Here is a 140,047-nt window from a genome sequence, read left to right on the forward strand (position 1 = left end):
CTCCTCCCCTTCATGGGACCAGATCCTAGTACAACATTGTGGGTGAGTAGGAACCCTGGGAGGCAAGAAGGGAGGTCAGATAGTGGACAGACATGATCTAAGGAGAAGTCATTTAGTGGCACTCAGGTCCCCACACCCCATTCCTTGGAATACAGAGCTCTGCTCTAAGTAACTTGACCTCAATTACTCATAACGATGGAAATTGCAATCTTATTAGATGTCTGGTGTGAATAAGATCTTTGAGGCAAAAGTGAGAGTCAAGCTGGACTGGCTGCTCTCCCTCAAAAGCTCTACCAAGAGCTGGGGAGGACATCTTAGCAACTTCCTCCCTTTTCAGTTGGATTTAAAGGTTGGAGAAAGAGGTAATAGTTAAGCCTATCTTCCTTCGATTTAGAGTTCAGTCCCAGAACTTCTGTCTTCATCCTCCACCTTCCCATCTGGCCCCAAAGCCTTTCCCTCCCAACTCATCCTCATCTTCTCTGTCCTTAGTCCCATCAACCTCCATCCCACCTGACTTTTCTGCTTGATCTCTCTATCTCTCTTTCAGGCTCATTCTCTTTCCTGTTTTTATGAGGCAGGGCTTGGTTCCAGGGATTGAGACCAGCATTGGCAATCCAGAGCAGAACAAGATTGCTTTCTTTTCTACTGTTGATCCTTCCACAGGCTTCTTTGTCTGGGACATTTTTACCGCCCCTTGTTTACAGAGTGTGACTTCTTCTGCGCACACACTTATGATATTAGTAACTTCATTTTCTCAACCTGAGAGGCATTGACAGACCTGGTCCCGCTTCTTAGCCATTGCACAAGAAGAGGGTTAAAAGGCCCCAGACAGGATGAATCCAGACATTTTAACTGTCTTGTTAAGTCCTTGATTTTTATCCCAGTCATTCAGTGGCTTTCTGGAACTCTGTCCAAGACTAGGGAGAATGGTCAAGTCACATAAATGTCTGCCTACAGCCAACATCTAAAGCCTGGCTGGGATGTGGAGCCAGGAAGACTAGGTGTTACTCAGGGCTGCTCAAGATCACGACAGCGTGTCCTTCTGTCCAGCTGGACAGGTGCTTAGCATTGCCTTGGAGTCAGAGCGACAAGTGGCTGGAAACTCGTCTTTTTTTTTTTTTTTTGGTTTTTCGAGACAGGGTTTCTCTGTGTAGCTTTGCGCCTTTTCCTGGAACTCACTTGGTAGCCCAGGCTGGCCTCGAACTCACAGAGATCTGCCTGCCTCTGCCTCCCGAGTGCTGGGATTAAAGGCGTGCGCCACCACCGCCCGGCTTTGGAAACTCGTCTTTAAGATCACAGGTTCTTCATGAGAATGTCACTTCCCCCAGCATGGAGGGGAGGGGAGAGAAGTAGGGGACAGAATGTTAGGGATAACCCTGATGGCCGTGTTAAATGCCATTTTGTGGTCTAGCAAGGATGAGTGGGTTAGGGTAAAACAGGAAAATATTTGGGGGGGCAGTGGTGGCGCACGCCTTTAATCCCAGTATTAGGGAGGCAGAGGCAGGCGGATCTCTGTGAGTGTGAGGCCAGCCTGGTCTACAGAGTGAGTTCCAGGACAGCCAGGGCTACACAGAGAAACCCTGTCTTGAAAAAACTAAAGATAAAAAAATTAAAAAAAATATTTTTTAAAGAAAGAGCAAGAAGGTGCTGATGGGTCAGATATGAGAATAAAGCTAAGGCTTTATTAAATCTAAGAGCCTGGAGTTCAGTACTGGGGACTGTGTGACTTGGTGAGAACTAGGAGAGCTAGGGGCCAGGGCAGGCATAAAGCTGTCCTTAAATATGTTCACTGTTTATTTATTTATTTTAAAAAACCACACTTAGTGAAGCTTAAAAAAAAAATTGAACAGACTAAAACTGAACACACTATAATTGAAAGATGTATTCTTGTGTGTTTTTGTCTCGTCTGTGTAGTTTGGGACACTTGGCTGTCTCATGTGCTAACAGCTTCACAAGGAGCTGCACCAACACAGGCTCAAAGAAATCGAAGGGTGTCCTTTAGAGTCTTTACAGATAAAATTGGCGCCGAGTCCCAGGTCTCTTGGACTCTGGCCTGGTATGTCCTGCTTTATCAGAGATGACTTCATGATAGAGATACTTGGTTTCTGAATAAACCCACTAAGGAAGGACCCTGGTTCAGGGATATGGAGTTGGCCTGAAACTCTCCTTACTACAAATTCTACCAGCTAGAGAATACCATGGGCCAGCAATTCCACTCCCAGATAAATTCCATACCCAGAAAAATGGGTACATTATATCCGCCAAAAGACAGGGGTACGAATGAATGGTCAGAGCAACTTTATTCACAATCATCCAACCGCCTCCCAGCAGACCGGGTAAACAAACAGTGATGTGTCTCTACAACAGAATGCCACACAGCAATAAAAAAGATCAAACCACCGAAGACAGAGGGCAGGAATGAATCACAAAAGCACCATGGTGTGAGGAAGAGGCCAGGATTAAGGGTGAATTCCGTGTGACCCAAGCTGCAAGGACAGAAGTCATATTTGTGGTTGCTTCTAGATGAGGGAGACTCACGGGGACATTTCTGGGTGACAGGAATGTTGAAATGTTCTCTAACTTGACCTAGGTGTTCGCTACTTTAAGATGCATACACTTCATACAACTATCCCTCAACTGTACATACGTTACAACTCAACTTTTTTAATAAAAAGGCACATGAAGAAGGAAGAGGTGGCATCTGTGTCCTGTGGTAGGGTGACCTGATTTCCCTAGGATAAGAGACTTCCAGTACCCAAACTGAGCAAACTGGGAAAGCTGTTAGGTTTTCTCTTGGAAACAGGAGCTGAGGGTTTTGGGGTGTGTTGTGGAGAAACCGTTGCTCTCTTAATCCTGGAGCCCAGAGACTGCCCCCCAGACTCCCAGAAGGGCACACTGAAGGGTCAGGACACCAGACACTACTGGCTGCCATTAGGAACTCAGGGCTAGGAGGGTGTGTGTTTCCTGGTGACATTATGGCTTGTGGCCCTCTCAGAGCAGGAAGGTGTGGGGCTGAAGCTGGTCGGGGAAAGGCCTAGAGTCTGAGTTGAGGCAGGTGGGCTGTGAGGCTTTCAGTTTATGGTCTCTGAGAGGAACCCCGAGAAGATTCTCAGTCTTGTATCAAATGATTCCCCAAGAAAAGCCCACACCAATATGCCAATTCTGTGAAGGCAAAACAGAGGAACAGAAACCTATCAGAGGTGACCCACAGTATACCCTTCCCTCCACCATTGTCAGGAACAGGAACTGTCTTCTCCTCCCTTTACATCCCATAACCTATAATGGCATGATCTGCGTATTAGAGAGGCCTTGTCTATCTGCCCAGAACATGGGGTAGATGGGACAATGAGGCAGGGTGGGGACAGTGTCCAGTTCCACGTCTGTGGTCTCAAATGCCTGTAGTGCTGAAGTCCACAGAGGGAGGCTAACAGCCTGGGCAGAGTCAAGGAGATCGGGCTCAGAAGTTCTCATAATGATGCACAAAGTGGGCCCGGTCCTGCCTGTTGATAAGCTGGCAAGACTTCTCCACATTCTTGGTCATCCCTGGAGGACCACAGCTGAAGACTCCAATCTTGCGAACCTGTCCATGGAGAGATGTGTGTGTCCTGGAGCCTCGAACTGCCCACTGCCCCGGGAAGTCAGCTTTTCCAGCCTGACCACAGAAAGCAGACTTCTACCCTGGACTCTGGGAAAGCGGCTAGAGCTGGGGGTGGTTATGATAAATCTGCCCTCAGGGTGGGAATTCTCTGCTCAGGATTGAGCTGCGGGGGTCTTGAGGGCCAAGATGAGAAAATTAAATAGGATCCTGGCGAGGGTGGGAGGGGGGGATGGACTCACCTGGGGGTGGACTTCCTGCAGAGAGTTGAAGAAAGGCTCAAAGGGAGGCCGGCCAAAGTGGGTGACAGAGCGCAGGCCGGTGAACAAACTCCGGTTCAGCACCTTCTGGAAGTGCCGCTCACAGATGTACTGGGAAGGAAGTGGGGAAGAGGATCATAGCCGGGCATGACTAGGGCTGACCCTGGGCCCTGACAGTGTCCCCCCTGCCCTACCTACCAGCATGGTGGTCCTGAGGTCAAACTTCTCAGCCAGCTGGGTGATGTAGATGTGCACGGATACCAGGTCCTGGTGGTCATTCTCCTCCACCTCCCGGATGATGTCAGCCAGCCACTCAAACTGCCGCTGAGTCCTTGTCACCCAAATGAAGTAGATCTGAGGACACACACTGGGGCTCAGGGCCAGCTCAGGCCTGGCTCCCTACATTCTGAGATGCTGGGAAGTCTCAGATATCCCATCTAGAGTAATGTTCTGATCTTGGCTTCCAAAGGACAGAGGCCAGCAGAGATCTTTCTGGTCACTCCCCTATCCACCCTCAGTATTTGGCATCTGGGCCACTGGGTGTAATGGTCCCCACAGACCCTGTGGTCGAAAGCCAGGAGTGCTCTGCTACAATGTCAGGACACCATCAGGCCACACATTCCCCATGCAGAGTAGAGGAAGGAGATTCACCTTCTTACAGAGCATGTGGCTGCCCAAGGATGATTTGAAGACCAGGTCTTTGAGGATGGAGGCAAAGGGGGTGACCCCAATGCCCCCTCCTACCAGCACTGACACCTCAAACTTATGCCACTCCTGGTGGCCCTCTCCAAAGGGTCCATCGAGGTACAGCTGCCGAGAGAAGGAAAGGTGAGATGAGCCGGGCCCTGCCCAACTCTGAGGTCAGACATGGGGAAGACTACAAGAGGTAGGGGACAGAGAAACTCATCCCCCTCTCAGACTAACTTCATCATGATTGGACACCTAGTGTCAGAGCAGAGCGGGAAGGGGCATTCCCAGGGATGGGCACCTTTGGGTATTTGGCCACTGGGGGTGAGTAGATCTCCCTGAGGCGAGTAGTCCAGGGCCCCACAGCCCGGATGTGCAGGCTGAGTGTGTCTTCATGGGGCGCAGAGGTCAGCGTGAAGGGGTGGTACTCATTGGTCCCCAGACCCAGGCAGGCGATCCGCACCCACTGCCCTGATTTGTACTCAAACGCCTGGGGTCGCTGGAACTGCAGGTGGGTCACTCCTAGGGGTCATAGGTAGAGAAGAGCCCGGATTAGAAACTGTCCCTGAAGACTGGCTGGTACCTGTTCTTTGTACACTGTGGAGGCCCAGAGGGCCTCGCAGCCACGTGGCCTAGGCAGATGGATTCCCGGTGAGGTGCCCACAGTAGTTGGGTCTCCTCTGTTTCCTGGGTAGCTTAAGAGTTGGGCTTCTCTGACCCAATCCGGTGTCTTTCCTCTCTCCTTCCTCATCCCACAGAGGGTGAAGGCTCATAGCGTTGCCGGAAAACAGCCTTCAGGGTGGAGGGGCCTTCAGATCCCACAGGCTTATCAAACCTTCCCACCTGAGGGTGACTTCCATGGTGGGAAGTATCTGCACACCCTCAAAGGCTAGTGTCTATTGCCACCACAGCTGAGCCTCGGGCTTACTTCTGTTTGTTGAAAAGGAAGGTTTAAAAGTTGTGGAGAGTATGAAAGGCTACTTTAACTTAACCCTTAAGTAATCTTAACTGAAATAAGACTGAAATGAGATTGAGTTCTTTGCAAATGCGAATCTTGGAGTTTAGACGACCTTATGGTACCTGACACCTCTCACCTTCCTCCATAGTGGTTCTCATCTCCATAACAGCCAATCCAGACACAATGGCAATCTGGCTGCCAGGGCTGTTTGCCTCTCTCTGATGCGACGACTGCCTGCCCTGGGCTCTCCTGAACCAGGCTACAAACTGGAAGTCTTCCTCATCCTGGAACTTGTCTGTATCATTTTTACCTGCACCTTCCCATCATTGCTTCTCACGGTCTGCAAGTCCTTCTCTTTTTTAAAGACTGGTTGTGTTTCTAATTAGGTGTATAGATGTTTGTCTGTGTGTAGGTCTTGTGAGTGCAGGTTCCCATGAAAGATAGAAGAGGGCACTGTATTCCTTGGAGCTGGTTATGAGCCGCCTGACATGGGTGCTGGGAGCTGAACCGAGGTCCTTTGAAAGAGCTGAGCTATCTCCCCAGGCCCCTTGTCTGCAGGGTTCATGAGGAACTAAGCATAGCCCTTCTTGGGATACCATTTCAATCAGAAAAATCTTCAGGGCTCGGGGTCCTCAAGAGGATGTCAGAAGTAGGGGTCAAGAAAGCTGAAAAGCTCCCACCATGCCTGAGGCGCCGACTGATTCTCCTCCGAGCGTGTGTGCATCAGACCCGTCCTTACCTGAAGGCAGCAGCTCAGCCTTCACCACGCTGATCTCCACCTTCTTCCGGCTCAGGCTCACCAGCTTGTCCCCTCCGTAGATAATTGCCGGGACCAGGAAGTAGATGTGGAAACTGGGCAGTTGGATGAGGGCATAGCTGCCGTGGATGATAAGCTGGAAACAGAGACAGTTAGTATGGCACCGCCCAGCCAGGCCCCACCTTCCTCCTCCTTGCCAGGCACGGCGCACCCAGGCACTGGGGTCTGGTCTTGGTAGATGGGCTGGCACAGACCCCGGTGTGGGGTCTCAGATCTCAGGATGGCAGTCCTTGTGTCTAATTCACTTTACTCCCTACTTTACCCTCCCTTTCCATCCCACGTGTCCCCCTGCCCCCAAGTTCCAGCCCTGCCCTTCGGAGGGCCTCACCAGGGCATAGAGCACAACATAGAGGTGGTGGGTCAGCCAGAAACCCCGGAAACTGTGGCGGCGGAAGTGGTGGGAGGCGAAGACGTACATGATGGCCAGGACCAGGAGCAGCAGGACTCCTGACATGCCTGGGAATAGGAGGGCAGGGTCAGTGGGTATCCTCAGAACCTCAGCCTGAGCTGAAAATAGAGCGGGACCCGGCACCACACCCCTTCTACCCAAACGTCTACTCTCATTCCTTCAGGGCTCCAGAACAGAGTGTCTGTAGGGGCTGGAGCTGGGGCTGGTCTGTCAGGAAGGAGCCTTTGGCTACACAGACCAGTGTATATTCAGGAGAGGAGACCCGGGAGGAGGTGCTCAGATGGGATGCTCAGATCCCACATGCGGCCCCACTTCCTACCTGGAACTGTCTCAAAGAACCACCAGTAGTACTTCCGTGGAAGCTTGGACCTGGGGGGTGAAGGCACAGTGAGCCTCCAGCTGGGCAGAAGGGACTGCCCACAACACGGCCTGATGCTGGCCCTGATGGCTGAGGTTAAGAGGACTCCACCAAGATGGCTAAGAGAGCCTTCCAAGGAACATCGTGTCCATTGTCATGGTCCTATCCTCTCCGCACCCACCACTACTTTTCTTGTTATTCTATCTTACAGTCTCTTCCTGCAGTCAACCCTTGCCTCCTGGAGTACTTGGTTTATTGTTCTGTGAGATAAGTGATGCCAACACCAAGTTCATAGCAGAAGTGTTGGGCAATTGCACATATCTGGACAGCCCTCCTCTCTGGCACTTGAATGAAACACCCAACACATGGTGTTTAAATATTTGCCCAACAAGTGGAAATCAAACTGAGATAGTAAACTGTGTGTCAGATATATATGAGAAAGAGACTGTGATGTCACTTCCTAAGGTCCTTTCCTGGCCAACCACAGCTAACTTCCTTCCTGGAGAGAAAGTGGTCACCTTTCAGCTTCCCCATGAGGGATAGCTTTGAGCCTTTGTGCACTGAGCAGCTACTGTGTTCTTTTCTATTACACCCTTAGGCCCACCCAGAGGACCCTAGGGGTGCCGTCCCACGAACTGACCCATCATTCACGAAGACGTTAGGGAAGACGCAGGTCATCAGGCTGAGGGGACTGATTGAGAAGATGTACACATTGACCACATGGCCAACACTGTGCAGAACTGAAAGAGAGAGACATTGCATCAGCGATATTAACTGGGACCAAGTCTACTTCCATCCCAGGAGCCACATACCAGCCAGGACAACTGCAGCCATAGCAATCCAGCGGTGGAAGTCCACAGCGGCATCGAAGGGAATGTAGCGGTTGAGGAAGGTCTCCCGCAGGAAGGTGATGAGGTTGCGGCACATGGTGAGCAGGATGTAGGAAAACATGAAGGAGATGCTGGCCGCCGTGCCCCGGGACAGGATAATGCCCACATAGGTGGTCTCTTCAATGTCCGTGGGTGGTGAGGCAAAGCCATAGTCTGGGGTCAGAGTTGAGGCAGATGAGCATAGCACACAAGACAGGATCCCGAGCCTGAGTCAGAATGCCCGGGCCCTGCCATCCAGACACTGAGGACTGGTAAGGGCAGCCAGAGGCCTCTTCACTCCCTCCTGAGGTATGGCATGTTCCCTGCCCACTGCCCACAACCTGGCACTCTTACAGTAGGCACGGTCTGCAAACAGACCCACGCAGATGGCTGAGAAGATTGTGGCGCACATGATGTGGCGCCGGTAGTTCTCTATGAAGCGCTTGAACTGCTGTAGCTTCTGGGCCAGGAAGCCTCGCTGCATCTTCTCCTGCAGGGCCTCCGTGTACAGCCGGGGAGAGGGCCCCACTGCCCTGCAGCAGTGATAGACAGAGCACTGGTAAGGAAGGGGCTCCTTGGCTTCCCCTCAGTGCCACCCGCGAATGAAGATCTGGTGACCATGAAGGATGGGTCATAACCGTGGCAGGAAGACAAGCAGACCCTACACCCCCAACCCTTTATCCCACATTGTTACTTGTTCCAAACACTCTCTTCCCCACACTCTCCTCCTCCTCCTCCTCCCTGTCTCTCTCTCTTCTACGCCTCTGTCCCTTGCTCTCTGCACTGGCCAGCTTCCGTACAGCAGAAGCCAGGAGACCTCTTGCTGCCGTGGGGGAGGTGCTTTGAGCATCTTGCCCGAAGATGAGTTTAGAGGCTGAGGGAAGATGAAGTCATTTGACACTCCAACCCTCCATCGCGTGACCCCGAGGGAAGGTCAAGGGGCCGCTTCCTCACCAGTGTCCTGCCTCTCGTGCTACAGTCCCTGACTGTCCACTCTGCAGAAGATGCAGCGGGTTTCCTGACCCAGACACTAGAGCAATTCAGGGTTTCCTGGAGACTCACATCTGATGCTGTATCATGTGTGCCAAACGGAAGGGGATTGGAGGCGGTGTGTCAGGGCTCAGAGACCCCAAGATGTCCTCCCAAGCATCCTTGAACTCGGGGATCTAGGGAATACTCACTTTTTGCCCATCCTCTTCTTTAGGCCAGTGTTTCCCAGCTCTGGGGTTTCTAAGTCAGGGAGCACCTGTTCCCGGGGGCAGGAGCTAAAAGAACATGGAACCTGTTTTCTTCTGGCCGTTACAGCCAGGATAAGAACTGCCATGTCAAAGTTGGGATGGAGTCCAGGGAAGGACCCTGAGACCAGGTAGGGACACATCGGGATAAACAGCAACAATTTGCTCATCTGTCCTTAGGATGACTCAGGCCCAGAGTGGCCTGGAGAGAGCCAAGCTCTTGAGCAACACAAGGCTGTAGGGAGCAGCTGGAGTTTGGGCTGACACGGACCTTGTCGTAAGAGGGCAAATATCTGACTAGTGTGACCGGCCAGCTCTGCTCCCTTTGTTTACATGGATCTAACCAAGGAGACCACCCAGGCTCTACGCACCGGTTCCCAGGAGTCCGGGTGATGAACGAGACTCTACAGCCACTGCTTTGTTTGAAGATGTCCCCAACGCCTGGAAAGGAGAACAGGAGCCTCAGTTGGCTTCTCCAGAAGGGCAGAGAGTGGGGTGGGAGATTGTCCTCTGCTCCTGGGCCCTGAAAGGCTGCCTCAGCCCTGGGTGGTGACTTAATCCTGTCCAGATCTCTGGCTTCAGCCCCATTTCCCTCCTCTGCACATTGGGTACTCACTGTACGTAGGGCAGTCAGTGTGGTAACTTGGTGCAAGAGAAAGGGGCCACCCTCTGGACAGACAGAACTCTGCATGCCCTTTGTGAAAAGAAAACAAGGCCCCCTCCTCTGGCCAGACACACCCCAGGCCAGTGCCCACGGCTCCCCCTTTGGCCTCATGAGCAACTTTGTGGAATATACAACTTGTCTCTGAGTATCCATGCTCAGCTCGGTGCTAAGCACCAAGGACTCAGAGGAAAGAAAACAAGGCCTAGGTGGTATCCACCAGGAACTCTGTTTTGAACACTCATTGTCTTCCTGGTTCTGAATGTTCCTTCCACAGCCACACACCTCCAGCTCCACCTTTGACACAGAGCTTTGTGAAGCGGAGATCACTGTCGTGGTCCCGCAGCATGAAGTGGAAGTCCTCCCAGGTCAGCTCCTCCTTGTCCTGGAAGCCGGACTCTCGGAACATGGACTCCACCACCTCAGCCAGCTGGTCCTTGGACAGGCAGTTGTTGGAGATCTCGATGAAGGACCTGGAGGAGAACAGAAACAGAGTAGCTATTATCCAGCAAGGTCAGGCTCGGGCAGGTCTGAGATGGGGTTACTTCCTGTGGTTACCAGCAACCTGGGAAATGGCACTGGGAGGTGCTCATTCAGCCTGAAGGTGACACTAAGTTGGGTGAGGTGATGGACACAGACTCAAAGGACCTTGACCGCTTAGGAAAAGCATCCCCCACTCACCCCCACCCCGCCCAAAGGAATGAAAACAAATGGTAAAGAATAACACTTGCTGCAGAGACTGGTCCAGGACATCTGATGCTCCTCTCCCGCGATAGACTCGCTGCCCACTCTCTTCTGTGGGCGCCCACACCCATCCACCCCAGGGATCCCACCTTCCCATCCAGAGAGGACACTGGAGTGTGGGAGGGGCACAGCTGTAATGGCGGCTCCTTTTTACGCCAATATCCCTAGAGCATGTGGAGTACCCCCTCACTCTGTTTTCTTATAGGACTGTAGGATTACAGGATGAGAAAACGGAAGCTGCCATTGCTGACCTCCTTCTGGATTTTTCTAAAACCTAACCAGGACTGGACCGGCTGTGACATACTGGTGAAGTACAGGCTGTAGTTATTTTTGCTCTTTTGGAAGTCTACGTTGGGGGCTGGAGAGATGGCTCAGCAGTTAAGAACATTAGATCTTCCAGGGGACCCAGGTCCAGTTTCCAGCACGCACATGGCAGCTGTCTATAAATTCTAGTTCCAGGGATCTGACACCCTCACACAGTCATACATGCAGGCAAAATACCAATACACATAAGATAAAAATAAATAGATCGATAAAACCTCTGAAGTAGTTGTGGTAGTGGTGGTGGTGGTGATGGTGGTATTCGTCTGTGTGGGGTTGGGATTGTCAGGAAAAGGTAATGTTAAAAGCCGTGGGAAGGCATAAAGAGACAGGCACTTTAAAAGAATCTGGGCTGCTGTGCTCTGTCTCTTCACTCACACTAATTTCACTTTTTCAGTGAACTATGTACCAAATGCCTACATGTTAATCTCAACCTGGAGAAAGCAGATTCAAGAAGAGATGAAAAGCCAGATGTTAGTGGCCCACACCTTTCATCTCCTCACTCAGGAGGCAGAGGCAGGCGAATCTCTGAGTTTGAGACCAACCTGATCTACAGAGCGAGTTCCAGGACAGTCAGGGCTATACTGAGAAACCATGTCTCAGAAAAGAAGAGGAGGAGGAGGAGGATATATGACTTGTGGTACTCAAGGGGGGCTTGTTTCTAAGGTTCTGTCCTCGGGAATGAGAAATTGAAGAAGCTCACAGTTGCTCTTTATTGGCATTTTTAAACTAGGACGATGTTTCTGGTGATTTTAGACAGTAGATACGGATCCTGTTAGAGGTAGGGACCTGCCTAGGTAACCTTTTGAAGGTGGAGGTCTTGAAAATCCAGGATGCAGTGTGTACCACTCAGCACCCTGCCTGCCCTCCTCTGATCTGAATTGCTTTACTGTTTAAAACATCAAGATGTTAGAGGATTGGAAAGGCCCAGCCTGTACCGCATCATGGTGAAGAATTCATCCTTGGAGAGGAAGCCATTTGCATCCAGGTCATACATGGTAAACATCAGGTGGGACTTATCCTCTGGGGAACCTAGGAGAGAAAGGGGATACAGGCCATCATCTCCTTGCTAACAAACCCGTGAGTCCTCAGATGCTCTGCTAGTCCCTACCCCTACCTTTCATGAAGACCACAAGGATGTCCAGGAACTCCCGGAAGGATAGGTAGCCATTGCCATCCTTGTCGGCCAGAGAAAACATGGACTCCACAAACATGTCCTGGGGCTTGAGGCCCAGGGACTCCGCAAACTCGGCCCTGCTCAGCTCACAGGTCAGGGCCTCACGGACTTGCTGGGATGAGTCCAGGGGCAGAGTCCCTGCATCTGCCTGGTTGATGTCCAGCACCTGTACTCGGGCAGCCCCAGAGAGGGAGAGAAGGAGGTGAGGCCTGGGATGGAGGCGGTTCAATGACTTCATAGCTCCTCAACATGCACTTCAGAAAACCCGGCCCCTGAGGCTTAGACATGCCGATTGGGGGCTCTGCTCCCCTATAGTAGGGTCAACTGACGCTCTACAGGCTTTCGTCTTCTCTCCAGACCCGAGCACCATTCAGCAAGGGTAGCATTGGTAGGGGAGGAAGGGTAAGAGGCAGGGAACAGAGCTGGGGATGAGCTAGAGGCAGAAGATAGTGGCTATGACATGCAAACAGTGAAGGGCCAGGCCTGCGGGCTCATGCCGACTCAGATAGCACTGCCGTGTGCCTAGAACCTGATCCCTGTCAATGTGCAGAGAGGTTCAAACTAACCCATTACCACCATTCACCAATGCACTGAGGCTCTAAGCCCTGCTTACAGACTGGTATTTCTCAAACTTGAGTCTACCTCAGCATCATCTGGAGAGACTTGTTAAAATGAAGCTCCCTGGGGCTCATCCCCAGAGCTCCTCATTCAGTCTGTTTGGGGAGGAGCCCGAGAACCAGCATTTATAACAAGTTTCCAAGCGAACTGACGCTACTGGTCCAGGGGGACCGTCTGAGAATTCATCAGGTCTCACTGGCTCCACTGCTGATTAGACGAGGAAGTGGGGATAGAGAGACAAGAACGTGTGACTTGTTTAAAGATCTAACCCAGACCGTCTGTCTCTAGCCTGCAGGGTGAAATCTTAGTTCCCATCCAGCTCAGGTTGGTTCCATTCCCTGTGCCAGGGCTAAGTCATGGCACCTGAGCAAAAAGGTGTCTGAAGAAGATCTCCAAGATGCCTGCCCGCTGCTGCTTGGTCACAGCCTTCCTAAACAGCTCCTTCTCGTCCATCTCAGCTATGCGGAGATCCGGAGCCCAGCAGATACAGACGTTTTGCAGCTGCTGCACAAAGGCACCCCGCTCCTCTTCAGAGTTAAACAGCAGCACCTGTGTTGAAGAAAGGGCCTCATCACATCTGGAGCTGGCTCTTCTGGCCCAGCCCCCCTTCAAAGGACCTCAGGTTGAGGGAGGAAGAGAAGTCTCTTCCCTGACCGTCCAGGCTGTGGCCAGAGAGCGGCCTCAGGGGTCACGTCAGTCTGGGAGTTCCTGAAAGGAGCCTCCTGCAGCATCAGCCGTGGACACCGAGCTGAGATGACTCCCTTATGAGAGGGGATACATAGGAAAACAGCCCACAAAGGGAGGCAGGAGGAGCTGTACCAGGTCATACTCCTTGGGGATCTTGAGCAGCAGGGTGCGGCGTCCTCGGTTGTTGGACAGGATGAGGTTGACCTGCTGTGGGGGCCGCAGCTGGATGGTGCGGAGCACCGTGAGACGTTTGTCAAGGACCTGCAGACACCTGTCTGGGAACAGCTGGATGGTGACAGGATAGCTGCTCTCCTTGGGGCCTGGCCACTCCATCACTGAGGAAAGGACCATGGTGAATCAGCAGAGGTCTTTGAGCCCATGTCATTCTCTGATGCGTTTCTACTGAGCCTGGCTTCCACCCCACTCTGTGCCTTGGATCTTACTCTCAGGCTCCAGACCCCCTTCCCTCCTTCCATTCCTGAGTCATCTCACCTGACACTCCATCACTGTCTGTCTCCTTCTTCAGACTCGCTTTGCCTTTCTTTTGTAGCTTCTTGCGCTCTTGGTTCCGGAAATGAGCCACCACCCCAGCGACAACGAGACTCACTGAAGGGGACCAGAAGAGACCAGTGAGAGGGGAGGAGAACCCTCTGCTCATAACTCCAGGGAGTCGGGGGGCTTCGGCTCCTTCTCCTCAGACGCCCAAGGCTCCCTGAGCCTGGGTCAAGGTATGCAAAGGAGATAGCCCTGCCATCCAACAAGTAATGGGGGACTGGGCCAGTCGGGGAAGAGGAGGAGGCCAGAAAGAGAGAGAGACAGGGAAAGGCAGAGGGCTCACCTAAGGGAAAGCAGCAGAGAACCACAATGACGATGCCATAACCCGCACCACTGCCCTCAAAGTAATCGATCACAGTAAGCGGCACACACTCGGGCAAGCCTTCCGTCGAGAGTTGCTGAGGCTGGGGGCAGGGTGCACCTGAGGGACAAGCCACGGAAGAGCTCAGGGCCCAAGACTCTCCCACTCCTTAGGTAAGCCTCTTGCCCTGTCTTAGGAAAGACCAAATACCTTTTCCCACTCCAAGGTCCACCTCTCTGGAACTTGTTCCCCTCAGAAGACCCCTCCCATATCTAATTTCTCAGCGTCCACCCCAGCCTGATGGCTAGGTCTAGCCCTCATGCCAGCACAGACTGTAGTGTAGGAAGCAGCTTACGGACCTCGCAGCCACCCACGGAAGGAACGTGGCTCCCTGTACAGCACCAGGTGACTCTGCCCCCATACCATTACTGTCTGTTCCCCCGGCTACTCACCTTCCTGCCAAAAGAAAACATTGGGCTGCAAGGCGCTGGGGTCCACATTGGAGACAGCTACAAGCACATCCCGCAAGGTGGTGTTTCTGATTTCTGCAATCTCCTCCTTGGAGAACAGCCTAAATGGGAGAAAGACCGTTGCTGGGATAGGAAGCGGATTTTAGTCCTCCAAGGACCCCAGGCCCAAGGACTCATGTCAAGAAAGAGACTGGAGTGGACAGAAGGGTGTGGTAGGGCCCTGGATTCAAGCCTGTGGGGGCTGTCTAGGGTCAGGCAGAGAGTCTGGATCCCCAGGCCAAGGTGAAGTCTGAGGCTCAGCCAGGCCTTACCCATTCCTAGTGTTCTCGAACCAGTAACGGTCCCCATCCCGTAGCCTCACAAACTGGTCAAAAATGATGTTGCTGAACAGAGGTCCAGGGTCCCCGTGGCTCTCCAGGAGTCCACCCAGGAGTAGTTCCAGCTGGGACAGGTCCTGGTTGTACAGAGCAGCTGTGGCCTCCAGCACCTGGAGCATCATGGGAGGTAACAGATGTGTATGTAGACTCACCAACAATGTCATCAGTAAAACTGCAACACTGAGAGTAACTACCTTATAGTATTCTTATGTAGATTAAGTGAGTTCACCATGTAGAGGGTTTGGAAGAGCAGCGCCATAGGAAGTTTTAGCTGCCATTATCTTGTGTATGTATGTGTGCGGGGGCACATGTTCTTGCACATGAGTCTGTGTGCATGTAGATGGCAGAGGTTGACACTGAGTGTTTTCCTCAATCACTCTCCACATTATTCTTTGAGACAGTGTCTCTCCCTGAATCTAGATATCACTGCTTTGGCTGAATTGGTCGGCCAGTAAGGTCTAGGGATCCACTTATTTCTGCCTCCCCAGAGCTGGGATCACAGGGACATCCCAGCTTTTTATATAGGTGCTGGAGATCTAAATTCACGTCCTCATGCTTGTTATTATGTTAATAACATGTAATAAGCATGTTATCAACTGAGCCATCTCCCCACCCCTAGCTGTTATTATTATTATGTTGTTGTTGTTACTGACCTGAGGTTCTACTTTGGGGTTGAGAGCACTCCAGTTCTTTGGAGGCTCCAGTCCCAAGGCCAGCAGAGCCTGGCTATAGCTGGGCAGCCCCATATCTCGGCCTCGTTGAATACTGCTAGCCACATAGTCTGTGCGAGAGAATCTGTCTGGGCCAGGCCAGTAATCTGAAAAGAGACCAGACTTTGAGTCAGTGACCCAAACCTCTGTTACCTTGCATCCTTCTATCTAGCTGTCTAGACCTCTCCCCGGCCTCAGTGCCCAGCACTCCTCTACATGACACCAGTGCCCCTGTTTGGTGTGGAGCCAATGACACCATGTGTGATCGGGGACAATTTTTCTAAAAAGATCACCTAAGACTCAAGAGAATTTTTGATACCAACCAGAAATTCCCATCTCTGTTCCTCCTGACTTTATAACAGGACTGGATAGGAACCCGTAAGACCTAAGTTAACCCCAGAGATGATGCTCACATGTGGTGCTGCTCCCAGGGCCCCCTCCATATTCAGGCATAGTTAACACAATAAAAGCAACACAAAACTATAAATTAAGGGAGAACGGGGACAAATTTCAATTTCTTCTGACATCTGTCTGAAGTCTGCGAGTGTATGTCTGCGTGTCTGCATCATCGGGACCTTAGGTCTGCCTGCTGACTAACCCAGAAGGATCCTCAGTCTCCCAGCTGGGACACCCCACCCTCTGCGCTCACCTCTCAGGTCTTCAACCACTATCCTGTCCTCCAGCTCTGAAATCTGGGAGGCCATTCCCAGCAGCAGCTGATCCACCTCCTGGGCACTCTTCAGATTGGGGTTCTGAAAGTAAACAATACCCTCAAGATTTTTACCCTGGACCACAGTAGCACTCCAGGACGGAAGGCCCTCTCTGGTCTCTAGCTCCCCTCCTCTCCCCTCCCCTCCCCCTTGCCCCTCCTTTCTCTCTCCCACTCCCTTTTCCTTCCCCCTCTCTATCTTGGTAGACTGCCCAGGCCTTGAACACCTGGGTTCTAGCAGTAGTCCTGCCTCAGTTTCCCAGGCAGCAGGCACATTGCCCTGTGCCTAGGCATGTCCAGACTCTCCTGGGCATGTCTCCCCAGATAATGTTCTCTACCTTTAACTCCCTACCTGCAGCCCCACTGCTCAAGAACCCACATTGGTACTTCTCCAAGCTTTTATGGTAAATGATGGTGACCAGGGCTCCACTCTCCAGCCCTGACCCCATGCTGACCTCTCGAATCCAGTAGCTGTTGCAGACCCTGAGAGCTGGAGCACTGGCAGAACCTTCCTTCGGGAATTTCCGGAAATGACAGCTGGAGTTTCTGAAACGGAGTGCCAATAAAAATACAATGGAGGAATTCAGGGCAGAAGCTGAGATGGTGAATGAGGTGAGCAATTCTGGGGACTGGCCAGGAGTGAAGGATGACCCACGAACTTTCTTGAACCAAAGCATTTGGAGATAGAGTGATCTCTATGGCCTGTGGGTGGTGGGAGGTGAAAAGGTACCACAGCCACAGACATACCCACACTCAGAAACCAAAACGCGGTTATTAGGAGAGCTGAGGGATTTCCTATGGAACCCAAACCTCCCCGCCCCCCAGGATCCTGTTTCAGTCCTCCCCGCCCCATTCCACTTCTCTTCTGATGAAACTATGGGGGGTTTGCAAGCCCCAAGCCCCAAGCCCACTCACGGACCACCTACTTCCAACACTGTGTGGCTCCACCAGTCTTCCTTACCTCATGTAGACCCCAGGGGGCACCATGGTGGAGAAGAACTGTTCAGAGGCCACCACGAACTCTGGGGAGATGCTGGGGTCCATGAAAGGGCGGTACCCTGCATGAAGACAGGTGCCTAACCTCACACCCTGGCATCACAGATCTACCTTTCTTTCCTCTTTGAGTCTTCAACTTAGGTGTTCCCCGCCCTTCACAACTCCTCTCCCTTACCTGAGTACTCTGGGGGTGTTTTCTGCAGGAAGCTGGGCAACCATTGGTATAGAGCAATGTTCTGAGGGTTAGTGAGAGGAAAGGAGAAGTTGGAATGAGCCTATGGGGAAGGAAGTCTTAGGTGCAGAGATGAGACCCAGCGAAGGCCAGTTGTGCGGGATAGAGGAGCAGGCAACTAAACTATAATCACAAGCAAAATCGCCCACATAAACATTTGCAGGGGCTTTTCATAGTTTTCTAGACATTAACCCCTATGGGAATAAGGGCCTCCTGGAAAGGGGCATCAGGAAGAGGGGCGTTGTCCAAGACTGGGGAAGCCTTGCTTGGGGAGCAGAGCCTCCCTGGATCCTGCACACAGGTGGGCAAGGGGCAGGCGGCACCACTCACCTGGTAGGTGGCAATGACCCTCTTGCGCGCATGCTGGAACAGCTCCTCATCCCCCCAATGTGGGTGCTCCTGGGCCAACTTCCTGGCACACAGGTTGTGGTAGCGAAACCACAGCAGTCCCAGCGCCTGCAGGAAGGGCTCCCTGTTCCCGCGCTGGGCCCCAAAGGCTGCATCCATGTGGAGATGGTGGGGGGGGGCGGAGGAAGGAGATGAAGGACACCATGAGCCAGGGGAGCCCAGACCCACAGGCAGACCCCTCCAGCCCAGCCCTCCACCCATCAGCCTGATGCCTCCAACCCTGCTCCTTCTGCCAGGACCCTTCAGTCTCACCGTACATCCCCTGAGGCCCTCCCTGCCCCGTGACGGGGTCCGGTGCCATCCACATGAGCAGTTGGTCCTGGGACTCCCGTGGGAATGCGGGGTCAGGCCCTGACGCCAGCTGTCCTCCTGAGAAGCTCCTCAGCGTGTCGCTCCAAGAGTGAGAGGAGCCATAGATGGCACTGCCATCCAGCCAGCCGGTCACCTGGTTGGTCTGTGGCAATATGTGGGTGCGTGGGGTCAGGTGCCTGCAGGTGGGAAAGAGCCTCACCCTGCCCAGCCTCCCAGCCCGACCCCAGGCCTCCAGCGGGTCCAGCTGCAGACTCTCTTCCGCCTGCCTGACTGCCTGGCCTCACCAGGTCCCGGGGGTTGCTGGGGCTCTGTCCAGTCTTGGGGTCCCAGCGGCTCCTCTGAAAGGGCAGCACCACGTTCCCGCGCTTGTCAGGGTCGAAGACGGGGTCCCCACGCGGGATGTAAATGTTGAGGAACTCTGCAGGGCAGCCTGGCGTTTCCACACTCACCAGGTCCGAGAGCACGTGGTAGCCTGGGTTAAGAGGACAACTTGGTCAGCCAATCATCTGGTCCTGCTCTTCTTAGGACCAGGAAGGCCTCTAGTAATTCTCAGGGCACAGAAGGCAGAGGTCAGAGCACAAGCGCCAACGCCGGCTATTGGGTTATTCCCTACGAGCCTCGATCCTCTAATGTGCAAACAGAACGGAGCATTCTCTCCTGAACAAGCCAACGTTGTTACGACAATCAAAAATGATAGGGTTAACAAGCTCCCTTCACCTCTGCGTGGCAGTCGTTAGAGTCGTGAGCAGAGCAAATGGCCAGAGGGCATCCAGTTCCTAAGAGTTCCAATGGGGACTTCCAATGGGGACCCAATGACGCTCGTTGGTTTGGAGTAAGGTGTAAGAGAAAGATCCCCGCACCACACCCAAGTACTCAAAGATGACAGAAGAAGCGCTTCTTAGAAAGTATTCTTTTCCTGCGAGTTGCGCTGGGACTCCCAGGGTCCTTTCCCTGGCACTCGGTGAGCTCCAGATCCACCCTGGTTTCCTCCTATACTTACCAAAGAAGACCCCCAGCACTGTGCGGTTGTGGACGGAAGCCAGTCCGGCTCTGCCTTGAGTGACAGCATCGCTTAGCCGCCGAGGGTTGGGCAGCAAGGGCTCCTCCAGAGCCTGATAAACGCCGTCAGCGTAATTCGCAGGTACTAGGCGCTGCAGGCGCGAGCCTGGAGGAAGCAGAGAATTGAGCTGGATCAGGGCTCTCGGTCCCAAACCCAGGCTGAGAATCAATCTCTCTCTCTCTCTCTCTTTCTCTCTCTCTCTCTCTCTCTCTCTCTCTCTCTCTCTCTCTCTCTCTCTCTCTCTCTCTCTCTCTCTCTCTCTCTCTCCTCCCTGGTCCCAGGAATGCACAAGAATGTGGTGTGAATGCAATCCCACTAGTTACCACACTCCAACTGCAGACCCGCACGACTGCGACCCTGCCCTCCGCGCAGAACCCGGGATTTACCGGCAGCACCGCGCCGGTGGTACTTGAGATTGTTAAACCAGCCATCATAGCGCTGCACTTCCCAGGGCAGTGAGGGTGCATCCTGGCCACCTGTGGGAGCAGAGAGTCCTCCACTTAGCACTAACTTCTCAGAGACCCCTCCATGACACCATGGGCGTAGCGTCCTTCCCCAGCTGGCTAGGTCCTCCCAACCAACTCCATTTCCAATTCTTCCACAAAGCGGGAGGCCTCCGGAGAAGTCTTCTTGCATCTCACAAACCGGATCCGAGGCGGACCAACCCTTCCAGGTGCCAACTGCACCCCTCCTTTTCCACACTCCCATGGGACATTGGCTGATCCTTCTCAGCCAGAGGTCCCTTCTACTTACCTGCTGGACCCAGGAGTCCAGTTAGCAGAGTGCTCAGGAGCACTATTGTCTTGGGGCTTGCTGGAAGCATGCTGTCCCTGCAGCCTCGAGGTGGGAGGTGGTGTGTGACGTACACACACCCCTACAGCTGGTACTGGAAGAGGAGCGCAAAAGCGTTACTCAGGTCCTACATCTTCACGATGCTCTTTCTGGGACAACCTGGGAGATATTGAGACTGTCCCCCATCCTAACCCTGCTGATTTCAACCACAGGAACCCCCCGCCCCCCGCAGGGAGTCCTTTGGGATGCCTAGTCTCTAGTAGGACTGTCTCAACCTCCGGGGCTTTGCTCTAAAACCTGGTACTCTCATTCCAGTTTCTCACACACTGCTTCTACCGGAGGTGGCAGAAAAGTGGGAGGGGCTAATGAACTGAGAGCCAGGGGCCCACAGCCGACCTCATTCTCAAATCTGCAGTGAAGGTCTGTGGGAAAAGGAGAGGGCTAGGAGGACCCAACCTTAGGGTAAGGCTCCGGTCACTTCAACGGTCTTCCGTGTTCTTGGAGACGTTGTTTCTTTGCTCTGCTCCCCCCGCACTCCACTCTCTCAGTTCCGAGAATCTTCACACTTCCTGGATGCACTTTCAACCTTCACTCTGTCTCCTGTCTAGCTGGTGTCAGCTCAGGACACAGCTCCAGGTGTGAATGTGGGGACCAAAGAGGCTTGGCCTCCAGTTAAGGAGCAGGGTTGCCGTTATTTGCATGTCCCCGCCCTCGTTTGCTTGATCTTATCTGGATAGGACCCTGTCGCCTAATCAGGACACCTCCCCAGCTTGCTGCCCACGCTCCTATAAAAGGGGGGTCTGCGTTTCTTTGCAAACGCTGTGCACAAAGCTGCCAAGTCAGGAAAGGGCTTCAGGATCCCGCTTCTGCGCTTTTTAGAAGAGCCGCGGGACTCAGACTTTGTTTCCCCCACACCAGCTCATTCATTGCCCGTGTGCAGTTCTTGAACTTCTTGCAAGATGACTATTTGGGATGGGGTGATGCCCTTTTACCCCCAGCCCAGGCACGCGGCGGGCTTCAGCGTCCCGCTGCTCATTGTCATTCTGGTATTCTTGTGCCTGGCCGTCAGCTTCCTGCTCATCTTGCCTGGGATTCGTGGCCACTCGGTAAGCGGATACTAAGAGCTCCTCTTAGGGGGATTCTAGAAGCTCAGTCGTAGGTGAGAGAGCAACGCGGAGAGCATTTCTCAGAGACTCGGGGCAGACAAGACTAAGGAAGATTCTTCATGAATAGTTAAACTGGGGATCAGCAGGAGTAAATTTAGAAGTCTGGTGCAACAATCCACTCTTCATGGGAGAGGGACAGTCCAGGGTTCAGGGATTCCCGGGAAGAGACTCCAACTGCCTTATTTTGGAGGCTGCTGCAGAAAGTGGGAACCAGCCCAGTAGTCCAGACTTCCAGTGCTGCCGGAACCTCCCAGCCCTCTCTCTGAAGACTTGAGCACCCCTGTCCTGTCATCTGGACAATAACCTTCTGGCCAAGAGGATGGGCACGGGCAATTTAGACTGTGGTGTTTTCCTTACCACGTTCGGTTAAAGACACAGAGGGTTCAACTCGTAGCAAGCCTGGGCAGTTCCCTTAAATGCTCCCAGCCCCCAGATCCTAAACTGTACATTTTTTTTTTCAAGTCTGAGAAGACCTCAATCTTTCTGTGTTGATTTTTGTTGGTGGTGGTTTGAGGGAACTGGTCCATCTAGAAATATGCACAGTTCCTCTCCTTTCGTTGACTACCAGGTCCTGGGGCCTCCCTCTTCAGGGAGAGGTGACCCTGCCTGCCTGGCACTTCTGAACTCACTGACCTCACCAAGCAGTGACTGAACTAGTGGTAGCGAACAGGCGCCAGACAGCGGGGGGTAGAAAGGGTGGTCAGAGAGCGCAGGGCAAGCTGGACCTGAAACTAGGACCGGGGAAATGGTCACATAAGCACACGACCAGAGAATACCACAAATGCCAGTGGCTTAGAGGAACTTGAAGGAAAAGCAGGCGTGACATCCGCCTCAAAAGTCAGGTTAGCCGGGCGTTGGTGGCGCACGCCTTTAATCCCAGCACTCGGGAGGCAGAGCCAGGCAGATCTCTGTGAGTTCGAGGCAGCTGGGCTACAAGTGAGCTCAGGAAAGGCGCAAGTACACAGAGAACCCCTGTCTCGAAAAACAAAAAAAAAAAAAGTCAGGTTGAGATGGAGTGGGATCAAGGGGGGTCTTGAGGATGGGTTGGGCAGTGCCCAATCCTGACCTGAGTGTCTGTCTTTTCCCACAGCGATGGTTCTGGTTGGTGAGAGTTCTTCTTAGTCTGTTCATCGGTGCAGAGATTGTGGGTGAGTGTAAGGTGCAACTCCTGGGAGAGAGGAGTTGGAGCAGGGAGGGGGTGGCAGAGGGCACTGAGAAATGGGGAACTAGCTCGGTTTCCTGGTTCCCCTTCCACTTTGCACCTCTTTCTGGTTCCCCAGCTGCTCTTTTACTGTGGGCTTTTTGTTTTGAGACTGTCTCTTGCTTGCTATGTAGTCTAGGCTGACCTTGAGGAGTGCTTACTTGCCCAGGTATGCCCCTGCCTCCGCCAGTGCTCTTGGCTAGTGCTCACTTTTCTGCCCTTACCTTGCTATTGCACCAGGTCCCTAGACCTCCATCTTTCTGTCCCACCTCCTGTCCCTCTCATCCTCACCCCCAAGTCACCCCCGTGCCTCTCCCCGTAGCTGTGCACTTCAGCGGAGACTGGTTCGTGGGGGGAGTGTGGACCAATACATCCTACAAAGCCTTCAGTACCGCCCGTGTTCAAGTCCATGTCGGCCTGCATGTGGGACTGGTGGGCGTCAATATTACACTCAGAGGTGAGGAGGCTGGGGCAAAGTGAGTTCTTGGGGCTGGGAGATCACATGGTTGGGAGCTGAGCGCCAAGCGATGTTAGAAGATCTTTCACATCCCTCAGGCTCAGAAAACCTTTGATTGACACGGATTTGGGTTTTCCCCCAACGACTACCTAATCTTTCTCTTTCCTGCCAGCCGCCCACCCTTCGTTCCCTATCTGAATGTATTCAGTTTCCGGGTCCTGGCCTGGCAGAGTGCATTAACCCCACAGCTTCCTGCAGGAACACCAGTGCAGCAGCTGAACGAGACCATTGACTACAATGAGCGTTTCACTTGGCGTCTGGACGAAGACTACACCAAGGAGTACGTGGATGCCCTGGAGAAGGGACTGCCGGATCCAGTGCTCTACCTGGCAGAGAAGTTCACACCCAGCAGCCCTTGCGGGCTGTACCACCAGTATCACCTGGCCGGACACTACGCCGCAGCAACGCTATGGTGAGCCGGTGGTGGGGACGGGGCAGGGTGCGTGTGACCCGGAGAGAACGGCCTCGGGAGCTGCGGGTTGGAACTGCAGCCTCGCGGGCAGGATGGTCCCGCGATCCGCAAAAACCGTGGGAATCCCAGCCACCGCGTGCGCGCAGGAGCCGGCTCTCCTCGGGGTTCCCCTGCGCCTCCTGCAGGCCTGGCCGGGGAACCCGGCTCACCGCGCGTTGCTTCGGTCCCTGCCAGGGTGGCGTTCTGCTTCTGGATCATCGCCAACGCGCTGCTCTCCATGCCCACCCCGCTCTATGGAGGCCTGGCGCTGCTCACCACCAGCGCCTTCACGCTCTTCGCCGTCTTCGCCTTCGCCTCGGTCTCCAGCGTGCCACTCTGCCCCTTCCGTCTGGGCTCTGCCGCCTTCACGCCTCGCTACGGCGCCTCCTTTTGGGTCACGCTGGCCACCGGTGAGTACCAAGGGACGCTAACCTGGTGGTGACCGGGATATGTAAAGGATGCGCGCTACCCAGCTTATAGAATGAGTTCTTACTTAATTTCTTCCTCTCGACAGCAGGCAGAAGGTGGAGCAGGCGCTGTTACGATTGAGTAGACCTAGTTCGGAAGGGTTCAGTATCTTGCCCCAGTTAGCCTGAGAACTCGTGCATCGTGTAATACACATAAGAGTACTTTCTGAGGGTTGTGTGTGTAGGAAATTCCAAGGATGGGCTCCAGATGATGGCGACGAGCGCCTGCAACCCTGACTCTGTCTTTCCGCTCTCCGGTGCAGGCATCCTGAGCCTCCTCCTTGGAGGGGCGGTGGTGATTCTCCACTACACTCGACCCAGCGTTCTTCGCTCCGTTCTGGGTCAAAGTGGCAAAGACTGTAGCAGTCAGGCGAAAGGGAACTCGCCTCTCATCTTCAATAACCCGCAACACGAGCAGTTCAAGGCTCCAGATTTGAATATTACTACTGTCCTATGAAGAGAGCTAGTTCCAGATTCCCAATCTCCTTGGGATCCCGCAGACCCGAAGACAGTGTTAAAGGCGCGCCCTAGAAGCACTGCTGAATCTAGGGAACTGAATGCCCACGCAGGAGGACTAGGGGGAGCCCCGGATGTGCCCTTTGCTCTAGGGAATGAATTTCTCCGAAGAGTTGTAAATAAACTTTTGTTTGCTTGTTTATTTTTCAAAAGTTCCCCGCCCATCCATTTCCTTGACATCTCTTGGCCCTTGGAGTCACACAACCTTAATAAGCTTCGCGCTAGGCTAGTGATAATCTGGTATTGTAAATTCAGGTGCTGAGAAATCAGAGAAACACAGAAGGGATCTGGGTTGAAGCGCGCCCTCTAGTGAGGCCCAAGAGAAACTGACAGGCACCTGCATCTTCGTGAGCGGCCCCACACTGCCCAAATCTTTCTCTATTAGCCAATGTACTGGAAAATGAATGTAGCCAATGTACTGAATGTACTGGAAAATATTAGGATTTTAGCGTTGATTCACTAATTCTTCCCACTGTCTTCTTTTTGTGTGTGTGTGCCTGAGAGCTAAAAGAGAAACAGCGAGCATAAAAATATAAATCCTGGGAGTCTGGAGAGAAAGTTCAGGTAGAGGGTACTGGGGTTGGAGTACTAATACCCACAGAGCGACTAACAACTGCCTGTAACTCCAGTTCCAGGAGATCTCTGCAACGCCCTCTTCTGGCCCCTGCTGGCACTGCATACAAGTGGTGCACGGACATACGTGCAGGCAAACCACTCACACACATTGTACACATCTGGGACTTTTCCAGCGGTTCTTCCCAAGTCCTAGAATCTTACATAGCATATCTGGGAACTGAAACTCAAGGAGGATGTGGCATACAACTGATTAGTGTTAGAACTGGAACGAGATGCTTGGTCCCCTACAGTGCAGATCCAGAGGTCACATAAGCTGTGAATGCAACAGAAAAAGAAATGGGGCGCGGTGGGGGGGGGCAGCCCACCCAAAAACCAAGTGATGGGTGCTGAGGGATCACTTGATGCCCAAAATATTTGTTATGAGAGGGAGATTGACCTTGAAGAGGCAAAGCATCCAAGAGGGTGGATCTTGTGCAGAATAACAGCCATCCCTGTTGTCTTTCTTAATAACAGCAGTTTTGAGGCATGACTGACCTCTCTCCAGAACCTTGAGACTTTTGATCTTTTTTTTTTTTTTAAAGTTGGAGCTGAGCATCTGATACAACCCAAACCCACCCCCTGGGCCATTCTGGCGGGTTTAGGGAGGCTCCAGCGAGGTCTGGAGCCAGTCTGGAAACTCAGGGGCCGCCATCAGAGGGGCATTACAGGGCACAGTCAGACTCTTTGATCTGTTCCTCCTTAAAACCTATCTCAGAGGAAGCCTCCGACATGGGGATGTCCTGAGTCTCGGGACTCTCAACCATGGACCTGTAGCGGGGACTCAGGGGTCCCCCTTCCTCGGAACCCCACTCCAGCACCGGGTCCTCTCCACTCTGGTTGAAGAAAGCCTTCAGTCTGTGAGGCTGCATCCTGTGGGCCACTGCCATGACTAGTCCAAGCAGAATACACAGCAGTCCTGAGGAGAAGGTGACATGGGTCTTGCCTCAGTTCTAGTAGGTCCTCCAAGAACATCTCCTAAGAGCATCAGAAGAACTCTGTAAGGGAGGTTACTAGCATTCATAGAGGTAACTGAATGTCCTAGGGTCCATATCGCGGTATGGGTCTACTGTCCTGAATTTTCATGCTCCAAACTGAGGTTGAGAGAGAAGAAGACAGGCTGAAAATAGGGACAGATGGAGACAAAGGAAGGAGGCATGAAGATGACGTGGGTGAGTAGACGGAGCACGGTAGGAGAGTGACACCATAAGGCGTTTGGGGTAGTGTGAGGTGGGGACATGCAAGGGATCTAGGACACAACGAGAACTGTGGTTAGGGATGCCGGAGGGGACACACATCTGGAAGATGTGGAGGACCTGAGTAAAGGGAGTTAGAGAATAATGGATGTGACAGAGAGGATACAGAGAAGTGAGCGTGGACGAGGAGAGGAAACGGCATGGAGAGAGGAAGCCAGAAGATGAGGGAGTTACGAAGGACGGGCTCTAGAAAAGGCACCGACATCTTGACCTCTAGAAGTAGACCCTCCACCCCGCCAACATGAAAGTCCTCGCCTCCATCCTGAGCCCTCACCTTTAGGGAGGGTCTCACCTGTGGCCAACGTGATCCAGAAAGCAGGCCCACGGTGAGGGGACAGTACAGCAGTGCCCACGCGCAGGGGACAGGGTGATATGAGCGATGTGGCCATGGAGAAGAAGAACAGAGCCAACAGCTGGAAGAGGCCAGTAGCCAGCAGCATGTGGCCGCCATAAATCAGCACCGGCATAGACAACATCACGTTGGCCAGCAGCCAGCAGAGGAAGGCCACCCTGGAGAGCCAAGATGCAGTGAGGACGGGCCCAGGCCCCTCTACCTGTTGGAGAGGGTGGGATGGCCCAGGTACAGGCTGTCCCAAATATGTGAAGGGACGTTCTTGCCTGTGGGCTTCCCAACCAAGAACTCAAGTGACTGATGCCAGCTCCTCCCACTTAGGATACCCTCTTGAGTGGAAAGGAGATGGCTAGACTATTTATCTGTTCCTGAGTTTAGTGGGGGGCTATCTCATCCCATATCCATGCTCACCACAGCATGGCCGAAGCATAGTGTCCTGCCAGGCGGTACTGGTTGTACAGGCCACATGGGCTCCGAGGGGAGAACTTCTCAGCCAGGTAGAGGACCGGGTCTGGAAGGCCCTTCTCCAGTGCCTTCGTGTACTCCTCCGCATAGCTCTCACCCAGGCGCCACGTGAACTCCTCGTTGTAGTTGATGGTTTCATTCAGTTGCTGCACTGGGGTCCCTGAGGAGCAGGGTAGCTATGCTTAGCAGGGACCCAAGAACTGGACTGGACCATTCCCCTGGGTAGGGGTTCCTTCACACTGGGCAGATGGCCAAGCGCGGACAGCCGACCGAGGAGACAGCTCTGAGTTTCCCTCCCCGTCAACGCTCACACTTCCGGGCTCCGGGGCTGGGCACACTGTAGTTCTACACACCACACAAAAGACACCCCAAAGAGGCAGAGCAGAGCCTTCCCTCCTCACCTGTGAGTGTGATGTTGACTCCTCCGAGCCCAATCTGCAGTCCCACATCCACGCTGACCCACTCGGGACTGAAGGCTTTGTATGTCGTGTTGGTGTTGACTTGGCCCACAGACCACTCAGCACTGAAATTCACAGCTGGGATAGGGAGGGGCAACTCAGGAAGGCCTGGGCATTACTGGGTTAGTCAGAAGGAAAGCTACAAGGGCTCCGTGCCTGAACTTGTCGTAATTGTATACCCATTCACTAGTACAGGCCTGGCTCATACTAAGTCTGCCAACCATTATTGTGGGATGAAGAAAAGGGTCAGAATCTAAAATTTTCCATGCTCACACTCTGCTTACCCCTCCCAGTCCCGTGTACGGACTAGCCACTCAGGCGACTGGTAAGGAAGCATTAACATAGACCATGATGGGCAAACACAGACAACTTCAATAAAAATGGTCTGTTTTCCCTATTCCCCTAATCACTGAGGCCAAGCCAACAACCATCCCCCAGAGTCCTCCTGCCTACATTCATTACAACCCAAATAAAATAGTAGCAAGATTGAAAAGATGGATCCTCCTGGGCTTCCCTGGCCCACACCTTTCAGGGCAAGGGTAAGAGTAAAGGGCTAAACCCATGGTGAGCGAGGTGTGTGGGCTGGATCTGGAAGGCACCCTGAATCAGTGACCTCTATGGAGAAACAAAAAGAAAAGAGAGGCAGCCACAAAGGCAGCTTCACAGGAGAGAGGCTTCACAGGAGAGAGGCTTCCCAAGCCTGTGGCATTTGGCACTTACCCAGGATCACAGCCCCGATGAATAAGCTGGTCACCACCCGCAGCATCCAGAACAGCCTCTGAGTCAGAGGGGGCGGGTTTAGTAAGCATAGCCCTCCATCCACGTTCACCCAGGGACGGGGTTCTACCACTGAGCCTCTTTGGCCAATTAAAGATCAGAGTGTCTGGTACAAAATCATTCTCCATCTGTTGGTTCCGTGGACAGGGAGCTCTGCTCTAGGGATGGTAATGAGGCTTCCTCAGCACTGGAGTTCCTTCCCTGAGTCTGCCTCTCTCGACAGAATCTGGACTCCTCATCCTGACGCAGAAGTCCTCCCTGGGGCTGGAGTCTACAGGGCTGCGTTTGTTTCTTACCGTCTTCCCACGGATGCCAGGCAGGATGATGATGAAGGTGACCAGGGCAGCCAGAAAGATGGTGATTATAACAGCCAAAGCTGTGTCCATTGGGAAGGTTGGCTTGGGACCCGGATAGAAGGGCAGTGTGTGTCCAAGAGCTGCCATTTTGTCGGGGGTGTCCAGAGGTGGTGATGCTGCAACAACAAGGATTCACTGAGTGCTCTCTGTGAACCCGACACACTGTGGGGCTGAGGATGCTGCAGAGGACAAACCAACCCGGCTCTGTCATCTCTCAAGCCGTGCGTGTGTGCGTGCGTGTGAGTGTGAGTGTGTGTGTGTGAGAGTGTGTGTGAGAGTGTGTGTGAGAGTGTGTGTATGAGTGTGTGTGTGTGAGTGTGTGTGTGAGTGTGTGTGTGTGAGTGTGAGTGTGTGTGTGTGTGTGTGTGTGTGTGTGTGTGTGTGTGTGCCTTCTGACCTTCACTACTATTACCGCTTTTCCAATGCCTTTCAGCCGTCTATCTCCTCGTCTTTGGGCTGTGGCAGATTTAGGGTCTTGGCAATCAGTCTCTGCTGCCCTGTGGTCCCTTCCTAACCACTCACTTTTGGGCCTTTTCTGTTTCTTCTGGGAATATCTGAAGAAAAAGAACTCTCTTTCATTCCCCCCCCCTCCCAGGCTCTAGCACAGGCGGATCACAGAACATAAAAAGAAGTGTATTTACTATCAAACAAAGTCATAAGGGTAGGAGATGGTGCAGATTACGAAGAGATTGCCTTTCTTCTTCGGTCTCCAAAGGAACAAAGGCCAAAAAGCTGCTAAGTGTAGAGTCCGAGTACACTAACAGGGGCTGATCCCTAGACCCAGCGCTGCCCAGCCTGTTTAAGTACCCGAACTCCCGAGTCTGCTGAGTCCAGAACAACCTAGGTAGGCATTGCAGGAATACCTGCCCTCTGTCGGGCACAGTGCTGGCACCAGATGTCCTACGATTCCATGCATGGCCAACATAGGCCTTTTTCTTCCCTTCACATTCCCTATGTGGTTCTTCAACTCAAATACTGACTTTGGTCTTCTCTGCCTGTTGCCTGATTGATCTTAGAGCGTATCTGACTCCTGTCTGTCCCTTTATACACAGGACATTAGCAAAATGATACCTGGCCATTTCATCAGTTTTTAGACAGAATTAATTGCAAAACACACTACTATTTCACCATCATAAAGAAAGTACGGTCAATTAAACCATCACAACCTTTGTGATAAGATGCACCCCAACTTCAGAGATATCAAAACCAGGGGTGAAAAATTAGAATCGCTGCCCCAGTTCTGTTCATTCTTCCAAGTGTGATCTGCGCTGGGGTCTCATATTATCCAGGAGAACCCATCATTTAATCTGAGCAGGGAGAATCGTGTTTAGTGGGAAGGTAAAGGAAGCAGCTTCGTAGTCAAACAGCTCCAGAGGGTTGGCATTCTGCCTCTGTCTTTTGCAACTTCACCTCTATGTAGTTTTATTGAAAAACAAAAACAAAACAAAACAAAAACAAACAAACAAAAAAAACCCAAATAATAATGTTTGCCTCAGTGTGTCACTATGAGGGTGAAATGAGTTTGGATATGGAAAGTGCAGTGAGTACTCTTGGGAACAAATAGGGAGTGTATGGTACGGCAACGAGACAGGGAGACACTTAGCTTAGCTTTTAATCCTGTCTTTTGGACAAGTCATACAACCGCAGTTTCAGTTTTTAACATCAAGTTTCGCTTTCTTCTAAAGTCCTCAGCTCTTCCACCCCAGAGAAATACTCATCTTTCCCCAGCCCTGACGATCCTCCTGCCCAACCCCCAACCACCTTATCATCAGTCATCCTCGGTGCTCTCACGGCTCTTCACTTTTCATTCTCTGCTGGATCTTTCTCCCAAGCGTAGATTCAAGTTTCTCCCAACTCAGATCACAAAAGAAGGAGCATTTCTTGATCTCCACTCACTGTTTGGTCTTACTCTCTCCTTTTCACAGCCAGGATTTTTGACACCTTTTCACAGCCAGGATTTTTGACAGAATAGTCTGTGTTGGTGTTTCCATATTCTTATCTATTCCTTGTCACCTTGGCCCATAGTAACCTAACTTTTCTGCATCTTTATCTTTGGCATTACATCACTAAATAACCTAAAGGGAATGTCTCACTATATAAAATTTTTAAACTTGACACTGCAGAGCACATCTTCTTTCTTGAAACTTACTCTTTGGTTCCACAATACCATGTTTTCTGGGTCCCCTATCATTGGCCACCCTTCTCTCTGCTAAATATTGACGCTGCTCAGGATTCTATCACGATTCACTTCCTCTAGTCATTCAAGGTTTCCCTGGATAGTCCATCGTGGTGGTGCACCCCTGTAATCTCAGCAATGAGGAGGTTGAGGCTAGAGCTGAGAGTTCAAGGCTAGCCTGAACTAAGGTAAGACCCTCTTTCAAAAACAAAACAAAATGCTCCTAGGTAGTCTCGTCTGTTCCCATGGCTTATGGTTCTCAAAGGTCTCCCTGGGCTCCAAACTCAAAAGGACCAACTACCTCAGGAATTTTGATGTCTCAAATTGAAGAGGTTCCAAGTGGAATTCTCTGCTGCTCTTTCTTTTTAGCTTTACCACCATCCATTCATGAAACAAAGATGCCAGAACCAGGGCCATCCTACCCCCTGAGTATTTCTTGAAATTATCTGTTGGTTGCCTTGGCTACTGCCTTTGCCGATTTTAGTCTCATCCTCTCTAGCCTGGTTATTTTCTAGTAAACAAATCTGGTCATGTCGCTTCTTTGCCCTGGGTAGAATCTAATTTTCTCACTATCACATGTAAAGTGCTTTATGAGCAGCGCCCCTCTTCCCCTCTCCATGACTGACGTGCTGTTCAGGCTTTCTCGCCTTTGTGTGTGTTATTTCCTCTACCTGGATTGTTCCACCCCTGGCAAACTCCTGTCCTCACTACCAGTCTCAGCTCACCTCACCTTCTCTGTGGAGTTCCCTCTAAGGCCGTTGGACCAATGGGAAGATTCCCACTCTCCCGCTTCTGTTGTATTTTGATCATATCTCCTGATCACAATTACTGTACTCCATCACTTTGAACATTTGTCTCCCCTTTAGACAAAGTCTCCTTGAGGGCAGAGATTTAATCTTCCCATCATGTGCATGTAGCACATTCTAATCAAACTCTGGATCAAATCAATGAATATGAATGAGTTCTTCCCACAGGCGTCTGTCTCCTTCTGAGTCTTCACGCAAGGGGGAGCTATGTCCCCTCATTACCCACACTGTACTCACATTAACTGAGTGCCACCAATACAAGGCTAAAAGATGTATAAGAAGGGATCTGATGAACCTGATCTACATTTAGTAATCTCAAAAAAAAAAAAGACCACCCAACTGTCTAGAAACCCTCTTCCAATAGCTAGAGTCTCTAAGAATAGTAAAGAGAAAAACATAAATATTTGCATTTAGTTGAACATAAAGCATACATTGTAAGCTCAGCTGAAAATGTATAGCTAAAAGTCTGTTATTTTGAGGTGCTGGAAAGAAGACTCAGAGGTTAACTAAAAGCACTGGCTGCTCTTGCAGAGGACCTGGGTTTAATTCCCAACAACCACATGGCAGATCACAACTGTCTGTAATTCCAGTTCCAGAGGATCTAATGCCCTCTTCTGGCCTCTGCAGGCACCGTCATGTATATATGCCTGCAAAACAGCCATACACACAATGTTTTTTTTTTAAATAAAGTAGAACCAGTTCTTTAAACAAAATAATTAACAGTAACATTTTATTTTTAAATGTTTATATTTAATAGTGCGTGCGTGCATGCGTGCCTGTGTGTGTGTGTGTGTGTGTGTGTGTGTGTGTGTATGTGTGTGTACTTCCCACGGCATGCCTATAGAAGTGAAAGGACATCTTTGTGGAGCTGGTTCTTTCTTCTTTCTTCCCATCTTTCTGTGGGTTCCGAGGCTTTAACTCAGGTTGTCAGGCATAACCAGCCAGTGCCTTTACCAGATAAGCCGTCTTGCTGGCCTAGTGACATTTATTGTAAAGCATATTTTTTTTTTGTTATAGCAAAATTTTATTAATGATGCCCAAACTGAAATCATTTCTAAGAAAATCTCTATAGGAAGAAGAACTCTACAATGTAGAAGGCCTTAGGTCTCAGTTAAGATAGCAAGGCATGGTGACACATTCCTTTAATCCCAGTACTTGGGAGGCAAAGGCAGGCAGATCTTGTTTTAGTTGAAAGCAGCCTGGTCTACACAATGAGTTCCAGGCATTCCAAGGCTATATGATAAAAGTGATGATGGTGATGATGATGATGATGGTAATATAATAATAATAGTAAGAGTAAGAAGAAGAGAAAGGGAGAGTGAGGGAAAGAGGAGGAAAAAAGAAGACATGATTTAAGATAAAGCAAGCAAGATTGCTCATAGAAAGAGCTCATATTAGGGCCCATGAGGTGGATATGAGGGTGAAGGTGCTTACTGCCAAGCCTGAAAATTTGAGTCTGAGTCCTAGAAGCCACATGGTGGAAGGAGAGAACTGATTTCTGAGAGCTGTCTTCTGATGTCTGCACTCATGCCATAGATGTGTGCATGTATACACACACAAAAAAAAAAAAATGAAAAAGAACCCATATTATACGATTGAATTTCAGCAACAGGTATTTGCAGTGCAAGCAGATATTAACTAACTTAATGCATCTTGGTCAGGATCACATATACTTAGTATTCCTGTGCTTATTTTAATGAGAGGTTATATAAGTTTTGTGAGCATGGCTCATCTCTATTAACACGATGCGTCAAAGAAACACTAACAAAAGGCTTTTTTGTATCTCAAGTACAGAAGGACATTGTTAACATTTCCGATTCTCCGAAATACGTATTACAGATGACTAGAGCAAATGATAGTTGATGATTACAGTATGTATGCCTTGCTTGGTCTCTCCCATTAGTTATGCGATTTCATGACTTAGATATTCCTTACTCTACACTGCCTGATGTAGTAAAGTTGAATTTTCATGACTGATCCTAGTTTGGTTTCATTAGTATGCAAACAGGGCTCCTGCATGAGGAGATGGACTGAAATAAAAAAGCAGCAGAACTCTGCTTTTCCAAGAGTCTCTTGGGACCATCTTTCCCGCTCAGGCTGGACAAATGGAGTCTATGGCAGAATTGGTTCTAACCTAGCAAAATCTCACGTCAATGTTAACTGTACCCTCTGGTTCCTCAACTGGCCACCATGACTGGTACATACATCCAGTCTATACTGATGCACAAGACAGTTAAATAAATACACACCTACAGACTTACATAAACACAGATAGACAGACAGAAGAGGGGCACACCCCGACTCTGTCATACTCAGTGACACAGACACCTACAGTTCTTTACAGGGGCCCCTATGATGACTTGGGTGAAGGGCCAATTCCTTCACTTTGGGGTTCTATTTTTTGACAAGGCCTGGAGAGCAACCTTTAAGTACTAGAGCCTTTCCCCAGTGTTCCATAGTATTTCCAGTGTAGTTATCTAGTCCTTACCTGTAACAAGATGAAGTGGATTTCCAGTGTTTATATGACAGGTGGGTAGAGATTAAGTTAACAGTCTTGAAGACCCAGCCTAGTAAAGTCCTAGTTTCGTCACTTAAAGCCAAGGAGAGGTCTGGAACCCTCTTGCAGTTTAACAAGATTTCCTTCCCAAAGCTTTCCTCTGCCCACCCCACCCCGGAAGAGTGAGGACGGCTAGCTCCCTATAAAGGCAGTTTAGGTGGCATGCCTAATATTGTCAAGCACTCTGATGGGTAATGCGTAGCTACAGGAATGGGAGAGCTTATGTCTCTGACTGAAGTAAAACCTATTAAAAGTTTACATCTCTGGCTGGCTAAAGAGAGTCCTTTTCAGGAACTGCTAGTCCTTCCTAAGGAAGGTAGAGGAAGGGGAGAGGGAGAGGGAAAGAGGGGGGGGTAGAGGGGAAGGGAGAGGAGCGGGAGAGGGGGAAGGGGAGGAAGAGGGAGGGGGAGGAAGAGGGAGAAGGAGAGGGAGACAGAGAAAGAGAGAGAGGGGGAGACAAAGGGAGAGGGAGAGAGAGACAGAGACAGAGCGAGAATTCCCCAATGACAGGTGGTAATGGACTCAGGGATGGGGAATTGAGCAATCCAACCTACCCAGATTCCAGTTAAGAGAAATAAAGATTTAGTGTCGACAAATCTTGTGACTTTTATAACCTTAAGAAGTCTGCCTTGTCTTAATTTCCTGCCAAACTTTCTCCTTCACCGTCCCCCCCACCCCGAAATCTGAAGTGATCTGTGTAGACTCAAGAAGTGCGCCCCTAGGGGTCGGTACCAGAGCAGCACTTCAAGGTCTGATCGCAAGGAGACCGCACAGACCCCGCATCCACACGCGACCCATGGTCCCCTACCTTCCTCTCTTTCAGATATTGTGTGCGTGGCACCCGGCGCCGCTCGTCTCTTCCTTTGGGAACTCACTCGCAACGCTCCTGGTCGTGGAGATGGGGCCGGAATCTGGTCCAGACGTTAACGTCCTGTCACCAAAACTATGCACTTTGTCCCGCCAGGGTCCCTTCCAACCTCCCATTCTTCTAACTCAATTGCGGACCAAATTATGACCCTACAGACCCGGCCTGGTGTCTTCCCCGCCTTCCATTGCAAGTCATTTTCAACTTTCTCGGCCCTGGCACCCGGCCCTCGGACACCGGACGGACTGGTGTGTGCCTGGACCCTGGGCATCACCCCCAAAGACCTCCTATTCCCTACCCACGCCAGCACCCCGGGCAGCTGCACCGCAAACCTAGAGACCAGGCTCCCCGGGCGGTGAGACCTGGGAGGTCCCACCAGGAACTCTGGTTACCCAGACTTACAGGTTTGGAGGACAGATGGATACCTTGCTTTGGAGCCAGGTCTGATCTGTAGGTAGGTGTTGGATGATTGGTCATCTTCGTTTTAGAGCCCGGACACCGATTGTGTGGCGAGGATTTGGGGACAGCCCGCCTGCCTCACCCCCTCTCGGGTCTTCCACCCTCTCCTCTGCCCCCTCCAACTTGTGGAGGAGACTTGCCTTCCCGCCTCCCACACGGCCACACGACCTGAACCCTTGGCACCGCAGGAACCCAGCATCCCACAGGGTCTCACCTTTCACGCTCGGGTCCCTTAGGAGTGCCCCGGCGGCGGCGGGTCCCGGTGCCGGCCTCTATCCCGCCCTACTGTGCCCCGCCCCAGCGCCGGGACGCGCTATCCGCTCTTCAGCCCGGAGCCCCGCCCGCCCCGGCTCAGAGCTGGAGAGGCAGCCAGAACCGAGGCGGCTACAGCGAACCCGGACCCAGGCCGGAGGCAATCCGCAGTCCCAGGCTGGGGGACCAGAGGCTAAGGTCAGATCCGAGAGCGTTTCTCCCGGCCGGCGGGAAAGGGTTCTCCGAGGGAAGGGGTTCTGAGGCGGGGACAGAGGGGGAAAGGCTCACTGGTGGGTCCCCCCTTCTGCAGAACGGGAAATGTAGCCTCGTGTACCTACCTTCGATCTTTCCCCGAGGCTGAAACAGACCTCGCTAAGGCCTGAGCTCAGCACACTGTGGTTTTGAAAAACCAGGGTCATCTGGTCCTAAGCACGTTGAGTGACCTAGTTTGTTTGGGTCTAAAGGGTTGCTTCGCACCAGCACGTTATGCCAATGAGGGACTTTGGGTGTACAGTATACAGGCATTACTCCCTGCTCTTCCAGGTTGGGAATCTCCGTCGTCTTAACCCATCTTCCTCTCACTCCTACCCCGGGGCCCACAGAATCACCATTCTAAAACTGTGGTCTGGAAACATGGCCATGTGGGGCAAGAACCAGGCAGGCTTGGTACTCACCCTGGTTCTACCACTGCCTGGGGTTTCATTGCCTGGGAGTTGTGCCTTTGTTTCCAGATTGTCTGGGGAGTCACCACGCCCAAGTGTCTCGTGTAAATTGTTAAGGACTACCTACCCACAGGGAATTTTTAGGATGGCTACTCTCCTTGGCAGTTTGTCTCCAGAGTCTGGCCTGCAAGCCCACAGGCCGTTAGAGATGGAGTGCTCTACCTACATTTGGGGTCCAGGTTCCTGAAGACTTGATGGGAAGGGGAAAGAGGTCAGACTGTTTGGATTAGGGAAGCACAAGGATGGCCAGCCACTCCACCACATCCAACTCAACGTTTCAAGTAGCCAGAGCCCAGCTCTTCACATGTTACCAAAGACCACACCCGGAAGACTCTCTAGGATAGATGCAATACGGAGTTAGGTTTTTTTCCACTTGTTTAGTAGGAGATGGGGAGGGGGTGAGGCCCCTCGCTGGGGCTTCTCTCCTTGGACTGGAGGAGTTCTGGCTAAAGATGAGGCCTTCTGTGAGCACAGGGCTTTCACCACCTTACCCCCAATCTTTAGGACACCTTCAGTGAAATTTTGCCAGAGGAGTCCTGGCTGGAGTCTCCTCCTGTCTGTTTCTCCGTTGTCCTCCATGCTTTGTTGGCCTGTGGAGGAAAAGCAGGGCTGAAAGATAAGCCGCTGACGTGGCCCTCTTCTGAGTCTACGCACTCACAGGAGCCACGCTTCAGCCTCTGTCAGCCTTCACCATCAAGTCGGATTCTGATCACAGTTGCTGAGAGGTGAACAGTCCAGGCGCATCCACCACCAGGACGATGGACGAGCTTGGATGCGGCCAATGTTTTCACTCAGATCCCAGTCTGCCGGCCGGGTCTCTCAGTCCCCTCCTCCCAAGCAGTGGGGCAGACTGTGTGGGCAGCTGGGCCAAATCGAGGGTTTTCAACTACTGAGAAACTAAAGGTCAACCGAGCCTAGGTCATTTCTGTACACAGCATGTGCTCATCAGTTATCTGTTGAATGAGTGAGAGACCTTCGGAGAGAGCGAGCCTCTTGCTTTGCTACCCAAGCCACGTGAGAGGCCCTGCAGAAGGCTTATACTGATTCTCTTGAGTAGCTGGACTCATTCTTCTGTCCTATGTTTCTCTAGGTCTCTATTTGGAAGCTTTCCAACACTTAATCCCTCATTACCACTTTCATCATGGGTTTGCACCTAGCTCTGGCCTGGATCCTCCTGGTTGGGACGTTGGCCTGTTTGGGTGAGTACAGACTGGAGGAGAAGCTTTTGTAGGAGCCAGGGAACCTATGTCCACTGATCGTCTCGAGATGTGTCGTATCAGTTCTTGTTTCTAGCTGTCGAATAAATGGGTAGGTAGTAGAATGAAAATAATTTCTTCTAGTATGGGGCCCCTTCTCCTCCTCTGTCTACTATCCTTTTTGTTAAGGTAAGTTCTCCTGACTTGAAATAGGAAATACTTAGACACATAAGATAATAAAGCATCTTAGTGTAAAATCAAACCCAAAGCTAAGGAGGAGTCACCAGTGTTTTTAAAATAAAATGGGCCGGGTGGTGGCAGCGCACAACTTTAATCCCAGCACTCGGGAGGCAAAGGCAGACGTACCTCTGTGAGTTTGAGGCCAGCCTGGTCTACAGAGTGAGTTCCAGGACAGGCTCCAAAGCAATACAGAGAAACCCTATCTTGAAAAAACCAAAAACAAACAAACAAATAAATAAAATAAAATGGTCTTAGGCAAGGGATATAATTTAGTGGTAGAGCATTTGCCCAGCATATATGAGGGCCTGGGTTATATCCCCAGTGCTGAAAAAAGAAAGCACAAAATAAAATAATAGCATCAGAACACAATATGGCCCACAGCAATTCCATCTTTGGAATTCTTAGAGCTTTAGAATTAGTGGCTGTTCCCTATAATCCAGAGCTCTGAAGAGGAAAGTGGACCCACGATGGTACAAGGTGGGTTAAAAAGAGCAAGTCTCTAGCCTGCTGTCCCAGGACTTTGGAGATAGAGGCAAGAGGATCAACCATTTTAAGTCATCTTCCAGTATATAATGAGTTCAAGGTCAGCCTGGGCAACTTGAGACTGTCTCAAAACAAGCAAACGAGCAAATCTGGAAAGTGTTTTGCATCTTGGGAGATGATAAAGGAGGATAATCCTTGTGAAGTAGCACCTCCCGGCTGGCGGTGGCAGGACAGTGATATGGACCTATGTTCTCCCTTGCCAAAGCTGCTTACCTTTGAGTTCTTTCCAGTACTCTCCTTGGGGCTTCATTTTTTCTCCCAGCTCTTGCCTCTGATCCCTAAGATACAGTCTTCCCCAGAGACTCCTCCCTCAGCCTACCACCAGTTCATCTCATTTTAGAGGTCTTATGTGAGTGGCTGTCTACTGCCCCAGATCTTGAGTCAGGTTCAAATATGAGAGCTTTAGCTGTTTTCCTTCCTGAACCCCTGGTGAGTGTGTCTGTATGTGCACCTGTGTGTGCAAGCCAGTGTGCAAGCAGCACCCACAGCTTCGACATCCTGTCTTGGTCTAAGGACAATCTGAGGAGTGGGCTCCCTCTTGCCAATAGAGCCCTTTCTTCTGTTCTCTCGGGTGAGCAGAGAAGAAGTCTTCTAGGTTTTTTTTTTTTTTTTTTTTTTTTTTTTGGGGGGGGCGGGGGAGAGGTCTGGTTAGTCACCTGACTTACTGACAAAGAAGATTCCAGACCCTCCCTTCTTGTCCTGCTTCCTCAGCTCTTCCCCACAACAGCCAAAGACTCCCTCCTGGACTGTGGGTTTTTTACAGTAGCATTACAAACAGGAACAGGGCTGGAACGGAGGCTCAGCAGTGAAGAGCACTGGCTGCTCTTCCGAGGACCTGGGTTCATTTTCCACATCCAAACGGCAGCTCACAACTGTCTGTAACTCTAATTCCAGGAGGTCAGTCACCCTCTCCTGGCCTCTGTGGGCATCAGGCATGTGTGTGGTACACAGACATGCATGCAGGCAAAAACACCCATACACATAAAGTAGACAAATTAAAAGATGAGGAGGGAACAAAGAAACAGGGACAAGATGTTCCAAAGGGGGAAGGGGCAAGGTCATCTCCATGACCAGTCCTTGGTCTCACCCAAGAAACTGGGAAGAAGACCAGGGTAGCGGTAACACACCCTGCCTTGGAGCTTTGTTCAGTGGGAAAGAGCCAAGCCCCTCTTCCCAGGATGGGTCACAGAATGACTTGTCCTTCCCAGTTATAGGGTGGGGCTAGCTCTTGTTTCATACGGTATTTGAGGGCCTAGGATAACTTCTGTCCTGTTGTGTCTCCCAAGGACTTGAAACACGAGGAGTCCAAGATTGTGCATCCCCTTCCGGACTGCCGCTCTCCTCCCTCTTCTTGGAGGCCACTTGTTAGCAGGCACTGCGTGCCCGTGCACCATTTCCACTTTGGTAGTCAAGGCTTCCTCCCTGGGTGGCTTAAAGAGCAGGCTTGAGTTTAGACAGCACCTTGCCCCGATTTCTCCCTCTGGGCCATACTTCCTCCGCCTCCTGCTCTTTCAAGAATCAGGATCGCAGGGTCTGTTCTCCCGTGGCCTGCTTGGTCTCCTCTGCATGCACTTGCCCAGCTGCTCTTTCCCTTCATTCTCACACAGGAGCCCAGAACGCCATTTCTTGGGAGGTGCAGAGATTTGATGGATGGTATAACAACCTCATGGAGCACAGATGGGGCAGCAAAGGTAGGTGAGGGCAGAGTTAGCCCGAGCATCAAGGTGGTACTCTCCAGTGGAGATTGAGGGTTGGCAAGCATCATCAAAGGCTGCCGGTATCTAAGGCTTTAGGATTCAAGGTATGGAAGGAAGATGGAGGGAAGCCTGAGAATGGAGATCAAGAATGCTCCTTGGAGTACAGAGATTGCTCAGTGATTAAGAGTACTTGCTACTCTTATGGAAGACCTGGGTTCAAATCTTCTAGGTCCAGCAGTTCATAATCACCTGTAACTCCAGGTCTAGGGGTTCTGATGCCTCTGACCTCTACTGGCACCTGCACTGACAGCCAGCCAGCCACACACACACACACACACACACACACACACACACACACACACACACACACGAAATCCATCCGTGTCTTTACCTCTCCTGTGCCAGGCTCTCGTCTGCAGCGCCTCGTTCCAGCCAGCTATGCAGATGGTGTGTACCAGCCCTTGAGAGAACCCCACCTGCCTAACCCCCGAGACCTTAGCAACACGGCCATGAGAGGTCCTGCAGGGCAGCCCTCGCTGCGGAACCGCACAGTCCTGGGTGTCTTCTTTGGTGAGAACACCAGCCTCCGGAAGAGGACAGCCATGGGGGTTCGCTGCACACCTCAGTGCCTAAGGAGTCGGGGGATGGAGAAAACATATGATGGAGAATGAGGAAACAAAGGTGGGGGGGTGAGAGATGGGAGAGCAAGCCGTGAAACAGGGTAGGGGCAAAGGCAGAAGCAGGGAGGACCCATGCTGAAGTCAGGTCTGACAGGGGCGTGAATCTTCCTTGTGTTGGAAGACCACGTGCAGGCAAGGCAAGGGCACCTCTCTGTTTGGGGTGAGGGTTGGGGTACAGACTGTCTCTGGGACCCTGCTGCCCCAGTGGCTGCTAGAACAGGCTGAGAGAAGGGTCCTGACCTCAGCGGAGAGCTGTGTGGGGGTGTTAGGGTATCGCAAGCTCACCGACGGTCCTGCAGCGATGATGACTTCTGCTGGCCATGTTGGCGCGCCGTGCTGGCTCCCATGTACTTCCTGCTTGGCTGCAGGCCTTCAGCGAGGCTCTGAGCTACGTGTTGGAGCTGGTGCTGACAACCCGGCCTGCTGAGGCATCACCACCGAACACCTCCCAGTTACCAAGGAGACTGCCAAACTGACAATGACAACATCTTAGAGCAGGTGTAGGCACAGGCAGGCCAGGAGAAAGAGAGCTGGGAGGAAATGTGGAGGTCAGGTCTTGGACTTGCCCATAATAAGAGATGACTATTCTGAAGCTTCGAGGGGGGCGGGGGAAGGACTCCATACCTGAGGCAGGGAAGAGAATGGCCTTTGGCTGGCCCAGCAACCCCTCCTGCATTATGGGCAGGCTACCACGTGCTCTCGGACCTGGTGAGTGTGGAAACGCCAGGCTGCCCTGCAGAGTTCCTTAACATTTACATCCCGCGTGGGGACCCCGTGTTCGACCCTGACAAGCGCGGGAACGTGGTGCTGCCCTTTCAGAGGAGCCGCTGGGACCCCAAGACCGGACAGAGCCCCAGCAACCCCCGGGACCTGGTGAGGCCAGGCAGTCAGTCAGGCGGGAAGAGAGTCTGCAGCTGGACCCGCTGGAGGCCTGGGGTCGGGCTGGGGAGGCTGGGCAGGGTGAGGCTCTTTCCCACCCGCAGGCACCTGACCCCACACACCCACATGTTCCCACAGACCAACCAGGTGACCGGCTGGCTGGATGGCAGTGCCATCTATGGCTCCTCTCACTCCTGGAGCGACACACTCAGGAGCTTCTCAGGAGGACAGCTGGCATCGGGGGTCGATCCTGCATTCCCACGGAAATCCCAGGACCCTCTGCTTATGTGGATGGCACCAGACCCCGCCACGAGGCAGGAAGGGCCGCAGGAAATGTTCGGTGAGACTGAAGGGTCCTGGCAGAAGGAGCAGGGTTGGAGGCATCAGGCTGATGGGTGGAGGGCTGGGCTGGAGGGGTCTGCCTGTGGGTCTGGGCTCCCCTGGCTCATGGTGTCCTTCATCTCCTTCCTCCACCCCCCACCCCCGCCACCATCTCCACATGGATGCAGCCTTTGGGGCCCAGCGCGGGAACAGGGAGCCCTTCCTGCAGGCGCTGGGACTGCTGTGGTTTCGCTACCACAACCTGTGTGCCAGGAAGTTGGCGCAGGAGCACCCACATTGGGGGGATGAGGAGCTGTTCCAGCATGCGCGCAAGAGGGTCATTGCCACCTACCAGGTGAGTGGTGCTGCCTGCCCCTTGCCCACCTGTGTGCAGGATCCAGGGAGGCTCTGCTCCCCCAGCAAAGCTTCCCCAGTCTTGGACAACGCCCCTCCTCCTGATGTTCCTTTCCAAGATGGCCCCTCTTCCTGGAGAGCCCGAAACTACTGTACATGATAGAGAGGCAGAGCTCTGTGTCAGATCATTTTGGGTTTGATCATTCCTTAACATTTCCTTCTCCTCAGTAAATTCTTTGAAGAACCTGGTTCTTAGTGCCATTGTTTTTAAATCTTTCCTCCCGTCATCGTCTCTCCTGGGTCCTCATGTCCACATGTAGGCTTTCCTGGGCTCAGTGACCTGCCGGGCCCAGTCCTACACACGTGTCTTTACCTCTTGATTCTCAGAACATTGCGATGTATGAATGGCTGCCCAGCTTCCTGAAGCAAAATCCCCCAGAGTATGCAGGTGAGGTGAAGCGGATGAGAGATGGCCAAGTATCTTTTGAAGGAAGGGTAGGAGTGGGGATTTACAACCTTAACGTGCCCATTTCTCCTCTTGCCTCAGGATACCATCCATTTCTGGACCCCAGCATCTCCCCAGAGTTCGTGGTGGCCTCTGAGCAGTTCTTCTCCACCATGGTGCCCCTGGGGTCTACATGAGGTAGGAGAGGGGTTCACATATTTGTACCTTGGACCCATTATTGACAAAAACCTGCCTTCTGGAGCCCTCAGGATAGGGTTATATCAGTTTGAAGCAGCTTTTTTTCTAGAGAGAATAGGGAAAATGGAGAAACAAGATTTGAATAGACCACTGTGCATCCAGCTGGTTGTCTGCAGTCCACAATCACATGTTTTATTTGTATGTGTTTGGTCACTGGTTTTTCAAGACAGGATTATGTAGCGCTGGTTGGCCTGGAACTTGTCAAGATCATCCTGCCTCTGCCTCCTAGGCTGGATTACAGAAGCGCGCATTTGACTGATCAAAAGAGAAATGTTTACATCCTTTAGAAATGTGTACCTATAGTTGGTTGCATGGCTCATGTCTCTAAAGTAGTCCCACCTGCTTAGGAGGCTGATGTGGGAGAAGCGCTTGAGCTCAGAAGGCCAGTGTAGGCAAAATGGGAAAACTTCATCTTAAAAAGAGAAAGAAAGAAAGATAGGAAGGAAGGAAGGACGGAAGGAAGGGAGGGAGGGAGAAAGAAAGAAGTGGTACATCCTTATAGTCTCTAATCCCAGCACTTAAGAGATGGCATAAAAAGGAACAGGAGTTCAGGGTTATCCTCTACTACACAGAGAATTCAAGGCCAGCCTGGGTTACTTGAGACCCTCTCTCAAAAGAAAGTACAAATACATATAAATAAAACTATCTATAGATGATATGCATATGATAAAAAATAGAGGTATGTAGTTTACAGATAGCCAGCCCTTATAATGTTAGGCTCCCTATCTACTCAGTCAACTCAGATTTTAAGTATTTGGAAAAGTTCCTTCTGTACTGAAAATGTAGACATTTTAGGGCCATTCTTTCTGAAATGATCAGATCTAATGACTATTTAGATAGCATTTGTGTTCTATTAAGTATTATAAGAACGTAGGGACTGGGGAAATCTCTCCATTGGTAAAAGTACTTATCACTCAAGCACAGGCCCCTAGTTCAAGAGTTCAATCTCTTGACATCCTGTGAAAAGACAGATGTGGTGGTTCAAGCTCGTAATGCACATGCTGAGAAGACAGAGACAGGTAGACCCACTTCGGGTGGCTGATCTGTCAGCCTAGGCTAATTGTCAAGTCCCAGGTCCCAGTGAAAGACCCCCAAAAAACCAAGCTGAGCAGTTTTCAAGGACTGACACTGAGGATAACCTTTGGGTTCCACATGCATGTATACACACATATATACACACCCACACATGTGCTCTCACCCAATCGTACATGAATATGTCTGTGCATAAACATACATACCAAGACCCAGAGATTACTTAAACTGTGTGGGCTGATATGCATAGATTATAGGCAAATATTATGCCATTCTACATAAAGTTGTATGCATCAGTGGATTTGCTATTTTTGAGGGTGCTAGAACCAGTGTCCAGTGGCTATCAAAGGACCCCTAACTGTGTGTGCACGGCTGCTATCTCTGTGTGTGTTCTTATCCACATGGAGTGGGTGCGGATAGAATATATCTATGGCCAAATTTTCAGACATTTGGTCAGATGGGAGATGGGAACCTTCCAAAAGTCTGACTGTTCACTAACTACCAAGGTCAGATGCCTTGATCACACAGCAAATAGGAAAGGTGGGACCCCTGGCTGAAGTCTTGGAGACCAAAGCTGATGTCTGACATTAGGACCCTGTGGTCTCAGTAACCATTCTTGCTCCTTACATTTTAGGAATGCCAGTTGCCACTTCCAGAGGATTGCCAATCATAACTCAAGTTTCTCCAGAGCCCTCCGGGTCTGCAACAGCTACTGGAGTCGAGAGGTCAGGGTTGGAGACATATATTGGATATATATATATATATGTGTGTGTGTGTGTGTGTGTGTTGTGTATGCTGTATGTGCATGTGTCTGAGTGTGTGAAGAAAGTAGTCAATGGGGCCGAAGTAGGCAGCTTGGATGGGCCAGAGTGAAGGGGACAGCTTGGGGACCTGGTCAATAGTCAGCCCCCTAGCCTCACCTAAGGGCTATATACATGAAGGACAGGAAGGGAGGGGGCACTATGTCACTGTTCCTCCTAGGTATCTCCTCCCTCTTTACAGCTCCAGGTCCTTGGAGGCTCTGGAGCACCGAGACATGCTAACCCACCTAGGCAATAATTGCTTGACCATGGCGTATATACCCCTAGTCTGGGTCTCTCTTCTAGTAAAAGGAGAACAGCAAGTTCAGACAGGTCCTATGACTTTTCCACGGTCACCCAGCTGGCTAATGAGAGAGCAGAAATGGGCGTCTAGATGCTCTAGTGCCCTTGCCCATCATCGTGTCAAATCTTCTAGGAGAGAATAAAAGTTTAAAGATCCTCTGTGCTCCAACACGTCAGCTTTGGGTGGGACTCTCATTTACCCTGAGTGAAGAATTAACCTGAAGCTGAGAAATGCCCACCAGGAGCAAAGAACATGACTGAGTGGGCTCAAGGGTGTGGCAGATGTGGCAGAGGGAGCCAGGCTGCCCAACCTCTGGCCCCATGAGCCACGTCCTCTTCTCCTCACTCCTTAAGCACCCAAACCTAAGAACTGCTGAAGATGTGGATGCGCTGCTGCTGGGCATGGTCTCCCAGATTGCTGAGAGAGAGGACCACGTAGTGGTTGAGGATGTGCAAGGTGAGCCCGAGGCTGTCCCTGAAGGCTGTGAATCTCTGACCCCTGGGAGGAGATCCAGCTGGACCTGCAGAGGCAGGCAGAGAGGCAGGGCTGAGGGCTGTATGTCACCCCTTGCTGAGAGAATTTCTGATCCACTGACCATGATCCCAATTCCTTCCCCATGGCTCAAATGTTCCTGGCATTGGTTGGAGTGGTCTGGGCTGGAGGCTGCCTTGGTGGCCCTCGACTTTCTCCACCTCTTCAGTCTTTCTTTTTCAGATTTCTGGCCTGGTCCACTGAAGTTCTCCCGTACAGACTACCTGGCCAGCTGCCTGCAGCGGGGTCGGGATCTAGGCCTGCCTTCTTACACCAAAGCCAGGGCAGCACTGGGTCTCTCTCCCATTTCCCGCTGGCGGGACATCAACCCTGCACTCTGGAGGAGCAACGACACTGTGAGGAGGGCTGAGTGGGAGGGCCTGGGTACCCCATTTCCACACAGGGAAGATGGGTGGTAAAACATGGTGCCCAGAGACAAGCACTTCGTGCAAGGGCAAAACTCATGCATGTCGCTTTTCCCAACCTTGTACACCAAGTCCAGATTCCAAGAGATCCCAAGTCCAGCAGGATTAGACTTTTGAGTCTGAAGGCCAAGGTCCAGCAGATATGTATTGACTGTCTATTGCACCCAGTGCATGTACTTGGTAGACACTGGTCTTGTTACTCTTAACGATCCTAGAGTGGGTATTGCAGGTGCTTGACGTAGGAACAAGCTATGTTTCTGTGTGTCAGGTTTCCAGCTGCCTTCACCCTACGTTAGCTGTACACTCTGAGCTATCACCTGTGGGCAAGTGGCATTGCCTACTCATCAACAGACCAAGTTGATGATTGCCTTACCATTTTGGCACATTCTCCTTGGCACAGTCGCCTAGGCATAGGGGTGTTTCCATAATTGTGTGCCTAGCGCATTGTGTTTTGTCCCTCCTGGAGAGTTACTGGGAAGAATCAAAAGGCATATTATAAGGAAGTGCTATGCCCGGCGTGGTGTCTCTTGCCTATAATTCTAGGATTTGGAAGACAAGGTAGGAGGTTCAGGAGTTCAAGGCCGGCAAGTTCCAGGCTGGCCCAGGCTCCAGGAGACCCTGTCTGAAGAAATACTCTCCTCACCCCTCCACAAAAGTAATGTGTACAGTGGTCTCACAAACTTAAAGAACATTTTTTTTATAGAGATAGGTAGGAACCATGAGACAAATCAATATCACAGTTCGTTGGCTTCAGCGAGGTATCATGGAATGAATCTGGTCAGGTACTTAGAACACAGGTAAAGAACAGGAGCCAATTGGATGGCTCGGCGGGCAAAGGCACTTGCTGTTAAGTCTGACAGCCAAGTCTCATGCCCCAGGGCCCACGGTGGAAGGAGTAAGCCGATTCCTGAACGTCGTCCTCTGGTCCCCACATGTGGATCATAGTGCAAGCCATATACAACTTACACACACACAAATTAAATTAAAAAATAGAATTAAGTTAAAAACAGAGTGGAAAGCTCTGGGACTGGGTGAGTGGGCACATATCTCTATCTCAGCACTTGGGAGGCAGAGACAGGAATACCTCAGTTCCAGGCTAGCCTGGCACACAGAGGGAGACTCTGTTTCGAAACAAGCAGCATGCACGGTGATCCCCCTGCCTCAGTCTCTCAGTGCTGGGATTACAGATGTGAGCAGCTGGGGCCACAAATTGCTAGGGATTTAGTTTTTTAAAGGTTTTTTCTTTAACTCTAAGGATAGAAGCCTTTTAAAATATCATTCAACCTCTTACATGCTGATTTGCTTTTCAGGTTCCGTACCTTCTTAAGAAATTATGTAGAGGACTGGCTGTTGGTTTTATTCAAACTTCACAGAACAGGAAGTTGAATATGTGGAAAGTTGAATATGTGTAAATGAGTTAATTTATGTAAAGCACTCAGAGCAATGCCTGGGGTGTAATAGATACTCTCTCGGAATGAGTTATTGTTCAGGTCATTTACTATTATGATCCCTGCAGCTAATCCCTGGGAGCTGTCTCTTTGCCCAAGGCTGATTGCTGGGTCCTCTCAATCATCCTGTGTTCCAGGTGCTGGAGGCCACAGCTGCCCTATACAATCAGGACCTGTCTCGGCTGGAGCTGCTCCCAGGGGGGCTTCTGGAGAGCCATGGGGATCCTGGACCACTTTTCCGCACCATTGTCCTTGACCAATTTGTCAGGCTGCGAGACGGTGACCGCTACTGGTTTGAGAACAGCAGGAATGGGTAAGGCTTGCCTGGGCCTTGTCTCGGATCCACTGTGGCCTGGACCACAGGCCCTCGGCTTGGTCCTACACAGCCCTCCCAGGCCTCAACTCCAGCCCCTCTGGGCCTCCAGAGTGAGGATTTGTCTCTGACAGCTCCCTAGGCTGGCAGACTCTCACAAACAGCTGTGGACCAGGGACTCTGGGCATGGGATACCTGAGTGTGGGGTCCTAGGTCTCTCCCTAACCATGACAGCTCCCCACCTCTCCCATGCCCAGACTGTTCTCTAAGGAAGAGATTGCAGAGATCAGAAACACTTCCCTCCGGGACATTATAGCGGCTGTCACCAAGGTGGACCCCAGAGCCCTGCAGCCCAATGTCTTTTTTTGGCTTGCAGGTAAGGGATCTGGAAATGGCTGGAGGGGTGTAGGTCCAGTCTTGTCCTTCCTCGACTGTAGGCTTGGTCTGATGTGCCTGGATGAACACTCGAAGTGTGGTGTGAGCTAGGGTTCTGCCCTTGAGAAGTTTGGTTTTGGGCGCCAGGGCTGTCACATACAGTTTCCCTGTGTACAAGCCCAGAAGGTGACAAATTGGGGGGGGGGAGACCAACTCGTTCAAAGACCCGGGGAGGACTCGCGTTCAAACGGGATGTGAGTAGCATTGGGAGAGCCAAGTGAGAGCAAGGTTATTATACTCACAGGGGTGGTGAAAGAAGCGTTCTCTCTCTCTCTCTCTCTCTCTCTCTCTCTCTCTCTCTCTCTCTCTCTCTCTGTGTGTGTGTGTGTGTGTGTGTGTGTGTGTGTGTGTGCCTGTGTGTGTGTTAGAGAAAAGGGTGTTGTTAGAGATTTTGAAGTTCATACTGGGACCTGCTTGCCACCCACACAAGCAAATGCCATGATCTTGCTACAATGAGGGGGGGGGGTAAACAGCCCCTTTCTCTCTAGTTCCCAGAATACCCTCACCTCCTGTTATCACCCTTCTCTGTGAGCTTGTGCCAGATTGTAGCCCAGTACCCAGTCTTCTGACCTCCTCTGCCTCCCCAGGAGACCCCTGCCCACAGCCAAGTCAGCTGAGCACCGAGGGCCTGCCAGCCTGTGTCCCCCCCTTCATCCGGGACTATTTCAAGGGCAGTGGATTTGGCTTCGGACTCACCATTGGGACCCTTTGCTGCTTCCCCTTAGGTAGGAGAGTGATGGGTGGGCAAGGTGGGGCTATTGGAAGGTGTCATCTAGGGGGTGGGTTGGGGTTGTTTCGCCTGTGACAATGAATGGTACAGAGCAACTGTCCCTCTGGGTGGGGAGGAAAACACAAGGGGAAGGAAAGGTGTCTGGCTGCAGATAAGTGAGCTCCGAGGAGATTTGCCTCCTTGATCTCTGGAGGTGTCCCCAGGCCTAGTCCTGGCCCACACCTGTTTGTAAGAGCCTGCCAGCCTAGGGGACTGTCAGAGACAAATGCTCCCGTGAGAAGCAGAGCTAGGGCAGACACAGTTTCTGGAGCAGGAACACGGTGAGGCTGTGGCTGGGTGGCCCAGCAGTCTGGTATGGTGTGTCTAGCTTGTGGCTTGGGGAATCCAAGTGTGGCCTTAGTCCCTGGCTGGGAAGGGACCTGAGTCATGGACGTGTTTGGTGACAAGACTGATATTTTAGACATTATCCAGAGCTCCCCAGGGGAGGCAAAGTCGGTCCTTTCTTGGAGCCTCACACAGTTTGAAAGTTGTGCCGTGCAGCAGGGGAGTCAGAAGGCAGGACCAGTAGGCACCCTTCCCAAGGAAAGGAGCTGAGAAGGGAGCGACTCCCATCCCCTCCCACCCTCACTGTGCCCTGAACACCCTACCCTGCTCTCGGCCTCAGTCAGCCTGCTCAGCGCCTGGATTGTGGCCCGGCTTCGGATGAGGAATTTCAAGAGGCTCCAGAGAAAGGACCGGCAGAGCATCATGTCTGAGAAGCTTGTCGGGGGAGTGGAAGGTAGGCCTGGGGGTAGCCAGGGTGGAGATGGGAAGGATATGACTTAGGGATCTGGTCCCTATCCCCATCCCAGGAGCCTGTGGAAAAGGCTGCCCGTGATTTAGGGCTACTGTAGGTGAAGCCTGGGCAGGTGAAGGAAAGGCATGGTAGGCACCGGACCTGCAGTTTTCCAAGTTTCAAAGCTCCTCCCGATGATCCTAAAGAAATGGAATGTGATACAGCAGTGGAAAAGTCGTAAGATCCTGCTTTCATTTCAAAGGGCTATGACTCACAATTCCCCGGTGGCTTTGCGGCATCTTACGCTGGAATTGGAGGCAACGGGTAATTAATGAAGGTCTGAAGTCAAGCATGGATTGGAATCTTCATGCCTCCGCTGTGGACTGGCTGTTGGTCGTTAGGCAGATTTTGTTTTAAAACTCTAAACCTGTTTCTTCTTATCTGTAAAATGGGGATGCTAACGGTGCCTGTATCTTAGGTTGTGAAGAAATGCAATAACTCATTCAAAGCACTACGGTGAGCATCTAGGAAGCACTCAGGGGACAGTGGTCCTTTTTCTCCTCATGGGTTAGAGGAGCAGCAGAACTGTTGAGGAGAGAATGACCCTCAGGGCCTAGGAAGGGGCCACGCTGCTGCCGAGACCCTCTCCTGGCGCTCTCTTTCTTGATGTGGTCTGCTGTACCCCAGCTGACCCAGCCTGGTCTCTCCCTTTCCAGCCTCGGAGTGGCAGGGCCGCAGGGAACCCTGCCGGCCGGTGCTCGTACACCTGCAGCCTGGACAGATCCGAGTAGTAGATGGCAGGCTCACCGTGCTCCGTACCGTCCAGCTGCGGCCCCCACAGCAGGTCAACCTCATCCTGTCCAGCAACCGTGGCCGCCGCACCCTGCTGCTCAAGATCCCCAAGGAGTATGACCTGGTATGGCCTAGCTGGCCCCCATCACAGATGAGGCAGTTAAGTGGAAGGGAGGGAACACTGAGCCGAGAGGCAGGGTTTCTGGCCTCTGGTCCCCAGATGTAGTGACTGGTAGAGAGTTAAATATGAATGTGTCTGTCTTGTCCTGGACCGTGCTGGCTGACACGGTTTCCTCGTACTCTGGCGGCCACCGCAGCTTCCTTCTTTATGAAGGATGCTCTTATACGTCCTGGTTAGGAGTTCCTGGAAGAACCCGGGTCCTCTTCCCTATTCTCCCATTTCAGCCAAGTGGATTTTCAGGCGCTTGGAGGGGAGTTAAACAGGAGGCTGACTGTGGGTTCCGACGACCCCACTCCCAATCCACTCCACTCTCTGCTCCCCTCCCCACCTCCGGCTTTTGTCCTGTATGGAGTAAATGGCTCACGTAAGCTCATATTCCCTTCTGTAAGTGGAACGACGGCATCTCTTTTGCAAGGCCGCACAGATGAGGCCTCGTGTGATCCGGGTGAAGCCCCGTTCTCTGGGAGGCTCTGACCTGGCTGCTCCTGCTGCCTTTCTAGGTGCTGTTGTTTAACACGGAGGAAGAGCGGCAAGCCTTGGTAGAAAACATCCGGGGGGCTCTGAAGGAGAGTGAACTGAGCTTCCAGGAGTGGGAGCTGCGGGAGCAGGAGCTGATGAGGGCGGCAGTGACGAGGGAGCAAAGGAGTCACCTCCTGGAGACTTTCTTCAGGCACCTTTTCTCCCAGGTGTGTGCGTGGGATCAGATCCGGGGTGTGTGTGTGTGTGTGTGTGTGTGTGTGTGTGTGTGTGTGTGTATGTGTGTGTGTGTGTGTGTGTGTGTGTGTGTGTGTACCTATATGGAGGCATCCTTACCTGCTTGAGGCCATGTGGGTGGTGTCTCAAGGTTTGAATTCTCAGCTCGTAAGTCTCCCATGATTTAGGTCAAGTCACCAGACTTTTTTATGCTCCTGGAGTCCTAGGCCAGAGACCAGATCTGGAGGGGCGGAGCTAGGGGCCTGTCCCAACTAATTAGGTTCAGCCACTTGCCTCACAAACCAAGGTAATGGTGGCTAGTCAGGGAAGGAATCTAATCAACATGTGGGGAGGACAGAGAGGGACACTGCCACACTGTCTTTGGGGGGGGGGAATCCGACACATTCTTCCAGATTGTACAGGAAAGGGCAGAGGAGGGAGCCCAGAGGCACTGTCAGTCGGCCTTAGTCAAGACACGGTCTGGTTGGTTAGAATTTCAGTTTCGGTTCTGCACACTGATTCCCGAGAATGTGTTACTCCTTGTCCCTTAGGGAACATTCTGGTTCCCACAAGATGATTCACTTTGCTTAGGTGAGCAGCTTCAGTTCCTCATGGAGTACCTGCCTCTCTTTGGGGAGTAATCTCACCAGGGCTGGCCTGCCTGACGGTTCCGCTGCTCCTGAAGACAAGGGGACTGCATTTAGGCAGTAACTACAGGGTTCAGGCTCCTTTGCAGGGGTCTGGAGCAGGTTGTAAAATCCGGTGGCCAAACACCTTTGTTACGCTCACCTCGACGTCTTCAGCCTTGAAAGGGATGAGGTAGATTAGGTAGATTTAGGGCTGGTCACCCTAATACCACAGGAAGTTTTTTTGTTTTGGTTTTTTTTTTAAAAAAAAGGTTTGTTTTAATTATGTCCATGGAGGCAGGGAGGTGCACACATGATTGTGGATGTCCACAGGGCAGAGACAGCACATCCCTCTGCAACTTGAATGATAGGCAAATGGTTGTGAACCTCCTGAGAAACCGAATGTTGGTGCTGGGAGCTGAACTTGGGTTCCCTTGGAAAGCAGTCTGTGCTCTCAACCTCCTAGTCTTCTGTCCAGCCCGAGCAGGAAACCGAAGCCTAAAGGAGATACACATAGATGCCAGGATTTAATCTGCTCTGAGGCGTCTGTAGAGCCACACGAAGAGCTGGTGCTCTTCTGCAAAAATACTCTCTGAGTTCTTTTCACACTTACTGTGGAGATGTCTCTACCCATCTCAATCCTGTTTCCCAGTGTAAGACTCCAGGGAGACAGTGTGCAGGAATGAAGCAGAGCAAGCCGGTACTGTGCCCCCCCCCCCGAGACATAGTCCATCCCTTCTTTGGGGAGTGCACCTTGAAGCATTAATATCTACCATATGGACTTGTGAGAACTACCGGAAAGCTGTGAAAAATTAGGTAGAAGGGAAAATCCCAAGACCGTTGTTCACATCTAGTACAAAATTAAAGATAACCTGGATAGAACACTGAAGTGGAGCTAGGAGACGAAATGTAGAAAGCATGGTGGCACACAGTTGTAATCCTAGCACTGTGAAGGGAGAGAACCGGAGGATTGGGAGTTCAAATCCAGCCTGGACTACTGTCTTAGAACCAAGAGTGTCTGTGGATGTCACTTCAGTGATGAAGTGCTTTCTGGGATGTGTAAGACTCGGGGTTCTGTTCCCAGCATGGGGCTCAAGGTAGACATAGATACAGTGTGGGTCCCAAGAAGCTAATTGCTCTACTGGGATGGTGATGATATTCACACAAAAGACTGACTGGTAAGGGATGCAGATTATAAAGGTGATCCAGGAAACACATGATCTAAGATGGTAGAGAAGAAAAGCTTCCAGTCTGGTGTGAGATCATGATGGAGGTAAGACTGGAAAGGGCACAGAGTTGGAGGAGGTTTGGCCCAGGAGAAAGCAGTGGGTAAGACTGAGCAGAGGGGCACTGTAAGGGAAAATTAGAGTCTAGAAGGAGCAAGCTGGCTAGCTGGGAGAGAATTCATACAGGAGGCTGTCATTTAATGGGCATGTGTACACGGACTCTGGGCCAGATAAACTCTCCAACTACTGAATATAGAGTGTGCACAAGAACCAGGGGACCCTCAGCTGGTGGGGTGGGGCTCTTTGCTAGGGCACAAGTGGGATCTGGGTGCCTGCACTCAGTTCAGATTTCATCAAGATGAAGGGAAGACCTCGTTCTGGGAGCTTCGTGGACGGTTAGGTCTCCCCATAGCTGCCCTGTACTTTCCACTTTCCGACCATTTCCCACACAGCCTCTCTTGTCGATCTTCATAATAACCTGTGGGATAAGTAGGGCAAGTGAGGAAAGGAAGCCCAGACAACCAAAGGGATGTGCCTGAGGTCATGTAACCCATCGGTGGCAGGGTTGGGACATGAACCCAGATCTCTTACCTCCAGCCCCAGGCTCTTTCCACTAAAGCACCTTGTTTGAAGCTGCAGTGTTTGCCTCATGAAAACACAGCCAGGCTTGGACTGAGCATCTGTTGACAGGCAGGAAAAACAGGTATTATAGCCTGTGGCCTACCTGCTTCCCTCACTGTCTGTCCTCTGGCTGGGGCAGTCCCTGGGTGAGATGGAGATGGCCTGTAATAAGAATTCTCCTCTCCCAACCCTTTAGATGTAAAACAGACATAGTCTCAGGCACCCCAAGGGAGGACTTCCGCTTGGCTTGGATAGATCTGGGAGAGAATGCTGTTGGCAAGCAAGGCCTAGCTTCCATTCTCTCGACTTTCTCTCTGACGCTTCTCCCCTCTCTGTGTCTCTGAACATATCATGCTCAGGTTACAGCGTGTGTGGGACCTCTTGGTTGTAACTCCAAACACCCAGGTTGGGTCAAATGGGCACACTTGGTTCAATCAGCTAAGTCAGGCCTCTGTAGTATAAATGTAACTTACAGACCTGGGCTGCTTATGAGGGTATGTGCTGGACAGATGCCTCAGAAAGTGGCCTCACCCACCCGCAAGTGAAGGCTGCCTTCTCTCACCGACCTCCCACCTCACCCCTGTGTCTGCCTGAATGCAGGTGTTAGACATCAATCAGGCAGATGCAGGGACTCTGCCCCTGGACTCTTCGATGAAAGTGCGTGAGGCCCTGACCTGTGAACTGAGCAGGGCTGAATTTGCGGACTCACTGGGCCTCAAGCCCCAGGACATGTTTGTGGAGTCCATGTTTTCTCTGGCCGACAAGGATGGCAATGGCTACCTATCCTTCCGGGAGTTCCTGGACATTCTGGTAGTCTTCATGAAAGGTGAGAAAGGAGAAAATAATTGTTCAGACAGAGGTGGGTCACTGAAGCTGAAGTGTGGCTGACCTGTTGGAAACAGAGCCAGCCCTGAGGCTAGGTCTTTAACTATGGCAGATGCCTGGAAGTCTAGTAAGGGGTTCTGGGGGCTGGGTAGGGCTCTCCTCACAGAATCCTCCTTCTTTCAGGCTCCCCCGAGGAGAAGTCTCGCCTCATGTTCCGAATGTATGACTTTGACGGGAATGGCCTCATTTCCAAGGATGAGTTCATTAGGATGTTAAGGTTGGTTCACTCCAACAGCCAGGAGAGTCAGTCAGGACGGGGCCTGCCAGGAGGAGAACGGCCCATCAGAGGGAAGGAGAAGTCGGGCACTTCCTCCTCATCTTTGTAACCAGAGCCTTGTAGAACCAGTCGGGAACTTGGGATTCAGCTAGCTGGGACCCTGTTGTGCCTCCCCCCAAGGCCTGGTGGGATAGTCAGTGAGTTGGTGCCCGCTCCCAACCCTAGGTCCTTCATCGAGATCTCCAACAACTGCCTGTCCAAGGACCAGCTGGCTGAGGTGGTGGAGTCCATGTTCCGGGAGTCCGGCTTCCAGGACAAGGAGGAGCTGACCTGGGAGGACTTCCACTTCATGCTGCGGGACCACGACAGTGATCTCCGATTCACGCAGCTCTGTGTCAAAGGTGGGGTTGCCTGGCTGGCAGGGCTGACCTAGTGTCAGGCATAATTCCTTCATACTTTTAGGAGCCCACAGAAATACTTCACTTAAAAACCAGAAGAAAAATCAATAGAATAATGAATACATAGTATAGCCAGCATGGATTATATTCTCTTTTATACCCATGTAATTATCAAATAAAATCGCAAGTTTATTTTTATTTGTACAGAGGAAAGGGCCCAAGAAGGGTAGAAATGCCTCGGGCCCAGGAATGTAGCCTGGCTCCTGCAGTGGGTGGGGTGAGGGTGGGGTGGGATACTTCTTTTGTTTAGACAGAGTCTTGCTATGTCATGGCTGGGTGGCCTGGAACTTGCTATTACACCAGGCTGGCCTTGAACTTGTGGCAGGTCCTCCTGCCTCTGTTTCCTAAGTGCTGAGACAACAGACTCCTGCTACTACACCCAGTTTGCGGTAGGAGATGTTGACGGGAACCCTGCTTCTCCTGGATCCTTGCCAAAGCCACCCCACCCCGCACCTCCAAGCTTAGTGCCCAGAGCAGGGAGGAAACAGTGTCTCTTTGTTACAGCTCTGCTTGGGCCAGGCTACATTCTCAGTGACTAGGTTGTATGGTTCTGGACAGAGGGTGGTGTATTGGGGGTTTTATCCCTCCAACTCCCACCCATCTCCTGGCTAAGTGCTCAGTAAACATTTGCTGAGTACATCGAGACTCAACGCTGCTGTCATCCCTCCTACTCCCTGCCTTACCTGTGCCTGACTCAAGTGGGTGGGGGCCAGGGTCTGAGTGAGGGAAGGGACCGATCACAAAGGCAGGGGGTCTGTGTGTGGCCTGCTCTGGGCTGTCACAATGTCTTCGTAGCTTGAGATTTTCCTTGCGACATGTTGAGGCCGAACCCAGTCCTTCCCGGGATTATGAGAAAAGTGGGGGCTGGCAGCATCGTTGGGCAAGATGTGGATCAACTTCTGCAAAGGCTTCCTCAGGCCTGAGGGCAAGGGGAGCTGGTGAAGAGGAAAGCTGATCCTGTAGCTTCCTAGGAAGCCAAACAATGAGCACTTGGCCTGAGGGCAGAGGCCAGGGAGGCACCTGGGAGGGAGCCAGGCTACACAGTCCTGGGGATAAGTCAGGCCTGGGGTGACTGGGCAGGGGACTGAGGATTCAGTGGAAGGTGAACAATGGGCAGTGTCTCCTTCCCCTTGTAGTCAGCACTGGGCTTCGTTCTTCCCTTCTGATCTTATTTGAAAGGATCTGACGTGACAGAAAGGACTCAAGGATTTTACAAACAGCTCTTCTCTTTCGCCAAGACTGGGTCGTGATTACTATTGCGCCACATTTGCTGTTTGCTGAACAGTTGGAGAGCATAGATATCTCTGCTTGGTGTTACACACTTGAACTTGGGGTGGAGAGATGGTTCGGTGGTTAAGAGCACTTGATGCTCTTGTAGAGGACCAGGTTCGGTTCCCAGCACCCACACGGTGCTGTAACCAAGTTTCAAGGGATTAGATGTCCTCTTCTGGCCTCCTCGGGCATCAGGCCTGCATGTGATACACATAAATCCATGGATACAAACACTCATAAACATAAATTTAAAATAAATAATTCTTTAAACACTTGAATTTCATGTAGATCAGTTTACTATAAACCAAGACATCTCTGGGGTTGGTTCAGAGTTTAGAAGTGGCTCCAGGTCTCCTGTAAGAACTTGGATTTGCCAAGCAGTGCACACCTTTAATCCCAGCACTCTGGAGGCAGAGGCAGGTGATTCTCTGTAAGTTCAAGGCCAACCTGGTCTACAAAGAGCACTCCAGTACAGCCAGGGCTGTTACACAGAGAAACTCTGTCTCAACATCTCCCCTGCCCCACCCCCCCCCCAAAAAAAAAAGAGAACTTAGATTTGCAGCTCAGCCTTGCCTTGCTCTCAGTGTTTAGCCCTGATGGGAACAATGAGATGAAGTTTTTATGATGATGATGATGATGATGATGATGATGAACATTTCCAAACACAGAAGGACTTTTGAGTGACCTCTGTTATAGCTCTCTATCATTGATTGGTAGATAGGTGAGTCCAGTTCTCACTGGGGCCAGGAGCTGAGGTTGGGGTCTCCAGAGGCAGGATCTCCTCTGGATGGAGACTTTCAACAGGTTTGAACATAGGAAAGAGGGGAGGGACCCTGTGCCTTGAGCTAGGTTCCCCCAAACTCTGGGCTCTGAGCTGTTCCCTCACCAAGCTCTGCATCGCAGGGGTGGAAGTGCCTGAAGTCATCAAGAACCTTTGCCGTCGGGCCTCCTACATCAGCCAGGAGAAGATCTGGTAAGCTTCCATCCGGAAATATTGGGTAGTTGTCCTTTTGTCCCTAAAGTGGCTGAGGTTGGGCACCCGCCCCCATCCCATGAGGCACCTTCATGCAAATAGAAAAAGGGCCCACTTCCTCCAAGTGGGTACATCCTGCATCAGGGTGAGGAGAAAAGCTGCTGAGTTTCGTCAAAGCTCACTCAGTGCCGGTGCCAAGTGTCCTTGTAGAGGACACATTTATATATGGAGACCTAAACTACTGGGATGTCTGTCTGTCTGTCTGTCTGTCTGTCCGTCTGTCCGTCCGTGTGTGTGTGTGTGTGTGTGTGTGTGTGTGTGTGTGTGTGTGTGTGTCTCTCTCTCTCTCTCTCTGTCTCTGTCTCTGTCTCTCTCTGTCTGTCTCTCTTTCTCTCTGTCTACCTATCTGTGGGACTCCTGCTGTCCTGTGTGGAGGGTTTTGATCTTTCCTGGACAAAGTTGGTTTGAATGCAGAACAGGGCAGCAGGAGGTCGGATGGTAGATGCCTTTTGCTTTTCCTTCCTAGCCCTTCGCCCAGAATGAGGACCCACTGTGCCCGCAACAACAAGACTGAGGCATCACCCCAGAAACTACAGTGCCCCATGGACACAGACCCTCCTCAAGAGATTCGACGGAGATTTGGCAAGAAGTATGCCTGCTTTGCCCCTACGGTCTGTGCATCCCTTCAGCAATCCATGCCATGGTGCTGGGCACTCTGCTTTATAGGCAGACAAATACTCTCTGCCCCAGAATGCTTTGGTGCAGTGAGCCTGGTGTGCCTGTCACTACAGTTCCCTGCTGATAAATGCTAGAATGGAAGGAAGGACAAGGGAGCTTCAGGACTCAGGGATGTTTTCTCACCTCTGTCTGGGAAATCAGAGGGGCCTTCATCGAGGGCCCTGCCCTACTTTATCTCTGAGATAAAACCATGACCAAAAGCAACCTGGGGAGAAAAGGGCTTATTTGGCTTACAGGTTACAATCTATCACAGAGAGAGGCCACGGCAGGAGCTCAAGGCAGGATCTTGAAGCAGAAACCTCGGAGGAATGCTGGTTTCTGGCTTTGCTTCCTCTTGCTGTTCAGCTACCTTTCTCATACAGCCTAAGCTCACCTGCCCAGGGATGGCACTGTCCACAGTGGACTGAGCCTGCCTATATCCGTTAACAAAGAAATGTCCCAGACATGCCAATCTGATGGAGGCAATTCCTCAGTGGAGGCTCCTTCTTCCCAGGTGTGTCAACTTAACTAAAGCTAATTAAGACAGGCCCCTTGAGCCTTCTAAAGGCTCGCTGTGGGCGCCTGGTTGGAGCTACAGACAGGGAGGGAAAGGGCCGTCTGTGAATGGCCCCTGGTGTAGGTGGAGTGTAGCCCCAGAGATGGAATGATCACTTGGAGGTCCGCTCTCACTTAAGACAATAGGCGTAGCCTTTGGATCTGAACACTGCTTCACGAGACTGTCCTTCCCAGGCTGTCCCTCAGAGACGCCCCATGGGGTGGCAGGGTTTCCATTGGTATCGAGTCCCACCGGCCAAGGGCTAAGGCTTCCTGTCTCCCAGGGTAACTTCGTTCCAGCCCTTGCTGTTCACTGAGGCCCACCGAGAGAAGTTCCAACACAGCCGCCGCCACCAGACGTTGCAGCAGTTCAAGCGCTTCGTGGAGAACTACCGGCGCCACATAGGCTGTGTGGCCGTCTTCTACGCCATCACTGGGGCGCTCTTCCTGGAGAGAGCCTACTGTGAGTGACATCACATACCACAAGTCTGGGGCCTGGGATTGGGGCCGACTGTGAGTGACACCCATCCCCTGGTGATGGGCCGCGGTAAGTGGCAGCAGCGTCACCTACAACTGCAGTGTTTTTCCTCCACAGACTATGCGTTTGCGGCACACCACAGTGGCATCACCGACACCACCCGCGTGGGCATTATCCTGTCCCGGGGCACGGCGGCCAGCATCTCCTTCATGTTTTCCTACATCCTGCTCACCATGTGTCGCAACCTCATCACCTTCCTGCGGGAGACCTTCCTCAACCGCTACATCCCCTTCGATGCCGCTGTGGACTTCCATCGCCTCATCGCTTCCACAGCCATCATCCTCACAGGCAGGGGCCGCCGCCCTGGGGTTCTCTCGGTGCCTGCTGCCCTCGCTAGCTTCCGCCCCTCTGACGCGCCTCCCCATCCCCACTTGCACTTAACTTTAACATGGATCTTGGGTGGCCTTCTCCGTAAGGATGGAGTTAGCTGGGCTGTGGGATGAAAATTAAGCCCAGGAGCCCACCCTGGCCTAAATGGCTTTGCCTGTACTTTCAAGGGCACCCCCTCAACTGCTAACTGACGATCCACCAAGACTCCAGCACAAGGGTACAAATTATTGCTTTCCTAGTTCTTATGCTTTAAACAGATCCGTGAAAGAAACCAAAGGAATGAGCTTCTAATGGCATAATTTCAGGCTTGTGTGGTTGTGTTTGTGGGTGGAATGGGGGAGGACCAGAAGGCTGATTACAAGTCAGCGGCCCAGACCCCAGGGGTGCTGTTTCAGTCCTCCATATCTGCTTGGCATGTGTTGAGCATCCTCACTCGCCTGTCCCTGGGCTCATCACCCTGTCTGGTCTTTCTTAGTCTTACACAGTGCCGGCCATGTAGTGAACGTGTACCTGTTTTCCATCAGTCCACTCAGTGTCCTCTCTTGCCTCTTCCCTGGCCTCTTCCACGACAACGGGTAAGTGTGTGTGTGTGTCAGGAATGAATTTCTTGAAGGTAGAGGATAAATCTTCTTGAACAGTGAACGGTGTCACTTTCTGGGATGGATTGACAGTGACCAACCTGATGGGCTGTTGTACTGCCCCCCTGGGAACTCCAGGAGAGGGCCTGAAGAACTCATCTCAGGACTCTTGGCCGTGTCTTTCACACAGGTCAGAGTTCCCTCAGAAGTATTACTGGTGGTTCTTCCAGACTGTACCAGGTGAGAACTTTTCCCTTCTCTGAAGGTCTAGGCTTGACTCCAAACTCCAGGCTTCTGTCTGTCACTAAATAGCCAAACTCACTTAATTCCTGTGATGAGTTAGGCTCTGCCCTCCGGCCCAGAGGACACTTCTGAGCAGTAAGAGCCTTAGGTGACTGCATTACAGCTCCTCCCAACCTTGGGCTACTTCTCCTCTAAGAGGGGCTTACTGGACCCTTTTCTGGACTGGTTCCCAGAGGGCTGGGAGTAGGCCCATCTTCATAAATACTTATACCTACCATGACCATGGCTTGGAGGAATGCTGTGCCTCAGCTGCACAGGAGAAGGATCAGGCTTTTTATCAAGCCAGACAGAAGCCCCCACCCACACCGTAAGATGTCTTGACAAAGACTGGGAGGGGTGTATTCCTAGCTTACTGCAATCACCCATTTCAGAGCTATAGCTGTGAATCTATTAAGACTTGTCCTAAACCTATTTATATTTTCAGTCCATTCCCTCCTTGGGGTAATGTGTTTTTCATTCATTCTCACTCCTTTCTGTGAAATACAGCAGGAGGTTGTTTTTTTTTTTAATCCTCCTGCTTTGAACTTCAGAGGGTGCTTGCTGACTTCCGCACACTGGGATTTGGTGGATAAGGCTGCATTTATACTCTTCTTTCTGTTGACGATTTTACAGGCTGTGGTTCAATCCCTCCTTAACCTCTGCTTTCCCACACATCAGGGCTCTAATCTTCCTAATTACTGTCTTTCTCCTCCTTGATCACTGGAGGCTATTCTGTGTTTCCACACCCCATCCTGGCTTCAGTATCACCCTCTCTGGACCCCTGGCATGGGATCCTCCATGAAAGATGGGGCTTTCTGCAAACTCCAGGCTGGATGAGGGATGCTGTCCGTTTGCTGGTTTAGTATGGTCCCGTGCACAAACTGGTCCAGAGTTCATGTCATGTCCTGTGATAACCAAGCAGAGTGGCGCAGTTTTGACTCCATGGTGACAGAGCCTGGTACTTCCAGTGTGCATCTATTCATTCATTCACTCATTCATTCACTCACTCATTCATTCATTCATTCATTCATTCATTCATTCATTCAGCACACATTTATACAAAGCCTGCAATATGTCAGGCCCTGCCACAGCCAGGAGGATCAGTGATGAGACAGCCTAGCGCTGTGCTTGAGGACCTGAGGGTCAGGATAAGGACAGACATTTAAAAAAAAATGTGATGATACAAGTGAAAAGGACCAAAGCTATGGAAGGTGAGCAGGGTCTGTTGAAATGAATCGGTACCTATGATCTGGGGTGTGCCCGGGAGGGGAAAAGAGAGGCTCCTTAGTCCATGACCACTTTGTCACCCCTCCACTTTGGAGGAGGAGTGGATAGGGACCCCGACTGAACCTCAGAAACACCCTCCACAAAGCACACCCCTTAGTCTCCTGCCCTTTTCTCTTCACAGGCCTCACTGGAGTCCTGCTGCTCCTGGCCCTGGCCATCATGTACGTCTTCGCCTCCCACCACTTCCGCCGCCGCAGCTTCCGGGGCTTCTGGCTGACCCACCACCTCTACGTTGTGCTCTATGTCCTGGTGAGGGTTTCCGGCTGTGAGCCAGGCCAGTGGGGTACAGGCAAGACATTCCTAGGGAGGCACTGAGGGCTGGGACGTTGATTTTCCATCCCCTTAGTTATTTCAAGTATTCATTTCTCCACATCCCTCTACAAAGATGGAAATTATAGTGTGGGGCTCTCCAGTAGGTTGACCCCATTATGCACCTCTCAGAGGATCCCTCCCTGCCGTGGGTTTTTTTTTGGTAGCAGCCCTGCCAGGTTCGTCCACATTCCTCACAGGCTCCCCCACACCGTATCTTTCCAGTCTTTCTCTGCCTTTACATGGCTGGTTTTTGGTTCCTGGGTGGACTGCTTGCACCTTCGGAAGAATTACTCTTTCAGAGAAACTTTAATGGGTTCTATTTTTGTTCTGATCTCATCTGAGAATGAATTAGCCATATCACCCAACTAAACAATATATATAACTATAAAGTTAATAAGATTGCTCAAAACACCAGCCCGATTGATGCTAAGACAGACTTTAAGACTCTGCCTTGCTAGGTTTTGGGACAGACAAGTGGTTCAAGAGGACGCTGAGATGGATTACTAGAGGAAAGGAGTTTATTACAAGTGTTATTAACACCATGGACAGACAGAGATGTAATCGCATGGTCTAGGCTCCAAGGAGAGTTCAGGACACAGCACCAGAGACAGACAGAATGGCCGGGTCTCTGAAGATGGTCAGAGCCTAGGTGGCAGAGGAAGGGCTCTCTTATACCTTTTGAGGATGGGGGAGGTTCACAGCAAGAGCCTGCAGCCAGGAGGAGGCAGGGAAGGAAGTGGAGAAGAGAATGTTGTAGCCCTTGGATGTAGACTCATGAGCTGTCATGATACTGGCCAGCCAGCTAACTCAGGACTCATAGACAATACCTGTCAGTGTCTGAGAGCAGACCCAAGCAGAGGCTTGATTCTAACCATTCTTACAGGCCTGTCCTGTTTCCTTCTCCACCTGGGATCCAGGGTTCCTTCCCTTCACATCCCCTCTCTCCTGCTCCCTGCACACACACACTCCCCCCCCCCCCCCACTGTGTTCTCATCAGCTGACACGCCTGAGTTACTGAGCTGACTCTGACCTGGTCCCTGGGCTTCCCCACCTTCCTCGGGCACACACAGTTTTCCCCAAAGGGCACCCTCAGCTGACTGAGAAGCTGAACCAAGTCCCAAGGCCTGTACCTTCCCACCAGCTGATCGATGGCTTGGCTGCTAGCGTTCAGAGGACCCAAAGCCCCTCCGACCAGCATTTTTATCTCCTAGCAGAACAGTACCCAGGGGTCTCCTTTGTTCTGAGATGCAGAATGTACCACTGCCTGGGTGTGGCTGAATCCTGTTATCTTCCCTTCCCCTCCCAGATGCAACTCTATCCCCCCTGATAGTTGGGAGGACATCTTGCCTGTGGCTCAGCACTTCCTGATTTTGAAATAACTATCTGCCTTGGCTTAGGATATTTCTTAGAACTGCTGATGTTTGTTTCCAGAGAATCTCTCCCTCCTTCGGGAGCTTCTGGCTAACTAATTTCCTCCCTCCCTCCCCAGTAGTGGGTGGAACCCTAACCCGCTGCCTACTGCTTTTGCTAAGAAAATGTTCTTTCTTGTTTCTGGTGATAAAATGAGTGGGGAGACCCAGTGGAGTGGATAGCTTGATTCCCTAAGCCCAAGACGACTTTCTGATTCATGGCTGGTTTGTAGACATCACTGGCTTGCTGGGCAGCCCTGGCCCAGCAAATTGAGAGCATTTCACCTGGGTAGGGAGATCAGGGTCAAAGCAACTTCTCGCTTATCACAGGGGGTGGACGGAGGCTTGGCTCTGTGCAGAGAGGAAAGGTATAAGGAAAAGACCCCCCAGTGTAGAGCAGGGCCAAAGCAACTTGCTCCCACTTATCACGGCGGGATGGAGGGAGCAGACCCTGAGAAACAATATCTAGGCTGACACCTCAGCCTAGACCCAGCTTCTCCACCACCTGTGCGGAAAAGGTTAAAACACGTGGAACCCTTGGCTGGAGAAGGAATTCCTGACCAAGAGACCTGAATTCAATGACATGGATAGCAACCAAGGGTCTCTCCTGTCCTAGCTCTGTGGCAACGCTAACCCCTGTCCTCAGGAATTTAGGACTTGCTGCAGAGACCAGTGCCCCGTGCACACCAAACAGAAGAAACTGCTGTGCAGTGTCCCAACAGTAAGCCGTAGGAAAGCATGGAGGAGAGCCTCACTTACACTGACCCGGCTAGGGGCGACTTTGTGGGACCTCGGCCACAGCTTTAGAAGAGGACAAGCTAAACAGCGACAAGGCTGAGTGGACACTGAAGAGCAATCCTGGTAGCAGGACCTAGGGAGAAGGGCATGCACGTGACTGTAAGCGTGAGAACAGGGTTAGGCTATTCAGGGGACGGAGGAGACAGGCCTGGGGAGTGGCGGGACATGCTGCTGACATGTGGGGGTGGCCGATGAGGCAGAATGGTTATGGCTTATCAGAGAGGTCATGCTGCATGGCGGAGCAGAGAGAGAAAGGAGCAGTGGGTGAGGAAACTAGGCTTGGACCACACCCGTGATTGGGGTGGCAGATGGAATGGCGCCAGCGCAGGAGCTGGAAATGAGTGGCCGGGGAGGCTGAGCCAGAACCAGCAGGACACTGTTGCTGAGGTGGCAGGGAGGCAGGGAGGTGAGAGGGGGTCACTAGTATGACAGGCTGCAGAGCAGGAGCTGGCATGGCTTAAAGAAGACCCTGTAGTGGGGGTGGGGGGTAGCAGGTGCGTGTAGTCTTAGCTACAGTCCCAGACTGAAGTAGGAGGATTACAAGTTCAGAGCCTGCCTGGTCTACACAGTGAGTTTCAGGCTAGTCTAATCAAATCATTAAGACCACCTCAAAATAAAAAGTAAGAAAAAGCTGGGATGTAGCTCTGTGGTAGAGCACTTACCCAGCACGTGCGTCTCTAGGTTTAATCCCCAGAGAGCAGAAGAAAAGAAAGGGAGGGAGGGAGAGAGTCCTGAGGTGGGGTTATGCCCTGTCAGGTTAGTTCATGGAAAAAAAGATAAACTAGTTAGGTGTTCTTAGTCACCAAAAGGTGGAAGAAGCAGGGCAGCCCCTTCCCCAACAATTGCCGAGTGCCAAATGTGTACCCAGCAGGCATCGCAGAGATCCAAGACCACACTAGCACAGTCCCCACCTCCACAGACCATCCAGGAAAATAATACACACGCGAATGAACAAAAGCTGATCGCGGATGCCGGAAGATTAAGTGAAGAAAGAGATACGCTAGGATGCGACGGACATAAGGCGGAGGGGATTCCATTTCTGCTGAGGACTGGAAAAGGGGGTGGAGTAGCCATGGCAGAACTAGGGGCAGGATGGCTCAGGCTGCCCCTTACCTCTTAAGGGCAAAGACTCTGAACCCTAAAGGACTTGTGTTTGAAGACCAGGAAGGAAGAACCAGCTGGCAGGATTCTAGAGGTTACAGTGCTGCAAGGCCCCAGGGTACCATGGGAAGTTCACTAAAGCTTTTTAGACAGAGGCCATGCTAAGAAGTATTTCAAAAAGTCACATCTGCCAGGTATGTCGATGCAGGCTTGTAAATCCTGCACCCAGAGGGCTGAGGCAGGAAGACCGCCACAAATTCAAGGCCAACCTGGTCTGTCTGTCTGTCTTTCTCTTTCCGTCTCTGTCTGTCTGTTTGTCTGTCTGACTGTCTGTCTGTCTGTCTGTCTCTCTCTCTCTCTCTCTCTCTCTCTCTCTCTCTCTCTCTCTCACACACACACACACACACACACACACACACACCACATCACACTGGCTATCTTACAGAATCCAGGTGGGAGTCAACTTGGCTATGTCTGGAATGATAGTATTCCTTTGGAGAGCTTTGGAGGATGAAGGTGGGGTGATCATCTTAGAATCTGGAAGGAACTGATACATGTCGAGGTGGGGAATGGATGCACCGGTGGGTTAGGCCATGGGGTCTGAGGCCAACGCTGGCCCCAGTCTGTTGTGTGTGTACCACTTCGTCTGAGCTGTATTCTTCACTCTGTGCAGCTCATCATCCATGGCAGCTTTGCTCTGATCCAGATGCCCCGATTCCACATCTTCTTCCTGGTCCCGGCAATTATCTATGTGGGGGACAAGCTGGTGAGCCTGAGCCGGAAGAAGGTGGAGATCAGCGTGGTGAAGGCTGAGCTGCTGCCTTCAGGTACAAGCCTGGAGATTGTGAGGGAACCAGCTTGGTTACCAAGGCAACTGACAGGGCACAAGCAGTGCCCGGACCACCCCAGTCTACTGGCCTGCCCAGTGGAAGTGGAAGGGACCTGGGGTCACTGGGAGGAGAATCTGATGAGAAATGTTCTTTGCTAGAGGACTGGGCTCCTCTTAAGACAGTGTGGAGGAGCCCAGACCAGGCTTTTCCTTGCTCTGTTCACCCTAGCTCCTCTTCAAGGCAAGGTTTCAGTGGGGGAACGTCTACCTTGTCATCAGAGCTGAGGCTGTAGTTGGGGGAACTTTCTGGAGGCCATGCTGTTGCTAGGTTCAAGGCAACAATCTCCTGCATCATCCCTTCCCAGGAGTGACCCACCTGCGATTCCAGAGGCCCCAGGGCTTTGAGTATAAGTCAGGGCAGTGGGTGCGAATCGCATGCCTGGCTCTGGGAACCACCGAGTACCACCCCTTCACGCTGACCTCTGCACCCCACGAGGACACACTCAGCCTGCACATCCGGGCAGCTGGACCCTGGACCACCCGCCTCAGGGAGATCTACTCACCTCCGACCGGTGACACCAGTGCCAGATACCCAAAGGTGCCCAGACATCAGGCCAGATACCTACACACTTCTATATCCCCCCAGCATGACCAGGCTCCCAACTGTACTGCCCCCTCCCTGAATCCAGAGACTGGTTGTCCCAGAGAGCATCACAGACCCAACCCCATCCTGTATTCTTCCTGATGTCATGTGACTCCCTTTCCCTGTCCACTGTTTTCTGTCTGGCTTCAGAATGATGGCTAAGCTGAATTTAAAAACCACTGCCCTCCCTACAGCTCTACCTCGATGGACCCTTTGGAGAGGGCCACCAGGAGTGGCATAAGTTTGAGGTGTCAGTGCTAGTGGGAGCTGGAATTGGGGTCACCCCCTTTGCCTCCATCCTCAAAGACCTGGTTTTCAAGTCATCAGTCAGTTGCCAAGTGTTCTGTAAGAAGGTGAGTACCAGCCAGCCCACGGGTCCCTCTGCCCGCAGCTCCCGCCTCTGTTTGTGTCTCTGCCATCTGGGCAAGGACAAGTTGGTCTGAAACCTGGAGAGGGGTGGTGTGTTGGAAAGATGCCAGGCTGTCCTGACGGGCAGACTCGGGATACTGATGTCTGTGGGACCCTGCCCAGTTTCCAAGAGCTCCTTCACTCAGCCACGGGGCGAGCCACACAGGAGTAGCTTCCAGGAAGGGCTGAAGGGAGGTGAACTAAAATAAGCAACCAACGAAACTACATTCCCTCTTCCAGACGAGGCCAGCCCTTGGAGCGCCGGCTTGGGAGAGGGAAGGGCACCTTCGGGGTGGGGCACAAGTCGAACTGGCTCAGGTCTCAGGGTTGAGGAGAGGTGCCAAGGTAGGACTTGCCGGTGGGTTGGCCCTGGCAGCCCGGCCCAGCCTCCAGGCCCCCTCCACACAGGCCCCTCTTCTGTAGTTCGGACCCAATGGCAGGCCCCTGCTTGTCTCTCTGGGCCGGGCAGGTGAATCAGGTGTGCTGGAATGCAGCGGGCGGAGGCCCAGCCTCCCTCCATGCTGTCAGCACTGGAGAAGGGTGACAGCTCCGTTCCCCTCCTTGTTCAGTGCCTTCACCTGCAGCACCTGGCTTTTCCTCCTCAAAGTTGACGCTGCCCCACCCACCCCACCCCCAGGGGAGCCTACCTTGCCTCACATTTCAGGCAGCTGGGGATCCCCAAGGGGGCTGCTTCAAGTTCTGCCTCTAGGCAGCTGCTCAGAGGTGGCCAGTCTCCTGCCCCAGCACCTCCCACTGTGCTGGGACCGGCTTGGCTTGAGGAAGCTGCTTCCACCCAACAGACCCAGACGGCTCAGTTGTGGAAGGCTCTTTGGTCTGGCACCAGGTTGCTGCTCATGCCTACCTCTCTTTGTCCAAGGGGAACCCACCTCTGGCCTTGGAACCTGGCCCTACTGCCCATGCGATTTATTTCCCAGGTGGTCTGGGGACAGGCACAGACTGGCTGAGGTCAGAATTGTGTGCTGAGATCCCTGACCTGAGCTGGCCCTGAGCCCCAGTGTGTGTCCTCAGATCTACTTCATTTGGGTGACAAGGACTCAGCGGCAGTTCGAGTGGCTGGCTGACATCATCCGGGAGGTGGAGGAGAATGACCACCAGGACCTGGTATCCGTGCACATCTACATCACCCAGCTGGCTGAGAAGTTTGACCTCAGGACCACCATGCTGGTAGGTAGGGTGGGGGACACTGTCAGGGCCCAGGGTCAGCCCTAGTCATGCGCGGCTATGATCCTCCTCCCCACTTCCTTCCCAGTACATCTGTGAGCGGCACTTCCAGAAGGTGCTGAACCGGAGTTTGTTCACGGGCCTGCGCTCTGTCACCCACTTTGGCCGCCCTCCCTTTGAGCCTTTCTTCAACTCTCTGCAGGAAGTCCACCCCCAGGTGAGTCCGTTCCACATCCAGGTTCTCTTCTCCTTTTATGGTCTGGGGTCTGAGCAAAGCTGTCCAACCCGCTCTTTCAGGGAAAGGCTTGGTCGCTGCTGAGAACCCATTCCTTAGGAGATTGGTAGGTTACAGACTAGAACAGCACAGGTAGAGAGAGCGCCCCCCCCCCTCAGGTGGGAAGGAAGGAAGGAAGGAAGGAAGGAAGGAAGGAAGGAAGGAAGGAGGCGGGAAACAAAGATCTGCCAACCGCGAAGCCCAAATTCACCCACCAAACGGAAGAGTTCAATAACGGAAATACTCCTTACTATAACCCCAGGACTACCCTAGATGGAACTAATGGTTACCATGAACAGTGAGTGGGCTGGCCACAGACCTCCTAGACAACAAGCTCTCCCTCAGTTTGAACACTGATTAAGCTGGCCTTTTTACAGTGACCTAGCACTTGCAAAATTGAGCTGGACTTATCGTGGGCCAGCCGTCACCATGCATAGTGAAAAAGAAACCTTCAGTGAGAGCACTTGGTGGCTTTTAACAGGACCAGAGAGCTAGCCTGCACCTTGCTCTTTTTCTGAAAACCGACCCGGCTCTGCCGGTCAACACGTTCGACTTTGGTTCCTCCTCCTGCAACAGGTTCGGAAGATTGGAGTCTTCAGCTGTGGTCCCCCTGGCATGACCAAGAATGTGGAGAAAGCCTGCCAGCTCATCAACAAGCAGGACCGGACTCATTTCTCGCACCATTATGAGAACTTCTAGGCCTCCGGCCCAGCAGCTCTGCCCACCACTGCCCAGCAGAGCAGAGGCCTTGGCCCGTGCCTTAACCCAGTATTCATTTCTTCTGGCTGCCTCAGCCTTGGCCCTCTTCCCACCTTGGTCCAGGCATCATGTGTGGGCTCAGAAATCTCCAGGACCAGAATGTGTCTGAGCTTGGAGAAGGGGCACTGTTTAAGAACTACAGGTCCGGAGGTAGGGGAGCTCTCAGGCTGGGGACAAGGTGAGGAGTCTTCTAAGGAAAAACGACAGTTCCAGATTCAAGCTGTCAAGTTCACATAGGTCACTGTGAGCCTGCGGCTGAAGCGGTGGTACGGACGCTGGCATCTTTGGGCCCCCTTCCCCGGTGACCTCCCTGTCTTCCGGCTGGGAGAGGTCTGAGAGTGGGCAGGGGCGACTCAACGACATCCCCCGAAGCAGCCTCAGTGCACGGTGTTGTCAGCCCCTTCCTCGCCCCATACCCGCGGGGAGCAGTGCCCCGCAGCCCTGCCTCCCTACTCCACGAGGCTCTCTTTGCAAATAAAGCGTGTTCCCACCCTTGGGGTTTCCTTTTTTTCTGCCTCGGCTCAGGGTGAGGCTAAGGACAGCATCCACCCAGTGGGCTTGGCAGGAATGTCCAGACACCTTGCCAGTTATCTTCAGAGAGACAGACAAACAGCTAAGACTGAGCACCACAACGGAGGTCCCTTCCCTCCTCTCGGGGATACCCTGGCTCCCTCTAGCCATTGCCAGGCTGGATGCTGAAGGCTGATCAGGAGGAAGGGCAGAGCGAGCGTCTCTAGAGGCGGGCGGGCAGCCGGCCGGGCTTCCTTCAGGACACCAGCTAGTCCAGGCAGCGTGAGGAGACAGACAGACAGACGTCTCCTCAGACCACACACCCTCACTCCGGAGAGCATCTCCACCGGGTCAGAAACGCCCAGCTGATTCCCGGCGCACACTGGCCGCGCGCGGGACTGGGTGGAGGACAGCGGCCTCCGGGGCGTCGGGACCACCGACCCGAGGGCGCCTGGCGCCCCGGAGCCGCCTCCCCGAGGCCCGGCCACCAGAGGGAGCTGAGGACGCGGCGCGCCCGGTCAGTCCATCAGAGGCCGAGGGGGACGCGCCTTCCGCGTGGCAGAGCCGCCCGCCCTCTTTGTCTCCCCGCGCCTCCCTCCTCCCAGCTGAGCGGCCGCTGGCGGGAAGCGGGGCCTGCGGAGGGGCAGTGGCGGCGCGGCCCGGATGCCCTGCCCTGCGGGGAGCGGCCGGGGACGTTCGGTCAAAGGAAGGATCCGGATGCTCGGAGAGTGATTTTTCGCCGGCGTTGGCCGGCGTCCGCTCCAGCGCGGCTTTATAAACAGTCTGTGCTCGCCCCCGCCCCTCCTGTCAGCCCCCGGGCGGCGCCTCTGGCCGGGAGCCCCGGCTGGCCCTCCGGGGACAGGGGCCCGGGGGGATGGATGGATGGAGACAGGGGAGGGGACAGAGGGGAGCGGCGCGGGAGCCTCCATCCTCCTCGGGCTTCCCTCTGTTCCCAGCCCCACACAGCCCCTGCCCTCCAAGGCCTAGGATTCCTTCCCCTTTCTAATAAATTAAGGAATCTTCAGCGCCCGCTAGATCCTAGGACAAGGAGGCGCCAGCTTGGTGACATCGTGTCCTTGGTTGAGGACCACTGTCCTTGGTTGAGGACCACAGCCCTGGGGCAGGTGACAAAGGCCGGGTCCAGGTCTATCGCAGCGCCCTGGTCTCACATCTACAGAGTCCGGATGGCCACAGGGTAGAGCAGGGACATGTGTTCCGCCCCCTTTATGGGCAGCTTGCGGCTGGCATAGTGGTGCACGATTTCGGGGACGCTGCTGAAGGGTGGGCTGTTCTGGCCCAGCACGTACTTGTGTTCCTTGGTCCGGGACAGCTTCATGTGCATGAAGCCCTGGCTGCTCCTAGGGAGAGGAAGAGATCCTGGTGACCAGGGGTTCTTCCCAGTCCCCTGCTTCCACCCCCACCCCACCCCAGCAAATATGGTTCCAAAGCCGGGTTCAAGTGGGAGGTGAAGGGGGATGGAATGGGGGGTTGGGTAGGTAGCATGAGACACTGGCTTTGTGAGAATACTAGGTGTGCCAAGAATGTGTGTACGGTGTGTGTACAGGGAGGGTGTGTGCTGGGGAAAAGTGCAGTGACCAGCAGCACTCTCTAGCACCCTCTAGTTCTGTGATCTCAGTCCTTCAGCCTGTGGCCAAGGCCAGTTTAACCTTGTTTTAGAGACGGGTGCATGTGGGTCAGGCTAGCCTCAAATTTGCTACGTAGTCAAATCAAACCTCTGATCCTCCTGTCTCTACTTCTTGATCACAGGGGTGGGCCAGTTTATGGGGTGCTGAGGACTGAGCCCAACGGCTTTGTACATGCTAGGCAAGCACCTCACCAGCTGGACGACAGGTCCAGCCTTACCCTCACCACCTGTGAGGGGGTCCTGGGAACTCCTGGGGAGCCACAGATGCTCCTGGCAGGAGGGAGACTATGCAATTCTGACAATCAAGCTAATCTTTGTCGGAGCTCTCCCTTGCAAAGTCTGGGGAGGGGCTACACTAATCTGGAAGCACCCCCCCCCCCCATCTAAGAACTCTCAACTGCCTCCTGGAGACATCCCTTCACTCTCTTCCTCCTTGGGGCTTGTGCTAAGCCCTCCGTTCATTCAGCCAGCACTGTAGGCCTGGAGTGACATTATCTGGAGGGGCTGTTACTCAGAGCGAGGCAGGACAGAAAGAAAGATCGCAGTGGGGGTGGGGTGAGAGGGGAGGAGAGCCCCTCATCCTGGAGTCTGAAGCCCCATGCCAGCCAAGCAACAAGAATTCTTGCACAATTGACATCTGCTGTAGAGGCTGCTGACACAGACTTAGTATTTCTTTCAAATAGAGATGTTAAAGTCACAATGAGCGGGTCTTAAGCCTGAATGTGTCTGCCCTTGTAAACCCTGTTTACAGCAAAGATATTCCACCTTCCTGTATTCCGGTGGGTTAAACTTTTACCTTAGTGATTGTAATCCTATCAGGAGCGCACCAGAGATAAGATAGTAACTTCAGACCCAACCCAAATCCCACAGATGACTATGGTAAAAACAAAAGTGCTCACACTTGAGTACATCTTATTTTCTTCTGAGCATACCTTTTTCTCCTCATGCTTAACGATATACTAAAATAACTTCAATGAAAACCTCCAGCTTCACTTCATACATTGGCTAGTCCTGAAATTCTTTTGGTATCAAGGTCACCAGTCCTGGCTTGGCATGAGTTGAGATTCCTAGAACTCTTCAGGAATTCAAGCTGTTGAGGATGACAGTGGGACAGTGGACCTCTTTCACCTGTATCCTAAAATGCTGGCAAGAAAACACCTCGCACCATCTCTCCCACCCAGAAAATCAGCCTTAGCTGGCCCTCTGCATCCCAGACAGAGACCCACTGAGCAAAGCTCTGGCCAGCTCTCTCTCTCTCTCTCTCTCTCTCTCTCTCTCTCTCTCACACACACACACACACACACACACACACACACATACACACACACACACACACACCCCGTTAGAAACTATAGGGGTGAGGCACTCAGCAGGAACAACTGTCCAGACTGCCACAGGCCTGGTCTGCCAAGCCCTGGGTCTGTAACTTACCCACAGGCACAGGCTAAGGGACGTTTGGTAGAGCATGGAAGCCTAGCCTGAGCCCAGAGGAGCAAGAAGAGGGCTTAGAGGCCTATGTGTGGGAAACAGGACCAGTGAGGAGGCTGTTGTGGGATATTTATGCACTGTGTGATTGGTGCAACAAAAACCTGTATGGCCAATAGGGTAGGCAGGAGAAATAGGCAGGACTTCCCTCCCGGCAGAGAGACTGCTGGGAAGAGGAAGGTAGAGTTAGCCGTGGGAGAAGCAGGATGGGCACTACAGGTAACTGAGCCACATAAAAGAATGTAGATGAAAAGATATGAGTCAATTTAAGTCATAAGAACTAGAAAGCTAAGGCCCAGCTTTCATAATTAATAAGTCTCTGTGTCTTTTTTTGTGAGCTGGCAGCCCAAAGAAAAATCCATCTACAGGCTGCCTCCATCTGACAATCTTGTACCAGAGGTGGGGATGGCACATTCCATCATTTGTCCCATCTACCTGGGTATAAACAATAACAACAAACTTTGACTAGACCTATTACACTGGGAAACAAGTGAGAAGAATGGGAAACTGAAGAGGAGGAATGGGTGGAGGGAAACTGGCCCCTAAGTCCACTCCTCTTAGGGTCTGTTCTGGTGGAAGCTCCACCCCAGCCCCTGGCAACCATATACCCTGAAGTCTTTTTTTTTTTTTTTTTTTTTTTTTTTTGGTTTTTCGAGACAGGGTTTCTCTGTGTAGCTTTGTGCCTTTCCTGGATCTTGCTCTGTAGACCAGGCTGGCCTTGAACTCACAAAGATCCGCCTGGCTCTGCCTCCCGAGTGCTGGGATTAAAGGCGTGCGCCACCACCGCCCAGCCCCTGAAGTCTTTCTTAGGAATCTGCCCGAGTGTGGATCAGGATGTGGGGCCATCTGTCGGTCTGAGGTACTGTCTGGTGTACACAGTGACCACACAGGCCCTAAGGAAAGGAGCCAAGGGTATGAAGCCAACAGAGAACTCTGGGCAAATGGGGAGGTAAGGCAGGAAGCAGCAGCTTCCCTGTGCTGTAGGAAGCATTGTGGGCCCTGTCTTCTCTCACCTCACTATTTGAAAGTGACCCCCTTTTCCACAGTCCACTTGGGAGGACTACCTTGCTCAAAGTGCTCAGGGTGTTTTCTCAAGGAACAGACTCACCCGGAAGGGTACCGTGGCCTCCGTCTGCATTACCAACCTCTGGAGGAGGGGTCTGTGCTTTCCAACCTCCAGGGACTAGTCCCAAGGATCCATTAAGACACAGCAAAGGTCCTTGCCAGACCCTCAGGGGGTTGGGTGGGACCAGCTGGGCCACAGGGCCCAGAGCTAGCAAGGCTTTTTGAGGAAGCTGTTTAATTACCAGTGAAAGCCCTTCCATTAGGGAAAGAAGAGAAACCATAATTGTATTTCAGAGAAGCCATTTATATGCAAACGAGACCCTGGCAGACAGCCACTGAGGCCAGATCAGCTGGAGCAGGAAGGAGCAGGCATCCAGACCTGCCTCTTTATTCCCTAGACTAAGACAGTCCCTCACCCCTCGTTGCCCAGTTCCACTCCAAAGACCCAAACCTTGGCGCGTCTCCCTTTGTGCCGGATAATACCAGATTTCTGGCATATGGCACATGGTGAGGGGTGGAACCCTGAAGTCAGACTGAGCTAGGTCCTGGTGTTTGTGTGTTTTGAAACAGTCTGTAGGCTGGCCTGGAAATCCTGGGTGTATGGAATCACTGAGGAACTGAGACTGGTTACTATCAACATGCCCAGCTTGGAGACTTAATTATTAGCTGGTGACCTTGAGCAAGTAACAAAGCTCCTTGAATCTATTTCATCTGTATAAAAAAGAGATTTATCAGCAGAGAGGTAGTTGATTTGGACATGGTATATATGCTAGGTGGCACGTGCTAAGAATTTCAATTATAATCCTAGTAACAATGTACCACCTAAAGTTGTGTGAATCAAACTTGACAAATGAATTCTTCCAACATCCTCTTTTTGATTTTATAGCTCGCGGACTCCTAGAATACCAGAGCTGGAAGAAACCCGTGATATCAGCTCATTCTGCAAGGGGAGAACCCGAGGCCCCGAGAAGTTAAATGATTTGTCTATGGATACACAGCTAGCTTTAATCAAACCCTAGAATAAAATCGAGGCCACTTAACTCTCTTGGATGCTTTTTCTGATCTCTCTGAGTGACCACGAATAATCATCTCTTAAACGTATGCAATTCTACACCCCTGGATTTGTTCAAGGTGTAGATACCCCAGTATCTACCGCACCAGGGAATGTGGTGTGAGGTATTGAAGATCCTCCTGCCGTGATGGAGGGAGGTAAAGGGGATACCTCACCCCAGCTGGCCACCTCGTGGAGATGACGGGCTATCCTGGGTAGAATTCCTGGTGGCCAAGAGGAGTGTTGGCCAATAGTAACTGGAGAGCCTGGGAGTCTGAGTCTGGGCTGTGTGGAGCTGCCGACAAGGAGCAAGATGATGGGGAAGGACAGCCCTCTCTGGGCTACTTCTCCCTCTCCCCTCACACGGAGTTCCTCACTCAGTGGAATGGCTTTGCATCTACTGCCCTGCCCCGCTCCCAAGACCCAGCCACCCCCCCCCACCTCACCCTGCTGACGACCTCAGGTAAAGCTCCTCTATATCTCCTTGCCAGTGCTTCTACATGTCAGGGGTTAACAATGATGGCAATAATCATTTATGAAGCACTTAGCGTGGTGCTTAAAAACATGCTAGGCGCTAAGACCCTAAGTCAAGCGCTAGTACTTCATTTAATCCTTCCCAAAGAAATGGATCGTATTCGATCTGATCATAGAGAAACGGAGGCCCAGAGAGGTCGACCAGCTAGTGACAAAAGCCTTTTGCACTGGACACTGCACTTCAAGTGCTTTTTTCCTTGAAGTACAGGGGCTGAGGAGTCTCTTGACATTTCAGGTTCCCTAGCGCCCGGGGTGGAGCCTGCAGATGTTCACAGGGCATGCGGTTCTTCCCGGCCTGGCTGGACGAGAAGAGACTACTAGAACCCTCTTCCGCCCAGCAGGCTAATGGGCGGGCTCCTCTGCCCACGGCCGTCCCCACTCACTTGAGGGAGAGAGAGAAGTCGTTCTTGCTGGTCTCACTGTTGCGCACCAGGTAGCTGGCCTCTTTGCAGAGCCGGAGAAGGTTCTCGGCGTCTGTTCGGCTGATGGCTCCATGGTACCAGCTGAGGATGAGAGAGAGGAAGGGGGGGGGCATCTCTGCTGGGTCCCTCGCCGCTGCCGCCGTCCAGACCCACCCGTTCTGGGTGTCCCCTGCAGGGAAGCCAGGCTGGGAGGGGAGGGACAGAGGGGAGGTCCCCAGTGGACACAGACACTCACACCTGGTTTTCCAGAGGCAATGCTGGATCTGTCCACTCCCCAAGGGGGCTGCTGGGTTCCACGCCTAGGGGCTTGGCTGACTTGGGGTTCCCAGCAGAGAGCCGGGGTGGGAGCCGCCCCTTCTCCTCCCGGCCGGGTGACAGGCAGCTCTTCTCCGATCCTTCAAACTGGGCTGTAAGGAACATACTGGTCATGGACTCCGAGGTCCCTAGAGGCAGAGCCCTCTCAAAGAGTCCGTTCCCCACCCAACTTCCAGGACCCCACAAGGGTCAAAGGAGTATTCTGGGAGGGCATGCTCACTGCCCTGCCTGCCTGACTCCAGGGACAGAATCCTGGCCCACTACAGGGTGCGGGGGAGGAGGTAGTCCCTGAACCACACCAGGCCCCTTGGGGCTTCCCAGTCCACACTGGCAGGCGAAGGAGGACAAAACATGAGAAACCACTTAAGCTTTCTCCCTCAGCTGACTGCCTTCCCTTCCTCCATCCCCCCTCAGGGTGGCTTCAGTGTTGATAATACTGTTTCTTTCTCCCCCTCAGAGTTCATTACCGTTCTCCAAATCGCCTTGCCAAGCCATTCTGTAAAAATGACGTATCGATCTGAGAACAATTATCTGATTCCCCTTGGTGCCATCCTGACAGGCTAATCCTGTCCAAAGCCGCCAGACTGCCGGCCCTCTCCACCCCGAGGTCGCTGCCCATTGTTTTCCCTCCCCCATCCACAGAAGCCCAGGGACTAGGGTCTCCAGGGCAGGGCAGCCTGAGAGCCGAGTCAGCACAAAGGGACCCCCAGTGGGTTACATGCCCACAGGTACACATACATGTACAGGTGACCCTCTCTCTACCCTGCATTTACAAAATATCTACAGATTCTCACACACAGTGTACAACAGATGCTCATGCCTGTACACACACACCAACACCCACACGCATCCTTGGGAGTTCATTCTGGGCAAAGTCGGATGTAGAAATTGATGCCTTCTTTTTTTCCCTCCAACGGAGGCTCTTTCTTCTCCTTGTAGCTCTTGAATGAATGGCTGCCTGAATTATTGTCCCTCAGTCACCAGATGCCAGCACTTCCCCATGCCTCACAGATGCCTGCCTTGGCGCCCAAAGCTCCACCCAAAGAGAGCTCCAATCTTAAAATAGTGGATTCCTCTTTTTAGGCATAGTTCCACTCTATAGCCCAGGCTGGTCTGGAACTATATAGCAGCTCAGCGTGGCCTCAAACTCAAGGTAGTCCTCCTGCCTCAGCCTCCCAAGTGCTGGGATTATAGCTGACGGCAGTGGATTTCCGTGGCACGGTGCAGAACCTCCTAGGAGAGGTTGCTTTGGTTAAAAGACCACGCATACAGCTCTGGGGAGAGAGGGATATGCCTGTCTTCTTGCTCTCTCCCCAGGGCGAGGGGAGTTCTTCCAACCCACGCCCACAGGAGCTAATGGGTAAAGGACCTATCACCCTGGCCACAAGTCCCCAAAGGACCCACCGCTGCCATCCTCCAGGCTGGGCTCTGGGAGGGGTGAAGCTGGACCGGAGATGTCCCTGTCCCCGTCAGGCAGGGAGGGGCTGCTGTCCAGCTGTCCCACAGGCGGAGGCCAAGGTAGGTCTTTGATGACCTTTATGTCAACTGGAGCCAGCAGCAGGAGGGAGAAGAGAAAAGAGACAGTGGCAGAGACAGAGAGAGAGGCAGAGGTTGAAACACCAAAATGCAGAGGCAAGCTACGCAGCAGCCTAGGAAGGAGGAGGGGCAGAGGCAGAGGCAACACTGGAGGAGGAACAGGACTGCGAGGCCTGGCAGGGCCGGGACTAACGCCGGCCTTGCCTGGTAAGGGAAAGGTGGGAATCTTGAGTGGCAAACAGGAAGGCGCAGGATCTTGCTGGATCGGCCCTGATCTTCCACTCCTCACTAGCTTCCGGGGACCAAGAGGACCAGGAGAGTGGAAACATGGGAACAGGAGCTGCCCACACCTCCCAGGACCACACCCAGTTCCCTGACAACGCTTGTCTCCTTTTCTCTCCTAACTCCCACCCGGCCTTGGAATTGGCAGACCCCAAGAACTGGGGCAAAGCCCGGGGATATCTGGACTACTCAGGCTTGGGGCAGATGAATTATGCTGAGACCAAATTCTCCTCTTCCCAGTCCCGAGAGTGACATCACAGTGGCTGTAGGACCACTGACGAGGTTTCCTAATGATGAACATAGATTTTCCCATTAAGCAATCCAAACGGTATCGATTCTCCAAGGAGACCTCTGGAGATAAATGGCCCATCCTTGATGGGTGTGTGCTTTACAGGAAGCAAAGCAGAAACTTGTGGTTTCCCAGTCTGGCTGCCAGGGTGGAGAGGGGAGGGGCAGAGCCAAGGGCTGGATCCAGGATGAGCTGCCTCTGTGTGAGAGGTGGTGTGTGTGTGTGTGTGTGTGTGTGTGTGTGTGTGTGTGTGTGTGTGTGTATAGGGACACAGAAGCAGGAATGAAATCTAATGGCATCTAAGCCCTCAAGATTCAGGCCGTCTCTCAATTCCAGGCCCTTGATCCGCTCAACTCAGACCGCCAATATGTACGTTTCCATGGTGGACTTGGGCCTGGGACACAGTGGTATGTGGTTGGGACAGGAGAAACCTGATCTTCAGTTAGCAACCTCACAGCCTCCATCTGTAGCCCAGAAATGCCCTTGGAGCCAAACCCCCCTGGTATGGCAGGGCCTGCCGCTGGAGACGCAGCCCCAGAATCCAGGTTACAGACACCTCTCTTTTCATCATTTGAAGTGTTAAATACCCTCTTTGTCAAATGTATTTAACATATGCCACAAGTTTCATAATTGTGTATTGAAATTTCTTTATTTTTATCCAGATCCCCAAAGGTAGTTAGTTACAGCTCAAGCCTCTCAGCCTTGAAGAGGTGAGATGTAGGGAAACGCCTTCCTACATCCTGTGCCCACGCCCTGCACACAACACCGTACCCACACTGCCCAAGTCCCAACCCCATGTACAGAACTCCATTATCCTGCTCTAGAGCTCCACCCTAGACCTTGCCTGGTTCCTAGGGTCCACTCCTTCCATTCTCCTGAGCCCGGGAAGCGCTCAGAGGCCCCCGCAGGGCTGCCCTCGCTGCCAAGACTCACCAGCAAAGGCTTTGGAAATCCGTTCCTTCTTCCACTCCCAGGGCTGGTCATACTCTTCTGGAGGCCTCTCATCATCCTCGGGCAGGCGGGATTCCCTGGGCCAGGGAGTCCCCTCACCTTCTGGGCTCACCCCCTCATCCTCAGGTTCATAGGGTGTGTCATAGAGAGGTAGGGGCTGGACTGAAGTCTCCTTCGAACCCCGGATCTCTGCCAGGGCAAAAAGGAGAGACGCGTGGTGAGTAAGCTCAATCCTGACCATCTGGTAGTATTTCTTCAGAGCCGATGCCTGGCTCTGGGGCAACTCAGCAGTCACAAATCCTAGTCCCTCACAAGTGTTAGGAAGCCCATTGTGCTAACTTCGCTACGTGATATTCTTCGATCAACTTTATCAGTAATAAAGCTGACATTCTAGTCTCTATTAGCCCTTTCCTTAATCTTGCATTTTCATTATTTCCTCTAAGGAGAGGAAGAAAGAATTTTTAATTACTGGCTCCTTAGAACCCAAACAACTGGGCTAGACATGGTGGCACATGCCTGTGATCTAATCCTAGCACTTGGGAGGTAAGTACAGGAAGACTACTTACTATAAATCTGAGGCCAGCCTGGGCTACATGAGAAGTTCCAGGCCAGCTTGGACTACATATTGTCTCATAAAAACAACCAAAAACACAACAACATCATGAAGCAACAAGCTCAGTCCTTTCTGAAACAGTTTGCTAACCCAACTTTATGACAGGCAGTTTTTCTGGTCCATTCTGTATGGACGAGACCTCCTCAGACCTCCCGTTAAATGCCACATTAATCCTGCTTCTTCCTTTTGGCACAAGTCCAAACTCTTCACTCACCCTCTGCATTCTTCTCAGTCTCAGCCATCTCAGAGGCTAGCCAGCACTTCTCTTGGCCTGCTTGTCCTCTCTGTTTATCCCCACTCTGACCCTTTCCCTGGGTCATCTCTTGGCCTGTTCCCCAAGAGCAGGTCTGACTCAGTTTTTTCTTCTCCAACTGGGAAATAGTCGCACCACTCCATGACACCTAATGCATCTACATTTTCAACATCTGTCAGTGTTTCTCTTCGACAATGTCAGTTCAAACATCACACTTCCAAGGCTAGCTGACCCTGTGAGGGCTGTTTGACTTGATCTCTACCACAACCCTGCCCTCTGGTCTCCAGTGCTTCACCGGGGCCTCTGCTTACTGGCCTGGCCTCCTGTATGGCCTCAGGCGTCACACCTTACACCTTCTCTTCCAAAATGACTATCTTGAAGGCCCTGGCCACATTCCTGAAGACCCGGCACAAGCTTTCTCCCCATTTTCCAGGGACCACAGGACCAAGGCCTCAGGGAGCATCTCCCGCATCCTCAGTACTTACCAGCCATCATCTTTTGGGCCTCATAAGGCTCCATGTAGCCATCATTTTCGGGGACCTTCTCTGGAGCTACTGAAGTTCCTCCCGAGCCTTCACCGGTCTCCTGCACATCAAAGGGGTCCGCGTAGTCTTCTAAGATTGCCAACTGTGGGGGTCGGCAGAGAGAATGAGGCTCAGACATGGGCAAGCCGCTCTGCTCCCCGGGTAGAGACGGGGCTTCTTTCTTTCCTGCTAATGTTCTGCCCCGGGGTCATGTCCTAGGCTAAACAGTCGGTAGGAAGCCACTCGGTCTTAGGAGTTTATCTTAGGGTCCAGGCTGGAGAGCAGCCTGGCACAGTGGCCCACCAGAGAGAACTCAAGAGCACTGCTTTCAACTGTGCCACAAGGGTTGGAAGGGCAGAGCAGCAAGGTCACAGAGGTCAGCACGGTGCAGCCTGTGACCTCGAAAATAAAGCAGATGGTGATGCACACGCCCCTAATCCCAGCACTCAGAAGGCAGAGGCAGGTGCAGCTCTGGGAGTTCCGGGCCACCCCGGTCTACACAGCGAATACCAAGCCAGCCAGAGTTACATGGTAAGACCCTGTCTCAAACAAAACACAAAAAGAAAACAAAGCAGAGACATCGCTTCGTCACCATTCCGGTGTTTGATCCTTATCATGTCCCTGTCATGTGGGTATCATACACTCTCTTTGAAGACACTGGAGAACGGGTAGTTAGGGAACACACCCCAAACCATTCTGCTTAAATAGAAGAATCAAATTTGGAGCTCTTGCTATTTGTGCACAGGGCTATCTACCTGTAGCCAGTGGGCTTCTCAGCCTCCTGGGAGAGAAATGCCTTGGGGCGCCCTGGGACACTAATGAGCGCCCCTGAGGTCGCATAGGTCAGGACACAGAAAGCCAGTCTTAACTTCCTGTTTCCCCAGCTGCCCTCTCTTTCTCATACAGTGGTTAGCCATCAACTCTCTCCCAGTGAAAGCAGATGAATTGAGGTGCTCAGGTCAGGGTAGGGCTGAGGACAACGGGGTTTTTCTCCAAACTGGGCAGGAGAAGGTAGGACTCACCAAGCCAGCCCTGGAGCAGTACACCACTCACTGGGTCACAGGCAGAGTCCGAGGTAGCTCTGGGGCCTGTGCCACAGGGAGAGGCCAATCCTGCAATTCACCAAACTGAAGCCTAGACTTCAGATCTGAGCTGGATCAGAGCTGTGGGAGCCAGCTGAGCCAGGCGACCACCCTGCCCTCGGTGAGAGGATCTGAGAACAGGGGCCTCTGGAAGGATGAGGTGGACAAAGAACCAACCCTACCTCATGCATCCCTTGGCTGTTCCTTTGACCCCATCTGGCCCATCTACAGGTTTCTGAGGGTGCCCCAATGGCTGCCTCTAGCTTATCCTCAGGTGTTTCCTACTACCTTGTTTCAGTCTGGCCCTCAGCTCCTTTACTTCCGTTCCTACCTGCCTGCTTGGAGGACGTCACACCACACCATCAGTACTCCAGGCCATGGGCCAGCCTAGAACTCTCATTTTTGTGTCTCTAGCTCCAATAAGCAACCATCAGGGGTACTAGAAAAAATCTTTCTATTGTATCACCACCCTCACCCGAGTCCTTCACCCCAGGCCCTCCTTTCTCCAGGAAACAGAGAAATCCATCACACCATCCCCAGTTTTTTTCTCCCCGGTCAGCGGCACCTACAGCATCACCCACTGCCCACTGCTGGCAACTCTGCCAGTCAGCACACAGCATCAACTCCTGTGTGACAGACAGCAGGCTCAACAAGCGTCTGAGTCACCTGACACATTATCTCCAAACCTTACACTACACAGATCGCCAGTGTTTTGCGGAAAGAGTTTAAGGTTAAAGAACGTAAGATTCTTCTTTTCTCTTTGGACCACGGCTCTGAAAGCTTATGGTCATTTTATTCAACGGTTTCCGCTCTGTCTGGACCACTTTCCTGTGCTGGCCGATCCTTACTCATTTTTCTTCCCTCAGAAGACCCTCCCATGCTTCTCCAGGCCTGTGAGGTGCCTCTGTCCCAGGCTTTGATCGCTTTATGTGGCAAATGCTTGTTTTCCTGGGTGTCTTTAGGCAGACTGTGCACTTCTTCCAGGGGGCAGGGCCCACACTGACAGCTAAACACCCAGGAACCGAAAGCTCTCAGTAATTACGTTAAATCCATTTCACGATGAGAGGACTGGGCAGAATCACTCTTCCTCAATTGACTTACAAGAGGGAGAAAACATGAACCTAGGCAGAGTAGGGTCATAGAGGAGGACCAAGTCTCTCCAAACAGGATTGGGTTCTAACCAGCTTCTCAGGGAGGTCAAGCCCTAAACACTCTTCCAGGCCTCCCCTCTGCAAGCCTGGTTAGAGTTGCACACAGCTGCTTCTCCCTGGAGTCCTGACCCCTCCCAGGCTGGTGTGGGCCTCCCCAGCGCCAGCTGACAATGCCCGTGGGCAACCAGGTGGCGGCGGCGGCTTTACAGGCAGCTCAATGGCTCCTCTGTTCCACTCCTGGCTCCACACCCTGCTCCGGGAAGCCCCAGACCCCCGCCCTGGGCTGGGGCATCCAGAGGGCTACCTACCCACAAGGCGGCCCAGAACAGGAGTGAGAGCAGGGTTAGCAAACTGGGAAGGCTGGCAGGACTGGTACCCACTCTGGGCACAGACAACGCCAGCCAGAGCCCAGGCCTGCTTGCCCAGGGCTTCTGTGTCTACAGGGGGATAAACTGCTTACAGAAAAACTGTCCCTGTGGACTATGCTTGGCCTACTATGACTTTTTTATGTTTGTGGCCTTGACCCCCCTCTGATAGGCCCACTGCTCTGCCCAGTACCCATCACAGGCCCCACCCAGCACACAACAGATACTGAATTCCTATTTGCTAGAGCCCCTCCACAGGCTTCTATCCTGGAGGTGACACCAACGTGCCCCACCCCTGCCCCAACCGCTCTGATCTTCGAGTGGCCAGAGTGGCAGTGGGAGGGTCAGGCTCACGGGAGAGTCTACTTCTGAACAGGGATCAAAGCCCCTGGCTCAAGGGCAGATGGGAGGAACCGCCAGCGAAGGGCCCTGGGACGACACCGGACACGAAGGTGACACTGAAGCATCTATGGCCTCTGTTCTAGCCAGCGTGCCACTAAAATGCTGAAGTATCTCCCAGCAAGGAGGTAGAGCAGGCCCGTGTCCCTCCCCGCCGTCTCTTCTGCCATCCGGCAGACTGTCTCTAGGACCCTGCCAGCCACCCATCTGTTCAGCTGGGCAGTGGCCCTCCCGGAGCCGCTGGCAGCCTCCTCATCTCCTTCCCGCCTGCCCGCCCGCATGGTAGCTAACAGGCCTGCCATCTGCTTCCCTCTTCCACGCTGCAGGTGGCCCAAGCAACATGTTCCTGACCGACCATGGGTTCCGGGGCTTGCAGAACAGGCACTCAGGGGACTTCAGAGTTCCCAAACTCACTCACTGCATATTTCCTCCACTGCTTCAAGTTTACAGTTAGTGCCTTTTCACAGGCGTTTCCAATTCCCCACCCCCCAGTTTTTATATTTTAGTTTAGGGTTGGGGACATATCTCAACGACAAAAGCATTTGTCTAGCATTGCAAGACCACCAACATCACCACCACCACCACCACCACCACCGGAGGGAAAAAACATCACTTGCCCATTGATAGTCTGATTTTGTTTAATTTAGTATTTACGTCACTGAAAACCTCCGAACTAATCAGCGTGGTCAGCAGTACAGCACTTACTTTCCCGAGGTCAAACATCTGTCCCTGCTGCTCCTTCTTACTGAAACACCTTCTCCTGTTGTCTACGCCTGGGAAATGCCAACACCAAACATATGGGCTATGTCCCCTTTTCTAATTACAAAAGCAATGCCATACTTACAAAACACTCAACCACCACAGACATGCGGCTGCTGCCACCAACTCTCGTAAGGTCTTGGGGTAAACCATGTCTGTGCTCACTTCAAGACAGTCCCACCAGGGCTAGGCCCTCGTACTCGGGAAACAGTGGATTCGGCACTGAACTACATCATCTCTTCTCTATGAGTCCCTCGTTGCTAGTTAGCCAATGCTGCACGCATACCACCTCTCTCCTGGGCACTGGTGGCAGGCGCGGAGAGCCCAGGCGTGGGGCTCAGTCCCGAGTCCTACTGTGTTGGAGACTTCATGACTCCTTCTTGCTAGCTGAGAAGCCCTGCAAGTGTGACTCCACATCCCTGTGCTTCTGTTTCCCTGTGTTCAACCCAGGGACAGAGTCTTCATTACAGGGTTGCTGTAAACGCTGACTGGTCCAATACACATTAGCTGCTGGAAAATGGCACCAGGCACAGGACACATGCTCAGGAAATGCCAGCCGCTGCATCCCTAAGGTCAAAGAGATCAAATTGTGGGGTCCTCCAGGAGCTCATACTGATAGACACCTCTAGGAAGGTGAAGCACCTGGAGGGGGTTCTGAAGTTACCCACAAGCCCATGGCACGCAGGAGCTGGGTCCCATCTTTGCTCTTACACAACGTCATGTTGGTTCTGGGATGAAGACAAGTAGAATGCGCAGGACTCTAAGCACTCGGCCCCAGCCAGGACTCACTTAGCTCAGGCAGCTTTCTTTTCCCACCCACCATCACCAGGGGCTCAGCTGTCGCCAGCTCTCAGAAGGCAGAGCGCAAGAAAGGCTGCGAGATGGTGACCGAGTCACTCAGTGGCCAAGCCAGGGCAGATGTCTCCTAGACATTTGGTTCCAGACTGTGGGACTGCGGTGTGAGGGGGCGGCACTCAGAAAACAGGCCAATCCCACAGTCCATCAGCAGTCCTATTCTTCAGCCATCCCTGAAGTGCCAGTGATAACACAGACAACCAGCCCAGGGTGGGCGGGTCTAACTGGGCCACAGAAGTCCCTCCCTTGGACTCCTCCCTCTGTCACGACATTCCCTTTGTCTCCAACACAGAATAAGCACAAGATAAGCAGACTTCCACACTCTGTGAAGGCATGGGAAGGTGAGCTTAAGGGGAAAAAAAAGAGAAGAGAAAAACCTCAAAAGAAAAAAAAATACAAGGAACAGGTGTCCCTCCCAGCACCCAGGCCAGTGTCACAGAAGGACACACTACACATGTGAACACTGGCTATGAGTCCTACACTACATCGGGACAGGAAGTCCTTGATCCAATACAGATATCTCCTGCCTCACTTATTTACTGTTCCTGCTTGCCCACTCCCTTCTAAAAGGGGCCTTGATGACCCAAGCCTGTGCCGTACATCTGCGACACACATTTGTTATTAAAAGTTCTCAATACTGGGACTAGTAAGCTGGCCCGGGGGTAAAGGTCCTCGCCACCAAGTCTACCTCAGTTTGATTCCTGCGACCCATATGGTGGAAGGAAACAATGGATTCCCAGAGATTCCTCTGACCTTCCCATGGGCGTCTGTGTGTGAGCACACACACACAATGTACATAAATGTTTAAATTTTTTAAAAGGTTCTCAGTATAGGGCTAGAGATACAGTGCAGTAGTTAAGGACACACATTCTCTTGAAATGGACCTGAATTTGGTCCCAGCACCCACATCTGATCGCTCACAACCTCCTTGTAGCTACAGCTCCCAGAGATCTGATGCCCTCTTCTGGTCTCTAAGGGCAAATGCATTCACATACACAGAGCCATACACAGATACATATAAACATAGATGGCTAATTTTTTAAATTGTTAATGAAATCTTTTTTAAAGTTTTCAATACCACTCTGACAGGCTATAAACTCCTGTAAAAATCTGAGAGCTATGAGTCTTTCCCCATAAAAATGAGAAATATCTACACACAGTTGCTGGGTACTCACCAGCCCTAGGGGCTCACCCACGAGCTACGAATAAGAGGTCTGGTTTCAATACGGGGCGCCTGTTTTATTATCCATGTCTGGTCTCACTTTCTATCGGCATCACAGAGGACACACTGCAGATGTGATAGGCAAGTCAGCCTTCATTTAATCACAGCCTCATTCCCTTTCCCTAATTAGATCACGTTTTTTTCCTGCTGAAGCTTGGAGAGCAGTGAACGAACGGAGAGGAGGCCCAACATGCTGGCCCTTCCGCCGGAGCCAAGCCTGGAGGTGGGCTGAGGGCGCAGCATCAGAGGGAGTTCTTTCGGGGGCCATCTGGCCAGGCCCTAGCTGCCGGTGGCAGGGTGTCGATCTTGCTGTTCCCACACCTGCCCTGCCAGGCCTGGCCAGATGGTCAGCGGTGTGTCTCTGCCAATTATACCAGTGGGTTTCAGGAGGGGCTGGCAGCCAGAGAGCCCTGCATAGGAAGAAGGCTAATGAACCCTCCGGGACGTCAGGGCCCTGTCCAGATCCCCATTCCCTCCCGCTTCCCCACCCTGTGGGCTCCTTGGCTTCTCCAGCCCAGCATGGAAGCACTTCTAACCATTTCATCCAGCCTCGGGATGCAGCCCCTCTTGGAGCGTCCTGGCACCTCTTTCTGCCAGCCAAGAGCTCTGCAGAGCTCCGAGGAGGAAGGAAGCAGCCACACAACATAGAAACAGCAGCTCAGTGGGAGTGGAGGTCCAGAGGTGGCAGTGTACACGTGTCACTCTGTAGGCCCTGGGGGTGTCTGGCCACTTGGTTTAGGGTAAGAGCTCAGGTACCTTGTTGGACCTAGCTTTTCCCAGGGGGAAGACTCTGGGATCTCCCAAAGTCTTTTCCTAGATGGTGGGGAGTTGATTGATCTCTGAATAATAAGAAGCCCTTGGTCAGCCCCTGGGACAGCTCAGATGGCACATCCTGGATCCTTTCATCACACCCACCAAAGAAAGCACAGATTGTGTGGCTCCTGGGAAAGCCTGTTGGATTTCATTCCTGTCTCTGTGGCTGGCTGACAAGAGAATCAGACACCTCTTGTGCACCCCCTCCCCCAGGTCTGAACAACCCACAGATCAGAGGCTGACCCAACCGAAGCGCGGAGGGGCTTGGCAAGAAGGCCCTAAGGGTGTGTGTGTGGTGTGTGTGTGTGTGTGTGTGTGTGTGTGTGTGTGTGTGTGTGTGTGTGTGTGTGTCTACAGCTCCTTCCTTGGAGGCTTCTGGGAGAAAGTGGAAGAGCTGTGTCTTGGAAGTCCCTGAGAATGGACAGACACCATTTCAGGACACTGTGCCAGAGAGTGCAGAGACAGAGACATGAAGGAAAAACAGACGTTTTCCTGGAGGAACCCACAGCCTGGTGGGCAGCCTGTTAGGCCCTTCTAAGCCACTAAATGGAGGAAAATAGCCAAGGACAGCTTAGGCCATGGGCCAACAGCCAGTGACCAGAGAGGAGGAGACTAACTGGTCAGTGGGAGGACAAGGCCTAGCTATTCCCCTCTGCTTCATTGCCATCCACCAGCACACCATACAACAGCAAGGGCCCTTAGGAAGGAGACTGTACAGCCTGGGAGAAGCACCGTTGGGCCTCCCTTTACAGCTTAAGGATGCTGGGCCAGGATGGGTAGCCGTGCTCCATGGAAAGAACTATGGGGCGAATGATTCACCCATCTGGGGTTCTTGTTCCGACCTCGACACCTCTCTCTTATCCAGGAAGCCTCGCCCGACGGTACTCTCTCGGGTGAAAACCTCGGCTCTGAAACCTGAGGATTCGGACATGAACTGCTCTCTCATCAGATAAAAATCTTCTCCACGGAGCAGAGGCCAGCTCTGAGACACGTGGAGGACAGCAGGGCTGGGGGTGGCTCACGGAGTTACCATCTTCCAATTTAGGGATGGGGGAGACTAAGGACGGCTTTCAGCCGGCTGTCTTCCAGGACAGGATAAAACTGGAATTAAGAAGGAAAGCAGGTGTCCTGGGGGGCGGGGGGAGACTGTTGGGAGTTTTCCTCTTTTCCCCAGCCTCTGCAGATCCAAGAAAAGCGCCAACCTCTCTCAGGATGGAACGAGGAAGAGGGAGGCCAAGAGGAGATGGTGAATGGACCTGGCTGCTCAGCCCTAAGTTGGCAACAGGTCCTAACCACCAAGTGTCCTCCTCATATTGGGGGAACACTGGAAGCAGTGCACCCTGTACCCCAGTGGTGAGTTTCTTCAGCAAGAGCTGCACAATGCCCATCTTGGCGTCCCTCGTCCTACAGCTCACCCCCTCTAATCTCACTGGGGAAGGCAAAGGCCAGCGCGTGCTGTGTTCACATAAGAAATCTCACTTTTCAGTTCCTTTCTGGGGCTTCAGACTGCAAGGATGCCTGGACTCCAGGACAGGGTGGGAGGAAGGAGAAAAGGAGGGGGGGGAAGCTTTGTGCTGGTTCTGCCTTAGGGGAAAGAGTCAGAGATCAAAGGGCAGAGAAGCCGCTGCTCTGCAGAGGGCACAAAGGCCATAAACCAGCAAGGGGGTGGGGGGTGCTTCTCAATGTCCGTTAGAAAGAAAAAGGCTCCAGGATCAGGGTGGAGGTTGCAAAGCTCGGAGGACCCATGAGGGAGCAGGTCACCACCAGTCCTGGGGCCCTAACAGGAAACAGGGCAGTTTGGGGCTCAGATTAGCCGGTGGAGAATCTAACAAAGGGGTTAAAACCTGAGCCCCCGTGTCAACCAGAAATACTGACAGCTACAGGCTGAGCCCCAGCCAAGCTACCTTTGTCCCTCTCCAAATCTCCAGACCTCAGACCACCACCCCTCCTGGCCACCCACGCCCGGCGCGGCACTCACCCGGTCGCTGCTGGCATGGGGTCCGGAGATCCGCTCCTCCGGAAGGGGAGCTGGGGGGCCGGGGGTCTCGACCCGAATGAGGCGGTGCGGGGGTGAGCCGTGGCGCGGGGGCGGAGTGGGGCCAGGGGCGGCGGGGGTGGAAAGGGCGGCGGACACGGAGGAGCCCCCGGAGTAGGGGTCTTCGAAGTCGCGGTCACGCTGCAGCCGGTAGGCGGCCAGGATGTCCGGGGGCGGCGCAGGGGGCGCGGCCGGGCAGGGCGCTGGGGGGCGGTAGTCCGGCTCTGGGGGGCGGGCTTGGCGCCCCCGCCGCCGCCGCCCCCGCGAAAGCCGAGGTGCTCCCGCAGCCACTTTGCGACTCCACCGCTGCCGCCGCCCCCTCCCGGGCCAGCCCCCGCACCCCCAGCCCCGCGGCGAGATCCCCCGGGGCCGCCCCCCGCGCTGCCCTGCGCCCGCGGCCCCGGGCCGGAGCCCGGAGGAGGAGCTCCGCTCAGTAGCATGGGGTCCTCCCAACTGAGCGAGCCGACCGCGGGGCGGCGGGGGCGGGGCGAGAGGGGGCGGAGCTGCGCCGGCGGGAGGGGCGGGGCTCGCAGCGGCCAGAGGGGCGGGGCCCGCTGCCTAACGGGGACCCGAGGACTGGAGGGAAGTGGATGGGAGACGGCGGGGTGCGGGGTGCGATTGCCGCGCCGAGGGAGACTCCTCCACGTGTGGCTGCGCGTGCTCCTGTTGGGGGGTGGGGCTCCCTCGTTCCATCTGCTCTTCTTCTCCAGCTCCCACTTGGCGTCAGACGCGGAAAGACGAGCCCCCTAGGCACATCCCACCCATCTCATTCCTTCCCCGCAAGCCCAGAGACTCGGAAACAACACTCTCGACGAAGAGTCTAGGAAGAAACTGTTCTTTAGATGTACCTATTACTGCCCTCGCCTTGGGAGTCTCGCCTACCTCCTCCTATCCCTCAGCTCATACCCAAATCTAGGTTGCTTTTCTACCCAGGCAAACTTCTCACATCGCATGTAACCAATTCCCCGGAGACACCCATTGCTCTGGTTTCCACATACACCCACCCGCTTCACACGCTAACTGCCCTCGCACAAACAATTCCCATCCACGGTCGCACCTGCCCCCAGCAGGCCCACACAGCCCTGAAGGTTGCACAGGATTTCTTGTGGAAATCCCTCAAGCTACGCCCCGGGTTTGTCAATCAGGTTGCTGACAGAATAGAAACAGACAAGTCAATAAATCAAGTCGAGAAACAGTTGCCATGTTGTCTGTCGGCAGCCCCTTACCTCTCAGGGCCCCGACGCTGCTCTGATGCCCAGGTGCTTGGCGTTTTGTCTTAGAAACGAAGTGAAGTTTTGTAGCCCCAAAGCTAAGGCCAAGAGGTACCCGCACAACACACTGCAGTAAACTATCTGCTTTATCTCACCGTGGTACTGGCTCTGCACACTGCTTCTGTGCCTCGCCACTCTCTTAGAGTTGCTTATAGTTGTTTCTGAGACAGGGCCTCATACTGTAGCTGGCCAGGAATTCCCTGTAAAAGCTCAGTCTGGTTTAAACTAGCGATCCTCTGCCCCAGGCTCCAGAGAGGGTTGAGTTGATGGGTATGAGCAGAGAAAAGGTAAGTCTCCAAAGAGGGGTGAGTTCAAAGCTAAGGAAGGAGGGTGTGATGGGAAAACAGCAAATCTATTATTCCTGTGATTCCAGATTTCAAATATGTTAAATTTCTTGCTATGCGCAAATTCTAATGTATATGAATTCCTATACAGTGATGTGACCTCTGATCTCCTGGGGGGGACCTCTGATCTCCTGGGGTGGGGATGTCTTGTTGTATTGTCATTTTTTTTCAAGTCTAGCTGGGGTACTCCCGGGTAATACAAATGCTATTGTTGTATTGTAGATTATCATTTTTTCAGGTCTAGCTGGGGTACTCCCAGGTAATACAAATGCTATTGTTGTATTGCAGATTATCATTTTTTTCAGGTCTAGCTGGGTACTCCAGGTAATACAAATGCTATTGTTGTATTGCAGATTATCATTTTTTCAGGTCTAGCTGGGGTACTCCCAGGTAATACAAATGCTATTGTTGTATTGCAGATTATCATTTTTTTCAGGTCTAGCTGGGGTACTCCCAGGTAATACAAATGCTATTGGACTCCAGCTACACACTGAAAAGACACTGAAAACTGTCGCTTCGTGAGGTATAATACAGGAAATAAGAGGTTCCCATTCCAGAGTGTACAGTTTAAAATATTAACTAACGATACAAAGGGAACAAAAGACATGGCAGGTACCGAGGAGATTCTAGCTAATCCCTATGGGAAGGGTCGCCACAATCACCAAATGTGAAAGGATGGAGGAGTCATTGGTCAGGAGTCAACAGCTGCATGATCTAGCCAGCTACATGGGCAGGACAATGCCCCTGGTCCTGTCCTAGAGCAGGGTAAAGATAGTTGTTGGTGTGAAAATTAAGGGTGACGAAGGATATGAGCTAGCTTGTTTGTGACTGGTCCTTGCTATGTGGCCCTGGCTAGCCTGGTAGTCACCTTGCCGTCAGGTCTGCCCTCAGATTCACGGCAAGCCTGTGGTCTCAAGCTTCCCAAGTGCTGGGGTTACAGGTGTGAGCCACCACACTAGCTGTGTTTGCTTCAAAAAATGTAAAATTCGGGGAGCATGGTGGTGCCTGGTGGCTAGGATGAGAGTGATCTCCATAGGCTCATAAGCTTTGGGGAAGGATTGGGAGGTGTGGCCTTGCTGGAGGAGGTGTGGCTTTGTTGGAGTAGGTGTGTCACTGAGGGTGGGCTTGGAGGATTCGAAAACCCACCACAGGCCCAGCCCCTGCCACCCCTCACCCACTCCCCACCACAGGCCCAGCCTTGCCACCCCTCCCCCACTCCCCACCTCTGCTTGCTGCTTGAGGATCAGGATGTAAAGCTCTCAGCTACTTCTCCAGCGCCATGCCTGCCAGCCTGCCACCATGCTCTCTGCCATGATGATAATGGACTAACTAACCTTCTGAAACTGTAAACAAGTCCTCAATTAAATGCCTTCTTCTGTAAGTTGCCTTGGTCATGGTGTCTCTTCATAGCAATAGAACATTGACTAATACATGATACACACAAACAATCCCAGTTCTTGGGAGGTTGAAACCACAGGTTCAAGGATATCATCTTGATAAAGAATTTGTGGCCAGCCTGGGCTGTCTGAAACCCTGTCCTGTAGCATGAATCTTAAAAGTTCTTATTAATAAAATCAAACCCAAGGCCAGTTATTGGGGTGAATACTTGAAGGTCAGAGATACAGAACAAGCCACAGCTATCTCACCTCACCAGTTCCTCAGCTGGTCCTGTTTCCTCAGACTGGAAGCCTCTGAGTCCTCATCCAGAATGAATCCCAGCTGAACTGTGCTGCTTCAAAGCCTGAAAGCTTAACCAGCTGAATGTTTAACCAGCCACATGCTTAACCAGCCAAATGCTTCTAGTTTCTGGTCCTCATGCCTTATATACCTTTCTGCTTTCTACTATCACTCCCTAGGATTAAAGGCTTGCTTTCTGGGATTAAAGGAGTGAGTCACCATGCCTGGCTGTTTCCAATGTGGCCTTGAACTCACAGAGATCCCAGATGGATTTCTGCCTCTGAAATGTTAGGATTAAAGGTGTGTGCTATCACTGCCTAACTAGTGGCTTTTCTGTTCTCTGACCCCAGATAAGTTTATTAAGGTACACAATATTTTGGGGAACACAATACCACCACACTGTCCCACAGACAAAAACAAACCTGCAGTACTGGCTGGGTGTGGTGGTGCACACCTTTAATCCCAGCACTTGGAAGGCAGAGGCAGGAGGATCTCTGGGAGTTTGAAGCCAGCCTGGTCTACATATTGGGTTCCAGGACAGCCAGGGCTACGTAACAGAGAGACCCTGTCTCAAAAAGCAAAAACAGAACCCTGTAAAATATGGCGGGCATGCCTATCATCTAGCACTTGGAGGCTATACCGGGAGGATTCCCTTGATGCATTCAAATCCATCCTGGGAGACTCTGTCTCAAAAAACCAAGAAAGTGGGAGCTGAAGAGATGACTTGGTGGTTAAGAGCACTTGCTGCTCTTCCAGAAGGCTGACTTTGGTCTCAGCATCCATGTCGGGCAACTCCAGTCCCAGGGACTCCCACACTTCTAGCACATACACACATGTAAATATAGGCAAAGACACCCATACACATAAAAATAAATAACAAAAAAATTCTAAGATAGGCTTACTAATAAACGTTAAGAGAAAGAGAAGTTCTCAGTAGAAAAGCATGGGTGCAGGCTTCTCAAAGAAGAGCTGAAGAAGCAAGACATTCCCATGTGTGGGTACAGCTCCTGTAGGCTCCTCAAGAGAGTAATGCTCATTGCTTTTGGTGGCTTCTGTTTTTTACAATAATCCATAATTAGGATTTGGAGGGGTTTGAAGTTAGCATATTCAAAGTGTTGCTGAGAAACCCAAATGAGACCACAAGGTGGTTCCTCAGGGGTCCTGGACTGGACTATAATTGATAAGGTGAAAGCCTAGCTCACAAGGATAAGTGAATGTAGGATAACTTTACTATGAGCAAAACTAGCTGTTGTTAGAGATTCTCAGGAGATGTTTGGGGAAATGAATGAGGGCCTACTCAAGGTCATATACTTTCAGAACTTAAGCCTGCTATTATTACTGTAGCATAAAATATCAATGTATGACAGGGAGATCAATACTATGTTGGCAGCCTTTACAGCAAATCTTGTTTTGGAATTTTTTAATATTTAAAAAATGTGTGTGCGTGTGGTGGATAGCTGTTCTAGCTTTGACCTGGAAGTACTACCCCCAGTGAGGCTTCCAGTAACTGTCACACCTACCTATGGCCTGCCCCTGAGGTGGGGTCGAGATGAGACCACTTAAGACCTGAGATCTAGATGTGCTGGCTCTCTTGGTTCCTGGTGATCCTGGATCACGGAGGTAGACTGAGCAGAGTTCTCCAGAGAACACCACTGGACTGTACTTCACCTCTCCCGGATCCTGTAACCTATCCCTTTACTTGTTATAAGCAAAACCCCCAAATAAATCTCCCTTTTAACTACATAGAGTTGCCTTAATACTTTCACCAATATGTGTGTGTGTGTGTGTGTGTGTGTGTGTGTGTGTGTGTGTGTGTGTGTGTAGGGGGTTAGAGTTGGTTGTCTCCTTCCAGAATTCTACTGAGAATTGAACTGAAGTCATTAGCCTTGGTGGTAGGTACCTTTAGAGGCTTCAGTCAGACTCTTGGGCGAGAAAAATCTTCTGTTTCCCCCATGTTATTATATGTTTCCCTGTCTTTCTATACTCCTTCAGGATTTGGATAGATGAAATAAAAGGTGAAGTGCCTTTCCAACCCAGGAAGGCATCGTGAGTGAAGCAAAGGCCTAGAGGTGGTCACAGCATGCTGCGGACAGTGCTCACAGGGGTGGGATTGGAGGGTAGGAATACAATCATTAGGAAAGGGGACAGGATCTCAGAGAGGTAGGGGGATAGACGATGACATTAAAAGTATAGCACAGGGCTGGAGAGCTGGCTCAGCAGTGGAGAGCACTTGTTGCTTTTGCAGAGGCCCTGGATTAACTTCTCAGTGACCACATGGTGGTTCACAACTGCCTGTAACTCCGGTTCTAGGGGATCTGATGCCTTCTTCTGACCTCTAAGGGCTCCTGTACACACATGGTGCACATACATTCAGGCACACACAGACATCCACATAAAAATAAATATATTTTAAAAAATCATTTTTTCACTGGGCGGTTGTGGCGCATGCCTTTTAATCCCAGCACTCGGGAGGCAGAGGCAGGCGGGTCTCTGTGAATTTGAAGCTAGCCTGGTCTCCAAAGTGAGTTCCAGGAAAGGTGCAAAACTACACAGAGAAACCCTGTCTTAAAAAAACAAAAAAAAAAAAAATCATTTTTCAAGCTGAATATAATGGCTCACACCTTTAATTCTGGCATTCTGGAATCAGAGGCAGGCAGATCTCTGTGAGTTTGAAGCCAGCTTAAACAAGCCCCTGACCAGCCAAAGCTGGTGAGAGCCTATGGTGGGGGGGGGGGGGAGAAGGAAAGAAAGAAAGAAGAGAAAAAAAAAAGTAAAAGTAATTTTTCTTTCGGGGCAGGAGTAAAAGTAATTTTTCTTTCGGGGCAGGAGAGATGGCTTCATAGTTAAGAGCACTGGCTATTCTCCCAGAGAGCCTGGGTTTTGTTCCCAGCACCCCCATGGAAGCTTGAGACTCTTTGTGACTCTAGTTCCAGAGGATCTGACACCCTCTTCTGGCCTCCACAGGTACCAGGCATGCACATGGGGACCAGACATGCATGCAGGTGAGACACCCATACACATTTAAAAAGATCATTTTTCAGGCTCTGCAGTTAGGAGCACTTGCTGTTCTTCCAGAGTACTAGCGTTTGATTCTCCAAACTCATGTCTAGAGGCTCACTACTATGTGTAACTTCCTCGCAGGGTATCTGACCCTGTCTTTTGGCCTCCATAGGCAACTGCATACACATGGTGCGCGCACACACACACACACACACACACACACACACACACACACTAACTAAATTAATTAATTAATTAATTAAAAAAATCTGCCAAAAATAAATTTTCAGTGTGATATAATCTATTGCTATCTGTCTTAGGTTTTTTATTGCTGTGAAGAGACACCATGACCACGGCAACTCTTATAAAGGAAAACATTTAATTGGGGCTGGCTTACGGTTTCAGAGGTTTAGTCCGTTATTGTCATGTTGAGAAGCATGGCGGCATGCAGGCAGACATGGTGCTGGAGAAGGAGCTGAGAGTTCTACATCTTGATCCTCATGCAACAAGAAGTGAACTGTGTATCACACTGGGGTTAGTTTGAGTGTATAAGACGTCAAAGCCTGCCTCCATAGTGACACACTTCGTCCATCAAGGCCTCACCTCCTAATAGTGCCACTCCCTATAGGCCACACATTCAAACACATGAGTCCATGGGAAGGGGGCATACCTATTATATGATTCTTCTTTCTGGTGTTCAAATTCTCCCCCTTTGGCCAATGAGAGCCTTCTCAAGAGGTGCCTGTGTGCTTTTTACTTGGTCTCATCAACTTCACATCCATCTTTTCTCTTTCTCAAATATGTGCTCTGTTATTCATTAAGACTGAGAGTGGGCTCCATTTGTTCCAGCTTAAAAAATAATACATATGGGTGTTGTGCCTGATTGTACGTCTGTGTACCGTTTGTGTGCCAGAAGGTATTAGATCCCATTACAGGTGGTTGTGAACCATTGTGTGGGTGCTGGGAATAGAACCCAGGTCCTAGTGCTGTTGCCACTAAACCTCTGCTCCTCATTATACCAATTTCTGTTTGTCCTGCATAGGTTTGATCAACTAACTCACTGTTTAAAAAAATTAAATTAGTTTCCAGTGTTTAAAATTATGGGACATCTTGCATAAAACTCCAAGCTCCTGGCTTCTCCAAAAACACCAGAAAGTCTGGCACACTGGGCTATATTCCCATCAAGTACAACTGGCAGAGGATGAACAGCCTTGGTGCCTTCGAATGAATTCACACTGCCAGAGACTGCCTTAGGGTTTCAGTGAAGCTCCAAGCTTTTACTTCCTTTCTTACTGTCATGTCCCTTTGAAGGCTGGGAAAAATGAAAGGGAAAGTGGAAGGGAGTGAGGAGAGGAAAGGAAGGAGGCAGGACGTGGGTGCAGAGGGTTCGTGTTACTGGAAAATGGGAGAGAACCACTTTCTTTTTGTAGAATCACAGATTCTGTCTTTAATATGAAAATAATACAGTTCTATATTGAAAGAACATAGCATAAAGCAAAATCTTGCAATCATAAAGCAAACCTTGCCACTCATTTATAGGCTGAAAGAAACCCCCTGAAGCCAGGCACACTTATGTATATTGTAATCTCAACTGCTCTAGAGGCGTGAGGACTGAGTTTGAGGCTAGCTTAGCCAGGGAACATAGCAAGATCCTGGGGGAGGGGAAAGACAGAAAACAAAAAGCCCACTGTTCAAATATTTATTTGTGGAGCTGGGTGTGGTAGTGTACTTCTGTAATCTCAGTGCTTGGGAAGTTGAGGCAGGAAAAATCCAGAGTCAACTTTGACAACAAGGTGAGTTCAAGGCCAGCTACACGAGACTCTGCTTAAAAAAAAAAAACAAAAAACCAACAAAAAAATCGAGGTGGAGCTGTGTGTGTTTGGAACACAATTGTGGTCAAAACTTAGAGAATCCAAATGGTGTTGCACATCTGTGACCCCAGCCCTGGGAAGGTTGAAGTAGGAGGATTACAGTGAGCTCCTGGAGAGATGGCTCAGTGGCTAAGAGCTCTTGCTGTTCTTGCAGAGGACTGGGGTCCAGTCCCAGCACTCCAGTTCCGGGATCCACCACCCTCTTTCGGCCTCCCTGGGTATGCGCTATACATGTAGGCAAAATATTAATACATATAAAACAAAATAAATATTTTTAAGATCTTAAAAAAACAAACAAACAAACAAACAACCCAAGGCCTAAAACAATGAAAGCCAGAACAAAAGCCAGAGTGAAAGAAGCAACAAAAAAGACCCAGTGAACCCTGCTGCAAACGCCTTGCATTTTCCAGCTTTAGCGGCCCCACTTACATTGTATCTTTCTTGGCAATAAGAGATGAGACTGAAGGGCTTTCAAGTGGACTGCCAAGACAATTTCCTCTTCCAGGCTCTAAATTCAGGTCTTAATGGATAATCTCTTTCTCCTGTTTTCTTTTTCTTCTCCCTAATGTTCTCTACTCGAACTAGTTGGGAACCAGGGCTGGGAGGTGGCAGATAGAAGGAAGACAGGCCTGGAGATGGGTGGAGATTCCCTCAGGATGAGCTCCCTTACCCACCTAGGCAAAGCTATCACTTCGTGTTCTGTTCTCGTATTATAATTTTTGGGGGTTGGAGGTATAGGTATTTTATGGAAGAAGAGAACTATCTTTACATATATGAATACATTAATTTTTTTTTCACTATCATGACAATATAACGGCACTGGAAAACGACAATACTTGGAGGACGAAGTGAAGAATGAGAACCTTCCGGTCAGACTTGGGCACATGCCGTCTGTAATTACAAACGAACGACCCAGTTTTTAAAAATAAAAAACGGGGAGAGAAAAATACCACAAGGTCACAGGGGTGCTGTTTCGCTCATGTTAAATGGCTTAGACACAGGGTTCCAGGAGGAAGGGATTAGAAGCTGTTCGAGCTGAAGCCGTATTCGGAGCGTTAAAGAATTCTTAGAGGCGGCGATCTTTAGAGCTTAGTGTTCAAGGGAGAGAGAGAGGAACCATGGTTCGTGTAAGAAAATGAAGACTCAAAAGAAAGAAAAAGACGGACCCCTTGCCGTGCCATTGTTGCCACAATGCCGTGACTCGGATTCGAACCGAGGTTGCTGCGGCCACAACGCAGAGTACTAACCACTATACGATCACGGCGAGCTACCGGGGACCTGTAAAATTGCTCTTCCGAATATTCTCTTCAATACTCATAGGCCATCCCACTTCCTGCGTCACTAAATGACCCATCTATTGGGCGGGACTCCAACCTATGGCCTGAGAATGCGCAGGCGCACCGCGCTGTCGCCGCTTGCTGGGCTTTTTAGTTCCTTAGTCCCGGGACATAGAATTCGCTTGTGACAGGTGTGGGGTTTGGCGGGAGACCTTTGAGCATCCGGGGACCCGAGCTGACTGTCTTGGGGGGGCCGGGCTCCGGTGGTCTGGACACTTGCCTGCGGGCTCTGCAGAGTTCCCGGGCCTTCGGGGGCGTTCCCTACTGGATCACCGAGCTGCTGATCCGCCCCCGCCCCCAGCAGTGACCCACCGCGACCTTTGCGGAGGGGGCGAAAGTCCTCAGTACCGGGTTGACCGTGTGGACTTAACTCAGTGACTGGTGTGTCAGCCTCCACCCCGCCCGCCTCTTCCTTCCAGCCTCTCCCACTCCGGGATGCTCCCTTCGCGGCTTTGCGCCCACCTCTGACCCCTCTGGGCGGCAGCTGGGACTCGGTCCGGTTTTTCTCCTTGTCCGTCCACGCTCGCGCCCACACGGCGCCTAGAACGCGACGGATGTTTACTACACAGAGGATGCGACAGCAGTTTCTGACAAGTGAGTTCAAAGTGGCCACGTTTTTAACCTTCTCCTGTTACAGGGCCACTAGAGATCTCGCTAAGCACCAACTAAATCCTTTCCCCATTTCACGCCCGAGCCGGCAGGACATTCTCCTGCTTTCCCTGCTGGCGTGGCTCTCGGTGTCATTCCCCGGCCACAGCGACTGGTGCCCATTCAGTCAACAGGTCCCGACAGACAGCGCGGCGGGGGCGGGCAGGCTCTAAAGATGACCCAGGGCGAACACTTGGGAGAGGACTCACAACGCCTTTTCATGGCCGTGTTCAAGTCTTTGCGTGTTAAGTGGCTGCCTGACAGAGTCCCGTCCTACTTAGAAGAGCTGTCTCGAGGGTCACTCCCTCTGCGGAGCCTCTTCATCACTCTGGCGTCCACTCCAGTGCTTTGAGGGAAGCTTGTAGAGAGCCAAAGCTGTATAGGAAACTTAGAAAAAAACCTCCACCGTACTTTTATGAACACGTACACACATGTATGTTACACTTTCCAGGCTGACGTGTTCTCTGTACTTTGTAGTGAAAAAAATGTATCTTCATCATGAACTGGAACGGAAGCCTCCTGGGTTCTGGTCGTCCACTTTAGCCGGAACTGGTTGGTATAAACGCAGTTCTTAACTGTCACTGGAGTTTGAGATTCCATTTTCCGGAATGTTAGGTCAGGATTAAAATGGAACCGAAGAACAAAACACAGCTCCCTTTGCCGTGCCATTGTTGCCACAATGCCGTGACTCGGATTCGAACCGAGGTTGCTGCGGCCACAACGCAGAGTACTAACCACTATACGATCACGGCGAGCTACCGGGAACCTAGGGTCAGGGATCTTTGCTTGATCTCTTCTCTATTCGTTGTCCCGCCCCCTTCTGACGTCACTGGCTTGCTGGCGTTTGTCTCCGCCTATCATCAACGGCGGGACTCGGGAGTGCGCGCAAGCGCTTTGGTTTCCCCGGCTAGGTCTGCGCACTGGCGGAGTGAATCCCTCCGCTTCGCCGCAGTCTTAACAGCTAGGGGCTGAGCCCCACCCCCCCTTTTATTAAAGGCAGGGTCTCATTTCGTCCAGGCTGGACTCGAACTCGAGATTTTCCCGCCCCCACGTCCCGAGTTTTAGTTTTTCCAGTCGCGATCACGCGGGGCTTGCCAGGCACTTTCATGCTCGTCTCTTTTTTTTGTGGTGCGTTCCCAAGGCCAAGTAGAAACGCAGGGAATCCGTAGCTCCGCGTTACGGTCAGCTGAGGTCTGTGAGGTACAACAGTATAAGGATCGCGGGACATTGGTCGTTCTCATCTCAAGGACGCCACTGGATACGCTTTTCGACGTGGCGTTCCGGTAGCTCGCCGTGATCGTATAGTGGTTAGTACTCTGCGTTGTGGCCGCAGCAACCTCGGTTCGAATCCGAGTCACGGCATTGTGGCAACAATGGCACGGCAAGGGCGCCTTTTTAGCCGGGTCACATCCTTCCTGGTGGCGAAGCCATGGTAACGCCTCGTTAATTAATCAGCCGCCCCTTACGCTTTGTTAATTCTCAGAGATGACTTGTGTTCGGTCGGAACTTAACGTTGCAACTTTGACAGATGAAGTACTGTATCACACTTTTGGATGTATTTCTCCGAGGTACTTTCTTTCCTCATTTTTGCCCCGCCAGTGGCTAAGGCAAATATTAGTCCTTTAAAAACCTCACACGACTGAAAACTCCATCACGAGTGACATGGGAAGTATAGGAACAACGCAAAAAGTAAGAGTTAGAGTGGGGTGGGTAGGAAAACATACCAAACCACGTGACAAATGAAAGCTACCACCGTACTTGAGGCGCTAATTTTTTGTCTTGTTTTGTTTTGTTTTTTTTTTTTTTGTTTTTTTTTTTTTTGTTTTGTTTTTCGAGACAGGTTTTCTCACTCTCACAGAGATCCACCTGGCTCTGCCTCCCGAGTGCTGGGATTAAAGGCGTGTGCTACTGCTGCCTGGCTTTGAGGCGCTAATTCTTGTGGTCACTGTTGAGTGCTAATGAAAGCCTCGTGGGTGCCGGTGTTTTCTCCTGGAGCCTCCTCTAACCAGTCTACCTCAGGTTAAAGCAAAATGCACTTAATACTTTGTTTTATGTGCTTAAAAAAAAAAAAAAAAAAAAAAAAAAAAAAAAAAAAAAACAGTCTCAACAAATTCAGTCCTGTCCTTTGGCATTAGGCCAACTGGAAGTGAATTTTGGAGCTGGCTCTTGGGCAGGTGATGATGGCTGTGTGTGTGACTGTCAAGAAAGGAATGAGAGAGCTCCTCCCTGGGGGTCTGGGGTGGCAGTACAAGTCCGGAAACATTCCTGGGAAAGACGGACAGTGTAATGCGGTTGTGCTCCTCTTTTACCCACAATCCATCAGGAATTACTTACTGCACAGTGCCTAAATCAAGACTTCATTGCACCCCCAAAGCCCCTCAAGATCAACAGCAAAACAAAGCAAACAAACCAAAACCAAACAGAAAACACCCTTGCACGCTGTAATTTCCCTGGGTCTCCCAGGAGTTTACTAGATTTGGTGAGTGACATAACAGGACAGCTTGTATGTTAAGAGTGTTCCGAACAGGACACATAGGAGGCGGACCTGAAAACCCATTAAACTGCACTAAAAGTTGTGTATCTAGGAAATCAGTGTCACCAACAGAAAGCGAACCACTCAGGTCACTAGGACTGTGGCCCGCTGTTCCTGTGAGCTGCACCCAGAACGGGGAGTTGCGAGTATTCCTTCCTCGGGAAGACATAAACCACGTCTACCCCCTCCTTCGAAGGTCCCAACAACAAACCAAAGTACAATTCTATCAAAGGTCCCCCCAGAAACTAGAAGGTTTTTGGGTGTACTTAGCATGAGTGAGGGCTTACTGGCAGGTGACCATAAGCAGCCACATTAGAAAGTGTTCACCCAGCAGGCTGGCTTCTTCCCACAGTCACATAGATGGACCCCTCTCCAATCCCCTAACATATAAACTGTATTGTCTCTGGAGATCCGAGGTCATGGGCAGTTAGGGCAGAATGACATACAGGTGGCCAGGAAGAGTGGTTAGAATCTCAGGGAGGGTTCAGTGACCCTCCCCACCCCTTCCTTCTTTGAGAGAACAGCAAAAGACCACTGGCTCGATCATGATGGCTTCTTGCAACCAGGCTCAGCCTATCTGGTCAAGACTGTGGCTATTTTGCTTGGATGGCCAAGGAGGAAGGGAGCAGTCACTCTGATATTTACGGATGCAGAAACGATTTCATTTTCTCTGCCAATTAGGTCAAAGGCAAGAAAAGTTTGAAATTCAAGCAAAGTCAAATTTTATTCAAAGCGGACAATTTTATTAGCGTTTAAAAGAAAGAAAGAGAGAGAGAGAGAGAAAGAAACAAAGAAACAAAGAAAAAGAGAGAAAAAAGAAACAAAGAAAGAAAGGAAGGAAGGAAGGAAGGAAGGAAGGAAGGAAGGAAGAAAAAAAAATTTCCCCAGGGCAGGCGAGCTGTCAATCTTTGCAGCTGTCCAGAGGAAGAGAATCGAGGCCAGAAAGGGAAAAGCAATGCCGTTCGAATTAAACCAAGAAGGAGGGGTGAATTAGAGAAAAAGTAAGAAAGCCCAAAGTACTGGGGGTGGGGTGGGGGGTGGGGAGCATGTATAGGCTCTGGTCAGTAAGAAATAGCCAAAAAAGAAGAAGAGGGAAACAGTTATACCTTTCTTAGTCAGGACTCATTGAGGTGGGCAGACCCTGCAGGATCTCACAGCGGCCTGTAGGGCTGTACTGGGGGTGGAAATTCTGAGAAGCCAAAGTATAAACTTTTGTTAAAGAGATAATTATGCCACCCATCTCTTCTTTAACATAGTTTAAGGTGAGCCTTCCTAGGGGTGGTCCCTTAGTAAGATGATTGACGGCTGATTGACAGTTAGATTAACTAACCATCTTACGTTTTGGGTAGCTTGGGATGGGAGGTCTACGCCCGGGCAAGAGATTTCATCCTGTTGACAGAAGGAACTCGTTTTCCCTTAATGGGCTTTTTTGTTGCTATGTCAACCCTCTATAAGCATCACGCGTACAACAACCAAGAAAACACAACTCAGAAACATCTGGCACGTAAGATACCCCACTGGTCACCCGCCTCTGTGACCAGGATGCAGAAGGAAGCTCAGTGGATGTGTCATGACCCAGGTGCAGGAAGAGTCTGTGGGTGGAGTGGGGGACAGGAGGGCAGAGGAGGATACTCTCCTGCGTTTCCCAGAACCGGCCTTTCAGACAGGAATATTGTCGTTCTGGACATGGGTCAACCCAGCAATCAAAAGTTTGTAACATCCTCTGTTAGGGCCGCTCTGCCAGTTTTCCCTGCTCTGACTTCAGGGCTCCAGATGAGTCTTCATCAGTGATGTGACTGCCAGTTGGGCTTGCCCGCAGGGAAGAGAAGCATGGTTGTGCTCAAGCCTCTGAATTGTTGGCTGGTTCACCTTACTGTGGTTTTACAGTTTAGACTCCTGGGTATGGCGGGTGTGATTCCTTTCCTCTGCTTATCTCGGGTGATGGTGTTTCTGAAACGGCAAAGCCAAGGGCTAGAGACCCGGAGAGCCTGGCCTGGGATGACCTCAGCACGGTCCAGTTGGCCCACTCAGTGCCCATCTGGCACCCTCCTTCCCTGCTCTCACTTTTCAAAAAAAAATTTTATCTTATTTTTGTTTTTTTCGAGACAGGGTTTCTCTGTATAGTTTTGGTGCCTGTCCTGGATCTCACTCTGTAGACCAGGCTGGCCTCGAACTCACAGAGATCCACCTGGCTCTGCCTCCCGAGTGCTGGGTTTAAAGGCGTGCGCCACCACCACCTGGCTATTTTATTTAAAACTTTTTTTCTTAATTCATTTTACATACCAACCACAGATCCCCCTTTCATCCCTCCTCTCGCTCCTCCCCATCACCCCTCCCCCAACCTCTCATCCTCACCTCCAACAGGGTCAGTTCCTCCATGGGGGGACAGCTAAGCCTGGTGCGTTCAGTTGAGGCAGGACCAAGCTCCTCCCTGCTTTATCAGGGGTGAGCAAGCTGTCTGACCACAGGTAATGGGATCCAGAAAGCCAGCTCATGCACCAGGGATAGATGCTGATCACATTACCAGGGGCCCCTCAAACAGACCCAGCTACACAACTGTCTCCCACATGCAGAGGGCCTAGTCCAGTCCCATGCAGCTTCCATAGCTCTTGGTCTAATGTTCATGAGTTCCTACGAGTTTGGTTCAGTTGTCTCTGTAGATTTCCCTATCATGATCTTGACACCCCTTGCTCATGTAAATCCTCTTCCCTCTCTTCAACTGGACTCTTAGAGCTCAGCCTGGTGCTTCACTGTGGATCTCTGCGTCTGTTTCTATCAGTTACTGGATGAAGGCTCTATGATGACAGTTAGGGTATTCACCGATCTGATTACCAGGGTAGGCCAGTTCAGGCACCCTCACCATTGTTGCTAATAGTCTAATCTGGGGTTGTACTTGTGGATTCCTGGGAATTTCCCTAGCACCAGGTTTCTCCCTTACCCCATAATGTCTCCCTCTATCAGGATATCGCATTCACTGGTCTCCCACTCTGCCCCTCCCCCACCCCCTATCTTCTATTGCCCCCCCCCCCTCCCCAGTTTACTCATCTGATCTCCTCTGTTTCCCCTTCCCAAGGTGATCCGTACATCCCTATTTTTTTTTCCTACCTTCTCTGGAGCTGTGTGTTTTAGTCTGATTATCCTTTGCTTTATATCAAGTATCCACTTATGAGTGAGTACATACCATGCTTGTCTTTCTGAGTCTGGGTTACCTCACTCAAGATGATATTTTCTAGATCCATCCATTTGCCTGCACATTTCATGAAGTCATTGTTTTTTACTGCTGAGCAGTATTCCATTGTGTATATGTACCGCATTTTCTTTATCCATTCTTCAGCTGAGGGGCATCTAGGCTGTTTCCAGGTTCTGGCTATTATGAATAATGCTGCTATGAACATAGTTGCTGCTCTCACTTTTTAAAATGATTTTTTTTTCCTTTTGATTCTACAAATGTTACCACACCCCACATTTCCAGCTTGAGGTCCAAGGTCTTCCCTAGGTTTGACAGGCAACAAAGAAGCTGGCATACATCCCAACTCCAGAGCCCTCTTACTTTTTCCAGCAGCAGACCCAGGTCTCCACCAGGAGGCGCTGCATCCCAAGAGGTTGACTTGGGGAAACAGCGGCTGTATGTTAATTGAGCTGACCCTCAGGGATTCTCTGGAAATTCCATACTCCTCTCCCTCCTTTCCTCCTTTCCTTCTTCCCACCATTCCTTAAGATTTATTTTGTTCTTAAAATACTGAGTATGGTGGGCCCTACAAAGCTGTGTAAGATGCATTTGGCCCAGAGTGGTTGTGTTTCCGGCACATGTCACGTGACTAGCACAGACACCTACATTAGTTGGCCTCTTGTTTCTAGATCTTTCCACACTCATTAAAAAGAGGGCATGGGGAGTTCCTGTGGGACTTTATTCCTGTCCCAAGACCTGAAACCTTTTCCTGAGTCCACAAGATGGCAGAGAGTGGCTTCCAGTTCTAGAAATGACCAGTAGGAAGGGATTTTCTGTCACAGAGTCAGTGAAATAAATGTTTCAAAATGTCAAGGGCTGGACATGGCAGCTCAGTGTTTCAGCGTGCTCAGCTTGTGTAAAACCCTGCATTCAGTCTCCAACACTGAAAAACCCAAACCCTAAACCAAAGCTTTGTTACTGATTCCTAAATTACTCCGTTTTTCTATTTTCTTACTTTTTTTTTTTTTGATGAACTGAACTATTTTTTTCATTTTTTTCTTTGTTGTTTTGAGACAAGGTCTTGTGTAGCCCAGACTGGCCATGAACTCACTATGTAGTATCTTTCCTCTCCTGACCTTTTTTTGGTTATTGATAACGTATGTTTACACCCCCATGTGTTATAAACACCACAATACTTTAGTATTTTAAAAAAGCAATTGATAACATTTTTAAACAGAATTTAAAAACAAGAAAAATGCCTTTTAAAGTTACTCATGTACTTACCATTATGGCACGCTAGATCTTTCGTGTAGTACCTACCTTGTTCTGGTGTCCTTTTCCCGTTACTGAATGTCCCCCTCTGTTAAAATTTCTCATGCCGCTGGCCTGTTGGTAAATTCCATCCTGTGCTGGGTGCCTGGAAAGGTCACACTTTTGCCTTTAAAATTCTTTCACAACATTTATTTATTAATGTGTGTGTGTGTGTGTGTGTGTGAGAAAGAGAGAGAGACAGACAGACAAGAAGAGACAGAGAGACAGAGAGAGAGACAGAGACAGAGAGGCAGAGAGAGAGAGAGAGAGAGAGAGAGAGAGAGAGAGAGAGAGAGAGAGAGAGAGAGAGAGAGGACATCTTGGAGGAGTTGGTTCTCTCCTTCTGTCCTGTTGGCCCAGGTAATGGAACTCAGGTGATCAGGCCAGGCAGCAAGCACCTTTCCTGGCTAAGTCATCTTGCTGGCTTTTGGAAAAGAATTTCCCCTCTGTATTTCAATTTCAATTTCAGTACTTTAAAGGTGTTGTCCTTTGTCTTTTGCTTGTGTTGTTTCTATTGAGAAAACTACAGAATTCTTATTTGTTCTTTCTCTCTATGTAAGGCATCAATCATTATCTCTTAAGCACTTTGAAAAGTTGTTTATTTATTATCATTTTTTTTTGCAATTTTGTTATTATGTGCCTGTATGTGTTTTATTATCTTTATTCTACTTGTAACTACTTGAAATTCCTTTCAAACTAAGGTTTGGAAATGTAAACTTACTTGTTGAAACATTTTTCTTGTCGCTCTCTTTTTTCTGAACTTACACACACACATTTCCCCTCACATATATGACTCTTTAATATTGTCCGAAAAGTTGCTGGTGTGTGTGTGTGTGTGTGTGTGTGTGTGTGTGTGTGTTTTGCACATGTACACCTCGTCACACTAGTGGGTGTCAGAGGACAACTTGCATGAGTCCTGAAGATTAAACTCAGGTCATCAGGCTTGGCAGGAAGTGCCCTTACCTACGGAGTCATCTCTTCAGTTCCAGACTTCCTAACTCTTGGGGAAACACCGCAGTGGGGTGCTGAATTCCATTAGACAGTCTGTTACAGAGAGTGGTTCAGGTCCTTAGCATCCACATAAATCATTTACCCACAATGACTGTAAGGACATGATACCGTTATTTTATGGCCATCATGGGATACCTATACAAAGTAAGACTGACAATGCTCCAGCATATGTGTCTAGTAGAATGAAACAGGTTTTTTTTGCATATTACAATATAAAGCATATTACAGGTGTACCACACAATCACACAGGACAAGCAGTTATAGAAAGATCTAATCACACTTTAAAAGATATGCTTAATAAGCTGGGTGGTGGTGGCACATGCCTTAAGTCCTGATTATTAGCAACATGTCCGTTTAATTTTTCACTAACATAAAAAAAAAAAAAAAAAAAAAAAAAAAAAAATATTAATAAGCTGTGTTACATTTTAATTTATAGGTAGAGCGTGGTGATATATTGTGTACCCTAATAAAGCTTGCTTGAGGATTAGAGGACAGAGCCAGCCACTAGATTAGACATAGAGGTCAGGCAGTGGTGGCACACACCTTTAATCCTAGCACTCAGGAGGCAGAGATCCATCTGGATCTCTGTGAGTTCAAGGCCACATTGGAAATAGAGCCAGACAGTGGTGGCACACACCTTTAATTCCAGTACTGGGAAGCACACACTCCTTTAATCCCAGGAAGTAACGCAGGGTAAAGAAAGGTATAAAAGATGCGAGGAAACAGGAACTAAGGCAGTTCAGCTGAGACCCTTTTGGGTGAGGACTTAGAAGCTTTTAGTATGAGGATTCGTGGAAACAGGATTGGCTGAGGAGTTAGTGAGCTGAGGATGGCTGTGGCTTGCTGTGCTTCTCTGGTCTTTCAGCTTTCATCCTGACATTTGTCTCTGTTTTTTTTTTTTTTTTTTTTTAATTAAAAGACCATCTAAGATTCAAACAACAGTAGAGTCAGACAGATCTCTGTGAGTTTGAGGCCAGCCTCATCTACAGAGTGAGTTCCAGGACAGGCTCCAAAGCTACACAGAGAAACTCTGTCTCAAACAAACAAACAAAAGATATGTTTAATAAACAGAAAAGGGTAATAAAGACCCCCAGAGATAGATTACACAATGCTTTATTAACTTAAAAGTTTTAAAATGCTAATGAGAAAGGAATGACAGCTGTGGAGAGACATTGGATAGTAGAAAAAAACCCACTGAATTAAATCAGCCTGTATACTTTACGGATGTGTTGACCTCAGAATGGAAACCAGGATATGTGTTACATTGGGGAAGAGGTTTTGCTTTTGTTCCCACAGGAGAAGAAAAGCTATGGATACCATCAAAATTGATAAAGATTAGATTCAAACAGGAGAGACCTCTTGATTAGGAGAGGCCATCTTTCATTAAGCAGCATAGCCATTCAATCTTAACTAACTTATAAGACTAGCAAATGTCTTTCATTGAATCAGATATAACCTGCCAAAAAAGGGAAACTCCCCAAAGTTAAGGTTGGGGCAGGGTTTTGTTTTTGTCTTTCTAGGAGAATAAAAGCATCCAACTAAGGAATCTGAAGACCACTGAACAAATGAGACGTGTGAAGAAGAAGGGAGAATCATCCAGAGAAAATGTCCCAAGAAAAAGAATAAATTGGCCTAATGGTATAGCACACTTCCAACAGGATAATCTTCCCAAATGCTTGTCTCTACTGTTCTCTACAGACATATAAGGTAAATGTTCTTTTTGTAGTCCCAATTCAATTAAAAATTAAAGCTGGCTTTGGAGTTGGAACATGGCTCTCTCCTTTTCTAAACCCTAGCAAGCTTGTTGTTAAAAGGAAAACCCAAAATCTCTGTCTCATGTCAGAAGAGCCACCTGGTATAGGACAGATGAAAACCCAAAATTAAGGGACTATTCTATTGTCACTAATCTGCATGGTGAGACCCTATTGCTGAAAGTGCAGTTACATTAAAAAAAATCAGTCTCAGACTTCTCCTTATGGCCATCTTTCACAGTGCCAGAAGGTGCCACATAGGCTACTGAGGGAGACAAGACATCAATGTATTATCTAGTGCTTGACCTTGCATACCACAATACAGGCCCACCAGGTAAGATATGCCTAGTGGCACACAGCTGTTATGGAGTAACAGCCAATTTCTGATTGGGTTGAGGCCTGTTCCACAGGGACTTTCATGCCTTCGACTGTACGTAACCTTGGTAAAAAAAATCCGTGAGCGGGAGGCCACGGGCTCTGGGATAGAACCTGCTCTTGTTATTTTCCTAAATGGTCGTGTCAAATTGTCTTCCAAATATGTATATCATATCATCATTGCTGCTCTTAACTGTAGTCAGAGAAGATTCTTTTTGCAGGGGCATCAGTCAGTGCAGAGCTTCATAGTTAGTCAAAGTGTTGAGAAAAAAGAGGCCAAAGGCGCATCCTTAAATAGGACATCTTTTTTTTTTTTTTTTTGGTTTTTCGAGACAGGGTTTCTCTGCGTTGCTTTGTGCCTTTCCTGGGACTCACTTGGTAGCCCAGGCTGGCCTCGAACTCACAGAGATCCGCCTGGCTCTGCCTCCCGAGTGCTGGGATTAAAGGCGTGTGCCACCACCGCCCGACCAAATAGGACATCTTTATCAACCCTGCCATGACTCAGGGGCCATCTTGGAAGAGGAGATGGGCAGGATGGGAGAGCTGCAAGTGGGGAGGAGTGCTGTGAAAACCGTCTTCCAGACACGATGTGGCTGTCAGACTCTCGAGCTCACAGAAGCCATGCTTCCCCGCACAACATCAAGCCAGCCAGATTCCCAGCACAGACGGGGAGGTGCTCCGCAGGCCCCACACCTTACCACAGGGCTAGTGGCAGTCAGCTGGGTGTTGGACCTCCTACCCTGCCGTGGAATCAATCAGATGAGTGAAGACCCCGCTGGGAGTGTGAATTAATTTCTTTGGGTGCTCAAGCCCCGAATCGAGTCACGAAGGGAACGCTCACAACATCAAGTTCTCAGGCTACCCCGAGTTTGTGATCTTGCCGCCACTGCCCTTTCAGTGTTGGGATGACAGATCAGAAAGTTACCAGTTTGCTAAGCCTGTCGTGACAAAGTGCGGCCAAGCGAGGACCTCAAATGGGAGCCAGTTCTGAAGGCCACACGTCAAGGTCAAAGTGGTCTCATTTCAATGCTTCTTGCCATGGCTTGCGGATGGTGGCCTTCCTGTTGTGTTCTCATACGGCCCTCCCTTCTGCGTGTGCATAGCCATGTTATCTCTTTAGATATAACACTTTCTCTTCTATAAGGGCTCCTGTTGGAATAGATTAGACTAGTCCTAACTGGCCCCATTTTAACCTCTTTAGACCCCCCCACATAGGTTATAGTCTGAAGCATGAGTTTTAGGAGTTTAACTTTGGAATTTTAGAGGGACATGATTCCATAAAAGGAAATAATTGTGGGCTAAGGAAAAGATGAGTGAGACTAAATTTACACACTCTGGATAAAACTGCTCGAAGTTATCATCTAATCATAGCAATAACATGTTCTGTCTCAATGAATTGCTCTATGGTAACACATACAGAGTAGTTGCCACTGATTCTCATTCGCTGTCATAAAACTCATGCCGGAGGTGTCGATGTGCTCATCCACACATCCTGAGATGAGGGGGATAATGTGAGAGCGACGACTGAAACCAAGCTTAAGTGTCTGGTCCTACTTTGCCTTCTATTGCTATGAGAAACACCGTGACCACAAGCAGTTCGGTGAGGAAAGGGTTAATTTCAGCTTACAAATCTGATCCTAGTCGGTTAGGAGGTTAGGAGGGAAGGCAGGAAAGGAACTTAAAGCAGGAGCCTGAAGGCAGGAACTGAAGCAGAGACCATGGAGGACCGCTGCTTGCTGGCTCGCTCCCCATGGCTCATTCAGCTTGCTTTTTTAGACAGTCTGGACCACCTGCCAAGGGTGGCACCACCAGTGGACTGGGCCCTTCCACACCAACCACTAAGAAGATGCCACACACACAGACTTGCCTACAGGCCAGTTTGATGATAGCAATTCCTCAATTGCCATTCCCCTTTTCCAGATGACTCTAGTATGTGTCAATTTGACCAATAAGTAAATAAATAAATAGCTAGAAAGCTGTTACACATTTTCTTTATATTTTGTTGGAAACAAGTGGATTCTCTTGGCTATGTTTTATGACTCCTGTCTTCCAGATCACAGCCACCTTTTTTAACAATACTATAGCCAGATCTAGTACCTCCCAGCCCAGAAAGCCTAGTGATTGGATGGTCTAAATATCAACTTGTGGAAACAGAAGTATCTGTAATATTCGTCGCCTCAGTCTTAGAGGTCGTGTGGAGAAGGGGAAGACCTTTATGTCTTTGACAAGGTCAGAATTCACAGAACGTGAAAAGGTGACAAGGAGACAGGACCAAGGGAGAAGTCCAGAGACTTGGGTTCCTGCCAGCTTCGACCTTTGTACACCATCTTAATCTCCTAGGGTTGCCATAGCAGCACAAATGGTGTTAAACAAGACATTTGTTCTCTTCCTGTTTCAGAGCCTACAGGCTGGAGAAGGTGCTGGCAGAATCAGGCTTCTCCAATGGCTCCTTCAAGGGACACTCCTTCCCTACCTCCTTCAGTTTCTGGTGGCTCCACACATCCCTTCTGGCTTCCCAGTGGCATTTGCAACACCATCTACACATGTCACCTCCCTCTGCCTCCTTCCTATAAGGACACTCTGGCTTTTTAACTTAGGGTCCACATAAATCCTGACTGGTGACCACTGTCATACCTGGAAAAAAGACAACTTTTCAACTAAGGCTGTGATTGACATTTCAGGGCTTAGTAGATAGAAATAGTAGCTTTTTTTTTTTTTTTTTTTTTTTTTTTTTTTTAAATTAGAGTCTCACTATGTAGCTCTGATTGGTCTGGTACTTGCTATGTAGATCAGGCTGGCCTCAAACACACAGATGTCTGTCTGTTCTTGCCCTCTAAGTGCTGGAATCAAAGACCTGTACCACCATGCCTGCTAGAAGTCTTTTTTATTAAAACATTTTTAGTTTATGTGTATGTGTGTGTTTGGGTGAATATTTACCACATGCAGAGGCCAGAAGAGGGTGACAGAGCTCCTGGAACTGGATGTACAAGTGGTTGTGAGACACCCTTTGTGGATGTTGAAAATCAAACCCAGGCCCATGCAATTAAACTCGCATCCTCTGGAAGAGCAGGAGGCTCTGGTCTAGCCAGCCCAATGATGAGAAGTGTCTTTTAAGGGGTCATCATTTAGTTTTCTATAAGCTAATCAAATAGCATCCTTCTCTGGGCCTCAGGTTCCTTATCTGTAAAAGAATGGTGTTGGACTGGATGAATCCTGAAGAGTCCACAGCTCTTATTCTTTGGTTCATTTTATCAAGGTTACAGAAATAATGCTACTTTAAACAAAGTAACTTATGGGAGACAGCTGGCCCCTGTTAGTTCCTGGTGGCTAACGCCATAACACAAAGAGGTCTCAGCACTCTCCACCTTTACACTGCAGTGGGGCTGGATACTTAGGAAGTGAAATTGACCGTCACTTAAAAGGCATCTTATTTCTGCTTCAGCAGCTCACAACTCCATGCTCCCAAGGAAATATGGATCTCTGATTGCCCAACAGAGGCTTTTGCAAATCTCTGTCTCTTGTACATATTGCCAGTCATCTTACTAACTTTAACTTGCTGGGTCTCAGAAGGCCATAGTGCAGTTTTTTTTTGAGACAGGATCTCTCTATGTAGTCCTGGCTTGTCTCAGAACTCATTATGTAGACCAGGCTGTCCTTGAACTCACAGAAATCCTCCTGCCTCTCCTCTGGAATGCTGGGATTAAAGGCATACTCTATCACACCAGGCTTGTAGTGCAGACTTCATGAATGCTGAAAGGGAAATTTTTTGGAATACTTGGTTTACACATAAACAACCTTTCTAAATTTTTCAGGTATACATGAAAGCTCTTTTAGCAGAGGAAATATCAGCACTTTTCAATGGGCTGCAAAGAAAAAGTTACTGAGCATGTGCTGAGTAATGTAGGACCTGCTTTCCCAGAAGTTTCCAAGTCCACAAAAGCTCAAGCTGTAGACATGTCTTGTACTTCTACACAACATAGTAGAGGTGGACATTTCTAACAGCCCAACGTTTTAATGAGGAAGAAGGTTAAGATGAGACCATACAGATAATAAATAATGTAACAGTTTAAAAAGTACCTTTATGCTACCAGTAGGCTCTTTATGGCCTCCCCTCCCAGGCAGTTGGTTGTGTATCAATCTGAAAGTGTCTTTGTGGTGTCTGGCTCTATGGCCACCCCAAAGCATGGGATTGGGAAGTGCCCAGTTGCCAGTCAACCGAAGTTAGCAGCCCTTGCCCCTGGATTTTCTCAGTTCCCTTACTCCTGGCTGCCTGCCCAGCCAATTCTACTGGGCTTCTTCACCCTGCAACCTCATACCCCCTCCTAATCCTGTCCCCACTGCACACATCTAACTTACCTGGTAGCTCTGCACACCCTAGGACACCCCTCCTTAATTTGAAAGGTAATCACCATCTAATTCCATCCTTCATGCGATATAACTGCTTATTAACCTTTGCTATGGTTTATGCTCTGCTAGCACCAAGTACTTTGTTTTCTATCTTTTGGGAGACCTGGAGAAATATGCCTAGTCAGCAAATTGTTTTGCTGATTTCAGATTTGTAGTGTGCTCACAGAGACCAACCCCGATCCCCAAGGCTTTTGAATAGTCTTTCCCCTAATTAAATATGCCTCTTTATCCATTTCACAGGGAACCAGCTAAACTGATGATGTTGAAGAATATGAAAACATCCTCTGACCTCGAGGTAACAGTCATTTCAACAGTGATCCCTCAAGTCAACATTGTGGACTTGAGGCTGAATGAAGTGAGGCTGAAATGAAGACATATTTTCCGGCATTGCCGGGTCCCATGGTGCACCTGGAGTTTTTAAGTTCTTTTGACCTATAGAATCTACTTCTTCCAAGATTGGCAAAACCACAACCCCGGTAAGGGGAAAGTCCCCCGTAGGTCCTGGTTCCCAGCGGTGGTCCTGTTCGGAGAGGTGTAGACGGTGCTTCCTTGCTGGAGGAAGAACATGAGGAAGAACATCACTGGGATTTGGAGAGTTAAAAGCCTGCTCTCCTTTAGTTTGCCGTCTCTGCTTCATGCTCGCTGTTGAGGATGGGAGCTCTCAGCTTCCTGCCTTCCCACCTGTGCCTGCTTCTTGCTGCTGTGCCCTGCTGCCGCGATGGACTCTTATCTCTCTTGAACAATAAGCTCAAACAAACTCTTCTGTAAGTCGTCCCGATCACGGTGTTTTATCACAGCCACAGGAAAGTAAAAGATACTTAATGCAGGGCCCGGCAAGATGATTCCGTGGATAAGAATGGTGGACCTGAGTTAAATGCCTGGAACCCGTGTAAAGGTAGAGAGCGAACGGACCAAGTGCACAAAGTTGGCCTCTGACCTCCATGTGTCCCCATGCACCACACACACACACACACACACACACACACACACACACACACATGCACAGAAAGAATAAATAACAGGAGCTCTTCTGATATCTTTGAACCTATGGAGGTCTGCTGAGAACAGAACTTCCACAAGTCACATGTGTCTAGAGGGCTGTGATACAAGGCCATCTTTGTTGGAGCTGAGCAGGGATCTTCAGAACTAAAAAGACTATTGCTTAAACCGAAAGTGCTTTTACCCCAGACGAAACCAATTTTGCACAGGCCGGATATGTGTACAAAGCAGAAAAAAACAAAACGAAACATAGTGATCCATAGTGGCAAACCAAACAGAGGCGGAGTAACTTGGGGGTTAAAAAAAATAAAAAAGGAACTTGAGCCAGTGGAAGCAGTGGTGTGCTTCCTTTCGTGACAAATTCCAAAGGAACCTCCTGGGCCAGGTCATTAGACACAGAATGTGTATGATGCTGTACCCCTCATGAGTTTATGCTCTTGTCTTTTATTTATGATATATATATTTTTTTATTTAAAGGGGAGGACATCAGTGAAGTTCCCCATTATCACATATTATGTGGTAGTGGGGAAATCTAGGGGGTCAGCTCATCCCAAGTGCAATGGATGGGCTTCACCTCGGGAAAGTCACCTTCTCCATCACAGTCTCTCCACTGTCCAGTAAGTGTGCTCTTCTCTTTTAGTTAGTTAGTTTATTTTTATTTATTATTATTATTATTTTTGAGACAGGGTTTCTCTGCGTAGTTTTGTGCCTTTCCTGGATCTCTGTAGACCAGGCTGGCCTCGAACTCACAAAGATCTGCCTGCCTCTGCCTCCCAAGTGCTGGGATTAAAGGCGTGCACCATCACTGCCCAGCTAGTTGGTTTATTTTTAAGGAGGCAGGACCTCAGTCTCACCAGGACCACAACCATACAGGGTAGCCTGAAACTCACTTGGCTGGTGCCGAACTTGCCAGAGACCATCCTTCCTTGACCTCCCAAGTTGCTAGGACTTCATGCATGCACCACTGTGCCCGGCCAGTTTTTGTCTTTTAAAATGTTGGCTTGGGGGGGGGGCTGGAGAGATGGCTCAGAGGTTAAGAGCATTGGCTACTCTTCCAGAGGTCCTGAGTTCAATTCCCAGCAACCACATGGTGGCTCACAACCATCTGTAATGAGGTCTGGTGCCATCTTCTGGCCTGCAGGCAGAATACTGTATACATAATAAATGAATAAGAAGTAAATCTTTAAAAAAATAAAAAAATCTTGGTTTGAGTATGTCTATTTATCTGAGCCTCTGAATATAATTTTAAAAATAATTAACTTGTTTATTCATTCATGGTCCTGGGTGTCCAACCCAGGACCTCAGGCATGCTAGCCAAGTGCTCTACCCCTGAGCTGCCCTAGCAGACCAGCATAGGTCTTAATATGAGGAGGCAGGTGTCTGACTCTGCTCTGGCTATCACAGCAAAACACCACAGATTTGGTAGCTGCTTCTTTAGTTCATTTGTTTACTTATTCAAAGCTATCTCTTTGCTTTTATGGGCAAATGAATCATGTTATTCAGAGTCCTGAAGGTGGGGAAGGGTTGAGGAGGTCAAGAGGAGCTGACGTCCTCGGCAGGGCAGCTCTTTCTTCACTCAGTGGCATAAACAACAGGTATTTGCTTTTTCATGATTTCTTGAGGTTGGAAGCTTGAGGTCAAGGTCCCCCCAGGTGATTCCGTTTCTGCTGACCAGCTCTGTTCCTGACTTGCAGACTATCACATATCTCACACATCATCCTGTCCTTATATAACAAACAGTGAGCAAGCTGTCTAGTTATATATCTTCTCAAGAAGGCACTAATCTTATCAGTTAGGGTCCCACCCTTATGACTTAATTTAACTGTAATTTGAGAGAAACACTAAGCAGGGATGGCTTGATCCAGACCACTTGCTGTGTGGCTTAGAAAGATGGGGACATATTCTCCAGTATCCCAGTTGGCATACTGGTGTCCTATGACCCTAGTAGGAGGAAAAGTTTATATACATCAGGGAGAGGAGCTGTGAGGGCACCCAGGACCCAGAGTGATGCAGTATTTAGAGTTAACTTTCTTCTCCATTCTTCTGTCTAGGGCCTATATAGGACTGAGATCTTTTGTCACATGAAGTCCCTGTGCTCAATAGTTCTGTCCAACACCTTGTGGCCCACAGGCAGCTCACAGGCAGCTGTTATGGGGTACCAAAGAGAAAAACTCCCGAGAGGCCCGGATAAATCAAACGGAGTCTTCTTGATCTGCCAGTGGGACTGTCCCAAGCAGATTAGCGGGAAGCAGTCTCCACTTCCAGTTGGTGTTTTAAAGGGCAAGCCCCTCAATTGTGAAATATCCAGAAGGGCATCTCCGAACATCTGCTGCAAAGAGTTGTTTAGGGAAGTGGAAATGGAGAGAGAGTGAGAGAGAACAGTTAAAGAATCAGGCGGTTAACCTTAAGCTCAGGGTCACACTGTGTAGGAATTTGTGGCTGTTCTAAATTTGTGACCAGAGACCAGTTTTCCCCAAGATAGTCTTAGCATTTAAAGTATTCTTAGGAATGCTTTGATGAGATGGCTTAGCTGTAGCTCAAGAGCCCAACACATAGCCTTCCAGTCCACCTGCAAATTTCGACTAACGGTGTGATTTTACAGTCTCGACAAGGATTCACTGGCTTCCAAAATTCTTCCATTCTACAAATTTTAAGGAGCCAGACATTGATGGAGGTGTTAGAGAAATAACCTTGAGGGATATAGGCTGCCTCCCTCTAACAACAGAGGACAGAAGTCACAGAGGTACTTTCTGATTTGAGGGTTCCAGCAAGGGCACTGATCTATTTCTCACGGATAGTTTTAGTCAAGCCAGAGAGGGCTGGAGGTGTAGATGAGCATGAGAGGAATTGCACAGGGTTCCTGGGGTCCTAGGCAATTCTCCCCAGCATTGCATAACACAAACGAAACTCACCATGATCAAATGAGAGAGAGGAAGTCCGAGGCTGGACAAATGGACAAAGTGAGAGAGGACTCACTCCCAAGACTCTTCTGGCTTCCTGTTTAGTATATAAGCTGCCTCGGCCATGGCTCCTCTCCACTCTTACACATTCACTCTTTCAGAAACAGTGATTTTCTGTTGGGACATTGGACATGGGGTAAGGTAGGGGTATGAGCGTTAAAAGGCCATGGCAGGGCATTCCATTCTGCCTTTCTCCCAGACAGCATTCTGGTCTTTGGTAGGGTCAACAAGATGTCACCTTGGAAAGTTCTAGAGAACCCAGCCTATGGGTTGAATCATGAGCAGTGTTTGCAGATTTTAGAGCTGGCTGCTCTCGACTCCCTCCCCACTATCACAGACATCTCCATTGTTTCATGGGAGTATCAGTTAGGCTTGTCTTGATTGCAAGGGTGTTTGAGGAGGCTTTTCATGAACTGGGACAACATGGTTACAGACAAGAGTGTCTCTGTAATCAGTGTCCTCTACACTTGTGAAATACAGAGGGCATGTTTGTAACCTGTTTGTTTGGAACTTGTGACTCAGGGCCAATCTCAGCTTTCTGGACCCGTATGGAAGAGCCCACTCAATAGCAGCTGGGCACATGGTTTCATCTCCCAAAGCTCCATTTTTGTCAATAGGGATTTGAAAAATTAGAGACTGTTACTTTGGGGAAATTCAGCAAGACAACACATGAATGATGACATTTTGGCCTTTGCAAAGTTCTCTTGAACCTAGTTAGTGTTCTGACACAGAGCTGAATCTGGGCTGGTCCCACAGAGCATGGGACCTCAAGCTCAGGTCAGGGCTTCCGGCAGGCAGCACGCAGCTTGCCAGGTCATGGAGTATTTTTCATTAGTGTGACTCTTCACAGTGTTACTAATGCTGTCCAGCATATCCTTCTTACATTCTGTAGTGTTCTGAAAATTAATAATAGCAATAACAGCAACAACAATAATTAGGGACTATGGTATGCTGCTGAAAAAAATTTAAAGTAAGGGAAGTTAGAAGGTTAATTTATAAAATGTGGTATTTGACTTTATAATTAGCAAGGAATAAAATGATTTTGTAAAGTATGAAATTTATAATTATGAGGCAAAGCCTGAATAAATTCAAAAGATAATGGCCAATAAATTTGTCTCAACTAAATTAAAATTTCCCACTAATACTTCATATATTATACAACGTCTTGAATACAACAGACATATAATACGTGCGTGTGAACAGCCATTTGTCTTAGGAAACGTGCAGTGGCGGCCTGGTGAGTCTTATTAGTCAGAGACAAGGCCTCTTTGGAAAAGGAACTGAACCCTAGGCTCGTCCCTTGGGAGAAGCAGCCCCCCAGAGTGCCTCTGTAGGGCTGCTGCAGGCACAGCCCTTGCTTCCTTTGAGGTTTTAGCAAAAAATTTGCTGCCTCCAATTTGTGTTTTGAAAGGCAGTCTTAATGTTATATTTTAATTCTTACATCAAATGCCTGGAAAGGCATTTATACTTTCAAAGGATAAAACTATGACAAGTCAGTTTAAGGAGCTTAATTGGATGCTCTTAATTCCACAGGCAAGAATAAGACCACTATCACAATTTTTGAGCCAAATTTGAAGCAAGCTTTATTAAATACAGGCAATAGCCGGGTCCATACCTGTGATTCCCAGAGTATGACACCAATTACATCAGTCAGGGGCTTATAAAGACAAACCCCACAAGGCTACATACTTCCTGCCTTCCTCTAAGTGGGGGCAAGCATACATCCTGACACACTTCCTGCGGAAGTAGACCCTGCCTAGGTGTGATCAAGCACATCCTGTGTAGCTGGGCAACCAAGCTTGTTTACGGAAGTGAAAACACATGGGATGGTTGTTATCTTACATGAACAACAGCCCCGAGCATTCCAGGAAATTATCTGCCCTTGGGCCAGTGGGGCTGACAGGTTAGAGGAATTTCTGCTTTATAGATCTTTTAAATACAGTCATTTAAACTTGAAACGTAACTTTAGCCACCACAATACATTTTTTGTTTCTTTGTCTTGTTTTTTGAGACAAAGTTTCTCTGTGTAGTTTTGGTGCCTGTCCTGGAACTCACTCTGTAGACCAGGCTGGCCTCTGAACTCACAGAGATCCGCCTGGCTCTGCCTCCCGAATGCTGGGATTAAAGTTGTGTGCCACTACCTCCCAATTTTTAACTATATACTATAAGCTTACAAACTTTAAGGTACAAAAGGTTTATATAAATAGTCTTACAAATCTTGAGGTAAGTTTATACTTTAGCAAAAGTTTTAGAGCGTTAAATAAAACCAAGGGAAGGAGGGTGAGATAAGCAGCAGTAACTCCTGTTGGGACAGTCTATTTTTCAGCTCGTTTAGAGCACCTAGTGTCTTTCCTTGGGCTGTCCTGTTTTGCTCTCCCACTCTCTGTGTCCTAGAGTCAAGTGGCCAAGGCCTAGGACAGAGATTTTGGAAGGAACTTTTAAACAAGCATGCTTTGGTCCGGAGAAGGGGACCATAACCCAACTCCAAGGCCAGGTTTTCAGTAAAGTAGAACAGCATAAAACAATACTTCAATATTATCCATACCCCAAAGACACTTGGATCCGTGAAAAACCAAATCCAGTCAGCAGAGAGGAACCAGATCAATCAAACAGAAAGCAAAGAGAGCTAAGAGATAACAATCTGTGAGACCCAAGAGGCTCAGACAGCAGGCCCCAGCTAGCCAGTGACAGGGACAGACAGAGCAAGCTCCAGGAGCAGGTGTGGAGGCAGCCAGGAGCAGTCTGCCTCACTGAAATCCCCCCCCCAAAAAACGACACAGCCTGCAGCCCAGAGGGGTCTTAGCCGTGCTCCATCCAGCTCCTATGTCTGGTCTGCAACAAAGCTTAGGAGCACATCAGAAAACACAGATCCACCAAACAAAAGCAAACAGCATTTAAAAAAAGGCAGATGGTCCACACAACCAGAGGAGACCAAACAAACAGACACATGGTGGCCACTTTCATTCATAGGCCACATTAGCAGACAGAAGGACTTCTCTTTGTCATGGAGACTGGGTCTGTGACCCTGTTCATCTCATGTCTCTCCTCCAAATGCCCAGACTCCAAAACAGAACAACAACAACAACAACAACAAAAAACCTCACCCTCACCAATCAGGTCTGAGTTGCAGATGCTGCTGGCTAGCAATTCTTATTTTTGTTCTGTTTTCAATTTGTAAATGTGTGGTAGTTAAGTCTACCACAGTAGACAGTCTGGGCTCCCTAGGGCCTCTCAAGTCCATCTTGGACTTGCTTCTGCTTGGGTAATCCCTGACTACTGACCATTAATTTGTGGTAGCCATAACCTTGGAGTCCCAGGGGCCTATCAAGCCCACCTTAGACTTGCTTCCGCTTGGGACCTTCTCCCAGGCCCATCCCCCACCCTCACCCCCCATCCCCCACTCCTCCACCCCAACCCCATCCCCCAGTCCCATATCTAGGGTCTCTCAGGGACCCCTCAGATCTCCCAGGCTGGAGGCCTCCAAATGTTATGGACTTCATGACTCCCAGGGAAAGGCCACAGATTGAATCCAATTATGATTAAAGGATTTATTGATTACTGTTAGCAGGACAACAATCTCTGAGCCAAACTTGAGATTGCCATGCGAAGGGGGTGAGGGAAGGATTTTTAATGATGGAAACCACAAGAAAATGTTGAGTTTCTGCACAAGCAAGCCAAGGGCTGCTCTGTTCTGCCAAGATTAAATAGTCAGGGAGGCCTCAAAATAGTCCTTGAATGTCTGCATAAGCAGGTTACAGAAGCCAAAAAGCAGTCAGTCACATCATAACAAGCAGATGGTCACTGAGTCGGGGCTACTGGGAACTTACTTTACAGGGGTGAGAGTCAGAGACGTGGCTCTGATGGATCCCCAGCAGAAGGTGGAGTGTTTTCAGCCTTCCCACCATCACTTTTCATTTCCGTGAATTGGGGGGACTTCTTTCTTTGCAACCCCTGGTTCTGTTTGCCTGCTGCTTCTGAAGCCTCTCACTGCTGAGTGGGCTGATTTTAAAACCCCCTCCTCGCTCCCATCCCCCCATCTCCTCTCCACTTCCCTGCTGTCTCAAAATTATCCACCGCATCTTGAACACTCCAAATACTGCCGACAGCAAGCGGTGTCTCCAGCGGACTTTGTAGAAGGAGGCGTGTGAAGCCGCCGCTCAGCATGGGAAGAACAATGTTTTGAGTCAAGGTCTCACTCTGTAGCCTTTGTTGGCCTCACACTTGTGATGTCTTGTGTCAGCCTCCTTTGTGCAGGGTCACAGGGGTGAACCCCCACTCTGAGCTTTAGCACATGACCCTTCAAGGTCCCCTTTCTTTCTCAGCCTCCTTCTCTCTCTCTCTCTCTTTCTTTTGCAGTAATGGGGCTTGGGCATTTTGGACGGTAGGCAAGTGCTGAGCAGCTGGGCTTATGACCCATCTATATATAGGCCCCCTTTCTTTGCCTTTGCTACCTTTGCGAAGACCTCACTGGCCTGGCCTGTGCGCTGCTCACGTCCGTGTCTTCTCCCAAGATGCTCCAGCGAGTCTCCCTGTGTTCCTGGTGCAGAACGTTCTAACCACCATGTAGTGAGTTCGTGTGCGTCACAAGGCACCATGGAAGTGCTTTTCAGTTCTCAAGTCATTGTGGACATTCTCCGGCTGGGGAGATGGCTTCATGGGTAAGAGCACTTACCGTTACTAGTATGATGACCCGAGTTCAAATACCCAGCACTCATGTAAAAAAGCCAGGTGGGGTTATACACACAGAACCCCATAATCATGGGACGCAGAGACAGGAGGATCTTTTGGCCTTGCTAGCTGTCAGTGAAGGTCCAGATTCACAGTGTAGATTGATAGAGTAGGACACCCCACGTCCTCGTCTGGCCTCCACACACATACATAGGTGAACACACTCACATATGCACATACAGCACACAAGTGCATTACATACACAGTAAAGAAATACACAAGTGCAAATACAGTTACCTTGGAACAGTAATGGGCAGGCTCATTCTCTTTTGTTGTGGATGCTTCAGGCAACTGTCCCAGGAACTTCTCTTTTCTTTAAATATTTTTACACAGCCACTGTTTCACTGTCCCGGGGTCTCTGTTCTCATGGCTTTTCATAACAGAAGAGCCAATCAAGACAACTTGCCAAATACATTTTTTTTTTTTTTGGGTGTTTTTGAGGCTGGTGTGAACATCAGCATGCAGCGCAAGGTAGCCCTAAACTCAGGGTGATCCTCCTGCCTTAGTCTCTTGAATGCTGAGATTACAGGTGTGTACCACTGCAAATACAGTAGTTTAAGTGTTTGTTTGATAAATTGTATTTGCAGTTCCAGAATTAAGCAAAAAAAAAAAATTTTCATTCCATAAGAATAAGTGTTTCCTCTACCTGTTTGCTTTTTCTGCTGTTGGGGATCAAACTGAGTGCTCTGAGCACACTAAGTGCGTGCTCTATCACTGACCTGCATCCGTGGTGCTGTGTAATTCCTCCAGATTGCCCCTTGGCTTTTACATGAATCTCCTCATTTGCTTCCTATCACTACAATAAAATGCTGTGACCGAAAGCAACCTGGGGAGGGAAGGGTTTATTTCATATTACAGCTTACAGTCTATCGTGAAGTCTATCTTACACGCCCTATCTACAGGGCAGGAACCGGGAAGCAGGAACTGAAGCGACACCATGGAGGGACGCTGTCTACTGGCTTGCTCTCACAGACTTGTTTACAGGCCAATCTGTTGGAGAAGCATTTACTCTGTTGAGGCAGCTTCTTCCCAGGTGACCCTAGGTGTGTCAAGTTAAAAAAAAAAAAAAAACTAACCAGCTAATAATTTATTTTCTTCCAGGACACAAGTCAAGACAGCACGGCAAACAGCAAGACTAGAAAGAAATACAAATGACACCACGTGATCGTTGCATGAATAGCTCAGGCAGTAGCAGAAGACAGCTAGTTTACGGGAGGGGGCTGGACTGCAGTCCGAAGGCTGAGGTCAGGGAAAGGGAGGATTGAGTGGGGTCTGAAAGGATAAGTGAAATTGGAGTAGGAAGGGATGAGGAAGGCATGGGTGGTTGAGGCAGGATGAACAGTGAAGTCCGGGTTAACTCTTGGAGGACTCTAGGCTCAAATAACCATTTGCCCACTGGATGACTTTGGCAAGTTAGTTCATCTCTTTGAATTGGAAAGTTACCATGACAATAGGTACCTTCCTCAAAAGTTTGTGGTTAGGAGTCAGTGAGAAAATGCAGCTAAAATGGAGGTGGTAGTACCTGAAACGTAAAAGAACAATCTAGCTTAAGTTACAAGAGAGAAAAAGGTGACCGTTATTAACATCTTCCTACTTAAAGTGGCTATTACAGTAATATTTTTGGAATGACTTTTCACGTTTGTTATTTCCTTAATTTTGGTTGTAATTTAATGTCTCCAATAAACTTTTTACAGATTATATTTATGTATATATGGAGGGGGATGTGTGTGTATGTAAGTCAGAGGACACCGTGTGTGAGTGTGTTCTCTCTTTAAACCAGCTGAGTCATGAGAACTGAACTCAGGTCCTTAGGCTTGATGGTAAGAACCTTTATCCACTGAATCATCTTGCCTGCCCATTTCCAGTAACCTTACAAGCATATGTGACTATCACTTCCATTTTACAGAAGTGGAGATTGAGGCTTGAGGAAGTTCGGTAGTTTCCTAATAGTTATTAGGTCATTCTGCCCACAGAACTTCCAAATTCAAATCTTTGCATTTGTGTCTTAACAGTAAAAGACCAAACCCAAGAGGACTCAAACTGTGAAATAATTAAAAGCACATAGTTTGGCCAATGATTATTCCCTGATAACTTGCTTTTCAAATGTAGGTAGATTTTTCTCCGATGGGATACAGTTAGAACACACAGTAAGAAGGCCAGGAGTTGGTCAATGGAAAATGATTTTCTCAGACTTTGTCCCTCTTAACAGTTTAGTCATGCAAACGATTAGCCAGCTCCAAATCAATAAGACGTTAATTACTATTAAATAAGGAATGCTTGAAGTCAGGCTTTTTAAAATCAGAGTTCAATTCAAAAATTTCTCAAGAACAGTAGCTTCTGGGAATAAAGATCCTAAGCTCCAGTAGGATGATTCCTGAAGGCCATTGAGGCTGGATCTCAGGAACTGACCAGTGTGCTTCCAGCCCCACCCTGCCATGCCTCAAGCATCCCCATCACACACAGAGGACAGGACAAAAGGCTTGGCTCAGCACCACAGAGACACCGTAGCTCCTTAGGAGCGGCTGTATTCTCAGTCTACTTCCTGTGCTCAGAAAACACTGAGTTCTTCTTCCCTGGGGGGATGGGGTTTGAACCAGGGTTTTATTCTATAGCCCAGACTGACTTGAGATTCTTTATGTAGACCAGACCTCAAACTCTGGTGATCCTCCTGCCTCTTGAGTGTTGAGTTTGCATGTGTGAGCCACTGCACCTTGCCAGAGAAATGCATCTCTAGATGCTTTTCTTTGCATTCTATTCCATGCCTCCGTTTCTTCTCCACGACTTTCTTGGAACGCCCTGCTGAGAGCACATCTAACTTCCCCACAAGGCCATATGAAGAAAGTGCTAATGGGGTTACAGAACCACAGAAGCAAGCATAAGGAATACTTCCTCTGCCAGCAGGACGAAGGAAGGGAGAAGATAAATAATTTTGTTGTTGTAATGGAGAGGGGAGTTCCAGGTCTCACTGTGTTGCCCAGGCTGGCCTTGAGCTCTCCTGAGCACTACCATGCAGGTGTAAGGCCAGGTTTTTGCAAAATCAGGAGTATGTATGGGAGACCAGGGTGGGAGAGGTGAATGCATACTGTCTCTACTAAGTTATATGGCAGGTTCACTGTGGACCTGAGTGTATGACCTGTAGAATGACCCTGTGATATGGCTACCAGGCATACCTGCAGCTCGATGACTTGTATTATACCAGCCAGTGGGGATGGTATTATCAAGAAGATCTCCAGAGATCCTGGCAGCTCATTTTGCTTCAAGGATCTCTTTCATACCCATTAACAATGGTCATCTTGGATGGTGCTAAGGTCAGGTAGAATTGAATAAGGAAGGGATTCGTTGGCCTCCAAGTGCTCCTTTCTACTTTGATTTCTTCCATCATTTTCTTGGAATCAGGAAGCTTCCCAAGTTTGCTCTCTTCCATCATTGATAGCAAAGTAACACACAGTGCATCTACCTAGTAATTGCTTGGCCAAAGATAAGAAAATTGAACTGATTTTCAGTTGGTTGGTTCTTTCTCTTTCCTCTAAATATTTCCTCCATTTTAAATGAATGTTCTGGATTTTCTCTAGGAGAGACCTCTGATTCGTCTGTCTCTCTCATCAGTCATCATCCAGAAAAGTCCCTAAGTTCCTGGGGCACAGCAGTCCCAGCAAGCACTGTGTGGAAGTCCCAGTGACAGATTTGTTGGTTGGTTACGTGTGTTTTTACTGCTACCGGGGCTGCTATCGAGGTTTTGTCTGTTTAACAGGTGACTGGCAGCATCGTGGAAGAGGCTGGAACTTGTCTGGAGGTTAGACAGGGGCGGGGATGTGTGTATGTGACCTGGGCAGTATCTCAGGCCGCTCTCAGAGGATTGTGTGCTTGGTTAAAGGCTCTGTTAATACTGTCTTGGAATATTCTGTACATTTTGGACAGGTGACACATGTTTTCATTCTATACTAGCACCTGAAAATTATATAATCACTCCTGGAAAGGACATAGTCTTTTGGGGGAAATGAATCTTAGGCTAGAAGAGTAATAAGAAACAAACACCCAAACAACAAGGGGCTGGAGAGATGGTCAGTAGTTAAGAGCATTTCCTGCTTTTCCCGAGGACCTGAGTTCAATTCCTGGCACCCATACTAGGAGGCTCATACTGCCTGTAACTCCAGCTCCAGGGGGTCCAATGACCTTTCCTGCCCTCCAATAGCGCCCATGTACATTTACACAGATACACATACATACACACAAATAAAAAACCAACCAAACAACAAAAATAAAAGAAAAATAGGAATAATAACAAATACTGGATATGGATAGACAGATACTGAATACCATTTTGAGTGTGGGTCTGTTAAATGTGGGTTTAAGTTCCTAACTAGCTTTTAAATTAACCTGCGGTGGACACTGAGCTTATAAATGATTTACATGGATTAACTCAATTTAGACTCACAAAGAGCTGGGAAATGAACCCTATGATTAACCAATTAATCCTCATCTCTCCTTCCCCTTCCCTTCCTCTCCTTCCTCTCTTCTCTTCACCCCTTCTCTTTCCCTCCTCTCCTCTTTCTCCCTCTTCCCTTCCTTCCCTTCTCTCCCCTTCCCTTCTTTCCCTCCCTCTTTCTCTTCTCTTCTCTCTGCCCCCTCCCCCACTTCTCTTCCTTCTCCCTCTCTCTTCCTCTTCCCCTTCCTCAATCTTCCTTTCTTCTGACGGAATGTGTGTGTGTGTGTGTGTGTGTGTGTGTGTGTATACTCACTATGTTGCCTAGGCTGACCTCAAACTCCTGGATGCAAGTGAGCCTCCCACATCAGCCTCTCAGGCAGCCTGGTTCAGATTTGTTATTGCCAAATACCTGTTTAATTTAGTCTATCTGTATCAATTTAGTTTTGTTTCTCTATGTAACCCCCATTCTGCCCTCTCTATAGTCTGTTGTTGTATGAAGTCACAGTTGTAGACATGGAAGGTCCCTACCAAGGGAACATTCAGATCTTTGTGTATTGGCTGGATCTCATACTTATTTCACAGGTCTTTATTAAAATTCATCTTCCTGGAGGCCAGGGTCTTTTCCTGTGAGGGTCCCTACTGTATCTTCAACATCTAAGGCTGTGTCCAACATAATAGTAAGTGCTTGATAATTATGAACTTTCATTTCTGGCCAAGATAGAATAACAGGGGCCAATTTTATCCTCTTACCTTAAGCAGCTGAATAATCCCAGCTTCAATCCTGAAAATGTTTTTCAGATACTGGACAACAGATATGCAAGATGGAAACCTTAGAAGAAGGTAAACAAGGTGGGCCTTAGAGTCAATGTCTCAGTTGACTGCCTGAGAGCAGATCCAGTTCAGGGAGGCGGGTATGGACCTGTGATCTCACTGAGCTGAGACATCAGGGATGCCACGGTGGCTGCAATTCACAGAACAGAGTTCAGAGAAGAGAGCTGTCCAACAAGGAAACCGATCAGCGAGTACACATCAGGAGATGGTTGGGATCTGAAAACAACCACTGAGAGACCTGGCAGGGGGGTCCTTGGAATTCACACAGGGCTGGGATCCTAACAGCCAAAGAGGAAAGACCTGACTTTATGTAGCACTGGAGCCCTGAGCAAAGTTCCAGGGAATCATTTGCCTAGAATCCAGCCCAGAGAGTCAGGGATTACAGGCTGTTTGCACCTAAGAAAGTATAAAGGAAGCTTCAAAAGGTTAACCCTTTTCTAAATAATCTAATTAATACTCAGGAATAATTAAGGACATACAGAAAAATCCATTACCCACTGACATAGGACATATTTGTACCATAGATTATCCTGCATGCGATAAATGACCCTTAACAAGGGGGAAACTAATTAACAGATACAAGATAGAAATCTGCGAAATGTCTCAGTGGATAAGAGCCCTTGCTGTGCAAGCCTGAGGACTTGATTCAGTCCTCTGGAATCCATAGATAGAGTGGTGGAAGGAGAAGACCTACTCTGGAAGGTCGTCCTCAGGCCTCCACTTAGTGGGTGCTGGCACTTACATACGTCATGTACACATACAAACATACCCTAATGTTAGCAATGAAACGTGTAAAGAAGAAACCACAAAGAGATGAAATAGAGGATGGAATTAGAATAATAACCCATTATATTAGGTATTTAAGTACACAACCTGTATATGTATACAGGTGAGTCCTTGATTTGATGGGATTTGCAGATATGTTGTACCTATTTAGGGCATTTATTTTCACACCCTTAAGGTGTGTGTGTGTGTGTGTGTGTGTGTGTGTGTGTGTGTGTGTGTGTGTGTGCAGGCATCTGTATGCCATTATTTGTGCATAAAGGTCAGAGAAAACTTCCAGGAGTGGTTCTTTTCTTCCACTCTGGGCCCCAGGATCAAAAGTAGGTCATCACCAACCGTTAGGGAGCCCGCATGGGACCAACCTAGATCCTCTGCATGTGTGTGACAGTTGTGTAGCTCGGTCTGTTTGTAAGGCTCTTAGCAGTGAGATCAGGACCTGTCCATGGCGCTTAGCTGATTTTCAGGGACCCAATGCCCGTGATGGATGCTGGTTTTTAGGAACTCAATCCCTATGATGGATTACCTCACTCAACCTTGATGCAGGGGAAGGAGCTCAGTCCTGCCTCAACTGCACGTGCCATGCTTTGATCAGGCCCATGGGAGGCCTGCCCCAGTCTGAATGGAGATGGAGGAGGAGTGGATGGGGAGGGAGGTGGATGGGAGGCTGCAGGGGTGGTGCAGGAGGAGAGGAGGGAGGGGAAACTGTGTATGTAAAATAAATGAAAAAAACATTAATTAAATAAGAGAAAACAAGAAGAAAGCAGGTCATTAGGCCTGCGTGGTGATCACTTCTACCACTGAGCCATCTTGCCAGCCTATTTTCATTCTCTATGGAGACTTTTGAAGAGCAGAAGTTCTTATTTTTTTTGTGAAACCGAGTTTCTAAGTTTTCTGTATGCATTTTGCTGCTTGTGTTGTAGTTAAAATAATCTTTGTATACCTAAAAAATTATTTTCCTTCTTTTTGTTCTCTCCCCCAGGCTTCCCTGAGCTCTTAGGGTCAAAGCGATTCTCTTGTCTCAGCTTTCCAAATAGCTGGGACAATAGGCTATCCCACTGTAGCCAGCCATGTCTGGATTTAGGTCTAAAATCCATTTTGAATCACTTTTAAAACATAAATAATACATTAAATGTCATGTTTTTGCTTTTTGTGTTGTGTGTAGATGCGTGTTCTAGTGTCATTTCATGAAAAGATCATCTTTTCCTCATAGAGCTGCTTTTATAACTTTGTGGGAAATTGATTGACCATGACTGTGTGGGTCTATTTCTGTACTCTCTATTCTGTTCAATTGATGTGTGTCAGTTTTTGTCTGATATCATATTATGGGCCAAGTCCCAACCACTAATGTGACTGTATTGGGAAGGAGAGTCTTGGAAGGCCACATGGCCATGAGAATGGAGCCTTCATGATTTGAGTTCATGTCTTTGGAAAACAAGTCCCAGACCTTTCTAGTCCTTTGTTGACTCTGTGAGTACATGAAGGAAAGAAAGTACAGCCTGCAGCCCAGAAGTAAGTCTTACTAGAACCCAACCATGGTGCACCATTCTGTGAGCTCAAAACCCAAAGTTTACAGGGATCTTCGCAAAGACTCCAGGCAGCATGCAAGGCATTGGAAAGAGCTGTGCAGGGGTGAGGCCAGCATTTGCAACTGGAGCGCTGAAGGAACACGCAGGTACCACCAGCATCTGAGACTCTGCCTGTGGAGCATTGCTCACAGATTGGACTAGCATCTTTAACTCAGTCATTCGAAGGAGGCCAGGGTCTCCTATCACAGAGGAGTTCCCAGGTATGAGAAAGGGATGCCAGGAGATTCAAGATTAAATCTACCACTCAGGCCAGCAAGTTTTCATATCCTATACCCCTATCCACCTCTCTTGTCCCACTATCTCTGTGGGATATCTCTTTTATTTAACACCCAATGCCAATTTTGTACGCAGGATACTCTCTGCTCTGTACAGGTTTCTTCTTCTTACCTTTTCCTTTTGAATTTCTTCATTTTCCTCTTCCAAAGGACTTAGGGAAGCCTGGTGTTCAAGATCTCTGTGGCTCAGCCTCCTGGTGTTCAAGGTCTCTGTGGCTCAGCCTCCCGGTGTGGGTGGCCTCAGGTGTTCGGTCTTGTGGCTCAGCTCTCCTGTTGTCAAGCTGCTCATAATAACTACTTTTCCTCTTTCTTTTCAGTCTACATTTAGTCAAGCTACTCATATGCCTCCCCTTTCTCCTGTATAGTTACTTCTCCTACTAGTGTCCCCATCTCTGCTTATTCCAATTAACCCGATACTAATCACTTAGACCACTCTGTTTTCTTCTTTTTTCTTTTTCTTTCCACTCATACTCACAGTAACTAATATAGTAACACACAATATTATTATTTTTCCTTTATTCCATAAAATGATTGATGCTTAAGGCTGATTGATTTTTAGAGTGACTATTGTTACAGATAGCATTCTGCTTTCAGGGAAATATTGAGGATAGCTCCTGTGCCCCAAATAACCACCTACCAGAGGAAAATGACACCCTAGTCTTACTAAAACCTAGTTCCCCTAGGCACTGCAAACACTTTCACTGAGAGAAGAAAGGTCACTGAAATTTTTTTTTTTTGGTTTTTTGAGACAGGGTTTCTCTGTGTAGCTTTGCGCCTTTCCTGGAACTCACTTGGTAGCCCAGACTGGCCTTGAACTCACAGAGATCCACCTGGCTCTGCCTCCTGAGTGCTGGGATTAAAGGCGTGCGCCACCACCGTCCAGCTGAAATTTTTAAGAGTTAAAAAAATTTCATCAGTGTGCAAATTTCAATTCAAAAACATAAGTCACGTGAAAAACAAGTTAACACATCTTCTCCCAATGTTGCAAAATGAGAGTAATGATCCCAGTGAAAATGACTTAAATGAAGTTCCAGACAAAAAATTCTAAAAAATGACTATAAATATGTTCAAAGAAATAAAAGAGGACACAAATAAGTTCTTGGATGAATTCCCAAGGAAACAAACAGTTGAATTAAATAGGGAAGTCAATATGGGATGTGAAAATGGAACAATAAAAAAATAGAAATACTGAATAAAAACCAAAATGAAATGCAGAAATAGCAGAAAACTTCTAAAGTCTAGGGGAAGAGATGCCCATCAAGGAACAGGAGGTATACAGAACACCAAATAGACAGGCCCACAAAAGAGGTTCCCCAGGTCTTATAATAGTTAAAACACTAAAGGCATAAAATGAAGAAAACATATTGGAAACTACAAGAGAGAAACACCACATAATATATAAAGGCATGCCCATCAGAATAGCCAGCTGATTATTCAACAGAAATGTCAAAAGCTAGAGATACTTCAAGGTGTGTGAGACAGGTACCAACACAGGTTACTTCCCTAGCAAAGTATCTCATAACTGAAGGAGAAAGATAATCTTTCCATGACAAAAAGAAACTGAAGAAATTTGTAACCACTAAACCAGGTCTACAGAGAGCACTAAAAGGATTTTTTTTCAGACTGAAGAGAAAATTGACACACTCAAAGGCTCTGAGAAAGAATAAAGGATGCTGGTACAGCAGCTAGGCAAATGAGGACTAAGTAAACACCAAACACTACAAGTTCAACAAAATGGCCCCAACCTCCCTTTATCAGTTTCTCAATAATACCCTTTGTTATCTAGCTTGAGGCCTCTTCAGCACGAATGTTATTAGCTCCTTGACACACCTGCCTTTTCTTAGTTGTGGGGAGCAGGTGAAATCCTAAATGGATGTGTACTGTTGACATGAGCAAAGCTATGCCAAGGGCCCCAATGCCTCAGACCCAAGAGAATAGCAAAACCTTCCCCAGGTCAGGCTCAGGGAAATGGCAAAGCCTTCCACTGATCCATGTGTGAATGTTGACAGAGTGCAGAAAGCACCAACCACCTCAGTCAGCTCCCTTCTCCGATGTGTTTAGAGCCTGAGACTGCTCCTCTACAGAGACCTCCTCACAAGATGAGCTAACCCCTCCGCTTGGTGCTACATATAATAAATACATTGAATTTCCGGGTTGGATAGTAGATGCCCTCCGTCAAAGCAAGCACAGCTCACCCGATCCCAACTTTTCTGTATGTATGTCTATCATTTCTGCAGTGTGTGTTTTTTCTTCATCCCCACATCTGCCCCTGTCAGTTTTCCAGGACCCTGTAGTGCAGGATGTGACACTTAGTGATTACTAAATTTCTGAATGGAAAAGACATTGTCTTGTATCCTCAGAAACCAAGGCAGTTGCCAGGGTGATTGTGAGTACTTACACATTCGTCAAATGGACTAATAAAGGGATTCCTATCAGCCATTTGGCATAGAGTCATGCATAGTCCTGTTTTCTAGGAAACATATTTCCAGTACAAAACTACTGAACCGTGTTTACATACCACCCACTAACTAGTCCAGTGGTGGATAATGCTCCTGCGGATACACCTGTTAAAATCTTCAGCAGAATTAGCTGAGGATGTAGCTAAGCGGTAGAATGGTTGTCTAGCAGGTGCGAGGCCCTGGGTTGAAAGTTCCTACAGAATTCTTAGGCCTGCAAAATAGTCCAAAATCTATAAATATTAACTTGAGAGCTGCACTCCTAAAAGGAGATCAAGGGCAGACACAGTGAAGGGGACCCGAGGCATAAAGCTGACTGATGACAGGGGACCTCTGCTTGCTCCTTGTGTTTTTCCTTTAGTCCTCAACAAGAAGCTACAAGGGATCACGGGCTGGGTTAAGCAAGGGCATTGGAAGAGGGTAGAAGCCTGGTTTGCCAGCTTTCTTAATATTCAGATGAAATCCAGGTATCCTGTCCTATACAGGAAGGCATAATTTACACAATCAAGATTGATTATATATGTTTAGTGAAATGTTATTTTTCAATTTTAGTTGTGTGTGTGTGTGTGTGTGTGTGTGTGTGTGTGTGTGTGTGTGTGCAGGCATGCCGATACATCCATGCAGAGGCCAGAGGAGAATGTTAGATGTTCCACTGTGTTACTCTTGGCCTTATTTTCTTGGAACAGAGCTTTTCCCTAACCTGGCAACCAACAAACCCTTCCTGTCTCTGTCTCTCGCAGTCCTGGGATTGCAGTCTTGTATGGATGTGCTCTGCTTTCTTTTTTCTTCTTCTAAATATGGTCACAAGATTTGAACTAAGGTTCTCAGCTTGCACAGTAAGCAATTCTTATCCACCCTGGACTCATTGAGCAACAGAGGTCGAGAAACAAATCCAGCCAAAATTCAAGGATTTCTATTTCTGTGAAGTTTCTAAGAGTCCAATGGTGCGGGGCAGGCAGAGCTATTTCTTATAAGGTGAATGATAAGTTGCTGCACCCGGCCCCTCTCACCGCCAAGAAAGAAGTACAGTGCCTACTGGGCTAATTTGGATTTTGGAGGCAGCACAGTCTTCACTTGGGTGTGACACTCCAGCATGTACACCAAGTGTCTCAGAAAGCTACTGGTTTTGAATAGGGCCTGGAATAAGAGAGGAAGCTTCTCCCATGGGTCCAGGCTGCTGTGCAGGATGCTAGGCCAATTGTGCCATATGATTTATCAGGCCCTTGGAATGTTGGGCAAAGCCCTATTGCCATCTGCAGACATCTATTCTCCCTTTGAGAAGCAACTCTCAGCCTATTCTTGTACCTAATGTAGTGGAAAATGAGCATTTAACAATGAGCCACAAAATTATCATACAACATGAGCTGTCAGTCATGAGTTGGATATTACCCAACACACCAAACCATAAAGTTGGACATGCACAGCAGCAATACACTCTATATGGTGATAGGGTTCAAGCAGGTTCTTGGTGCACAACTAAGTTACATGAAGAGGTTCCTACTACTGTTATAATGCTTTCTGTTCCGAAGCACGCACCTTAGGCCTTGCTGGATGTGCTCTATGACTGACTGAGAAAAGGAAGACGAAGACCCAGTTTACAGATGGTTCTGAATGCTAGGCAGGTTCCACTCAGAAGTGGATCCATGTAGCATTGCTGTCCCATTTTGGAGCAGACATGAAGGACACTGGGGAAGGGAAATCTTCACAGTAGGCAGAACTTTGGAGAGTACAGATGGTCATGATCATGCATTTTGCTTGGCATAAAAATGACCAGATGTGGTATTATATACGGATGCATGGACTGTAGCTGATGATTTGGCTGGATGGCCTGGGACTTGGAAATATAATTGGAAAATTGGTGTGAAAAACACTTGGGGAAGGGGAATGTGGGTAGACCACTCCAAATAGGCAAAGGACATGAAGAGAGTTTTGTGCTGTATCAATGCTCTCTGGGAGGTGATTTCAGAAGAGAAGGAGTCTAACAATCAAGCAGATTGAATGACCTACTCTGTGGACAGTCAGTTTCTTTCCTTGGCCATCCCTGCCATTGCCCAAGTGGCCATGCTGTCAGAGATAGTTCCTTGGCCATCCCTGTCATTGTCCAAGTGGCCATGGTGTCAGAGATGGTTCTTGTTTATTGGCTAAATAATGACTTTTATTCACCAAGGGTGGCATTGCTGTGGTGCTTGCTGAGTGCTAAATTTGCCAGCAGCAGAGATTAACAAGAAACTTTTGATATGTATCCTTCCTGGGGATGACAGCCAGTGATCTGGTGGCAGGTTGACAACTTGGACCAGTTGTCTGGTGGAAAAAGCAGCATCTTTTCTTACTGAAATAGATACTTATGCTTATTTATTTTCTTTTCCTGTTTGTAGTTTTTCTGCCAAAAACTACTATTCATGGACTTACAGAATGTCTTATCCACCAGCATGATATTCCAGGCAGCATTGCTTCTGACCAAGGAACTCACCTCACAGCTGAAGAAGTATGACAATGGACTCATGCTCATGGATCCCACAAGTTTTACCATGTTTCCCTTCATTCTGAAGCATTTAGCTTGACAGAATAGTGGAATGGACTTTCTAAAATAACTTTTTTTTGAGAATTTGATATATTTTGATCATTTTCTTTCCAGGCCTCAGCTCCTCGCAGGTCCTCCCCTACATCTGCAACTATCCAACTTCTTGTTATTTCTAAGAAACAAAACAAAATGAAATAAGCCTATGGAGACCAATTTGTATTGATTGGCTACTTCTGAGTGTGGGGCTTGTCCTGGAGTGTGGTATAACCAATGCCATTCATTGGGTATACCCATACTCTATTGATGAAATCAGATTTCCCCTCTCCCAGAAACTATCAATTATGACTAGTTTCTTGGTTAGGGATGAGACTCTATGCCCACTTCATCTCTTTCATGCTGGGATTTTGTCTGGCTTGAGCTTGTGCAAGTCTGTATATGCTGTCACAGTCCCTGTGAGTTCTTATGCACATCTGCCCCATGGTGTCTTGAACACACCGTTCCCCGGAAGTCATCTACTAGCCCTGGCTTCTGCAGTCTTCCTGCCTCTTCCACATAGATTCTCGAGCCTTAAGGAGATGGTGTGATATAGATGCCTCATTTAGGGCAGAAATTACAAATTCTCCCATCTTCTGCATATGGGCCAGTTGTGGGTGTCTCTGTGTTAATTACCATCTACTGCAAGGAGCAGCTTGCACTGATCTATGCTTAGGACAAGGAGTTGTTTTATCTTTATGTTCATTTAGCAGAATAATAGTGGTAAGTTTTCCCCTGTGGCCATCAGCTTTCCAGAATTAGATTCTTGGCCTCATCAACAGTGTCAGGTATAGGTTCCATCTCACTGAGCTGGCTTTAAATCCAGTTTAAAAGTGGTTACTCCTATAATATTCATACCACCATTGCACCAGTGTGTGTATCTTGCAGGCAGGTCATTGTTGTAGCTTTCAGAATTCATAACTAGATGAGATTGATGCTTTTCTCCTCCAGTAGCATGCACAACACCTTCCAGAACTATGAATGCTAGTCTGTGTAGGGGTGCAGCCTCCAGCTGAGTACCATCTGTGTTTCTCCTTGTTCTATGACACAAGCACGTGGTGTTTCCAGCGACAGGGTCTTATCATCGAGTTGTAGGGGCAGCCAAACAGCATTTGTAATGTTTGGGGAGGGGTCCGTGGGAACCCACTGGCCAACAACTCTAAGTGATGTAACCTATCCCTGTATTGGAACTTTTATTTGGTACTATATGATGTCTAGTTGATGTATTGTCCCTCCACCTCATTATGTGATAACTCCAATTAAATTCCTTTTTCTTACGTATATGTCTTAGGAGAATTTTGCAGCAGTTAGTTTCCATGGCATTTTGAAAGACTGTTAGTTACTCCTCCCCACACTCCTTCCTTTACCGTGTTCTCCCATCTCCCATGTCATTTAATCCTCCTATTTTAATTTCCCCCTTTTCCCTTTATAACACTATATTCTATTTCCCCTTCCTTGGAAGATTCCCCTTTCCCTGTGATCCCTTACTAGATACCTAACCTCTATGAGTAATGCAAATGAAACACACACACATCTAAAGCATAAAAACTAGCATCCATGTATGAGAGAAAAGATCCATTTTTTTTAGTGTGTGCAAAAGTTTAGCCTGTGCATACAGTTGTGTACCACTTGCATGCAGTGTCTGTGAGAGCCGGATGAGGGCATCTGATTCCCCGGAATTGGAGTTATAGATGATTATGAACCTCCAAGTGGCTTCTGGGAGTAGAACCTGGGTCCTCTACAAGAGCAACCAGTGCTTTTGACCTCTGAGTCATCTCTCCAGCCCCGTATGCCCCATTTTAAAATTAGGTTATTTGTTTTCTTGATGTTAAAAGCAATCTACAGATTCAATGTGATCCCCACAAAAATCTAACACAATTCTTTGCAGAAACTGAAAAATCAATCTTAAACTTCTTATGGAAATACAAAAACCCATGATAAGCAAAACATTCTTACACAATATAAGAAGTGCTGGAGATACCACCATTCCTGATTTTAAGCTGTATTATAGAGCTATAGTAATAAAAACAGCATGGTATTAGTATAAAAACGGGTGCATCCATCAACGGAATAGACTGGAAATCCTGACCATAAGTACACACACCTATAGACACCTGATTTTTGACAAAGAAGCCAAAAGTACACACTGGATAAAAGACAGCATCATCAGCAACTGGTGCTGACCAAATTGAATGGCTGTCTGCAGGAGAACAAAGCTACATCTATACTATGCTTCACAAAATTCAGCTTCAAGTGGATCTAGGACCCAAACACATAAAACTTGATATCCTGAATCTTGTAGAAGAGAAAGTAGGGAATAGGCTTGACCTGACTGGTGCAGAAAAGGATTTTCTGAATAGAATACCGATAGCGCAGTCATTAAGACCAACAATCAATAAATGGGACCTCATGAAACTAAAAAGCTCTGTATGTCAAAGGACACCATCATTTGAGTGAAGAAGCAGCATACAGAATAATGGGGAGTACTTTTACCAATTATACATGGCAGAGGGTTAGTATTTAGAATACAGAAAGAACTCAAGAAGCCTGAATGGACTTTTAAAGACACAGTTACCTGCCAACTAGGTGAACTGTAGAGTTGGGTAGGGCTCTTCAGAGAGCGTTTATGTTTTGAACAGTGTCCAGGGTATGGTACTGTTTCTTCTATAGCCAGGATAAAGGTCCAGGGATCAAGATGTGAAATGGGAACGGTACAACTCAGCATTATCCCCAGTGAGCCATCCCAAGTTTTGTTTCTTGTTTCTGGGAGCTTATGCTCTGCTGGCCTAGAAGTCTTCATTCCAAAAGGGGGCGTGTTTCCTTCAGGAGGCACAGGAGACATCCCAGTGAACTGAAAGCTCAGACTCCTCCTTAGCCACTTTGGGTTCCTGATGCCCTTGAGTCAAGGGGCTAAGAAAGGAATAATAATGTTAGGAGGAATGATTGACCCAGACTGATAAAGGGTAATTGGATTCCTTCTCCACAATGGAGACAAGGAAAATTGTGTCTGCAGTGCAGGGGAGCCTTTAGGTCTTTTGATGTTAGCAGGTCTGTGATTAAAGTCAGTGGGAAACTACAACCCAGTAAGACAGGATGATAAACGGCTCAGACCTTTACGAGTGAAGGTATGGATCATGCCTCCAGGTAAAAAAAAACCTCAAGTGGCTGAGTTATAGCTGAGGCACTTGTTAAGGGTGGAGGGACTATGAAATGGATAGTAGAGGAAGGTAGTTATAAACACCAGCTAAGACCACATGACCACTTATAAATGATTGTCATTTTCTTGAGTGTTTCTGTCCTATTTTAAAAGGCATGTTTGTGCATCTATAGACATATACCAAGCAGATACTTGTATTTTCTTTCCTCTATTTCTTTTCTGTTTAGATTATATCACATTGTATTCATTCTTGTGTGCATGTGTGTATGTGCATGTACCACAGAGCACAAGTTGAGGCCAGAGAACAACCTGAAGGAATTCCATGTGGGT

General features: G+C 49.9%; 5 protein-coding genes, 3 non-coding genes and 1 pseudogene across 16 annotated transcripts; 3 read left to right on the forward strand and 6 right to left on the reverse strand.

Annotated features, from left to right (window-relative positions):
* Positions 1-2,281: 2,281 nt before the first annotated feature.
* Duox2 (dual oxidase 2) lies at positions 2,282-20,412 on the reverse strand. The gene is made up of 33 exons (XM_028878651.2): positions 20,280-20,412; positions 19,913-20,002; positions 19,467-19,631; positions 18,751-18,938; positions 18,407-18,608; positions 18,077-18,243; positions 17,690-17,750; positions 17,480-17,576; positions 16,974-17,064; positions 16,459-16,561; positions 15,753-15,916; positions 15,034-15,209; positions 14,705-14,823; positions 14,235-14,372; positions 13,889-14,002; positions 13,529-13,731; positions 13,073-13,258; positions 12,032-12,257; positions 11,853-11,946; positions 10,135-10,322; positions 9,560-9,629; positions 9,135-9,218; positions 8,308-8,486; positions 7,897-8,127; positions 7,725-7,824; positions 7,046-7,095; positions 6,646-6,773; positions 6,240-6,393; positions 4,844-5,064; positions 4,507-4,665; positions 4,054-4,209; positions 3,838-3,966; positions 2,282-3,580 (listed from the first exon to the last, which is right to left on the reverse strand). The coding sequence occupies exons 1-33, from the start codon at positions 20,347-20,349 to the stop codon at positions 3,458-3,460; spliced, it is 4,626 nt and encodes a 1,541-aa protein (XP_028734484.1). The 5' UTR covers positions 20,350-20,412; the 3' UTR covers positions 2,282-3,457.
* Positions 20,413-21,088: 676 nt separating this feature from the next.
* On the forward strand, positions 21,089-24,788 carry Duoxa2 (dual oxidase maturation factor 2). Its single transcript, XM_028878654.2, has 6 exons — positions 21,089-21,424; positions 22,575-22,632; positions 23,008-23,142; positions 23,401-23,614; positions 23,849-24,063; positions 24,384-24,788. The coding sequence occupies exons 1-6, from the start codon at positions 21,278-21,280 to the stop codon at positions 24,575-24,577; spliced, it is 963 nt and encodes a 320-aa protein (XP_028734487.1). The 5' UTR covers positions 21,089-21,277; the 3' UTR covers positions 24,578-24,788.
* Duoxa1 (dual oxidase maturation factor 1) lies at positions 24,757-36,129 on the reverse strand. 9 transcript variants are annotated; one of them, XM_037205180.1, is made up of 9 exons: positions 35,990-36,129; positions 35,742-35,764; positions 35,260-35,362; positions 28,853-29,028; positions 28,500-28,557; positions 27,723-27,857; positions 27,268-27,481; positions 26,797-27,014; positions 24,757-26,167 (listed from the first exon to the last, which is right to left on the reverse strand). In XM_037205180.1, exons 4-9 carry the CDS (start codon positions 28,997-28,999, stop codon positions 25,914-25,916), a joined length of 1,026 nt encoding a protein of 341 aa, XP_037061075.1. In that variant the 5' UTR covers positions 29,000-29,028; positions 35,260-35,362; positions 35,742-35,764; positions 35,990-36,129; the 3' UTR covers positions 24,757-25,913. The 9 variants fall into 9 exon arrangements, with proteins under 9 accessions (XP_037061075.1, XP_037061072.1, XP_037061074.1 ...); XM_037205177.1 differs by having other exon boundaries at positions 35,719-35,764; XM_037205179.1 differs by adding an exon at positions 29,325-29,466 and having other exon boundaries at positions 35,260-35,764.
* A 3-nt stretch (positions 36,130-36,132) lies between these two features.
* Positions 36,133-70,596, forward strand: Duox1 (dual oxidase 1). The gene is given in 35 exon segments (XM_028878735.2): positions 36,133-36,225; positions 37,840-37,948; positions 40,336-40,419; positions 40,831-40,995; positions 41,791-41,978; positions 42,123-42,324; positions 42,494-42,660; positions 43,047-43,107; positions 43,207-43,281; positions 43,284-43,302; positions 45,029-45,119; positions 45,852-45,954; positions 46,213-46,385; positions 48,040-48,215; positions 48,473-48,591; positions 49,238-49,375; positions 50,045-50,158; positions 50,872-51,071; positions 51,629-51,814; positions 54,895-55,120; positions 55,303-55,396; positions 55,622-55,797; positions 58,030-58,099; positions 58,626-58,748; positions 59,656-59,834; positions 59,967-60,197; positions 60,715-60,814; positions 61,008-61,057; positions 62,508-62,635; positions 66,680-66,833; positions 67,201-67,433; positions 67,673-67,831; positions 68,916-69,071; positions 69,157-69,285; positions 69,919-70,596. Coding segments are annotated over 34 exon segments (4,650 nt in total). The 5' UTR covers positions 36,133-36,225; positions 37,840-37,890; the 3' UTR covers positions 70,042-70,596.
* Positions 70,597-71,340: 744 nt separating this feature from the next.
* On the reverse strand, positions 71,341-90,712 carry Shf (Src homology 2 domain containing F). Its single transcript, XM_028878736.2, is given in 8 exon segments — positions 71,341-71,969; positions 76,775-76,894; positions 77,049-77,220; positions 78,533-78,673; positions 80,169-80,375; positions 81,538-81,679; positions 90,201-90,490; positions 90,493-90,712. Coding segments are annotated over 8 exon segments (1,464 nt in total). The 5' UTR covers positions 90,698-90,712; the 3' UTR covers positions 71,341-71,782.
* An 8,900-nt stretch (positions 90,713-99,612) lies between these two features.
* Trnah-gug lies at positions 99,613-99,684 on the reverse strand. The gene has a single exon. It is a non-coding gene; the product is annotated as a tRNA-His (tRNA).
* Positions 99,685-101,085: 1,401 nt separating this feature from the next.
* Positions 101,086-101,157, reverse strand: Trnah-gug. Its single transcript has one exon. It is a non-coding gene; the product is annotated as a tRNA-His (tRNA).
* Positions 101,158-101,695: 538 nt separating this feature from the next.
* Trnah-gug lies at positions 101,696-101,767 on the forward strand. Its single transcript has one exon. It is a non-coding gene; the product is annotated as a tRNA-His (tRNA).
* Positions 101,768-116,436: 14,669 nt separating this feature from the next.
* On the reverse strand, positions 116,437-116,586 carry LOC114699616 (annotated as a pseudogene).
* Between the last annotated feature and the right edge of the window lie 23,461 nt (positions 116,587-140,047).

This window comes from Peromyscus leucopus, chromosome 4 (assembly GCF_004664715.2).
Source record: "Peromyscus leucopus breed LL Stock chromosome 4, UCI_PerLeu_2.1, whole genome shotgun sequence".
Taxonomy (NCBI): domain Eukaryota; kingdom Metazoa; phylum Chordata; class Mammalia; order Rodentia; family Cricetidae; genus Peromyscus; species Peromyscus leucopus.

Excerpts from the sequence above, each read along its gene's own strand:
- Duox2 (XM_028878651.2), bottom strand. The coding sequence starts at position 20,349 with ATGCTTCCAGCAAGCCCCAAGACAATAGTGCTCCTGAGCACTCTGCTA. Across the intron at positions 18,939-19,466 it reads AGTGCTGGGGGTCTTCTTTG|GCTACCACGTGCTCTCGGAC; the intron begins GTAAGTATAGGA and ends CTCTTAACCCAG. Across the intron at positions 7,096-7,724 it reads AACGTCTTCGTGAATGATGG|GTCCAAGCTTCCACGGAAGT; the intron begins GTCAGTTCGTGG and ends TTCACCCCCCAG.
- Duoxa2 (XM_028878654.2), top strand. The coding sequence starts at position 21,278 with ATGACTATTTGGGATGGGGTGATGCCCTTTTACCCCCAGCCCAGGCAC. Across the intron at positions 23,615-23,848 it reads TACGCCGCAGCAACGCTATG|GGTGGCGTTCTGCTTCTGGA; the intron begins GTGAGCCGGTGG and ends GGTCCCTGCCAG. Across the intron at positions 24,064-24,383 it reads TTGGGTCACGCTGGCCACCG|GCATCCTGAGCCTCCTCCTT; the intron begins GTGAGTACCAAG and ends TCTCCGGTGCAG.
- Duoxa1 (XM_037205173.1), bottom strand. The coding sequence starts at position 35,793 with ATGACCAATCATCCAACACCTACCTACAGATCAGACCTGGCTCCAAAG. Across the intron at positions 27,858-28,499 it reads CATCGGGGCTGTGATCCTGG|CTGTGAATTTCAGTGCTGAG; the intron begins GTAAGTGCCAAA and ends TCCCTATCCCAG. Across the intron at positions 27,482-27,722 it reads AGTCAACATCACACTCACAG|GGACCCCAGTGCAGCAACTG; the intron begins GTGAGGAGGGAA and ends CCTGCTCCTCAG.